The 144,179-nt window shown below is 32.9% G+C and overlaps 8 protein-coding genes across 19 annotated transcripts; 2 read left to right on the forward strand and 6 right to left on the reverse strand.

The window, feature by feature from the left end:
* Positions 1-816: 816 nt before the first annotated feature.
* On the reverse strand, positions 817-13,860 carry LOC129914220 (transcription factor SPT20 homolog). The gene is made up of 5 exons (XM_055993361.1): positions 13,667-13,860; positions 12,750-13,164; positions 6,859-7,317; positions 4,446-6,791; positions 817-1,374 (listed from the first exon to the last, which is right to left on the reverse strand). Exons 3-5 carry the CDS (start codon positions 7,299-7,301, stop codon positions 1,293-1,295), a joined length of 2,871 nt encoding a protein of 956 aa, XP_055849336.1. The 5' UTR covers positions 7,302-7,317; positions 12,750-13,164; positions 13,667-13,860; the 3' UTR covers positions 817-1,292.
* Positions 13,861-16,156: 2,296 nt separating this feature from the next.
* Positions 16,157-26,243, reverse strand: LOC129914405 (phospholipid phosphatase 5). Of its 10 annotated transcripts, none has more exons than XM_055993640.1 (6): positions 26,094-26,243; positions 25,970-26,017; positions 25,561-25,764; positions 25,038-25,396; positions 16,589-16,971; positions 16,157-16,525 (listed from the first exon to the last, which is right to left on the reverse strand). In XM_055993640.1, exons 3-6 carry the CDS (start codon positions 25,726-25,728, stop codon positions 16,179-16,181), a joined length of 1,257 nt encoding a protein of 418 aa, XP_055849615.1. In that variant the 5' UTR covers positions 25,729-25,764; positions 25,970-26,017; positions 26,094-26,243; the 3' UTR covers positions 16,157-16,178. The 10 variants fall into 10 exon arrangements, with proteins under 10 accessions (XP_055849615.1, XP_055849617.1, XP_055849611.1 ...); XM_055993642.1 differs by lacking the exons at positions 16,157-16,525; positions 16,589-16,971 and adding exons at positions 18,352-19,079; positions 19,281-19,666 and having other exon boundaries at positions 25,561-25,711; positions 26,094-26,234; XM_055993636.1 differs by lacking the exons at positions 16,157-16,525; positions 16,589-16,971 and adding exons at positions 18,352-19,079; positions 19,281-19,666 and having other exon boundaries at positions 26,094-26,234.
* An 8,493-nt stretch (positions 26,244-34,736) lies between these two features.
* Positions 34,737-51,263, forward strand: LOC129913785 (centrosome-associated zinc finger protein CP190). Its single transcript, XM_055992636.1, has 5 exons — positions 34,737-35,193; positions 35,272-35,723; positions 40,908-42,051; positions 45,945-47,026; positions 48,873-51,263. The coding sequence occupies exons 2-5, from the start codon at positions 35,316-35,318 to the stop codon at positions 49,671-49,673; spliced, it is 3,435 nt and encodes a 1,144-aa protein (XP_055848611.1). The 5' UTR covers positions 34,737-35,193; positions 35,272-35,315; the 3' UTR covers positions 49,674-51,263.
* Positions 51,264-52,639: 1,376 nt separating this feature from the next.
* LOC129913583 (zinc transporter ZIP3) lies at positions 52,640-63,988 on the reverse strand. The gene is made up of 6 exons (XM_055992337.1): positions 63,874-63,988; positions 63,594-63,809; positions 63,311-63,525; positions 53,292-53,490; positions 52,855-53,230; positions 52,640-52,783 (listed from the first exon to the last, which is right to left on the reverse strand). Exons 2-6 carry the CDS (start codon positions 63,804-63,806, stop codon positions 52,773-52,775), a joined length of 1,014 nt encoding a protein of 337 aa, XP_055848312.1. The 5' UTR covers positions 63,807-63,809; positions 63,874-63,988; the 3' UTR covers positions 52,640-52,772.
* A 3,373-nt stretch (positions 63,989-67,361) lies between these two features.
* On the forward strand, positions 67,362-73,340 carry LOC129913582 (serine/threonine-protein kinase pelle). The gene is made up of 4 exons (XM_055992336.1): positions 67,362-67,810; positions 67,867-67,973; positions 71,619-72,269; positions 72,424-73,340. The coding sequence occupies exons 1-4, from the start codon at positions 67,634-67,636 to the stop codon at positions 72,923-72,925; spliced, it is 1,437 nt and encodes a 478-aa protein (XP_055848311.1). The 5' UTR covers positions 67,362-67,633; the 3' UTR covers positions 72,926-73,340.
* A 1,015-nt stretch (positions 73,341-74,355) lies between these two features.
* Positions 74,356-89,102, reverse strand: LOC129913581 (tubulin polyglutamylase TTLL13). 3 transcript variants are annotated; one of them, XM_055992334.1, is made up of 7 exons: positions 88,741-89,102; positions 88,388-88,681; positions 76,414-76,570; positions 75,702-76,348; positions 75,193-75,637; positions 75,018-75,133; positions 74,356-74,948 (listed from the first exon to the last, which is right to left on the reverse strand). In XM_055992334.1, exons 1-6 carry the CDS (start codon positions 89,028-89,030, stop codon positions 75,020-75,022), a joined length of 1,947 nt encoding a protein of 648 aa, XP_055848309.1. In that variant the 5' UTR covers positions 89,031-89,102; the 3' UTR covers positions 74,356-74,948; positions 75,018-75,019. The 3 variants fall into 3 exon arrangements, with proteins under 3 accessions (XP_055848309.1, XP_055848308.1, XP_055848310.1); XM_055992333.1 differs by lacking the exon at positions 74,356-74,948 and having other exon boundaries at positions 74,969-75,133; XM_055992335.1 differs by lacking the exon at positions 74,356-74,948 and having other exon boundaries at positions 74,969-75,133; positions 88,388-88,694; positions 88,741-88,871.
* Positions 89,103-97,786: 8,684 nt separating this feature from the next.
* LOC129913801 (tubulin polyglutamylase TTLL13-like) lies at positions 97,787-98,918 on the reverse strand. Its single transcript, XM_055992664.1, has 2 exons — positions 98,551-98,918; positions 97,787-98,491 (listed from the first exon to the last, which is right to left on the reverse strand). Exons 1-2 carry the CDS (start codon positions 98,838-98,840, stop codon positions 98,194-98,196), a joined length of 588 nt encoding a protein of 195 aa, XP_055848639.1. The 5' UTR covers positions 98,841-98,918; the 3' UTR covers positions 97,787-98,193.
* A 1,094-nt stretch (positions 98,919-100,012) lies between these two features.
* LOC129913800 (protein pygopus) lies at positions 100,013-117,830 on the reverse strand. The gene is made up of 3 exons (XM_055992662.1): positions 117,214-117,830; positions 104,065-106,286; positions 100,013-102,475 (listed from the first exon to the last, which is right to left on the reverse strand). Exons 2-3 carry the CDS (start codon positions 105,858-105,860, stop codon positions 102,355-102,357), a joined length of 1,917 nt encoding a protein of 638 aa, XP_055848637.1. The 5' UTR covers positions 105,861-106,286; positions 117,214-117,830; the 3' UTR covers positions 100,013-102,354.
* Positions 117,831-144,179: the final 26,349 nt, after the last annotated feature.

Consider the following 144,179-nt stretch of genomic DNA (forward strand, 5'->3'; position numbering starts at 1 on the left):
TTTCAAAGGAGGGGTCCTGAGATACACCTCAAAAATGCAATATCATACAACGTTCCTATGGGGCCGCGAAATAGTAAGAGTGGTGGCCTAAAACCTCCTGGTACAAGCAAATGAAAAAACACCTGCATTCAGTTGGTCTCAGAAATTTAGGCGAACCCTAGAAGAGGCATAACTTCTTCACTGTTTTATTTCTATCTATCCTTACATAAAAAGTGTGAAACAAACATGATAAATTTAAAGCAATATAATTTATCTGTTTTAACAATGAATGCCATTTAACTACAAGTTTGAAATGTTTGTTAATGTTATGAGTATTTTATTTCAGTTAAAATTATATTGACTATTCTATGACTTTTTTTCTTTGGTTTGTTTATCGTTTTTTTGCTTTGTTATTTGTAAATTGTCATTTAATAGAACACATGATGCATACAATAAGGATAATAATATTCAATTTGAGATTGGCTCGCAGCATTAATGGAAATTTAATATTTTCTTTCAAAAAAATTCACAAAATATACACGATTATGTAATGTGAGTAAGTTCTAAAGAAAACTTTATATTTTCATTACAATACAAAATATTGTAAGTGAATGCACTTAATTCTATTTTTATTTTTGTTTTTGTTTGTGAGTTACATAAGTAAATTAAATGCATTACTCATTTATTTTTATTATTAAGGTGTGTTTAATAACTGCAATTAAAATTTTTTTTGTTTCGATTGCAATTTTTTAATTTTATTATTTTGTTTTTAAATAAATGCAATGGAACAAAATGCATGACAAGAATATTTCACATATACTAATATTGCTACTTTGGCTTTGTACATCTTAGTTTAATTAATATTTTATAATGATCTGTTTAAATTTGTTTGTTTTTTTTTTTTTTATTTAAACAAATTTAAATTATATCTATACCTTGTTTAAATAATTTTAAATAATAATAATTAGATAAAATGATCATTTTCGAATTATGTTTTATATTTTCTTGTTGTTATATTATTTAGTTATTTTTAACGTGGCGTTTGGTTCTGTTTGGAATTCGTATTTATTTGTTTTAAATTCAAAAACAAATAATGTGTGTATTATAGATCTATTTTTTTATAGAGCATTTTTATTTTGGGGATGATCAGGGGCAAAAGATACTTTCGCTGTTTTTAACTATGTTTATTTTAACATTTTACTACACTGATGATCGTACTTACATTAAATGTTTTTTAACATTACACCGAAGTTTCTTTAAATACATTAAATTGCTTTTTAAATTTAAAATATTTAAAGAAAGTGTGACAAATCTCATTCGTTTATTTCTTCTTCCGATGATGAACTGGCCGGAATTGTCGAGAACCATGGTTCGCGGGTGTTGTTTTTGATAGTTCTGGGGAAAGATAAAATATAATTAATTTTAAATGTATAAAAAGTATTAAGAAAGAAAATATATTCCTTTTTTTATCATACAAAATACATTCATAATAGAAAAATATGAACACAATTCACGACAACTTTTATCAGTTTATTTTTATAATGGTATTTTGTATTAAAATTTGTCCATTTTATAATTTATCAAAATTCTAGAATTTATCAAAAATATATAGAACTTACCAAAACAAATTATGAATATACCCATCTACATATATTTTTGCTCTTATAAAGTCCGCCTGAACCTGAACTTAAATTCTTTGTTTCTTTCGCCTATTTACAAGGTACTCATTCTATTAAACAATTATCGCCAAAAGATATCGTTTTTACGATGTTTTTCCATCAAAAACAAAACGGCTTCTTATTTCACAAAATATAAGCACATGTCAAAAAAAAAAAATAAATGTGCATAAGCACATAAACATGCGAAGGAAAAACACAAAATTATATTAACTACATATGGATTGTAATATTATATCAACAAATAATAACAATTACACCCGAACAAATTTCCAAACACAAAAGCAATATAAACAAATCCATTTATAACTTGTATTAAAATCACAAAGTTCAATTTTGGTGTGTAGCACATTTGGTAGGTTTACCAACTTCACCAACACAAGCACACCCATCTGAATTTTCAGATAAAAATTTCCACCTGAAAATCGTAACTAAATGTCAAAAAACGTAACTAAATGCCACCTTACTTTTGATGACATCTGACCAATCAGAGGCTCTGAAAATTCAGATCTTAAGTTCAGGTGGCCTGCGTTGAACGCGGGGAATTTCAAGCATAAAAACATATCAAACCGTTTGGATTTGTAATTTGGATGACTAATTTTATGGAATAGATTTTTACTATTTATTTCCAACTCATGCATAATTTTTTCTCTTTTTTGTCATGTGTTTATACTTTATGAGATATTGTGGAGGCAATTTAATAGCGTTTTCGTTTGGTCGTCTGGGACTCTCCGGAATTCATTCGAACGATTCTGAAACTGTTCGTTTGGCACTCAATGACAGTTCTAATTCTGAAAAGAAGAGAAAATCGATTCCGAATTTTGAGGCAGAATCAAAACGAGAATCACGCACACATGTTCACACTTAAGACGTCAAAGTAATGGAATGTTATTGTTATTTCTTCATTTCTAAAAATTGAGATTTTTTACTATTCCAAACTTTAAATTATATTAAAATAAAGTTAAGAAAACAAAAAAAACGATAACTTTTTATGGAATAAACAAATTAAACAAAATAAAACTTTCATCAGGCGTTCGCATTATTTGGCCCAAACTTCAGAATCAAAAAAAAGTATCGAAATTTGTTCGTTTGGAATTCTCGGACCGTTCTGAGAATTACCAAACAAAAACGCTATAAGCCAAGTGTTGAAAAAAGATATGAAGATCCTAGCACAATCTTTCGATTGAAAACCTTGTTCTTTACTTTGTAGCGTTAAATAAGTTGCTAAACTCAAATTTTAATACCTTATTTTTTTTCAAGAAGTTTGGCAAAGATAAAGCTAGTCAAGGAAAAAGAGACCAAAAACATAAAAACCGTCATAACTCGAAAACGGGACGAAAACGAGAAAATTAACTCTTAAGTTTTTCGACTTAAAATGACCTGTGAAACACCTTGTGTATCCCAGATTAATAAGGCATAAACCCTTACACGAAGGTAATCCCGAACTGAAAAACTGGGCCTTAGTATGTCTGTCTCAAAAAAGTGAAGCAAAAATATGTCTAATGTCGAATTCCTTTAAAAAAAAAAGACTGAATTTAAATCGATTTTAGGGCCGGTTTGTTCACACTCGATTATCTTTTAATCAATGATTTTCGTATGGAATAATCCGGTTAGAAGATAACCGACTATGAACAAACTGCCCCTTAATTCGATTTTTTTAAGAAATTCGACATAAAATTTAAAGAAAAAAGTATGATTTTAGCTCGGTTTTGAGGTCGAATTAAGGGCCAGTTTTTTAGATCAGAGGTAACCCTGAGTAAACTCTGCTTACCCAGCAAAACCAATATCCTAGAGCCAAACTCAGTAGAAATTTTTCAGTGCAGAATGAACTAATCTTGTCAAAAAAAAACTGTGCATATCGATGTGCGAAAATAAATGAATATTTCTTTTTCCTGTCAAGCATTATGCCATGTGTCCTTAATGTGTGAATTTCAAAGTGTTGTTAACTTGAGGTTAACCCTAATACGAGGTTGATCTCGAACTGAAAAACTGGGTATAAATTGTCTATAATTTTGTACCATTATACAGCGTGTCCCGGAATTAGATAAGAAAATTTTGGGGGATGATTCTGGGGTATATTCTAAGAAGAAAATTGTTCTACAGTAACTCTCTATCTGCAAAGTTGATACCCTTGAGCGATGATTGAAGAAAACGCTTACTTTGGTATGCTTTTACTCATAGATATTATGATATTCAAGCATACAAAATTAAGGAGCACAGTTTAAATAATTGTTGTAACTAGGTCTTAAATAGAAATAAACTTAAACTACAAAAATTAATTTTTAATTCTTACCCATTTTTGACTAAAGCAAAATAAACACATTTTTTAAAGATTTTACCTGGTACAGGTTTTCCTAATCATCATAAAATCTATGAGTTTTCTGGCAAACTTGTAAATGACTTTTTTGTTCATTATTGCTTTCTTCATAAGAATAAATTTATAAAACAATATCATACATTTATCGAAGAAAATCGGCCCCAAAGTCAAAAATTATTATGGGTAAGAAAAAATTAATACCTGTAAAAAAATTAATTTCTCAGCAATTAAAAAAGATATTAACATTTCTTCTAGAAATCAAGACACTAATGAAGTTTCTATCATAAGTATTAACGGAGAAATTAACATTAACATTACCATTTTTCATTAATCATCGCTGAAGGGTATCAACTTTGCAGATAGAGATTTACTTTAGAAAAATTTTTTTCTTAGAATATACCCAAGAATCATCCCCCAAAATGTTCTTATGTCATTCCGGGACACCCTGTATATAAGTAAAAAACTCTACTTACGGATTCTTCTTTGGATTCGTAGGCAGTGTATGTGATATTCTATAATAAGCCTGTTCCTGCTCTTCCTTATCGTCCATCTTTCGCTGCAATGTCATTGTCTCCTGCGGTGACTCAGCTGACTCCTCGTCCAAATAATACTTTGAACTATGTGCTATTTTGCAATTCTCACACTCACTTAAATAGTCATCATCTAGACTCGTATCGTTGGGCAAAAAATGCTCTTTGGGATTTAAACAATTTTTCAATGTCGTGCAGACAGGCAGTGGTTTATCGCTGTCAAGCGTTTTTGGTTTGCCACACGACGACGACGTTGTTGATGTGGAAGGTGGAGCGGTTGTCGCGGGTATTGTAACGGTGGTGGTTGGAATTGTCGCTTCAATCTTTTTTGCAGCAGATCGTAATGTTTTCGGCAAAGTAGTACATTTATTTGCCTGTGAAGCTCCTGTCTTATGATTGGGGCTCTGTGGTTGAGATTTCATTCGTGGCATATTGGTGTCCTCAGTGGCTGGAATACTTATTACTGATGGCACCTTACTAACCACACTTGCTATCGTACTATTGAGAGACATCTTCCCGGGTGTATGTTTTGGAAGTGTGTAAGTTACATGATTGTTTTGCAAAGGATAAAAGGTGGATGAATTGATTTTTCCCATGCTAAGTGACTTTTCTGTACTAAGCTGACCCGAAACGGGAAGAGTTAGTGCGGGAGGTGTGTTTTTGTCTTCCTTACGTGGAAGGGACTTGGTGAATTGGGATTTCTGATGAGAAATTGTTGGAATTTGATCATTACCACCACCGGCACCATGGTGGGGAGATTTTTGCTGCATTAACAAAAGTGCAGCCGATGAAGAAGAAACTCCATTTGGTGACTTGAGATTCGTTTGACTTTTATACATTTTCGGTGGTAATGCAGGATTTGCCTCTGGATAACTCAGGGACACGGTGTTTAAATTTCCAGTCGAATATAAAGATGTACTTTCTGGAAGAACTTTCGGTGAGCTGGTTACCTTACCGCTACTGCTACTGATTTTTCCCTTGTGTGAGGATGAGGTGTGAATTTTTTCATCACCATATGGTTGTAGAATGGCATGTGTCTCATAGGTGGGTGTGTCGGTCTTAAAATCACCTACCTGCTTCGAAATGGTAGCTATTTTTGCTTCATGCTGACAATATAGATTTGATTGATGATTCATTGCATTACTGCCTTTTTTCATTGTTCCAGCATTGCTTCCTCCTCCTCCATTTGAGGGAATTTCGTTCGACGAACTCTGATTAGGTTTTGTCGATGCTGTAGGTGTGCCTGGTGGCATACATTTCGTTCCAAAACTGGAACGACTTGTGACCAGTTTTGTACTCAGGGCTGAAAGAAACACATTGTTGGTCTGCGAGTTATTTATTTGATTAGTTCCCATATAAGACATGGGAACGTGCTGTACTGGGCATTGACAAGTTGGTTTTTTACTGCCACTATTGTTGGTATTGTTGCTGCTGCTGCTATTACTACCTCCACTTGTGACTGAAGAGGATGATTGCTTTGATCCCGAGGAAGATATCAATTTTTGTTGAGTTGATTGTCCAAGTGGATCAACCACCGCAAAGTATCGGGGTATTGTTCGGTGGTATCGCCGTGACGATGATGGTGTTTTGTTTGTATTTTTCAGGGTTGAAGCTTGTGCTGCAACTGTTTCACTGCTAGTTATGGTACTAATCTCTTGAACACGGCCAGCGCACTCTGCTGTGGTGTACTGAGGCGATGTCATTTGATCTGGTTTATTTGTTGCTGACTCTAATGATTCGCTAGTGATAGCTTGGAAGGTGACGCCAGTGCTGGCATTGCTGACATAATGAATCATTTCTTGGGTAGGATGTTGCTTTTGAATGCGGCGGTGTGAACTATTTAGATGGCAGTTCTTGTAGGTACATTCAGTTATTTGAATGCAATTAGATTGTTGTAAGGTTTGCGATTGCTGTTGTTGTTGTTGTTGTTGTTGCTGCTGTTGTTGTTGCTGTTGTTGTTGCTGTTGTTGCTGCTGCTGTTGTTGTTGCTGTAGTTGCTGCTGCTGTTGCTGCTGTTGTTGTTGCAGATGTAGCTGTTGCTGCTGAGTACGTTGTTGAAATTGAATATGCTGTTGAGCCTGCTGATAGTGTTGTTGATGCTGTGCACTATGAATCGCCGCACTGCTGGGGAGAGGCGGAGCTGTTGTTTGGACACAAATCGAATTATTGGGCATATGTAGACGATTGTTATTCGCAGCTGCAGTCGTACCATCACCGATACTATTCAAAGCTGGTGAACAATTCGATGGTGTTTGGGTTGAACACGGTTGGTTAACTGATGTAATGCAGCTATTATAAAAATAGAATTCAATTTCTTACTAAGTGTTCTTTTACAAAAAATAAAAAGTTATTTTACCTATACGGTGGTTGGTGTGATTCCCCAGTTGCAATGGTTGTAAGATTGCCACCGCTATTGATATTAATATTAATCAAATTGGTTGTACTCTGAGTTATACTTTGCTGATGATGTTGCGCTTGCTGCGGCTGTATTTGGGCTGAAGCTGTTTGAGATGGATGTTGTTGTTGCGGTTGAGCTAATTGTCCGCGACGAACAACATCACTTGATATATCGGCTGGATTAATTCCCACCGGCAATGATCGATGAGTGGTAGTCGCAACGCTGACTGTACATTGAGCACTTAGAGCTTCTGCTTGTGATATTGCTACAGCCTCTTCGTAGGGTGGAGGAGCTTCTCCTCGTGGAAAATAACCACTAGGTGGTTTCCATAGAGGGTAATGTTGTGATGCCCCGCCATAAGAGTAGTCCATCCCACTGAGATTGCCTTCCATGTAGCCCATATTGCCAGCGATATATCTTAAAATAAGGATAGTAACACTTAATATATTGTTTCAAGACTCGGTTAAGCTCTAAAGAACTCAGCGAAAGAACAGCAGAGTTTCAGAAATATGTAATAACATAATGTATATAAATGTATTGACTTCTGTTACCTATTACATCTTGTAAAATTGATATAAATTTCATGTTCAAGTTCGTATGAATTCTTATTCTTGGTCTTGAAAATAAAGGTTTATGTTCAAATTATATAGTATTTAAGTAATGGCCATAATATAATTTAAGTGGGCACATAATCTGAAGTGTTAAACTTTATTCTCTGTAAAATACACTTAGTTTTAATGGAAAGAATATTTTTAAGTCATAAATATTTAGCACATTAAAAGGGTTAACTGTTAGAACAGAAGAAAGTTTATTCCGATTTTTTCAACTTGGTTGATGTCAATCTTTGGGTGTATTAGTTAACAAAATGATCTTATGTGATGCAAGGGACATAATGCTATATCTTAATTGTCACATTGTGAAATTAATTTTAGCGCAATATTTGGAACTTACTCTTTGAACAGCTAAAGAAATGACAACATTTTGTTATTTTTTTACTGCAAAAACATTGTCATAATAGTTTATAATGTCAATCTTATAAATTACTTTTCTGAAATTCAATTAATGCTTTCAGTTTTCCATACAAAATTATTGAAAAAGATGTCGTGCGAAGGGATTTCCCCCCTTAAGGTGCGTCACCGTAAGTAAATAAAAGTTGTTTTTGTGTAGATTAAATAACACTGGTCTGGAAATAAATCCTCCGATCAACACATGATCTTCTACTCTAGGAGATAGGATTGTGTAATTGTTGTACTAGATTTCAAAATATGCAAACACATGTACATTGTACATACATTTGCGAAAATTGAGTACCGTGTGAAAATTGATACCGTATGAAAGTATAAAAGTAAAAGAGGCTATAAACTGCCATTTTTTTTCCTTTAAAGGCAAATGATGAAATATCGAAAAATTGAAAAAAAAAACATAGGTTAGGAATAAAAATTTGAAAAAAATATGGCATTTTTTTTCTTATTTGTTTTTTTTCTAAAGGCCACCCTAATCTACAATGTACAATTGTACATACATTCATATATCGGTAGAATGATTCTTGAATGTTATAAATATAAAAAAAAACCGATGGAATTCATTCACTTTTGGATGTGATGTAGATAAACGTAAGTACTAATAATTACTCCAGATTTATGATCAAAAAAATGTTAAAAAAATATTTTTTCCCACATCACCAAGGCAGAAATTCGAATATTTCAACAAATATACCTAATTTTATTTAACTTCCAGTTGGATGGGGGAATTTTAATTGAAATTTCTTTACTTGGTTTAAATTAGATAAAATAATTTTTACATAGGTACTATATGTAGGGGAAAGGTACGAACAATGAGACAGAGCAAACAGTAAGACAATCCATTTTTCTCTTTTCTGAAAATAAGCACAGTAACGCTAGTTTGGGTCAAAACGTTTATTTCCCCGTCTGCGTCTTTTAATTTGGTCCCGACTAAATTAAAGCTGTCCATTTTCCTACACAATAAAACATCACACAAAATCAGGTGAAAGTAGTTTTTGGAGTGTTATAAAAAGAGTGTATAACACAAAAAAATCTAGTTAGTGGACAGAACTTTTTTTACACAAAATAATTAGAAACGTTCTCCTTTGTTTACAAAATGTTATTTTTTTCTTACTATAAATACAATATATTTGCCCTTGTAACATTTTAGAAAAATAATTTTAGAATTTATCCAACAAAAGAAAAATATTGCAAAAAATCTAAAATATAGTCCAATTTTGTGTGGAATTATAATTAGAAACACTGAGGAAAAATTATTAAGAAATATCCTGTTTTTGATTTTTAGCATTTACATTTGCAAAACTTGTTGAATGAATTAAACGTACAACTAATACAAAGGACTATCACCAACTAATTTCTATAAATTGGTTTATGTGGTTGCAGTCCTCGAAAAATGCCACATGTTCCAAAAAAAAAAAAAATTAAAACGTCCTTAACAATTCCTGACAGACCAACCCTTTATATTTTAGACAAAGGAGGTGCAATAAAGAGAAGATTCTTAATAAAACATCGAGCTCTTCAAATGTCTCTGGTAAAAAATATTTCTAATATTTTTTATTTATACAGGGTGTCCCAAAAGTAATGGATCAAACGAAGTATGCTGATAGGGGATCTTAAGGGCTCTCAGAATTTGGTAACTTGTTCATCCCAAATCCTTACGGTTTTCGATTTAATGCAATTCTTGTGAAATTTCAAAAAATCCCTACTTTGCAACAGTATTTTGCTTCCTAGGCCCATTATTGATTTTTGGTTTTTACAATTCTTTTACTAAAACATTGCCAAATAATTAGGAACAATTAAATAATCAAAACATTTTTTATTTCATACGCCATTTCGCTGCAAATTAGCTAACAGTTTCAAGTTTTATAAAAAGTCAATTTCTATCTTTTATTTGAGAGCAACACCGTTAAAAAAATTTGTACGGTGTGAGAATGGTTTATTATTTTAAAAAGTTGCCCTGTTATTGTAGTTTTCAAAAAAGTATAAAAGTTCCCAAAGTTGCAGTTAGATCGCAAAATATTACAATTTTAATTCAACAAAACAGGGGTTTTCAGAACAAAAAACAACCAAAAATAAACACATTTTCTCGAACTGTTATTTGTTTATTTTTCTTTGAACAAAAGCCTCTATTTTTGTTTGTATTTTTGCTCTGAAGAACCCTGTTTTCTTGAATTCAAATTGTAATATATTGCGATCTAACTGCAACTTTGGGAACTTTTATACTTTTTTGAAAACTACAATAACAGGGCAACTTTTTAAAATAAAATATTCGACACCACGTAGTGTGGGACTCTTAAACATTAAAACTACCTCTTTATCAGGACCAATCTTGAGAGATCGACATCAGATTTCTTAACTTTGTAAAATCACTTTGGGGGAATTTTAAACTTTTAATACTTTCCCATGTTTTTTTAGACCATAAGCTCATGAGGCTTGGTTCTTCTTAATCTCCGAACATGGTTTCTTGTATTCAAGACGGACACCATTTCAGAATTGGTATGACTTTGCAGTCTCTGATTATGCGATACAGCGTATTTTTTAACAACTTCTTTAACCGTTTCTATTTGTAAGTCACGATGTAGATCGCTATTTCGTATGTACCAAGGTGCATTTACTATTCCACGAAGGACTTTGTTTTGGAATTTTTGGATGATTTCGGTATTTGTTTTCTTTGTACAGCCCCATAATTGGATACCATAGGTCCAAACAGGCTTTAGTACTTGATTATATAGCATTATTTTGTTTTGGGTTGATAAATCAGAGTTGTTACCAAGTAACCAGTACATTTTTCTATATTTCAAGTTTAGTTCTTCTCTTTTCTTTTTGATGTGCTCTTTCCACTTTAGCTTTGCATCCAAAGTCATTCCAAGGTATTTGGCCGTATTGGCGTAAGGTACAGCTTGATTATTAATGAATATTGGAATATTTTATCTTTTTATTTGTAAAGTTTATATGTGAAGATTTTGTTTCATTGAGTTTGATACGCCATTTTTCGGTCCTATCTCTGACTGTGTCGACGGCATTTACTGCTGCCTTAGAGACACATTTATCGGGTACCAAAATTGCGGTATCATCTGCAAAAGTAGCCATTATGGTGTGATTACCAACTGGGTGGTAATTCCGAATATTCTTGATCGTTTATATGTGAAGATTTTGTTTAATTGAGTTTGATACGCCATTTTTCGGTCCTATCTCTGACTGTGTCGACGGCATTTACTGCTGCCTTAGAGACACATTTATCGGGTACCAAAATTGCGGTATCATCTGCAAAAGTAGCTATTAGGGTGTGATTACCAACTGGGTGGTAATTCCGAATATTCTTGATCGTACCTTACTCTAAACAATCGGTCTGAGATGTACGATTTTAATATTTCATAGTACTGTCTGGGAAGATCCCTTTGCAGTTTGTACTCAAGTCCCTCATGACCAAAATAAGGCGTCTTAGTAAGGGTACGACAGATCTAACTGATGAGCCCACTGTCGTACCTGGGCGAAACGCTGTATACATTTTTGGAGTTGAGGTCACTTGAGTTTATATTAATTTTAATAATTTTTTATTATTTTTGTTATTTTTTTCTTCGTTATTAAATTAATTAATTATATACTTGTCAATTACCTAATTATTTGAAGTTTTCGTTAATTTTTTTTCACCTAAGAATGTCTCACTGATCGCACCCCTTGCAAACAGTGAGACGTTTTGACTTTTTCTACATTTTAGTCCAATGTGATGCTCTCATGACATGACATTACTATAGCTGCGTTCCTTTGGAAATATTTATCTACTTTTTAGTACTTAAAGCTGCTTTGAACTACTTTTTCAGTATAGCAAAGTAGATCAAAGTAGTTTTAAGTACTTAAAAGTAGATAAATATTTCCAAAGGAACGCAGCTTATGATAGAGAATGCCAAAAAAGTGTCTGTCTGTATACGAAGCTACAGCCTAAAAGGATGGGCCGAATAATGTCAAACTTGGTATTTAGCGTTATTTGGCGACTCTCAAAAAAATTATTATTTATAAAAAATTAATTTTTTAAAAAACGACTCTAACGATTTTGAAATTTTTTTTTCTAAACATGCGTCTTAATAAAACAAAAATTCTAGCATCTTGAACCCTAAGAACAAGTTCGTGCGACCCAGTCGTGCATTTTATTTTTCTATCTATTTGCACTGAGCTGCTGTATGTAATAAAAGACTGAAAATTTTGAAAGAAATTGGGAATCCATTACTTAAAGTTGCAAATAAGTTTTCAAAAATTAAAACTTTACTTTTTTTTTTTTAATAAAAACTGAAACATTCATTTTTGTATGACTAGTAGAAACAGTAAAAAAAAAAAATACACTTGGTAGATCGCCTTTTTTGCATACATTACAATTAAAGGTTCTTAAATAAATATCTATTTAAGTAATAGTAAGAACATGGCTTATTTCTTTGTAGGTACTAAAAATCTTAATGTGTGTTTTAAAACACCCTATACTATAAACTGCTTTAATAATTATAAATGTATTTTTATTCAATTTTGTTGATTAGGAATTATACCAAAGCTCGATCCACTATTTATGAGTTACAGCATATCTGATGTGTATAAATTAAAAGCGCATGATACAATTTTCTATTATAAGTGCCTAGGTACTTGTCATTGAATTAAATAAAAAAAATGGTACTCAGGTTAGATATAACTTATAAGTGTTTTTTATTTAAATATATTTTATTGAAGTGGAGGGAAAATTTTTGAATAATGTTATTTACATTTTTTGAATATAATCAATAAATAATTTATAAATAAAGATACTTAAGAATTATGAATATTATTTTTATTTTTTAAACTTACCCGATACTCCCCACAATGCTCCTTTGATCTTCAGCATTCTGACGACTTTCTCTCGCCCTAATCTTTCTCTGTCGCAATCTATTTACCAAAAAGAATAGCAACGACAATGACAATGTGGCAGTAATGCCACTGGCCACAAGTCATATCCCAAAATCTGTGCTCCCATCAGTGAATTGATCATCCAAACAAATTACTTCGCAACAATTATTCCCATTCCCGACCGTTTGAAATGATTTGCATTTAGTGAATGCCTCGCAAAGGACCATTTTGCAAGCCTTTGGCAGACCGCTATCACACATGCACAAACGACACGAATCTGGTCCGGGCATATAGTGCATGCCACTTTCGTATAGTTTACCATTGTAATCTTTACAGTGGCCTCCTGCAGTTAAACTCGAACTAGCTGCGAGGGTGTCTTAAAAAAGAAAAATTGTAATAATTAAAAAACACAGTAAAAACAAAGCAAAAGTCCTATTAAGAAAATTAAAAAGAGAAAATAATAATAATAAGATTCATAAAAAGAGGTCATTTTTTTTTTTTGCTAGGCTTTTCCCCATTGAGTAGGGGAAAGGGGCAACGCAGATTATTATCAAGGGTAGAAACCTGAATTAGAATCTTTTTCTAATTGGAATGTTTTCTTTTTGATTGAAGAAAAAAAAAAACAAGAAGAAGAACCCTAGCAATAATTTGAATTGCAATTTACTTTTGCAGAGATTTTTCTTGATTGCTTTGGAAATCAATTTCAGTATTGTGATACAAATTTGGGCCAAGGAACACACATAGGGAGGTGGGTTAGGTGTTGGTGGTGGTAAGGTTTTGGGTGGTTATATGGGAAAAGCAAAGCAGGACACAAATCAAAAGCATTGAAAAGAAAAAAATTTTTTTTTTCTTCATAGGTGAAAACCCATAAACTTTACCTCGAATGTTTTTAATGAAAAACAAAGTTAGGACAAGAAATTTATTCATTTTCTTATAAACAATTAGGTCGCGAGTGATTTGCGATAGTTTTTAAGTGATAATGAATTAAATAACTATGAGAAAAAGCTAAGTACAGAATTTATTAGAATTTTTTCACTGCTCGCACTGAATTGTCATTTTTTTTTATACACTTTTGGTTTGATTTTTTTTTTTTGGTCATACATCGAACATGAGAGAGAAGGACGAAAATGGTAAACGAAAATGATGTTGAGGTAAAAGAGAGGAGAGTAAAAGAGAGGGTGTCTTTTTAGTTTGTGTCAAGGTGGAAACGCAATGGAAAGAAAAGGTAGTGACATCTTTGTGTGAGTATAAATACTTCAATGATAACAACGGAAAATTTTATTTAAATAAAAAACGTTATTAGCCGCGATCTTCTGCTCGAGTTGATAGGATAGAATTTGTACTTGCTAGTACTTATAAGTACTAATATAATATAAGTACTAATATATTAGAATACATAACTCATGATAGGAATAGTTTCGAAATCTGGCCAGTCATAAACGACAAATGATTTGTATATAAAATCTATAGTACTATCATGAAGTGAAATTTTTTAGTTTGTGGTGGTTAGTTTGTAGAGTGGTCGCGAAGGCGCTTAGATCGAATTCAATAATGGGAGTAAGGAGATGAGAAATACTTTTCTGTTTGAAATTTGACATATTTTTTAGTTCGTTCGTTAGCTTACTTTTTAGGTGGCGCTGTTTTTTTCATGATAGTACCATTGTATATATATTTCTATAGTACTATCAATCCATGAAAATACTTTAGCGACATCTTTTGGTAGATCTGCACTTCAATTTTCTGCATAAGGTTCAAACATAAAATAAACTAGCGATCCCAGCGGTGGCGACGCAAAATAGAAAATTCTACTTCATGAGAGTACTATAAGAATATATATACAATGATAGTACTATAGATTTTATATACAAAGGCCATGCGTTACCTCTTATTTTTCTCCCTACTATGGCGTACAAAAGCCATCTACTTATCAAAATGGAACTAATTTTTTGGTTGAATGAAAATGAACCCGATAAAAACAGGATTTTTTTTTTTACATATAAAATTGATCCTGATCCATATTCAAATAAATAAAAAAAGACAGCTATTTTTTCGAAAATTACTAAACTAATGACATTGGCAGACTTTGTAGTAGAGCCAAACCTTGAGCAGATTTGGCACTTTGGATATTTTTCTTTTTTTACTTTTCAGCTGTGAAACCTCCAAATGACAACCTTTATTATTTTTAATAAAACTGACATATTTTTATAGGTTATGAAGACTGGTTCTTAAAACCTCCAACGGAAGCGGATTTTAATGCAATCTTCTCGAGCAGAAGAGTATGAGTAGATCAGTAGTTTAAAGCCCATTCTTTCCGCCATTTTGGAGCCGCCATTTTGAATATTAAAAAAATTGGCAGCTTTTTCTTATTCTCCATACTATTATCATTCAGTGTACCAAATTTCATGACTTTTCGTCCAGAAATGGCCGTGCAAATGTATTTTGACGCCAAAAACGACCAATGGCACCACTGTGCGACGGATACCTCGCTAGAGCCGAATAGCACAGTCTTTTCTATAACTAAATTTTAATTTTAATTGCAAAACAAAACAAATGAAACCTATTTATAAAAACTCCCGGGGAATCGCATTCGGAAGAGAGCTCCCAATCAAAAAGTTTTTTTTTTCACCAAACAAAACAAATATTACCTACATTATGTATGTATTTGGAATATTTGTATTCAAATATTTAAACCTGGGGCCAAATCGTCGCATCCGTTGACGAAACCTCAAGTGTACGAAAGACAATTTCGTAATACATTAAACGAGCACAGCGATTGGGATGACGGCATATGTTACCAAACAGAACGTAATTTTTGGCAGAATATACAATACTGCAAAGGGTATATTTAATTCTGTGACAAATTTGACCTCGTTCATCCCTATGTGAGCATAGCCGAGCGGTCTAAGGCGCCTGACTGGTTCAGTAGGACTGTGTCCGATCGGGACCGAAGAGATAGGGTAAAGCAGGAGAACCAGGATCTGGATCACGAGGAAAATAAAACACAGCTAATATATGTCCAAATGTATGTTTTCGTGATTTCAAACAGTTTAATTAATATTAAAATAAGATATTTATGTAGGTACTTATATTTTCTTTTCTTTTTGAACCGTTTACAATTTGTTCGAAAGCTTCAAACCAAACGAATGACATTCCGTTCAGTTCAATACGAAGTCGTTTGCAGTACGTTTGACATCATGCCAAATGAACAGATTCCGCTCATGAGTTACTCGTTAACGTATAAGACGATTTGACCCCTGGCTTTAATGTACCTACATACTTTAAGACGAGTCTTGAATTTAAATCCATATGAAAATAAAAAAATTAAAAATAAGACCTGAAGTGTTTTATTTTATTTTATTGTTTTTTTTTTTTTTATAATTCACATTCAATTCAACCAGTTGAATTTGTGCTTTTTTGTACAAGAACAAAGCCATTTTCCTTAATCTTTGCTACACTTTCTTTTGACAAATGTGGTTTGTGGCATTGCTCATCGAATATGGAAGGATAATAGCTGCGGTAACAAAGATATGAAATACAGATTCCCATAATGGAACCAACGACAACGTCCTGCCAATGGTGATGGTAATCACATGTTCGACTAACAGCAACTTCTAGTGCAAAAACGAGCGGGGCTATTGAAAGAATTAATCTCCATCCACTTGCACGACCACGTTGGTTGAAAATGTGAAGTTTTCCAGCCAAATAATAAGAAATAAAACATAATCCAGCAAAGGTCACTATAAATAAAATAAAATTTATTTATTTTAATCAATAAAACACTCGATTTTGTTTTTTCTTACACGCTGAATGACCACTTGGAAAACTTTTTCGGCCCTCATTCACCACACGAATATCACCTGTGCAGTGATCAAAGTCACCAATGATGCCATCTGGAAAGCATCGTTGTAAGAAATCAGGTCGAGGGCGTCCCACACTAATTTTGAGGAGACTAGTTAAAAATTGACAAAGGGTAATACCCAATGTGTATGCATAAAAACCCTGACCCAAATCTCTTCTGTTTCGGGAATATAAAAAGTTAAGTAGTATAACAATAGGCGGTGCAATAAGAGTGCATATTAGAAACACCTTTCCCGAAACGTAATCTTCGGTTGTTGGGTTTCTATAGAGCCACACTTCATCCACGAAAATTTTTCTTTTAAATGGAGGAATTCGTTCAATTTGTCTGTAGATGAGGATTTAATTTAAAAATCATAAATAAATAAAAGAAATTGAGTACGGAATGAGTAACATAACAATGTAATTAATGATTTGACACACAGACACAGCGAAATTTTTACTGAATATAAAATAGGATTTCATTGGGCGCCATTTTTAGGCTATATGATAATATTTTCTTTCTTTGATGTTGTCACAATCACATACACACATAAGATTTAATGTCGTTAGGAGTCCAAACGACTTCTAAGTTGCATGGTTTCCAAACGAGGTCTTCAAACAAGGAACAACACAATGTCATTTAAGTAAAAAAAAAAGCTTTTTATTGGGCGCCATTTGATAATGTTTTCCCTCTGGATTCAATGAAGTGACTGTTGCACCATATTTGATGAATAAATCACTTTTTTCTGCACCAAACAATAATTAGCCGATTGCGCGCAACGAACATATGTATAAAGAGATAACTTCTTAAAAAAAAAAAAAAACGTTTACAATCAGCGCTATTCCACCCAAAATATTTGTGTTCGCCCGCAATTCTAAAAGCTATCATGAGTCTCATCCGAACGGAATTTATACTTTCTGCTTATCTAGCTTCTTGTTCGCCACCAAAATTTAAGCGATTAAAGAGCTGTCGAATACCTAGCATGTTACTTGAAAATAGGTTCAAAACACGGAAAATTTGCCGAACGTGAACAACTTTTCGCCCGGAACTCACAATAGGGGTAAAGTAAAATTTAATTTTTCCGGGGGGAATCTTGTTCATGTGAAACTCAGGATAGTGTGTGTTTGAATCTAAACCACCATTTGTTTAATCACCACCAATATTTTGAAGTGGCAAATGGGATATGAGTATGCATTCTAAGATTATCCCAGTATTTTCCTTCTAATATCTGGCTCCGAATTGACAAATAAACGACATTAACTATCTTCTAACAATAGCTAACAATAAACTTATACCCTTCAACAAGAAAGAATTATTAAGATTATAGGTATTAATCGTTTGTTGTTGTTTACAGTATAAAAAGATTACTCGGTTACATAAGTACTGAGATTCCACACAAAAACACGGCTTCTATTCAATTATTAAAATAAATCGTTTTTTAAAGAAAACTTTGAGATAGAATTTCAAAGAAAATACCAAAATTTCAATTTTTTTTTAAATTTTAAGGCCAAACAGAGTGGATTTAACCGCCAATTTTTTATACTTACCAAAACTTGAGTACCTCCCAGAATACCATTTGTTGGAAAAACAAAAAAAAATCATTTTGAAGTCTAGAAAAAAACTAGAGATGTTTCCACGTTTGATTGAATGCTTGGAAATATGGACTTTCTGAATTTAAAACCTCTGTTTTCAAATATTCAAAATCAAACAAATGCAAACAAATAATTATAATTATAAATACGCTTGTGTGCTTTTATTTTTTCAATACAAAAGTACAATTATGTTTTTTATCAACACCATAAATATAAATATTTTGTTCTTGCCAATTTAACATACATTCGTAATACTGATGATAATCATCATTTTGTATACCAGCATTTAACATTTCCACTACTTTCGTCTCAAACAAGGGAATGATTTAGGAAGACCATAAATAAGCAATTTTTAGCTTATACATAATATACACGAACAAAATTTTGATATTAACTTAAAACTATATCAGATAACTAAATATACACAATTATGATAAATTGTCCTAAATTATGATTAACTATTTTATATCCATTTGTTTTCTTTGTCAGTACGTATAAGCGGCTGATTCTCATCTGTATCGTCCGCACCTGCATTAGTGGCAGAGCCAACAAAGCAGTTTGTTTTATTTGCTAAGATTCCACTTCTAGAAGAATACGCTCGATGGCAGTTTTTGGAGAAAATAGATGGAAAATATTGTCGGTATGACAAATATGACACACATATCCCAATCAATGAACCCACCAGCGCATCTTGCCAATGATGATGATAATCACATGTTCTGCTGACAGCCACTTCTAGTGCAACAAACATCGGCACCAATGAGATACATAGACGCCAAGATTGTCCTCGGCCACGATCATTAAAGACGTGAAGCTTTGAGGCCAAATAATATGACATGAAACCAAAACCAGCAAATGACACTACAAAACAATTTGTATAAAATTTGAATAAATTAATGGCGTTTTCGATTGGCAGTCCGGAAGCGTCCGGAATCATTCTGAAAGCGTTTTATTCGTACAAAACTGACAGTTTTGTGTGAATAAAATTTTTTCAGAATGATTCCGGACGCTTCCGGACTGCTAATCGAAAACGCCATAAGTTTTTTTTTTTTTTAATCTCACTTGAAGAATGCCCACTGGGGAAACTTTTTCTGCCCTCTTCAATTACTTTTTGATCTCCTGTACATTGTTCGAAGCTTTCACCCATAACTCCATCGGGAAAACATCGATAAAAGAAATCTGGTCGTGGGCGTCCTACACTGATTTTAATGAGACTTGTCAGAAATCCAGTCATGGCCAAGCCAAGGGTAAAGGCAGAAAAAGCTTGTTTGAAATCTTTTTTATCCCGACACATCAGAAAATGGGTTGTTATAAGTACGATTGGAGCGACTAAAATCCAAAAGAGAGCAGTCGAAGCGGGGACATAGTCTTTGGAAATAGGATTTTTGTAAAGCCATACTTCTTCTGGGTGAATTTGTCGTTTAAATGATTCTGTTCGTTCCAGTTTTCTGCAGAAAATATACAAGCATAAAACTGAGAGAAGAGATAACGTTTACTTTTAAAGAAAGTTAAATAAAAATAAAACTTAAATCTGAGGGCCCTATTATGACTAGCGAATCGCTAGAAAAATTTGGCGAATCAATGTTATTGATCCTTTAATAAGCCATTTAGCGTTTTAAAAATTATATTTTCACATCGTTTTCTTTATTCTGACTGCATTGCGGGTAGATTGTTGTAGTTTTCTAATCGCAAGACCACGATATGAGTGTTTCCCAAATCGTACGACTTGAGTCGAATGTTCTAATCGCGAGTCATAAAAGGGCCCTTATGGAGCAAAACCAACAGTCGATCTTTTACAGAACCATGGTGGTGAGAAATGCGATCAGACTACATTGCAATAAAAAAAAAAACTCAAAAAAATACTCGGGCGGGAAAGGTTTTGACCAACTAATTTCTCATTATTACTATTATTACGAAATTGTTCTAAGATGGTCAAATTTTGAAAACTTGTTTATACAAATTTGGTAAATTAATATGAAATAAAAAAACATAAAATTGTTCTTCAAAGTAAAGAAAACAAAAACTATAAAATAAATTGGAGCAGGAAAATTAGCATTTTTAGAAAAAAATTTAAAATCGTTAAACCATAAAAAAAGTATTTTTTTCTGAATAATTTTTAGAAAAAAATAATAAAAAAAAGTTGACCATATTTTAAATAATATTGATGAACACCTAAAACCAAATTACAACGAAATTCAATCTCCCGTTTTCGAAAACTTCATTACAATTTTTTTTTTATTTTTTCAAAATTTTGTTTTTCATTATACCTATTTAAATACTTTTCGATACAAATTTTTTTTGAAATTGAATTAGTCATTTAAAAAATACTGTACTATGGCAGTCAATTACTGTTAATGTCCTGTTTCTTGCCTGCATAGGTATATTCTTCGCTTTTCATAATCTATTTAGTTTTTGTCGATTAAAACTAAAATTTGCCTTTTTTAATACTTGTCATTACTTTATACTAATCACACTTAATGTATTTTCGGGTTCAATGGTACCTTAAAGTAATTTAGCTTAAAGTAATTTGTTTGTGTTAACTTTTCTCTAAATGAATTTTTTCTCCATAAGACTCGAATCTAGACACTCTCGTTCAACATTCGTGCCCTTTTTTATTTTGACTTCCGTTTCCAATGTGTTCATAAAACTTTTAAAAAAATCACAAAATGCTTTGATTGACCCACAATAGAATTGAAAAGATAATATGCACGACTGGATCGCACGGACTTGCTCTTATAATTTAAAATACAGCTTTCCGTTGGAAATTTATCGATTTGGTTATAATATGAGAAAAAAAAATTTTAAAAAACAACAAATTTTTTTTTTTTATTTTGTTCAATTTTTTTTTTTTTTTTTTGAGAAAAACTAGGTTTTGTTAGAATAGCTTAGACCACACCACACCAAATTTAATCGAAATCCTTAGAGTCGTTTTCGAAAAAAAAAATGCAATACAAAATTTGTATGGGAGGTACAAGTTCTAAAAGAGATATTAAAAAATAAAACAAAAAAAAAAAAACAACTTTAGAAATTTCGAAAAAATCATCTGTACCAATTTTCAAGAAAATCCTTCCACTGAACTTAATTTCTTCATCATCGCACAGTGGTTCCGTAGTAGGCCATAGGCCGAAATATCGATGTCAATATAATGACGTAATTTTTCGTTATATTTGTTATAAAAAACATATTCTTTAAGATGGCATAACAGAAATTTTGAGAAAAAAACGGAACTTTTCATATCGATCATGAAAAGTTGTCGAATAAAAGTCTGCTTTCAGTGCTTTTTTTTGGTCCCGAATCAACTCAAACTTTTAAGTGTATTTTTCGGTTAAAATTATTTTTAAAGTTTTTTTTTTGTTATGGAACTTAAAGTTCAAGGTATGTACTATATTTAAAGAGTTTACAATTCTATTTTATTTAAAATTTTCAACAAAAAAACAGACTAGAAAAGGACAGGTTCAAATTCCATACTTTTGTTTTTCTTCTCACTTTAACGAAACTTTTAAATATGTTGTCATCAATATTTCATATACATAAATTTTCTCTAGCATGTGTAGTTTCCTAAACAATTGAATCTGTCTGCGAATAAGTGCGACGGGCTACGACTGACTCTTTCACACCCACTGCTTCAATTTTACTCATATTTCTCATATCTAAAACTTTTGCATAGTATTTTTTTTTCTTTGAGTTTTTATGTTTTCTTTAAGTTTTTGTACATATTTTTATAAAAATATATGATATTAAGCAAGCTTTAAATTTAAAATGTAATATAAAAATTATGACTGAAATTGAAAAAAAAAACCAAATAAATTATTTTAAAAAATAACTCATCATTTGTTTGTATGTATGTTGATTCAATTACATTACATTACGTTTTGTTATATACAAGATTTCTTTATAAATCAATTGCTTTTCATTTAAATTATTCTTTTTTATTGCAAAAAAAATACATTCTCACACATATTCATGTATATGTTGTTGCTATCCTTACCATAATCCCCTATGGCCGCCCTTTTTAGAAACCGGTACCACTGTGCATCGAAATGTTATGTCGTTTTCGATTGGTTTCACTCGAGGATTCACTCGTTCTGAAATCCAATAAAACGGTTTGAATCGCTTCCACTCAATTCTGTTTTTTTTTGCGTTTGTGTAAAATTTTATGTGTCAAAAATTTGAATTAATTTTTTTTCTGGCAAACGAATGACATGGATTAATGTTGAAAAATAATAATTATGAGGTCCACGACAAAGAAGATAATGATTATAAATAATTCCGTTGCTTTAATGCAACTATTTTTTTTTTTTTAATTAATTTTAATTTCAGAAAACAATTAATTCTTGAATAAAAAAAAAAACACACTGATTGAGTTTTTTTTGGCATTTCAATATTCATGTATTAGTACTTCTTGAGTGGATTCTGATTTGAAATCGAGAAGAGAATTTCATTTTCATTCCAATAAAATGGTTTCAGAAGACTTCTGAATGATTCCGGACGCTTCCGGAAAGCCAATCGAAAACGACATTAGTTTTAATTAAAACCTTGAATTTTTTTGACACGAAACCAATACTTGTTCTATAGAGCAAGTAATAAGAAGTGACTTTTCCCGACAATCTAATGGTGCAGATTCGTGGATTTATCAAAAATATTTTAATGTCATCCAACATAAACCTTAAAAACGTTCAGCCCTATTTATAAATTCATCATAGACAGTGTATAGCACTATGTACTCTTTATAATGTCTTTAAACAGAAAATTGTTATTTATAACATTATGCAACGTTGCATAGAGATTGTATAAGCTAAATGCGTTTTTAGGTTGTTTAGAGTCTGAATAAGAATATATTTTGCTTAAATGTCATTTGAACATCACATAATTTTCAAAAAAAAAAAAGAAAACATAGCAATGATTTGTTCTTTCTTCATTGAAGAATATATTTTTTGGATTACTTTTGCAATTAAGTGAACAATTTGAAATAAACTAAAACAAAAAATAAGAAATTTAGAGATTTTTTCCTGATATAATTTCCTGATTTTATGTACAATGTATGACATCAAGAACTTCAGCTCAAGTTTTTGTTTATTTTCGAATTTGATGGAGTTGTTTTATCGACAGATAGAGTTGTTTATCGTGATTAAAAGTACTAATTTTGCATTTTTAGTACTTATTTGGACACAAACCTAGCATAACTATAATGGCTAAGAAAATATATTGTATAACTATGGAGCCGTTTAGAAGCTGTTTAGTGAAATCTAATAAATAAGGCTGGTTATGTTTAGAAGTGTTTAAGTTTTACAATAAAGCATTGAAAAAATTAACTGAAATATGATTCTACATAAAATCTTCAAGAAATTTGCTTTTTTTAACCAACAGCTTCGAGATTTCGTTTGAGAGTTTTCAAATGATTCAAATTATAAAAAATAACAAAAAACTCGAAAATACTCAAAACTGTTGTTTAAAAGCACTCAAATTAATATTATATTTTTTTGTTTTGAGTCGAGTTGAATATTTTGTATGGAGTTATTAAAAAAACATTTTCCCATTTTTTTTGAATTGTAATTTTTGTTAATATGTATCACTTAATACATATATTTATTTAAATTTAATTTATTGTATTGTAATAACTTTTTGGTTCTTTTTGGCTGTCTTCGACACTAGATCCTAAAGATCTATAGATTGCAGCCACTTTATTAATTTTTGTAACTAGTATATATTTTTATTGCTTATTATTTTTAAGGGTTCAGTGTCAAAAATTGATAAAGAAATAAATTAAATTGAAATTGGATTTTTTTTTTTTTTTGCAGAAACCGGCTAAAACTTGAAAAGTTTTAGTAACTCAATCAACCACATCATATTTGAAATGATTATGAATCTGTTATTTAATATCTAAACAAACCTTAAGCATAGGGATGTGAGACTGAACTAAAATTAATGATGTTAAGAAATAGATAGGATATTAGACTGCAAGCTTTTATAAATACAAGGTCTCAAATCAGTCTAATTTATAAAGGGTTCAAACTTTTCAATGATCTACCAAATAATTTTAAACAACTAAGTAATAAGTTTGAATTTAAAAAAGAAGTAATAAATTTTGTTAAACAATCTATTTAATTGCCAATGCCATTGTAAATGACATATTATATTTTTATATACCTATTATAATATTTATTGTAATTATTAATAGCAAATTTAGCTAAATAAATTGGGAGAATTCTCTCGTTAAACAAAATAAAATGTTTCTATTTTTAAGGCTTGGTTGGCCACACCGAAGAGTACATGCGGTAGCGGTACGTGTAAATGTATGAAACAAATTCCAAACTGGAACAACAACGTTTAGGTGTGGAATATTTTTCACACAACTACCCGTACCGCTACCGCATGTACCCTTCGGTGTGGCCAAGCCTTTTATATTCCATTGTTCCTACTTCGATGTGAAATATTTTTAACTTTTTCAAATTTTTTTACATTTTCTTGTAAGTATTATTTTAGTTACAATAATTTCATTTATTAAGATATTTGATAAAAACAAAAAAGGCAAAGTGTACAAAGTATTTCGCAATTCTTTTAAGAACCAGTTAACGAATCTCTTTCATCAGCAATTATTAATACCATGAGTTGAAACAGCTACATTATGACTTTAACGTGATAAACTGGTACTATGTTTATGATATCTTATCTTAACTTTAGCTGCCTTCGAAACATTGATAACCCTCAAGCTTAACTTTTTCACAAACAGCAAAATAACTGACCAAATAAACTTAGCACATAAGAAAACCTTAGAGCTAAGCAATATTATAATAAAATAATGATATTATAGATACTTACGCTGTACCGTAAACAAGTAAAACCCTAACAGCAATCTCAACGAAAATATTTACATATCGCATCAAGATACTGCTTTGTGAAGCAGCGACCCCAGTTGAATTGGTTGCAGACGTCTGACGTTGAAGAGAATTCGGTCTCATTGTATCACCAGATGACTTCCCTCTGTATTCCATACAATCACCAACTGTCGTAACTTGGTTTGATTGACTTTCGTCAGAACTTTCACTTAATGTTTGTCGACGATGTGGTTTTTCCATTAAAGAACTCGACTTCGCGCTACTCTTGACCGATGACGACGAATTACTGAGTAAATCACTAGATTTCCTACAGCAATGATGGTCTTCAACTAATTGTTTTTTCTATACAAAAAATTAAAAAAAAGATATTTTTTTTTTCATATTATAAGATAAACAAAAAAATACCAATCCAATCGATATGACTTGGCACAAATGACTACAGTCAATTGAATCAAATCAGATGAGATAAGGTTTTTATTAGAAAGATATTGATGATATTTACATACTGTTGCGGATTTTTGTTCCGTGTGAAATTTATCTTGAATAATGTCACCCGTGTATGGTGGGTCTTTTTCTGGTTGACTGGTTGTTGTAGCAGAAACAGAAACTGTCATAGCATTTCGATGACGCAGTTTGACATCTTGGTCATTCAGACTACTGGAGGAGGATAACATAGCCAAAAATTGTGATTTGAAACCTTTGCGATTACACTAAGACAATAATAAAGCAAAAGCACCAAGATTATCTCCACCACCGGCAAATATTGGATTATAAATAATATTTTTTGGGTAGTTTATTATATAAGCGCTACTGATAAAAAAATAAAGCTAAAAAAAAAATCTAGAGGTGAGTTTTGTTTACTTGATAAATTATTCATATTTATAGCACATGCGTTTTAATTGTGCCGATTATTACCTATCCCTTAGAAGTTAGGAATAATGAAACGAGAATGACATCATTTATCTAATAATAATGTGAGAATGAATTTTAAAATTTCTAAAGAAGCAATTTACTTGTAATAAAGTTCAATTGATTGTACCTAGCTGTTATTTGTTTTCCTTGTTTATTTTTTTTTATGAAAATTAATTTTGTAATTAGAAAGCACAAAAATGAGGAAATTGAATTTGAATTTTGATTTTTGATGAGAGAGAGGTAGTGAGCTTTTTCAAGACAGCTGTTTTGTATGGTTTCGTTAAAATTAAGTGTGCTTGTGTGGAACAGATTTTCGGTGTTGACACTTTATTTAAACGAAAGATATGAAAGCATTCAAGGCATATTTTTACTACTAAAATCGATGGATGGCACAGTACACATAATACATGGTATAAAAAGAGAAGGTATGATCATTAGAAAAAACTCAGTATCGAGAACTGTCAAAACTTATGGCTACTTAAGGTTTTGACAGCCCAGCCCATTGAAATTGTTGTTGTAAACAAATTTGTCTTTGAAATTGTTGTTGCTTTTGACTTTGCCAAATGCCAAACGTCAAAACCTTATTACCCCATTTTGTAAGATGGCGGCTCTAATGATCATACCTTATCTTTTTATACCATGCACATAATAAGGTAATATATTCCCACAGTACACATAAAAAGGTAATATATTCCGAACTGACATTGGTCGCCAGATTGTCAAAACATGACACTTTGGCGACCAATGTCAGCTACCGAATTCTTAATTATTTAAAATACCGACGAAAAACGCACAAAAACCGATAAACCACGCACACCACTAATTTTTAAACAATTATTTACCATTTTCCGCGATGAAACACGAAGAAAATTTGTTATTTTTCAATTTATAATATTTTTAAATGACATTTTATAAATTAAAACAAAAACAAATTTCCTGTTTACTGCGATTAAAATATAAAAATTAAAAGCCGACCTGATAGATTGGTGCCCATTTTTGACAAACAAATTTTGACAACGTTCGGAATATATTACCTTATTATGTGTACTGTGATATATTCCGACCTGAGGTGCGTTCTTTTTCTAACAATAGTTAACTATTGTTAACTATCGTTAACTTTTGTCGTTCCTAAACTACAAAATAGTTACAATTTGTAACTATTTGACAGATGAACATCGTTCCTAAACTCGTTTTGAAGTGTCAAATAGTTACAAATCGTAACTATTTCCAACTCACCTCCATGGTATGAGTTGAAGACTCATGAGATTAGAGGTATTCACGATCCGATGCAACTGGTCTAGTATCATTGCAAAAGTGCAAAAGTGTAAAATCTTACAACACTACAACAACAAAATATATGGATTGAAATTTTACAATGGTCTTGCACTTTTGCTATACCCTAACCCTATTGCAAAATAAAAATACAATGGTGTAAAATTATTATTGACAGATGGCAGCTCACCGTCGCGTCGCCCATGATAAACAGTTTGTCTTTTTTATTCTATTTATAAGGGTTGTCGCTACTCATATGTCCCGTAATTTAGTTTCTTTTGATGTAAAATAATTAGTGAAAATTAATTAACCCGAACAAAACAAAGAATTAAATTATAAAAAATGGAAAAAAAAGAAGAAGCAACGGTGGAGGAAAAAAAATAGCATGGATTTCATTCATGCTTCAATATTTACTGTGGATAAGAAGAGGGGCGTTCACGATCTATTGTAAAAAAATAAAATTTTACATTTTTACAAAACTAACTTAAGGATTTTTTTCTTTTGGAAATAAGCGGAATAAAATGAAAATAAAAACAGAGTTTTGCAATTTTATGATGCAAGAGAATTTATTTTGACTAAAAAAACATTATTTTTGTTATAATTATGCAAATAAAAATATTTTCAAAACAATTTTTTTTTGTGTTTGACATTTTAACAATAGGTGTGTTTTTTTGTTTATCTATATAGATTTTGTGCAAAAAAACGACATCGAGATTTTTGAAATCAAAACAATTTACGTGTTAAAAACAACAAAAACTTTATCTGTATAGATTTTTGAAAAATCCAGATAATTATCCAGATTTTACTTTCTCTCGATAAAAACAGTAGTGCCAAGGTACTTTATTTGTTGTGTTCATACAAAAATATCTGAAAATATTAACAAAAAAAAAAAAGCAGAGAAAACGAGGTTTGAAAAAAACTCTCATAGAAAAAAATAATCAAAAAATTGTTTGACATGGTTGCATTGAAACGTTAATATCTCGAGATATACGCAATGCACTTTTCAGATAAAAGTCTTAAATGGATCCTTATAAGATTGTTGAACAGATATGTATATAAAATTACCAAAGTTTTTTCGAAAAATTAGAAATAAAAATAAAAAAGTTTTCACATTTGATTTTTAAAAAATCGAAAAAAAATTCAATATGGTTACCTTCAAACGCTTATAACACAAGAACGACGCAACTAATGTTAATGGTCATGGTCTTAAAATGTAGCTAAGAATATACAGATAATTTTTGGTTTTTTGTGAAAAAACAATTTTTTTGAATCCAACATGGATGCCATGGCCATATGAAAATTTTTGTTTGCATCCAACATGGATGTAATGGCCTTCCCACTTCGGAGTTAAAATAAAAAAAAACAAAAGCAACATTTTTGACAGACAGCTGCCAAAGTATATGTACAGTGGTGCCAAATATTTGCATGGATTTCAAAAATCCCGATGTCGTTTTTTTGCACAAAATCTATATAGATAAACAAAAAAACACACCTAATTATCCACCCAGCAAACGCAGAACTACAGAAAAAACCGGTGAAATATGTACGTAAAAGAAGTACTTCTTTTCCACTGAAAAAAGATAGGAGCCCGGGAAAAAACTCAGTTATATACTTTCTGTATATAAGAATACGTGAAGCAGCTATCTCTTTCTTGCATGCAAGATGAAATAAATTTCCCCTCCATTAATAGTACAGACAAATGTACTTCAAAAGTGCATCAGCGAAGCACTTCTGGAAGTGGTTCTGATGTACATTTTGCAGTACTTTTTTACCTACAGAAAAAGCACTGAAACTTGTACTTTTAAAGTACTTATTTGGAGCACTTTCATGGGTTTATATCCGTACTGCTAAAATCCATATTTTAATTTCATCTGAAAATAAAAAAATCTTCAAAACAAACAAACAATTCTTTTAAACAACTATTATTTAATATTTTATTGGAAAAACACAAAATATTTTTTTTTTGAAAACAAAATACATAAAAAAAAGATCCTTGGGCACGCCACTGTGGCCTGGCCAGTTGAGAAAAATGAAAAAAAAAAATACTCTGCAGTCTGCACTTTGGTGGTAGTTTTTGTATCTTGTTTTGACTTTTTTTTTCTAAATGCTCAAGGCTGAAGCTGCTGTAAACTCAGTCAATGATGTCTGGAATTGATCGCCACTAAAAGACAGAAAAATCAACAACTTTATAATTTATCAATTTTATAATCAGCATACCTTTATTTTCCAAATCAATTGGTGGATGTTTTTGTGTCATTTTTTTTCTAAATGCACAAGGCTGAGGCTGTGGAAATGGTGGTGGAATTTATGTGGCGTGCCGAAGAATTTGTGCGGTAGATTGTTTTTTTTTTTTAAATAGTTTTCACAAATAACACTGAGAAGATTTTATTTATTTTTTAAGTTAAATTGTTCTATTTATCTATCAAATGGAGCACAGAAATGTTTTTTTTCTTAACGAATATGTTGCTGCGGCTATCAAGGTTTCACTAGAAAATATAAAATGCAGGAAAAGTCAAATCAATGGCGCGCCACCATTACAAAAGAGACAAAACTTTGTGCATTGCATACATCGCTCTCTTTTCCTCCCATTTACCAAAGAGTTTATTTTTTTCAGGAGAAACAAAACTACAATATTTTGAGGGGAGAGATTTTGGTAAATAAGGAAACACATACACCTACAAAGTATAGACTTTGTTGGTGGTTGTAATTTCCCCTAAACTACTGAGGTTTGGTTTGCAGGGTTGATAGCCGCAGCAACATATTCGTTAAGAAAAAAAACATTTCTGTGCTCCATTTGATAGATAAATAGAACAATTTAACTTAAAAAATAAATAAAATCTTCTCAGTGTTATTTGTGAAAACTATTTAAAAAAAAAAAACAATCTACCGCACAAATTCTTCGGCACGCCACATAAATTCCACCACCATTTCCACAGCCTCAGCCTTGTGCATTTAGAAAAAAAATGACACAAAAACATCCACCAATTGATTTGGAAAATAAAGGTATGCTGATTATAAAATTGATAAATTATAAAGTTGTTGATTTTTCTGTCTTTTAGTGGCGATCAATTCCAGACATCATTGACTGAGTTTACAGCAGCTTCAGCCTTGAGCATTTAGAAAAAAAAAGTCAAAACAAGATACAAAAACCATAAACAAAAAATACCAAGACTGGAAACTCGGCGATCAACTGACGTTTGCCTACAAGCTGCGAGGTGTGGTGAATGTCGTGAACCTATCGTTGTGTTCGTGTCAAATGTGTGGTGAATGTCGTGAATCTATAAATGTGTGCGTGTTAACGTCATTTACCAACGTGGTGGCTTTCACATATATTCACAGACAGCACTGTACACAAAAGGGTTTCGGGGGGAAAGACGTACGAAAGTTTCCAGTCTTGGTATTTTTTGTTTATGACAAAAACTACCACCAAAGTGCAGACTGCAGAGTATTTTTTTTTTTCATTTTTCTCAACTGGCCAGGCCACAGTGGCGTGCCCAAGGATCTTTTTTTTATGTATTTTGTTTTCAAAAAAAAAATATTTTGTGTTTTTCCAATAAAATATTAAATAATAGTTGTTTAAAAGAATTGTTTGTTTGTTTTGAAGATTTTTTTATTTTCAGATGAAATTAAAATATGGATTTTAGCAGTACGGATATAAACCCATGAAAGTGCTCCAAATAAGTACTTTAAAAGTACAAGTTTCAGTGCTTTTTCTGTAGGTAAAAAAGTACTGCAAAATGTACATCAGAACCACTTCCAGAAGTGCTTCGCTGATGCACTTTTGAAGTACATTTGTCTGTACTATTAATGGAGGGGAAATTTATTTCATCTTGCATGCAAGAAAGAGATAGCTGCTTCACGTATTCTTATATACAGAAAGTATATAACTGAGTTTTTTCCCGGGCTCCTATCTTTTTTCAGTGGAAAAGAAGTACTTCTTTTACGTACATATTTCACCGGTTTTTTCTGTAGTTCTGCGTTTGCTGGGTAGTTCAAAGCAGCTTTAAGTACTAAAAAGTAGATAAATATTTCCAAAGGAACGCAGCTTATGTGTACTGTATGTTTTCACTACACCCCAAATGAGGTAATTTGGTAAATTAGAGTAAATTGGTAAATTTGGTAAATTAGTGCGGTTGCGAGCGCACTCGTCGGATGAAAACTTATGAAAAACAACAACAATTGACAGTAGCTTCCGACTCCATCCGCCAATTATAGTTCTAGCTTAGCAAAAAAGTGTTTTCACTACAAATTATCTCATTTGGACTGACAAGAAGTGTCAACACTCAAATTTGAATTTTACGTGTCAGGCATATGTTGACGACTCATGGTATAAAAAGACAAGGTATGATCATTAGAGCCGCCATCTTACAAAATGGGGTAATAAGGTTTTGACGTTTGGCATTTGGCAAAGTCAAAAGCAACAACAATTTCCCAGACAAATTTGTTTACAACAACTATTTCAATGGGCTGGGCTGTCAAAACCTTAAGTAGCCATAAGTTTTGACAGTTCTCGATACTGAGTTTTTTCTAATGATCATACCTTCTCTTTTTATACCATGTTGACGACTGACACATTTAAATGTTTAATTAATTAAAGAATTAATAAAATTCGTAAACAAATTTGTTTGCAAAATGGAATAATTCAAAGAGGTTCTGGATAAAGGTTTGTACTTTTCTCTAATAACTATAAAAAATTTGTTTATCATTTATATACATATAAACTTCCAGCCTTTTCTTCATTATTCTGAGCATTTACAAACTCGCTGTCGAACATCAAACCTGAAAAAAAATGATGCCGTTTCACTGCTCCAAAACTTTGGGAAACATCTTCAGTGCCAGTCAGGACAGACTGTCCGTGGTTATTGGGCTCAGTCCCCGCAAGACCAGATAACTTTTAAAAACTTTGTATGCTCCTCTTTTAATGAATAAAAACAAAGAACAACTTTTTCGTATTTTTTTTACGTATAATTAACTTTTTTCAATAGAAATATATGTATTCCCTATCTCTTTTGGACAATAACTATTCAATAAAGTTCCAAATCTTTATTTTTCTATCGTCACTACACGACAGAAATTGGCCAGCTACTGAAGGATTCTATTTCACACAGTTGACGTCTTGCAGATGCACCTTGTTCACAGCAGCGACCAGCAAAAATGTTGGGTCGTTCTTTGACGAACCTTCGTCTTCCTTGAAAATGCGGATGTAATTATTTCCTCAGAAATGGTGCACACGCACTTCCACACGCTTTCGTTGTCAGGTGTATGGACGTCCTTCGTTGCCAGGCAGGTATGCCTGCCAGATTTTGACATCGAAGAAGGAAGCCAGTCGTTTAACGAATTGATCAAATGCAATAATCCAAACTGTCGAGGTGTGTGAAGCTAGAGTTGCTTCACATTCACGTCTCTCTCCTTCTATAGTTTTTGATTGTGTTGTCATAGCTGGCCGAAGCCACGACTTTCTTTAAGTCTTGTGAATATGACTGCATGTCGCACGGAGAGACCCAGAAGCCAGAAACACTTTCGTCTCCCTCAAAAGTTGCATTGCATTTTGCATTCAAACTCCTGGAATAATAGGATTCAGTTAAATGGATTTTGATTATTTGAAGAAACACCCCTGGCTGAACAGAATGGAAATTCGCTTGTGGCAAAGAAAAACGCCGTGGTTCATACTTTTTAACTTTGACAGCGACACAAGACACAAGCCACAGCTACATCATTCTGGTCTACAAGTACTTGATGTTTTGCTCCAAATGCCTGTTGTACAATTAAAACTAGCCAAAGCCATGTTGAAGACAATATGAACAAACTTCCGCTTGACAATTAACTTCTTTTCCATGCGCACCAACTAGCCAATGTATGCGACACAACGATTTGAGGTTCCGTTAGGATCTGGGATAGTTATTTCGGAATTACAATTTTTATTTTCAATTTTTATTTACCGACGCGACACAAAATATACCCAATTTGTTTTTACCGCTATGTGCTGTTTTTTTTTTTTATTTTGTTAGTTTGACGTTTTGTAAAAATTCATAATTGTGACCTATTCACAATGAAATTTTATGAGCGTTCAGGCGATTTGACTTAATTTTTTTTTTCGTTGAAATGAGATGATAATTATCTCATTTCAAATTTGAAATTTGTATGGGAAATCATCTCATTTCGAACCTCATTTGGCAAATTTGATCGAAATCATCTCATTTGCTCTAGTGTAAACAGGCTATTAGGTGTGTTTTTTACTACCACCGGTCTTAACTGGACAAAAAAAAACGCCTCGGGGCTTAACCTGAAATCTTGGCAGCACTGTATATCGAATGTTCCGAAAACAGCAGACACATCAAAAATTTAGAGTTGTCATATTTTTCGCTTTCGTCTTTTTCTTGTATTTTTCATGTAGGTATGTTTTACAAACAGATATAAAAATTTATGCTAGCAAAACTAGTTAAATACATTTTGTCCTTCCAAACGTCAGTTTTCACGTTTGTAAACAAATTTTAAACAATTTATAAAAAAATTAGTTTGGTAGCACAGATTTAAAACTGTTCAAAAAGTTAAGCCCAGAGAAATCTCCGGGCTAAACAACTAAGCCCAAGGGGCTAAGGTGTTGTTGTATTTAACATGTAAATTGCTTAGCCCAGGCTGCGTTTTTTTGTCCAGTTAAGTCCGGTTGTAATAAAAAACACACCTTGTCTTGTTTTAAAAATAGGACAATATTTGTCATATAGTATCCATATTTTTGTAATCAAAATCCATAGAATCGTTCTTAAGAAAAACAAAAGCTTTTCCAATTTGTTCATATCTCATATGAGCCCAAAGGAACTGTTAATTTTCAGTTTTCATCAGGAACTCAGTGTTTAAAAATTCTATAGTACTTTAAAGAACAAAAGTAGGTTAAGTACCCTACTAACAATTTTGCTTCTATAATGCTTTACAGAAGCAACAATTGCATCTGTAAAGCTTTATAGAACCAAAATTGTTTGTCGGGTAGTCATATATCCTTGTCTAATCAGTTTCCGATCGGCACTCTGGTATTTTTCGAACTTTACGAAAATCGAGAAAATCGATAGCGGTAGCAAAGATCCAAACCATATCCTTCCGATACTAAAAAAATTAAAGTTTCAATTCTACCATACCTGCAACATGTTGCAAATGCGCCACCTATCGTTGATATACATACTTGTATTTGTATCCGTATTGTAAAATTTTTAATCCTTGACCCCTTTTTACATGTTGGCTTTTAAAAAAGCTTCAACAGAAATATATCTGAATTTCAAATGCGCCGATGCGTTCATATCTACAAAAACAAATAAAAGTTTTCCTCTCTTGAAACAAAGCTTTTACAAAAATTCAAAAACAAAAGAAAGCTTTTTCTGATCCAATTCCCACCACACCACTACTCCACTCCTCACAACAAAAAAAAAAAGTGGTACCCTTCAAACCAAATCCTAAAAATACATCGCAACGATGAAGCCAGCGTATACACAAAAAAAAAAAATAACAACACCACAAATTCAATCCAACCACCACTCGGCCAAACAGAAAAACGGCTTGTCTTCGTTCAGTTTTCAATACTTTATTCATTTCCATCGCCAACAAATGACATTTTCGTTAAGACGCCATTTTAGGTTGAAGTAATTGGAAAATTAAAGCGACTTCTGTGTGTTTTCGATCAAAAGTACAAAATAACTTCTTATTTTTCTTAATAAAATCTAAACAACAAATCAAAGCCAAGTTTAATTTAATAGATAAAAATTAATTTTATCATTTACACAAATATTTAATAAACTTTTAAATAAAAACTTCATGAGTGCATAAATAAATCAAATAAAATAAATACAAGAACGAAAAAGCTTTCTTTCGGTGCATTGTCAATTTCCATTTGTGGAGAAATTCTTTTTGTTTTTTTTTTGTGTTTTGTCATAGTTTTGTTGGCGCTACAAGGCGTAAATAAAAACAAGGTAAATCTTTATTTTAAAGAATAATTAGTATAATATCCTGCTCCTTAATAATCACCTTGGTTCCTTTTCAACTTCCAGCTGCAATTATTGAAGAGGAACAATTGATTAGCCTTGGCTACGCAATGGGCGAAATAAAATCGGTCAAAGTGGACAACTGGGGGGTATTCTTCCTTCAAAAGTTACAGAATTTCTTCAACAAGACAGATTTCTGTGATTTGACGCTACAATTTAAAGATAATTCGCAACTTAAAGTGCATCGTCTGGTGTTGAGTGCTTGCACAGATTTTTTCAATGTCCTCGAACAAACATGTGAATTGATGGACGACGCTCTGGTTATGCCGGCGGAGTTGCAAGCCGATGTTGTTGTACCCATTGTCAACTTTATGTACACGGGTACACTGGAGTTTGAGTTGAAAATGTATAGTAAACTGTTGAAAACTGCCAAGGAAATGAATATGACAGTTTTGTTGAAATTGCTGGAGGCACATAAACGCACTATGGAAACTTCAAGGATGGTGACCTCAGGGAAGGTATGTCAATTATTACAAATATGTATGTTTTATGTTAACATTCTTTAGCGTTAAGAGCAAAAAAAATTATATTTCAACAAGTTAAGTTTATCCGATTTCTTGCTTGCTTCGCGAAAGAAATTTATTTTATTATTAGTTGTAGACCAACAGACCTCTATTCCCTGTAGAACTGTATATGAGGACCGTAGCATTTTGGACAATGACTCTTTACACTTTTATACTGATGGTTCAAAAACCAATGAGAAGTAGGAAGTGGTATATTCTCGGAAAAACTTAATCTCAGTCTTCTTTCGCTTACCAGCCCAATGAAGCATGTTCCAAGCGGAAGTTCAGGCGATAAAGGAAGCTCTATCTTGACGCAGAGAAAACGTAATATCCAATACGGATATTCGGATCTTCTCGGACAGCCAAGCGGCTTTTAAATCTCTTGGCTCTGTCACTACAAATTCAATCACGGTCTTCGACTGCCAAACAACTCTAAGGGAGATGTCTGAGTAGTTTAACATTCACCTCTTATGGGTGCTGGGACATAGAGACATTCCAGGCAACTGTAGGGCGAACGAACTCGCCAAACAAGGAACAATCACTCCTCTACATGTAAGCTTATGCTTAAGCAGGACGCTTTAAAGAAAACCAACTTTAGTAATACTTGCCCATGCATGGTATAAGAAGAGAAGGTATGATCATAAGAGTCGCCATTTTACAAAATGGAGTAATAAGTTTTTGACGTTTTATTTGAAAAAGTCAAAAGCAACAACAATTTTCAAGACAAATTTGTTAACAACAACAATTTCAATGGGACAGCTGTCAAAAACTTGGAAAGCCATCTCTTTTTCTTTCATCTGACAGTTCTCGATACAGACTTTCTTCCCGTGATCATACCTTCTTTTTTTATACCATGATACTTGCTTACAGGGAAGCTCCGGGTGGTTCGGCTAGTGAGTTCCCAATTGCTAGTCTTCATTGTTGTGTCGAGTACTTTGCCCGACAACCACTATAACCTTACCTAACCTATACCAACAAATACATATTTCTAAGCCTTGCAATTTCACAACACCATGCGAAGGTAAATCTGTATTTTCAATTTTTGTATGTTTTCATACTTGCAATTAGGCTGCTGATTTCCGTCTATTCTATTATAATCTCTGAACAACATCTCGAAGGTTCTACCAATAAGAGTTTATGGCTCTCCAACTCATTGGTTGAATGGAATTTTCAATTCTTTTGAAAATCAAAAATCAGTTATTGGGTCCCATTGAACCTTGGGATAAACTTTTTAAGAAAAATGCCGAGGAATTTACATTTCAAATTCAGTTCAAGAAAAACTTCCTAAGAAAAATGTCTGGCAGTACGAAAAAAATCCAACTGGGTTGTTATCAATGATTTCTTCAACTTAAACTGTTGAATATGTTTCCTCGGTAGTGAAGTAGACGCCAGCGCAGATATAATCACAAATTTAATTCTTTACGAAATGTGTTAAACTATCAAACAGAACTATAGTCTATAGATATTCGGACTTATAATAGCCCAGTCATTTTAGTCATTTTTAAGCCCAATCTGCGGAAAAATTCCTACTGGGCTGAATTTTGGTATACAGCTTAATGACGGCTTTGTTATGAAGATGTGAAAAATCGACATTGATATCGTGTCCGCGTTAAGAGTTATAGGGGTCAAAAGGTCACAAAAACTATTTTTTCACGACTTTCAGCAAAACGGTAAGTCTTATCAAAAAATTTTCAATGCAAGAATTGTAGACCAGATTATTATATATAAAAAGTGTCATGACACTTTTTTTCCTAAGACCCACCGTTTCTTAGGTATAACGATTCAAAAAGTTGAAGTTTAGTTGTAATCGTCATAATCCTATTCCTGAAAAAAAACTCCTAACTGAAAAGTTCCTGAAATTTCATTATTTTTTTAGCTTGAATTTCGTTCCTCAACTGTTAAGAATATGGGGAAACCAAAAAAAAATGGAAATTTTCGCCATTTTTCCGATTGAGGCCCTTCTCCCGAAACCATTTCCCTGGGAATTTTTGATTAGAATATGTCTGAAAATATACAGGGTGTGCAATAGAGAATGGACAACCCTAAAACGGCTTATAGCTACACTTATGATTGTTCTAAAAACAAATAGAAAAAAGTTCTATCGCAACCAGTTCATAAAATATGGACTTTTTTTCGTTCAGTGTATTTTAAATTTTATCATCTTATGTTTTCGTTCACTACAACCACGAATGAATGAATTTTATTTATTTCTTTTTTTTTATAATTTTCTACAATAATTGGATGAGTACATAAAAGCTTTAAAAATTTCATAGCTATTGCACATTTTCGTAAAAAAAATTTTGAAATCTGTTTTTTGATGCAAAATGTAAAAAAAGTATTTTATGAAAAATTTTAAACACCTGTGGTATAAAATAAATCTATAGAAACCTAGGTGGCCAACTTTCTTAAAAATATTCTGGTATAAGGAGAATATTTTTAAGAAAGATGGCCACCTAGGTTTCTATAGATTTATTTTATACCACAGGTGTTTAAAATTTTTCATAAAATACTTTTTTTACATTTTGCATCAAAAAACAGATTTCAAAATTTTTTTTACGAAAATGTGCAATAGCTATGAAATTTTTAAAGCTTTTATGTACTCATCCAATTATTGTAGAAAATTATAAAAAAAAGAAATAAATAAAATTCATTAATTCGTGGTTGTAGTGAACGAAAACATAAGATGATAAAATTTAAAATACACTGAACGAAAAAAAGTCCATATTTTATGAACTGGTTGCGATAGAACTTTTTTCTATCTGTTTTTAGAACAATCATAAGTGTAGCTATAAGCCGTTTTAGGGTTGTCCATTCTCTATTGCACACCCTGTATATTTTCAGACATATTCTAATCAAAAATTCCCAGGGAAATGGTTTCGGGAGAAGGGCCTCAATCGGAAAAATGGCGAAAATTTCCATTTTTTTTTGGTTTCCCCATATTCTTAACAGTTGAGGAACGAAATTCAAGCTAAAAAAATAATGAAATTTCAGGAACTTTTCAGTTAGGAGTTTTTTTTTCAGGAATAGGATTATGACGATTACAACTAAACTTCAACTTTTTGAATCGTTATACCTAAGAAACGGTGGGTCTTAGGAAAAAAAGTATCATGACACTTTTTATATATAATAATCTGGTCTACAATTCTTGCATTGAAAATTTTTTGATAAGACTTATCGTTTTGCTGAAAATCGTGAAAAACCAGTTTTTGTGACCTTTTGACCCCTATAACTCTTAACGCGGACACGATATCAATGTCGATTTTTCACATCTTCATAACAAAGCCGTCATTAAGCTGTATACCAAAATTCAGCCCAGTAGGAATTTTTCCGCAGATAAAACCTAAAATTACTGGACTATAACGAATTCCATACGTATCGGACATTTTCTACGATTCCCGAAAAACCAATCACAAAATCCCATCGTATTGACGATTTGTATAAAATTTTCCATTACGAACGGATTCCGTGATTGTTTATCGTAGCAAATTCACGCTGGCAAAACCACTGCGTAAGCTTTTTTCATTTGTCCTATTCTATTTTTCTTCTCCCGAGTGAATTCTTTCAACCTGTTCCTTAAAAGACGAATCATCCTCACTTTATCTCACAGAGCAGTAGAAAAAACCTTTACATCGTTTTGTAAAAAGTAAGATTGTTGCACTTGATATCTCATATTTGATAGAGTTTGGCATCAAGCTTTTCTTTCAAAAAATGCGTGCTTTTGGCGTCGATGAGTCTTCTTCACTTCTTCACCTTTCGAGCCCTTCAATATAATCCGTATTAAATAGAATCAGTTTCAAACGTCAAACCTACAAAATAATTGCTGGTGTGCCTTCGGATGTGAATCTTGAACGGCTTAATATGATAAGCCCTTCAAATTCTGATCTTGATAGCAATTTCAAATCGGGAATTAGAAATTGGATAACATTTTAACCAAACAGCTTTCCGTTTTGGCATGTGCATGTGCATTACGTACCACCTTCTGTGAAATAAACACATTTTCGATATCGCTTAAAACGCTGTGAAATGTTCTTCCGAAAATTTTTTTTTTATTTTCTGAACTAGCCTTAATTTGGCAAACAGAATTTGGTTACTTCGAAGATAAATTTTTCGATAGTCACGTTCTGACCAAGTCTTAGATAGGAATCGACTCCAATTGATGACAGCATTTATTTCGTCTTCTTCTCGTTTATGACGAAACCCAATTTGACCATTATACAAGAAACATCTATTTTTGCATTATCTTACATCGAAATAATTAAAAATGTACAATTTAAAGAATTCCAATAATAATTTTTCCTAGCACGCCCTCCTAAAATTTGCTGAGGGCTCCTTACACTTCATTACCATTTAGTGCTGCCTGAAATGATCACTTAAGATGTTTAGTATTGCTTCCGTTTTCACTCTGTTACTACTATCTACAGGAGGGTAGTGAATCCTGTTGTTTTTGTTTCCTTTTATCTACAGTAGGTGGCCACATGATTATGACCGATGAAAATTTTCAATTGTCACTTATTCTTTAACTAGAACGCTAAAAACTAATTTTATTTTGTTTTCTGTACAGTACATACAGTATAATTACGGTTGTATAAAACATTATGCCACTACGATTTTTTTTAAGGAGGCAAAGTCAAAAAAAAAAAAAAATTAATGACGATTTTTTCAATATATCGTGTGTTTTCGTTTTGTTGCAAAATGCCTTTATTCTTTCGGGAACTCTGTTTTTACCTGAATGAGTTGTTGTCCCGTGCTCACCACTAAGCTCTTCCACCAGTTGGTATGAGGTTTTCTGCAGCATTTCGCTAAGAATCCCCAAAGAGCGTTAGAATAGATGAATAAATTCATCAATATTCGATTCAAATAAGTAACTGCTCTCGATAAAACTGATTTTCAATACGGGTACCGCCAATAAATTTGACTTAACATGACGCAGAATTGTGCTATCTCGCTATTTAAAAAGTTTCAAAAAAATGGCTTAAATCGCATTTTTCGAACAAAACCTAAAAAAGAAAAACTAAATGATGGTGGATATTGCAGGTTTAAACAAAAAAAAATACATAATGCCTTAACATGAATCAAATATTTTTTGTTGCAACATATTTATAGTTATAAAAATTTTTTAATTTTTTTTTTTTCAATAAGGTTATCAATCCAATACAGAAGAATAAACGGATCCCAGTGGGTGCAATATCAAAAGCATCTCAATCAGTGAGCTCAACACAACAACCCCAACAGCGCATTCAAATAACTCATCCAATAACACCGTCGCGACGAGGAGGAATGCGACCAATGCAAGATAGGAATACACACAAGGTTGTATCTAATACATTGCTCAAAGCTCCTCCGAAATTACAAAGAGGACCAATTCGCTTTGAAGAACCTGTTGCTCAAACAGAAACATATGAGTCTTCATTCGATTCGATTTCATATGAAAGCAAACCATTAAAAGAAGAGCCAGAAGATTATGTTGAAGTCCATGCAACAAACCAATGGAACCGTTCTTCACCTTTTGAACAATTGCGTAAAGGTTTCAACAATAACAAAAGACCAGCAGTGGCTACTTTCACCTCACCACCAGCCAAGAAACCCAATATTGAAGATGTCAAAGAATTCTCGGAACAACAGAGAATGAGAAAACAGATCGCTGCTGAATTTGGTGACGATGCTGAGTTTGATAGCATTATGGATGATGAGTTCCATCATGATGATGACGATGAAGAACCTACAAATGTAAATCCAACTCCTTCATCGTCGTCAGTAAGTATTAAGCAACAACAGCAACAGCAACAACAACAACAGCAACAAAATCAACATTCATCTATTATCATTAAACAATCACCAAATGAAAAGCCAACAATTGTAGTAAAAGACAGCTCCAATTCGAAGATGGATCATGCTAAAATCATAAGTGAAGTTCTTCGTCAGTATCCACATTTGGTAAAGAGCAACAAGAATATTAAATTGAAGATAATGCCAAATGTTGGTGGGCAATCGCAGAAAATAATTGTTAAGAAAGAAACCATTGATAATATGTCAGCTGAAATGGAAAAAAGTAATGAGCCAGAAAAAATACAACCCAAACAGCAACAAAAGCAACAGTCGATTATAAAGAAAACTTTAAAATCATATTCAACGGCATCACCTGTTAAAAATGTTGAGGCCCCAGCAACTTCTTTGAAGAATTTAACCGAGGTCAGAGCTGGAACAGCTGCAGCACCACCCAAGAGAAGAATTGATAGCAAAACAATGCATGCGCTTATAGCTCAGGGGGCTGAAAATACAACAGGTAGATACAAATTTAAGTTTATATTATAGATAATAGATTGCTTAACATTGTTGGTAGTTATGATGTATAATGATCACTAAAATACACCATACATTTTATTTAAACAATTTAATAACAATAACAAACACAAAAAAAAAAACAAATTTGTGTTTGCAGTTGTTTGGTGATTAGGGATTTTTAACCTTTTTAATATGTAGTTCATATTAGATTTTCGACAAAATATTTATGCAAAATGAACCGAAGTTACACAAAATATAAGAGTCTACAGTGTTACTAGCCATGAAATTATTTATTATTAGATCAACCCAGATGAAACGTTAAAATATTGTATTTGAAATTCTTGGTGAGTTAAAAATAATCAGGATTTTTTTTTTTTATGATTCGAATTCTATAGCGACAATTTGTGTAAAATCAAAAGAAATCAAACAATCATTTCATAATGCCACATAGAAAGTTCCATACTAGGATTTTGATAAAGTAATGCTAGAAGTAAATATTTTCAATTATTCTGCCAAAGTTTTATTTTTACTTTTGTAAGTTTACCTGGTCTTTTTTTGTGGTTATACCTTAAATGTTGCAATTTTTCATAAACGCTGTGTGAAAAAACCCCTTTTTATTCCAAGATTGTTTTTTTTTTTTTTTAATTTCTATTAAAACAAATACTTTCAATATAATCATTTCTCAATATTGAAATTTCCTAGAAAATGGCTATAAAGATTTCAATAAAATTTCTAAGCTATTCTAAGCTATGCATTATAACAAAACTTTGTTTTTAATTTTTCTCAAACAATTCGGATTGCGGATATAGTGGCTGTTTTTTTAGCAAAACAAATCACAGAAAACGTTGGTAATGGAAAATTTCATACAAATTGCCAATTTGTGATTTTTTTTTTCGTAGTTTGTAGTAAATATTAAGATACGAATAAGGCCGAATGGCTTCATAATCTAGGCCACAAACTTCCACTGCTAATTATTGACGTTTAAAAAGGAACTAGTATCCCTTCTAAAATACAAAATGTGGTAGTTCATGACTTAAAGCCAAAACTATACCAAAAAATACTTTAGTAACAAATTATTTATACACTTAGGAGCAAAAAAATGGAATCAATATTTGCGTTCTCTAAAAACGATAATTGGTCGTGAAGTAATCGACATACATAAATGTTAATGGTAGCATTGAAGAGCTTGAAACAAAAGCTTTAAGTCAATGCTAAGAACTCAAAAATCCGTTCGTTGGTTCTATCCATCCAACATAAATGAAGTATGTAAGGAAAAAAAAAACTGAAATTAAAACACAAATTATCTGGAAAATTTAACATTTAAAAAAAATTACACTGAAGCTCATCTGAATAGGTTCACATTTTAGCTCATTTTACATTTGGCCTGTCTTGGTATTTAATGCAATGGCACATCTTTTTTATGTATGTAACGAGAGAACATCTTTATGCGCTTAGTTTAGGAGAAAAAAAAATTGTCTTGGGCCTACCGTTCTTTTCACACGGTAGCTAGACCAAATCTAGTCATAAAATCAAGCATATTTTTTGGCTCATCTGAATAGGTTCAAAAGCAAAAATGTTAATAAATGATGAGTTGCATGGGTCTGTTGGACTCAAAATTGTGTCTGTCAATAAATGTGATTGTGTATAACCTGTAAGGATGAAAACGGGTCGTGAAAAATCTTTAGGCGCGGAAAAAATGTGGAAAATAAAAGAAGCCTTTGAATTAGACCGAAACCAACGATGCATTGGGACAAAAACAAACACAAGTTAAAATTTAGTAAGCAGTTATTTGAGCAATATCCAAGGGTATAGAAACAACATTAAAAGTCGATGTAACTCAGTCACAACATGGGCCGATAGATGTGCAATGATCAGAATAGCATGACTTCGAGCTAAAAATTAAGCTGAAAACGGGTATAAAATGCAGTTTAACGGCAAAAAGGGTTGTCAGAAGTGGTAAACATTTTAGGAGAACAAAACTTCGCAAAAATTATCACTTTACAAACCACGAACAGAAACTCACCTCCAATAAAAAAAAAAAATTATCGTGAAAGTCGAATTTGCAACCGGTGATTTTTCAAAGGAAAAAAAATGAATTAAGTGGGCCCTGAGGGCTAAATTCCTATTTTTATGAGCTTCGTAGAGTGAAGCATTATTTTAAGGTGTCTACATAACTTTGAAGGCAATGTCATTAAGTGCAAAGCTATTTCCTCATACAAAACTTTTGATCTGCAATTTCAAACAGAGTTTTTTTTTTACTATTGGAGGTGAGTTTCTGTTCGTGGTTTGTAAAGTGATAATTTTTGCGAAGTTTTGTTCTCCTCAAATGTTTACCACTTCTGACAACCCGTTTTGCCGTCGTTAAACTGCATTTTATACCGGTTTTCAGCTTAATTTTTAGCTCGAAGTCATGCTATTCTGATCATTGCACATCTATCGGCCCATGTTGTGACTGAGTTACATCGACTTTTAATGTTGTTTCTATACCCTTGGATATTGCGCAAATAACTGCTTTACTAAATTTTAACTTGTGTTTGTTTTTGTCCCAATGCATCGTTGGTTTCGGTCTAATTCAAAGGCTTATTTTATTTTCCACATTTTTTCCGCGCCTAAAGATTTTTCACGACCCGTTTTCATCCTTACAGGTTATACACAATCAGATTAATTGACAGACACAATTTTGAGTCCAACAGACCCATGCAACTCATCATTTCTTAACATTTTTGCTTTTGAACCTATTCAGATGAGCCAAAAAATATGCTTGATTTTATGACTAGATTTAATCTAGCTACCGTGTGAGAAGAACGGTAGGCCCAAGACAATTTTTTTTTCTCCTAAACTAAGCGCATAAAGATGTTCTCTCGTTACATACATAAAAAAGATGTGCCATTGCAATTAATACCAAGACAGGCCAAATGTAAAATGAACTAAAATGTGAACCTATTCAGATGAGCGGCAGTGTAAGTGCAATTCATTGACAGCCAACGCTAAAACTATCGTTGGAAAAAAAAAGACTGAAATTGAAACAGAGAGTATCTGGAAAATTTAACATTAAAACAAAAATGAAGTGCAATTTATTGACAGATAGCGGTAACACTATCGTATGCATTTTTATGTTTTTACCAACGATTCAAAGTAAAAAATACAAGCTTTAAAATGAGACCATGAGACTTTGAATAAAAATATTTTATCCATGGCAATTTTTGTTTTTAATATAATATAATTTATTTGATTCCGTTTTTTTGCTCCTAAGTGTATATGAATATTGTATTTTAGTTGATATTTGTTTTCTTTAAAAATGCTAACAAACTCCAAACGGGGAATTAGAATTTATAGATTCCTTGGTTCTTTGGTGTTTTTTGTATTTTCCACTACGATACATTCTGTCACAGATATGTTTTATGTTGACGTATTTGCATATTAATTTCCCAAGTAATTGCTTCTTTTGTGAAAAATTAAGACCATTCATCAAACAAGACGATTGTCAAACAAATCTCTTTTTCTTTTCAGACAAATGGTATTTTGCAAACACCAGAATTTTAAGAAAATAAGTCATCGAACTTTTGACTGCAAAATGATTTTTTTTTTTTGTGATATTGAAATCTCTGTTAACGCATTTTTATAAGCATACTATATATATATATTGATTTTGTTTATTTATTTTATTCCTTTAACTTAATTTAAATTTATTCAACAATAATTACACATTGTTATAATGCTTATTTTTACATTATGTAATATATTCCATCAATAAAAAAAATGTGGCTTCCAAGTTATTCTTTTGTTCCTAATTATTAGTTTTTCTTTTATGTTGTAACGGTCATGAAGAATTTCTCCAAAAGTTTTGTGCTTATTCAATTTATATTCAAATTCTTTTTTTTTTTTCCTTCAAAGGTCCTTGGCTTTGTCTTCGTTGTGGTGTCAATGGTCGCCCAATCAGTATTCCATCATACCGTGGATTCCGTCGCCATTTGATTAATACCCACAAAGAAACCATTGATTCAGCACTTTGCGAATACTGCGGTTGGCGTTCGAAAAATAATCGTGAGCTTCATCATCATATGTTGATAGAACATAAAGTAGCATCACTTCTTTACACATTCCCCGAGTGTAAAGAATGCAACAAGATTTGCGTGAATGAAAATGATTTGCAACTTCATGGTGAACAATTCCATCCCGATGCACACAAGCAACAATGCATATACTGCAACAAGGTCTTCGTAAAAGAAATGAGTCTTTACACACACATGAAGACATTCCACAAGAAGCGTGCACGTGAAGATGGTGTCATTGATTTTTCGGACGAAGAAATGGATAATGAACTCGAAGCTCACTCCTCAGGACAAACAAGTGGAGATGCAAAGATAAAAATCCTTTCAGATATTGCTCTGCCAAGTACACTTTTGAAACTGGAAGAACCTACACAATCAATGGAAGAAGATTACGCAAATGATAGTGGACCGAAGTTTGTCAATGCCGATGGCAATGAAATGGTTCTGACAGCCGAACAGAGGGAAGAAATCATGTCACAGTTGGATCAAGATCACGATGGTGGTGTTGTAATGGTTTTGAATGAAAGTGTTTTCCCACCAGAGGAAGGCTCTGAAGTGGCTGATAATGATATGAAACTTAAGTTGGAGGCACGAGATAACTCTGATGATTTTGAAGATCAAAATACAGAATTCTTATCGGCGACTGAAGCTGAACTAAGGGGAACTGAAATGTCAACAGAAGAAGAAGCTTTCGAAACAAACAAGGGCGTTGAAGAGGTTACACATGAACAACAAGAATCTGATAATGATGAACGGATGGATGATGAAGATCATATGGAGTGGGCTGAGAATTTAATTTCAGCTCATGACGCTGACGAGGATGAGGAAATAGAAGGAAATAAAGACGATGATGAGAAAGATACTGATGATGAAAGATCTGAAAAAGAAGAAAAGAATGTTGAAAATACAAAAGAGGAAGATAAGGTGAGTTTCTTTTTCATGTCGCTAGAACTTTTTTCGGTCAAAATATTTTATAGAGAATCAAGTATAAAATTGATGTAGAATATTCCGAGAAATTCGAATATTGTATTCACAATTCCGAAAAAAAATATGTTCACCCTTATAAAGAGACTTTTTTGTGACCACTTTTTTGAAAAATCGTAATTTTTTTATTTCTGTCCTGCCAAATTCGCACCCGTGTGCCGACAGAGGGTTAATAAATCAACTAGTTTTAAATGTTAATCGGTCAATTGCGAAGTTCTTTTAATAACTGAACATTGAAGATAGATTTCACCAAGGTTTCTGAATGTTGTTTTGTAGAATTCATTGTTTTGACAGTGGTGAAATCATGTGGTATTTTTATAAAAGATATTTTTTTAACTTGATCCCTCACCTCTATATAAACCTAATAAGTTTCAAAAAACAATGCGGCTTGAGGGACAAAATAGAAATTAACACAACTTGCACTACCGCTTCGCATTTTAGCTCTATATACTTTTTTGTATCCTTCAATTTTGACAATACCACACGCTTCAGATTCCTTTTCAGCTTCACCAGTAAGAGTCTTTTTAGCAAAGGAAAATGGCCACTTTTCTATTTCTTCTTTCTATTTCTGGCTTAAATTAGTTCACCATTTAAAGATAAGTCAAATTAGCCAAAATATGGAGGGGTAGGGAATCCTGTTATTTCCTCTTTCAAGGGAATAAAAAATCCATGTAGAAAACACAACTCTCGAATTTGATATCTATTCTAATTTTTTTTTTTGTATTTTTAGAGAAGAATAACTATTTAAAGAAAATATTTGCTAAATTAATGAAACAAAAGGCATCTATTTTCAAGAATACAATACTTTGAAGAAGAAATACTCAAGATATATTGTAACATTCAAGAAACCATTTCGTTGAAGTTAAGAAATTTGGAACTAAGTTTTTATGTGTTTTATGTTTTATTATATTTAATTTCTTCATTATTTTGTTTCTTTAAAAATTATAAATTAAATTTAACTATTGAATTTTAAGTGGGTTGTGGTTTGCACATACTAATTGATTTCGTGATAAAGTCGATTGTGATGAGATGTAAAAGTAAGAAAAACAGCCTTGACACTTTTTGGCCAACAGCCAATTAAATTGGTATTATAAATAAATTTGAGTAGTAAAGTTTTATGAAAATTGTGTGTTTGGTTTTGTTTGGAACATTTTTTTTGTTTCGCTTTTTTACACTTGAGGTCATGAAACCCGGACCAGATAATAAGTTCTAAAAGAATACGAAAAAAAGATAAAATGCAACGTTCTTTTTATTTAAATTTTTAAATATTATTTCTTATAGCGCCTGATACAAATAAGTTGCACTACTACGGAGTACTGAATGGTGCCGTTTTCATGACCGCAATAATATGATTACAAAGCATATATGCATACATATCTGGTACAAAATGAAACATTATTTCATAGGATAGGAAGGTCTATTAACGGCCAAACTTGAGTTTTTCAGAGATAAATTTGAATGTAAGCACGGTGGGCTCCAAGCTTAAAGCAGTGTTAGAAGCTGTGCGTAGCTTCTTTTGGCCTTAAAACTAATTTTGAAAATTCTGTATAATTTGGCCGATAATATTCTTCAAATTATCAATTTCTTTCCACACTTGTTTCGATTTGTATTCAGACCAAAACGCGTAGCTTACCTTTACTTTGATGCCAATTTATTTGGTTTGTGCCCCTGGTCAAAGCTTAAAATATTTCTGCCCATCTTCTTTAATCTAATCTATAATTCTATAATCTAATCGAATGTTATTTGTTTGCTTCAATAATCGTATTTTGTTTTTTCTAACTTATAGGTTTCATTGATGAAATCTGCAAAAGAAGAAAAACCAGACCCGAAAAAGACAGATGATATAAATCAAAAACTAAAAATGCTAACAGGTGATTGGACTGATGATGAAATAGATGAGGAAGATGAAGAAGCTAATGAAGACCCATCCCAACAACATAATCAAACTCCAGAAGAGCCTGAATCCACTACCGTACCATCTATTAAAGATGACAATGAGAAATTAAAATCAGATGATGTTGAAAGCAAACATCAAGATGAAACAGTCGACGAATTCGAACATGAAACAGCAGATTTAGAAGGCAATACTTCATTGATAGCCGAAGATGAAATAACACAATCTTCACAATCTGAGAAAGTGGAAGACGAAGAACAAATCATAAAAGAAGATACTCAAGATGAAAAATTCGAGACGGCTGCAAGTGAGGATGTCGTTTCAGAATCAGATGTCTCTGCCCCACCTGCTGAAATTAAAGAAGAAGCAGTTTTAGAAAAAGATGCAGTGGTGCAAGGAGGACGGACATCCCGACGAACATCCGCAGCCAAAGACAGTGACACGAAGAGCATATCTGCAGAAGATATTTCCCACGCAAAAGCTCAATCAACTTCGGCTTCAAAAAAGGAAAACGATGATGATGCTAAAGGTGATGAAAAAGAAAAGGATACGGTTTCAAAATCCAAGACTGCTGATGAAATTAAGGAAGAAGCTAATACATCATCAAATTCTACCCAAGAAGAATCATCAAAAACACCAGACAAAGTTAAGAGTCTTTTAAATGAGTGGGCTGATGAAGAAGAAGATTTGTAGACTACCAAGAGTATAATTGGAATATAAATTTAAGTGTTTGAAAAACATACATAAATGTATGCTTGATAGGATTAACTTTGAATCGGAGGCAATTTGCAATTATACATAAATATGTTTGTGAAAAATTATTGCTGATTTAGAATTGATTTTTTCGTATGTCAGATGTTGCTTTTTGAACACACACACTTTAAAAGAAAATCAAAAATAAATTGTAGAATGTATGTATTAATTATAGGTTAAATTGCTTTGTGGTTATGAAGAAACTTCATAATACATCAAGAATACCAACTTTTTAAAAATATATTTTATTTTATTTTGATTTAATCGTCTTCATAATTATATAAGGACTCTTCACACGAGACAAGTTTTTTCTAGGATGAATATTAGTTTTAAATTTCTGTTCAACTTACGCATGATGAACTATCCCAGGAGAAAAATGTATGTACGTCAACTTGAGGGCAATGTGGCTAAATTCATTAACGCATCAAAAATTTGTTTTATTTCAATACAAAAATTTGTAATGCAAAAGCAGTGATGCGTTTATGGAAAATAAAATAAAAAAAATGTATGTGTAAAGGGCCCTATCGAGGTATCCGTCGTGCGTCGGAGTGAAAATTTGTTGGATTTCATACAAATGGGAGAGTTTTTACCCTTACGGATACCTCGATTTGGTATATTTTCTTACGTTCTTCCATTTCAAACTTTGGAGAATATTTTCTATTGTCCCGTCCGCACTTTTCGTTTCCCTTTTCTAAAAACGATAAACGATGTTTGAGTTGCTTAGCAACGTTGGCTTTTATACCTAATACCCCAAGAAGAACTAGTCTCGTGTAAAGACTCATTAATCATTTTTAAAATCTGCTAACCATATATTTTCATCTGATTGCAATAATTAGGTTACTTGATTTTTTAGGTTACTGATTTTAGATGGTGTAAATTTTATCAGATAACTTGTTTATTTTTCACTTCACTTAGGCTCATCATTTTATTTTCACTAGAAGTGAATTTGAAGTCGATCTTTAAAGAAAAGTGGATGGTTGCACATTGATTTTTCAGTCGCCTAACCAGTCAGGTTGTAGGCAAGAGGGATGAGGAATTTGCTCTTTTTCGTAGAAAATGTAAATTGGAACGTGATTGGGCACAACACTGTGTAGCCACCGCTAAAGAGTTGTTCTACAATTCACTTTTATTGAAAGCGCTTTAATTTTGAAATTAAAATGTAACACCTGAATTTGATTTTGAAAAGTTTTCGAAAATATAAAATTGAAAGATAGAACAAAACTCGATTTTCAGTTTCAATTTCGCTTTCATTAGGCTCAATATCTCAATAACCTAACTGTTAAACTCCCAAATCTTTCTTAAGTATTCTCTTGTGAACTCATTCTTTATCAAAAATCTGTGAATGGCGAAGTCGTGAAGTGACTAATAAAATCAAGTTTCTTAATTACTGCAATCAGTTGACGAGAGAATTTTTGAAATTAAAGATTCATAAATACATAAAATAAAATAATAATTATAAGATCAGAGAATTTAAGTTCATTGATATCCATTGTTAAATATTCGACAAAATAAAAAGTATGTATGTATGTATATCAGTTTCGAATTTTTTGTAAAAGGTATAATTTATTTATAGGGGCTGTTTTCAAAAAAAAATTAAATAATAGCGAAGTTTTTAAACAAACAAAAAAAAGTGAGTGACACGAAATTTTCCATACAAATATGAAATCATAGATTATTTGGAGACTTCATTCATTTGTAACTCACTTTTTACTGTTTTGGACATTTTTCTCCATCCAAAAGAGTTGTGTTGACTGTAATGTCATTTTTAATTTTTTGTTTTATAACATACATAGGTCTGTTTAATGAAAAAAATCTAGGACAGAAGAGATCAGAATAGAATTTTTTTCAGGTAATATGCGGGATGCCGATTAAGAAACTAGTTTAGCGGAAAATATAAATTCCCTTCGGGTGAAACTCATAATAGCTTTTGAAATTCCGGGCGAACAAAAATATTCCGGGTGGAAAACATTCTCCGTGAAACTCCCGGTAGGGCTCAATGATGACAACACCTGCGTTAACGGTTCAATTTCACAAAAAAAAAAAGGATTTCAACTCCAGAGTAATCGCGAAGCAAACCGTCTACAGAACTGTTAATACTGTCGTTTAAGGAATTTCACAATTAACTAGGTTACTGTGGTGTATGCGTAACTTTTGTTTGATAAAATTTCTTTAGATTCAGAACCTTAATATCGCTAAAGTGTATTCGTCCAGAAACTGGCAACAATTAAAACCACCATACATATTTTCCCAGTATAGGGTTACCACATCGCCGCGCATTGAATTTACTCAACAACTACACCCAAGAATTGTTAACTGATTATTATTGTCGTTTTGGATTTTTTAATATCTAAATAGCGTTTTAACATTAAAAAAAAAAAGCACAAATTAAATACCCAATCAATCTAGACCGAGAGCCCACAGCAAATTTTGGGAGTGGAGGTATAACCAAAATGTGAGTATGCAGTTTTATAGCCATATACGTGCTAATAATAAATTCAAAAGTCTGGCAGCTTTGAATCGCGGCTTTATATGGTTTCCGGGGGGTAAAATATCGCGAGTTTTCCAATTAATGTGAGTAGGCTAAATTAACACAAAATCACATTCTGAATATAAGGACTGATAATTTTTAATTTAATTTTTTGTTTATTACTTTGAATTCAGAACTCTTTAAAAATAGAGCCCCTATGGTTAGTTTAAAAATCTTATATCATAAGTTCTGTTGATCGTCAAGATTGATGTCTTCAGGCTTTAGGGAAATGATAGAGCATCAGTCCTTATATTCAGAATGTGATTTTGTGTTAATTTAGCCTACTCACATAAAACTGCGTACTTACAATGTGGTTATACCTTCACTCCCACTTTTCTGTGCTCTTAGACTAAAAAAATCTTAACAGAAAAAGAGTGTATATGTATAAAAATAAATCATTGACATTGTTTACACTTTATTTGGCATCTTCTTTAATTACAACACTTATTTTGTCTTAACTAACATTTAATAACAATTTTAAAAAAATGGTCTGAGTTGTCGAAATTCGTCTACTAATCATCGCCTGCAAAAAAAAAAATGTTAAAAACAAAAATTAAATATCATCTAAAGCTGTTAGTATTTATTTTTGACTACCAATATAAAAATTTATTATCGTCATAACAGTAAATCCTAGTCCAACGGCCACAAATTGTGCAAGACCTGCTGTTCGTCTCTCAGGTTTCTGATGCCATCGAGCTTTCTCTCGAGGCATTACTTCACACACAGTCACATAAAATAACGTACCTCCGGCTAAAGCTTGTATAATTGGCAATGCAGTACCTGACCAACTCGATGGTAAATTCACAAATGCCATTCCCACACCAATGCCTATAACTGAACCAAGAGAAAAAACCAAAATAGCTAGTAATTGAGATTGGAAATTTGTGCGAGGATTTGAACGAAATTCTAGTCCCAAACAAAATCCCATAACTAATTTATGACATGCAACGGCACCGAGGAGAAAAAGCACCTGAAAAAGAATGATATATAATAATGAAAATTAGAATTAAATTAAAAAAAAATGAATCTACCTTTGAACCAGAATTTTGAACACCTATTGCCAAGCCTTCAACAAATGAGTGCAACGAAAGAGCAACAAATAGACCAAATGCTCCAGTCATGCTCTGGACACAGGGTTCTCGATGACTAGTATGACAAATGCGTTCATTTGCTTGTCTTATAACTGTTTCACATTGTTGCACTTTTTCATTTTCTGCACATCTTGAGGTACTGAAACATACCAAAGAGGTGTAAGGTTTTTGTTTTGAAGTGCGATTAAAAAAAAAGTGAATTATGTCGAATTCCTTTCAACCTTTCACAGTCGCTACTAAACATACATACTTTACCATACCATACTATACATACTTTTTGGCTGTTTAGAAAATTAAAAAAGTAACGATCCCTTTTTGTGAATGTAAAAGTGACAGATGAAAAACAAAAGATTATGCATAACTTCATAGATTTTTGCATGTAAGAACATAAAACGTACAACTAGTTTTTTTTCCATTATACTTCTTCTTCTTCTTCTCCATTATCGACGGTAGTCATGATCTCGGATGGGGTCACAACTCTCCCACTTTACTGCTTCACACTACGGCTCCGCATGTGGGGTTCGCCGGGTTGACCTCAGGAAACGTCGGCAGGCTTCTCGATTTTGAATTGTTCCATGTCTAAGGCCAACTGAATGCAGTTGTCGTTGCATTTGTCTTCTCCATGAGTTCTTAGGCCTGCCTCTTCTTCGCGATTGCGTTGGAACGTCGTAAGCGATCGCCTTTTGAACTGGGTTCTCAGGATTTCGTCTTTGTACATGACAGTACCAGCTTAAACGGTCATGCTGTATTTTATCCAAGATGGTGTTTTTGATGTGAAGGCTTCCTCGGATTTTCTTGCTTCTGATTCGATCAAGCTTTGTTACTCCTGCTGTCATACGAAGCATCTTCATCTCAGCTGCTGTCAGTTTACTCTCATACGTTCTGTACATTGTCCAACATTGTGAACCGTATGTAAGTGCCGGGCGAACAACTGCAGTATAGAGCTTTCCTTTCAGTTTAGGGGGCATTTTTCGGTCACAGAAGATGGCAGAGTTTTCGCGCCACTTCATCCACCCTACACTTATTCGGTGGTTGATGTCGTCATCACAAGAAGCTTGGTTGTTGATCATAGATCCAAGATATTTGAACTTTTCGCACTTGGGAAGTGTTGTTCCATTCAGGTAAATGTCCGGAATAGGGCCGTCTGGATCAGAAAATGGACAGCAGAGATATTCTGTCTTTTTCGCGCTTATCCGGTACCCACTTCCCTCCAAAACATCCACCCACACATCAAGTGCTCGTTGCAAGGATGTTGGATCTTCACTTATGATGGCTCCATCATTAGCAAAGAATAACTGATTCACTTTCGGATCCGTCACTTTTCCTTCAAGCAGAAAGTCAAGGACTGTAATAAAGAGCAAAGGACTCAGGACGCTTCCCTGGTGCACACCGACTTTGATTGGGAACTCTTCGGTGACTCCTGCGGGGCATTTTACCTTCGTTTTTACTTCATCGTACATGTCCTTGATCATCCGTACGTAGATTTCCGGAACCCCTCGCTGTCTCAGGGACACCCAAATCAGATCTCGTGGTTGTCTATCGAATGCCTTTTCGAAATCAACCAGCACAATATGCAAATCCCTTGAGGAATCACGGTGTTTTTCCATTCGGATTCTTAAACTCTGTATGGCATCTGTGGTTGATTTACCCGAGACAAACCCGCACTGGTCATCGGACAGCCGTATTATTTTTCGCAGTCGGCCGTCCAAAATCCGCTCAACGATCTTCATGGTGTGTGACATCAGCTTAATCGATCGGTAGTTATCACAGTTTCGTGTGTCCCCCTTTCCTTTGTAGATTGGGAGAAGGAAACTTTCTCTCCACTGATTTGGCATTTGGTCACCGCTAATGAGTTTGGAGATGAGAATCGTGAGCCATTTACACCCAATGTCTCCCATCTTCTTCCAGAACTCAGAGGGTATTTCGTCTGGACCAATAGCTTTTCCTTTCTTGGAGTTTTTCACCGCCACGCTAACTTCTTCGACTGTAAGGTCGGGTACTTCGTCTAAATTAGGTTCGGCTGTTGGAAAGTATATCCTGGGAAATTGCTCATTTAGGAGTTCATCACAATACTGTCGCCACCTGTGGAGAATTTTGTCGTCATTCACAAGTAGTAGGCCTTGAGCATCGTTAATGAACTTTGGTGAACGTATTTCCTGAGCATTCCTTCTCCTTTGAGCGGCAATTTTGAAGATGGCTGCACCCTTGTTCATCTTGGCATGTCGCAGTTCCTGGAGAGCCTGGTTTGCATCAGCAGCTGGATCAGATATTTCCCCAAGCTCGCGATACATGCTTTCCGTACTCTCTGCTTTATGCTGGGCGCATTTCTTCTTGGCTTCCTTCTTGTAGCGCTTGTAGTCCATTTCGAGTCGTGCTTTTTCATCTCTATTATGAGAGGGGCATTTGGACCAAGCTTGGAAAGCGGTCTTTTTCCTTGATATCACTGCTTTGACTTCATCGCTCCACCACCATGTTTCTTTTTCCCGTTGGTAGTTTCCTTTTGATGTTCCTAGCAGTGACCTCGCCTTCGACAAGCAAGTTCGTTGCAGAGAGTCCCACATATTTTGTACTCTGCACTCTTCGTTTTGTAGTCTGCTGATGGTTCCGCACAGATAGTTTCTCATAACAGAGATGAATGCATTGCCTTTTCCTTTGTCCAGGTTGTACCACTTGATTCCTCCGGTAGCCTCTCTTTGTTTGTTTGCTGCCTTCGTCTCCATAAAAAATTCTGTCAGTAGGAGACGGTGTTGCTGGGCGATCGCTTCTCCTAATATCACTTTGCAGTCTTTCACTAGCTGCTTCATGAAACTAGATACTAGATGGTAGTTTTTTTTCCATTATACATAAATTAATTATAAATAAATTTACCCAAATAAATAAAAACGATTCTCGTTCTGTGATATTTTTAAATGAAAAAAAATCACAGCTTCACACCGAATTCGATCTTGTGAAAATTTAAAATATTTATCACAAATTATGTAGCAGAGAACAACTTTCAATAGTTACTTTGAGGATGATTTGTTATTATTAGTTATTTGAGGCATAAAAAAAAACTACCAAACATAATCTTTTTTAGCAATGTTATTCAGCCCTATCGTGAGTTTCACGTGAACAAGATTTCACCCAGAAAAATTGAATTTCACTTTTCCCCTATTGTGCGTTCCGGGTGAAAAGTTTTTCACTTTCGGTCATCTCCCTGTATTTTCAACTTTTATTCAGGTAATTTGTGAGGTATTTTACAGCTCTTCTCTCACTTAAATTTTGGTGCCGAACAAGCAACAAGTTTAGCGGAAAATGTAAATTCCCTTCGGGCGAAACTCATTAAAACTTTAAAAATTAAGGGCGAATACAAATATTCCGTTTCTTTCTGCTAATTCTTTTTCGAATGCAAGACGTTGTCCAAAAACTGGCTAAATTCAAGCCAACTGGAAATTAAACCACTTTTACACAATTGTGAAGTGCTAAATATTTGCATTAAGATAAACCTATTTATCTACTATGTTCTTGACCAAGATTGTACACTTTTTCACATGATAAAATATTTATCACAGTCAAATAATATTGCTAAGAAAAGCTTTGAATAGTTTATCAGAAGATGATTTGAATGCATTTTAGATATATCATAATTAAATGAGACAAAAAAAGCAATGCTATTGTTTCTTTTTAAAGTGCAATAAGTAAAGATCACCTTTTTATATATGTTTTGTCAACATTATTTTTAATTAAAATATGTATTAAAAATTGTATAACCCATTACTTCATTACTGTTAAAAAAGTAGGCAAAAAACCTATTACGTCTGTTCCGAAAAGAACAGATTTATGTATTCTATGAAATTCAAGATTTTTGCTCTTACTTTTGAGGTAGAGCGAACGAGTGAGAAGTGCCATGTAGCCTTCTGCTGTCGGCAAATAAGGAGAGAAAATATAATTATTCTAATTGCATATTTTTTTTTAATGTAAAATTTAAAGAAAAAAACAATTATACATATCTTTTAAAAAAAGTAAGTTTTTTCTGCAGAAACTTGCGCTTTCTCTTGCAACAAGTGTGTGTTTACGAGTATTTTTTACAAAATGTGATCAAACAGGGAGTTTTTTTATGCTTGGTTTTCCAACTGAACAGCTTGAGTGCGTGGTGTTTTGCAGTTTATGAAGTCAAAATTAAATATGCATTTAAATTTAGAGCCTGAAGATCAAGAAATCTTAGCAAAAAAACTTGTTTTTTTTTTTCATTTTTTTCCATACAAGTTCCTGGAGTTAAACATGTATACAAAAGTAGGTGTGGCAGGGGGCGAATAGGGTCGAGACTATTTTGTGTTTTTGAACTCGCCTAGATAATCAAATTTCTTCAGTTTTATTCACATTGTGCAAGCCGTTTTCTAGATATAAATAATCATATTCAAAAGTGGGCGTTGAAGGGGGCGTGAAAATTTAGATAAAATTTGTAAAACATACAATCGACGCACTGTGCGGTCTGGCAAGGGGAAGACTGAAAATAAAATGTCTTGGACACACTTTTCTGACATCAATTGTCCATTTTCTATTTTTAATATACAAATTTAAGTGATAATCACTTCGATCCCAAAATCGAAAAAATTGACCATTTTCGAATGCCCACCCCCGGCTGAAAAAAACCTGCCAGATGTAAAATTTGTTGCCGGCTCTTACGCTAACATTTTAGTCGTTTTTCTTTTTTAACCTCTGAGCAGAATTCTAGGCAGTAAAAAAAAAAACATATTTCTTTTTTAGCTCAGACATATGTAAGTACATATGTATCTGAGCGCCCATCTCATAAACAAAAAATACCAAGACTGGAAACTTTCGTACGTCTTTCCCCCCGAAACCCTTTTGTGTACAGTGCTGTCTGTGAATATATGTGAAAGCCACCACCATAAACAAAAAATACCAAGACTGGAAACTATCGTACGTCTTTCCCCCCAAAACCATAAACAAAAAATACCAAGACTGGAAACTTTCGTACGTCTTTCCCCCCGAAACCCTTTTGTGTACAGTGCTGTCTGTGAATATATGTGAAAGCCACCACGTTGGTAAATGACGTTAACACGCACACATTTATAGATTCACGACATTCACCACACATTTGACACGAACACAACGATAGGTTCACGACATTCACCACACCACGCAGCTTGTAGGCAAACGTCAGTTGACCGCCGAGTTTCCAGTCTTGGTATTTTTTGTTTATGCCCAAAACCCTTTTGTGTACATTGCTGTCCATAAACAAAAAATACCAAGACTGGAAACTTTCGTACGTCTTTCCCCCCAAAACCCTTTTGTGTACATTGCTGTCTGTGAATATATGTGAAAGCCACCACGTTCGTAAATGACGTTAACACGCACACATTTATAGATTCACGACATTCACCACACATCGGACACGAACACAACGATAGGTTCACGACATTCGCCACACCAAGCAGCTTGTAGGCAAACGTCAGTTGACCGCCGAGTTTCCAGTCTTGGTATTTTTTGTTTATGGCCACCACGTTGGTAAATGACGTTAACACGCACACATTTATAGATTCACGACATTCACCACACATTTGACACGAACACAACGATAGGTTCACGACATTCACCACACCACGCAGCTTGTAGGCAAACGTCAGTTGACCGCCGAGTTTCCAGTCTTGGTATTTTTTGTTTATGGCCCATCTTTTGTTAATTTTTTCAAACAGACCGTGGTCAGAGCGCGATCTGCGAGCTCAGGAAAAATTGAAGGAGTAAAAAGCTGAGCGTGGTCAATTTATTTTATTTTGTTTATGTCACGAGTGAGATGACACGAGAAAAAAAAAACAAAACATTTGAAATGGTAACAGAAGCTAGTTTTTCTCCAACTGAGAGTAAAAACAAACTATTTTATTAAAATTGACAAATTTTAGTCAGCTTTTCAATTTTTTTGTAATGTGTGACAGTTCCGTGCTCAGGTTTGTTTCTTTGATACTCGGAAAGCTCTGAGATTACTTTGCTCAGATCGAGCTCGATGAGCTTATGTCGTTTTCTTTCACTCCAATGAGAGTACCCTTTTAGTACTTATTTTGGCACTTTTGAAATTTTGTGTTCTTTGACGCCACAAAAGTGTTAAAAAAAAATTATTCCGGAGTAATTTTAGTACTACGGAGTACTTCGGATTAACTCCACATTTTTAGTCAGATTTACACCGATTTGCACACACACTTATGAATTTGAAGTTTGACATTTTAAAATTTTGTTTGAAAAGAGAAAAATGCGAAAAGTGTTTCTTTAAGGGGGGAAATCCCTCTGGAATTTTTTATTTTTGCATTATTTTTTTTTTTGCGTAATAAATTTATTTATCAACCGAAGAAACTATTTTCAGTGGTCTTAGCCTTAAATGAAGCCTCAAAAGTGCCTAGATAGTCCCGAAACCAATGCGCTCCGAACTTACCATAGTACGAAAACGAAAACTTTAAACGCATTTTTTTCGAAACTAGTTTTTTTCCGCGCCGTGCAATGTAACTCAAAAACTAATGAAGCTATCGACTTGAAATTTGAAGCAAATTACTCCTTAAATCATTGGCCACAACATGAACCTAAAAGTTGAATAAAATTTGTACAGTAAATATTTTTTTTTAACTACTTCTTTGTAAAAAAAACATGTTTTTTTTCGTTTTTTTTATTTCTAATTTTTATTTTTCATTTAAAAAAAATTAATTTAGGTTCATGCAATGCGTACTAATACCATCTAACGGAAAAAAAATTTCCTTTTTGATTTAAGATAATTTCCTGGACCTGTGCATTGCACGGCGTAAACTAGAGGCGTCAACTTTGAAAGGCTCCAGAGCCGCCATTTTGTTATTTTTTCATTTCAAAAAAAATTTTTTCAATACTTAATAATGTCAGTAATATCTTGTCTTTTTCCAAATTTCAATAAGTGCTTTCAGTTTTTCATAAAAAAATATTGAAATCGGTGTCGTCCAGAGGGATTTCCCCCCTTAAAATTCTTTGGTTATTAAAAAAAAACAACCGTTATGAATATATTTCCTATTATATTATATTCCGCCATATATATTTCTTCCATTATTTTCGTTAATTCTTCACTTTTTCCAAAATGAAATTGAAAACTGAATAAAAGAGTTTTTCAGCCAGTGTTCTTCATCAATAAAAAAAAATCCTGTGCCAGATAAAAAAAAAATCCCATTTCTTTTTTTGCGATGATGGGATATTTTTATTTTGCAATTATCAAACTAAGGGTGTGTGTCAATTAGGCTGAAAAAAACCGATCAGAAGCAAATGAAAAATATACCAAAAGTAAAACTAAGTCCGCTTCTACACGAAGACGCAAAGCGCGAGACGAACATAAGAGCAAGGGAGAAATAACGTTAAAAAAAGGGAAGGAAGATTTTCTACCGTGAGTCTCCGGTAAAAAATTTTGCAACTCTTTTTGACGTTTCTCTTTGATCTTGTTCTTTTTTTGCTGTTCTGCTTTATTTTATGCCGTCGTTGATCGCGGAGTCTGCTTCGTCGGTTGTGTATTATTTGCGTGCATAGTAAAGTTTTTTAATTTATTCAAAAGTTTTTGCACATAGACCCCACTCGAGTTTTTTTTTTTTTTTTTTTTTTTTTTTGTATATTTTGGTGTTTTTTTTTTTTGGAATTAAAATACATAGTCTGCTTCTACAAGAAGACGTAGACGCAGAAGATGCACATAAGAGCAAAGGAGAAATCGATCTTTCTCTCTCCCTTGTTCTTATGTGCATCTTGTGCGTCTACGTGTTCCTGTAGAAGTCGTCATACGAAAACAAGAACAAAATAAAACAAAAGAAAATAGCTGTCAAATTTGCGTCTTCAAAAAAATACTACGTGTAGAAGCGTGCGACGCGACGCACCGAAACGAAAATCAAAAGGAAATTCGAAGATACTTTGTTTCGCCTTGCGTCTTCGTGTAGAAGCAGACTTATCAACGAACGCTTATTATGCTTCATATGTTATTAATATTACTTCTTTTTTTGTTTTTTCAATTCATAAAATTTTTTCCCTAAGCCTGTTATCACTATTTTTTTTTCAAGGAAATTATCCATTTTTGCCTTGTCACACACACAATTACAAAAAAAAAAAAAATTACTCTCATTGAGCCGTATGCATAAAAGGTAGCATATGCTTTTACTAGTAAATTTTAATAGTATTTACTACTTTCCATATGCATAAAAAACATAGTAAATGCTGGAAAGGTAGTATTTACTAGAAGAATAGTATTTACTAGTTTTGGATGAATTTTTATAGTAAATACTGGTTTCGGTATGCATAAAAAACTAGTACGAACTTTTACTTTCTAGTATTTACTGCTAATTTTTCAAGTTTCTAAATACCAACTTGAACATTTACTAGTAAAAACTTTCTCATGTTAAATGCCGACATCATCAGTCGCGACTTTACTTTCAAAGCAATCGGTTTGCAGAGGATTTATTTCGAATATAAAAATGGCAGCTTTTTTCAATTTAAGATCGGAAAAAATTTATAAACAGCTAAGAACGCCCGCGAATAATAATTTTAAAATGCTCTACCGTTTTGAGAAAGATAACGTTGAGTGGCTAAGCGAATATTTTATGGGTAAGATATTTTATTTGCAATTAATTGAATCTGATAAATTTATTTATCCTTTTTACAATAAAAAATCTCAATCATCGCGTAAGCGTAGGGTGGATGAAGTGGCGGGAAAATTCTGCTATATTCTGTGATCGAAAGATGCCCCCTAAGCTGAAAGGAAGGCTCTACACCGCAGTTGTGCGTCCAGCACTCACATACGGTTCACAATGTTGGACAATGTACAAAAAGTATGAGAGTAAGTTAACGGCAGCTGAGATGAAGATGCTTCGTATGACAGCAGGAGTAACAAAGCTTGATAGAATTAGAAGTACGAAGATCCGAGGAAGCCTTCATGTTAAAAACACCATCTCCCAAAAAATTGAACACGACCGACTCAGTTGGTATTGCCATGTTCAAAGGAGAGATCCTGAGAACCCCGTCAAAAAAGCAATATCATACAACGTTCCAACACGAAATAAAAAGAAAGGTAGGCCTAAAAACTCCTGGTACAAGCAAATGCAAAAACACCAGCATTCAGTTGGCCTTAGAAATGGAACAATACAAAACCGGGAGGCTTGCCGCCGATTTCTGAGGTCAACCCGGCGAACCCCACAAGCGGATCACTAGTGTGAAGCAGTAACGTGGGATAGTTATGATCCCCTCGACATCGAGATCATAACAGCGCCGAGAAAAAGGAAGAAGAAGAAGAATAAAAAATCTCAAGGTTCTCAATCTGAGAGAAGGGGAGGAGCAACGTGAAGAAAATTATGTGTACTAAAATTAAAATGCTTTTTTCGGCATTTGTCCTATGCGTATAAAACTCCTTAACCGCCTTAGACTCCAGTTGTTATTATCAACAAATTGGTTACAAAAGAAGAAAATTATAGAACGTTAAAAATACAGAACAAAAAAAAGCAACAGCATTTATATAGGTATCTAGTATATACTATTACTTTCAGATGAATTAGTAGTATTTACTGGGATGAATCCAGTATTTACTACTAGTTTGTACTAGCTAGTAGAAACTAAGGTTTTTGCATACCGAATGTAGTAAATACTATTAGTTTCAGCTTTTACTAGTAGTACTAGTATTTACTATAAACCTTTTACTACTAGTAATTACTTTTTTTTATGCATATGCCTCATTATGTTCTATCACTCCAGAAAAAGGAGTAAAAATTTAGAGTACTCCTTAATAGAGTGAAAGAAAACGACATTAGGCTCTGCTCGATTTTTTTTTTTGGAATTCGACATAATTCATTTCAAAAAGCGATGCAAATATTATATTAAAAAATAACGGTTTCTCCAATATGATTGCGATTAAAAAAAACTCTGCGACCCTTAACCCTAGATTAATTGATCTTAAAATAAATAATTTTATTTTTTCTTTAACTTACTTTGGTCGAACTAATGGCTCTGATTCATTATTAGAACCATAGTTATTATGACTATGACTATGTTGATGCTGACTGTTAGTCTCACCCGATGATTCACTATGAGAATGCTGTATAGCTTCTCCAAAGAAATAGTGAATAAATTCATCAATGAAATAGACAAAAAAGAATCCAACACAGAAATAAACCTCTGCATTGTTGGGCATTGTTCGACGGACCTTAATAAAAATAAATTTGTTTTTTTTTTAATAAAAAAAAAAAATCTTTTATTTAAAACATTACTCACATCAGGAAGCATGTGAACCATTGCTGTAGCTAGTAGAATCCCAGCCCCAAAGCATAGCATCAAGGAGGTACAAAATGGGAATCGTCTACGGTTTCTTTCTGATATTGCTGCTGGTAACATACCAAATATGAAACTACCCAGTCCAAGAGAAGTCATGGCGAGTATTTTGGCGCCATTGCCATCACTTGATGAGTCTGTCACATTTGATTCCATGATCTATGAAATCAAAAGTGAGTCTGTAGTTTTATTTGATTTGACTATTTTCATCTAGGTTACTTACTATCTAATTAAATTGAAAAATTATAAATTGTGCTGCACGCCAACAAGTAGTAAAATGATGGTGAGAATTTAGTTTATTTTTAGATAAAAATCAAAGATGCTGTATGTAGAATGTTTACTAAATGATAAGATTATAAAATATAGTTGAGATAGGTACCAATTAGAACTACACAAGGTGGGTGTTACTTTAAGATACTACCAACATTAGTTGTTGATGTAATTGAATGAATAAAAATATGATTATTTTATTCGTTTTATGGTAATATTTTATTATATATTTATTTCCGATTGTTGCGTATTAACTTCAAGTTGTAAGCTCTTATTAAACATTGTAGTAAAAAAAATGATCTGTTTTGTTTAGTTTAGGTTCAGTTACGGTAATCGGGTGATAAACAAATATTTGAAAGAGAAGCTAGAGTGGTCAATTCACAATGGTAATTATTATATAGGGTATGATCGCTTTGTTTAGTTGTGTAAAGTATGAGTCAGTACTTTTTATCAAAAAAAAAGTATTAAAAAAGTACATTAACACTAATACCCACCTCACAAGGTGATCATAACTCGATTTTGTGAGGATTTATTTCTCACAAACTTCTTACAAGCAAAAATCCAACTTGTGATTTGTGACCTTCTTTAGAGTAGACCGCACAAATTCGAAAGTTTTTGTGATACGGAAACCTCACAAAATCAAATTCAGCTCACCTTGTGAGGTTCTCATAACTTGTGAGGTTTGCCAGGATAGGGCTGTTCCTGTTAGTTCACTTAAACTCATTTTTAATACACCGCAATAGATAGCTGAATTGTTTAACTTTTCAAGTTTTGAGTGGTTTTATATAAAACTTGTGTTCTGCTGAGCAGAAATGTATGGTAAAACCTGAGTTTTGGGTAAAGGTTTTGGATTTTTTTTTTTTTGCGAAACCCACGTTTTAGCTCAGTGGGAAAAGGTTCTATAAGATGGAGTCATCAAATAAAGGAAGCAACATACCGCGAAAATGTAAGTGGTAGCAGTACAAACTTTAATGAACAAAATTCTAAAACGGAACGCCAACGGTCAGCTGCGAAATTTTGTACCTCTTTCCGGTGTGTTCCTTTTCCAAAGTACAAAAAATTTCTTCTGCTTTTCGTTCGGGTGGGGGGTTTTCAGGGTTTAACCCTTTTGTGATATTTATCACGAAAACGGATTATTTTTGTGCTTCCTATATTTGAATCTGAAACTGGCGTAAAATAATTTGCTGAACTTCGGAACTAGGGGTTAAAAATTCAATTTTTCAAATTCATAAGTGGTATACAATTTATTTACATTGATATTTAATTTAAAAAATTCTTTGAGGTGGAAGATTTCAACGTGAATTCGATATTAATTGAGTTGAGTTAAATATATTGTAATGTTTTATTCCGGGTTCACAATAAAACTTATTTAATTTCCACTTATATTTTCGTTCAAATAAGAACACACTTTATTTCAACTCAATTTACTTTTATTATTCGCTCAAACAAACACACTTTTAAATCACTTTATTTACTACTAACAATTCGCAACACTTTATTTCACTTTGTACTGTACTCTTTCACTTTCAAGATTAAACTGTGTCCGGTCGGTGTCTACGCTGCCCTTTTATACCGGAATTTCGAGATTAGAGAATGTCTTCGAAGGTTCTCGTCTTTGCTTCTCGAAATTTCCTTTCCAGGAGGGGGCGCTTCATACTTCCAGTCTAGTGGGATATTTTGGGATGTGTTCAGAGGGTAGGTAATTTCTTAATTATTAAAGGTGAGTTCACATTTCTACCTTTGGTGTAGTAGGTAGTGTGTTCAGACATTTATCTTAAACAGAAGTTCTGAAATTCGTTACAATATTTAGCCAAGGATTAAAGACACTGTAGAAGTAAAAAGATACAATTTCAGCTGTTAAAGATTTTTCCTGTTCTGGATGCAGGTTAAATTTGTTTCTTCAGAGAATATATTTTTCATAAAAGGGGTTTTGTGTATTTTTGTTAATAAAGGTTCAAAACTATTAATAAACAAAGAAATTTGAAAAAATAATACAAGAATGTTGACCAAACATAAAACTCAAAGCACAAAACGCATTTGTGGAGTTTGAAAATTGTAAGGACTTACTAATGTTTTTAACACCATTAAATCTTTTTTGCAGCTTAAGAAAACTTTTTTTCTAAAATGTATCCATTTAATATTCAACACATGTTGTGTGGATGTCAAAAATTTGTTTTTGGCTGAACATTCAACCCAATTCATAAACAGACTAAAGTCTTAACTACATTGGCTCAAAAAGTGAAAAAGTACAAAAGTGAAAATTTTCAAACGCATTTTTGTATAAGTTTTCGACCTGATAAATTACAACAAATGATGCGGAAAGCTTATTTTTTCTTTTTCACAAAACAATTGTGCTAGCCAGAAAAAAAATATTTTCACTTTTGTACTTTTTCAAAAAGTGGTGTATGTAGTTAAGCCTTAAGAGACAAGAACAAAATTTTTTGGTTATTTCTAGATATTTTTTTACACGTGGGAGAAAAGTCGATTTGTCATTTTATTGCTGTTTAAACCTTTGATTATATCTAGTGTTTTTTTTTATATGAATTTTTACGAAATAGTTTTTTAAAGAAGAAGAAGATTAGTTATATAATACAAATTATATATACGACTGAAATCAGTAAAGTAGAAGAATAAGCATTAGCTGCGTTCCTTTGGAAATATTTATCAACTGCTTAGTACTTAAAACTACTTTGAATTACTTTTGCTATACTGAAAAAGTAGTTCAAAGCAGCTTTAAGTACTAAGCAGTAGATAAATATTTCCAAAGGAACGCAGCTATTATATTTAATGGACTTGTTAAATTATTGATTTAATATAGCTTTTTTACGGCCTTTAGTCCAAACAAAAATTTGGCGTTTCGTTTTTGATATAGGCTTAGGAAAGCTTAAAAAAAAAATTTTTATTTGCTCGCTTACGCTCGAAGGTAAAAATATATGAAAAATTTTGCTCCGTATGAGCTAACCCTCCCCGAAATGAAATCCTAGCTACGGCTATGCACCCATGTATGAACTGCGTATTATAGATCCACAAAAACACACTAAACTGCCTACCTACAATTCCACACCAGCGGGTTCGGTAATAGGAAATTTGGCGAAAGTGACTCTCAAGTGTATCTGCGAAAGTGTATCTGCGTCTTCGGCAATAGCCATTAATATTTTTTTTTTTTATGAAAATAGTTAGTAATAAAAGCTCTAGAATTTTAACTATCTACAACTTTTTAATGGTTCTTTTTTATGGGACTTCTACTCCTTCAATTTTTGACGCATTCCAAATCGAAAATGAAAACACGGAATATACTACCTTTATGTGTACTGTTTATTTCTCATGAATGCGTAATAGACTAAAAAATATGACTAACAGCACTGGTTAGTGTTTATTTGTCAAACGTAACGAACTGTCACAAAACGTAAAAACAGTTTGCTCTCTTTTTTTTTGTTTTGATGAGATCTATTTTTATTTTGTACAAGATAGAAGTGGTGTGGTGGTTGATCATTCGCAGAAAACTTATCTCCTTTCCATATTATTTTTCACTTGTTTGTTTTATTTTTTATCGTTTTGTTATGCGTATAATATGTTTAACTTGTTAGTTTAGTATCCACGCAAATGTGAAAGTTTTCATTTACAAAATCAACCCAAATCCAAAAAAAAAAATCTACAATTAAATTCCCAAGAAATTTAATTCCGTCACAAGAAAGGAGAGGAAACAGCTTGCAATGAGCTCATCAATTTCCACGAACAATCGTACTTCTTCCAATAATGAAACTAAGGAACTTTATATTTACGAGCTGCCGCCCAGGGATCGAAATGATCTCTGTGCTATTCTCGATGAACTGGATGTATGGTCATTATTGGCAACAGAACACATGAAATATTCCAATGCAGATTTGCAGGTAAAAAAATACTTAAAAAATTTCTATTCAGTTTATTGTGATACATTTTCTTTTAGGCTATCAAAAGAGCTGTAGCGAGGGGTTGTTCGCCCTCAAATGAATTGCTTAATATGTGGGGCGATTTAAACCATACGGTCACTGAACTATTTGTGCTTTTGTATAGGTATGTTTTTTTTTTATATTAACAATTTTGCAAACTTCCATCTCCCCATTTTCTACTGATTTCTACCTAAATATTGACAGTTTTCTTGGAAATCAATTAACGATCGTTTTATTGATTCACTTAATTTGGTGTTGTTGTATAAAGAGATAACGTACATTATTCAGCAATGTATGTAATTATTTGGCTGGCATAATATACGACAAACATTTCGATGTACGTGAACAGAATTTCAGTAGACTTTAAGGGGTAATAACACTTTGTAAGCACAAAATTGAGTGTCATTTTCATCAGCGTATAAAACAAAGGAGAAACATTATTTTCTTTTGGAGTTTGTTTAAGTATTTCCATAGGTAACAGAATAGGCTAATGTTAAAATTTGTAATGATGTGAAATTTTGTAAATGGCGGCGTAGTTCAGGATGATCGCGAACCGATTAGGCTGAAATTGTGTGTGGGGCTTAATAATACTATTCTCCAGTGAAGTAAGTAGGATTTTTTTGAAATATTAAAATTTAACGATTTTATGATCTTTTTTTCATCGAATTTTGTTTTTGGAATGAAATAATTTTTTCAAACTAATGTCATTTCTTTAAAAATTAATATTTAAAAAAATCTTACGTACTTCACTTGAGAATAGTATTATTAAGCTCCACACAAAATTTCAGCCTAATCGGTTAAAAACTGTAGGAGTACTGATATACTTAAACAAACTAAACAAACTCCAAAAGAAAATAATGTTTCTCCTTTGTATTATAAACTGATGAAAATGGTGAAACGATTTCGTGGCTACAAAGTGTTATTACCCCTTAAATGAAATGCTTTTCATTTGCAGGTTGCAATTATTATTTTTTAACAAGTTTGACATCGACAAGTATTGAAATAAAAATAAAATTGAATGTTTATTATTGTAACTTGTTAATCATAACAAAAACATTACTGTTAAAAAAAGAGCCAAGTTCTCCTATGTTGAAATTATGCTGGCACAAAAAGTACTGAGATGTAAATGTGTACCAAGTTCTAAAGTTTGGGTTCAAATACGTATCAATAAACTTTTTATTGTTCTTTTGACAATTTTTCTTTTAATTACCGATTTTTAAAGTTATTTCAAAAATTGCCAAGTAAACAATCAACATTTTATTGATACGAATTTGAACCCAAACTTTAGAACTTGGAATAATTTAACATCTTAGTACTTTTTGTGCCAGCATAATTTCAACATAGGAGAACTTGGCTCTTTTTTTTATCAGTAATGTTTTTGTTGTGATTTCACTACTTTTTGAAGGTATGGCTGTAGAATTGAAAATCTCTACATTTGATGAGAATTCAGTGAAAATGGGTGGTTGCCACGCCCCCTGATTTAAATTCTCGCATATTTTATTTATTCAACACGTTAAATACTAACGCAGTAATCTCTTATATTATGACATTATGTACATATTAAGTTTCTTCCTCTGTATAAACTACCATTCTACCAAATTTCAAGATTCTACGATAATCAGAAGTGCTCTATAATATTTGATGAAAATTCAGTGGAAATGGGAGGTTGCCATGCCCCCTGCTAAAATTTTCAAATTTAAAATTTTTTCTTTTGTATAAACTACCAGCTCTGTCATTCTACCAAATTTCAAGATTCTACGATAATCAGAAGTGCTCTTTAATATTTGATGAAAATTCAGCGGAAATAGGCGGATGCCACGCCCCTGAATTGAAATTCTCAAATTTTCGATTTTTTACTTTGTATACACCACAAGTCCTATCATTTGTAAAATTTTAAGTTTCTACGATAGCGGGAAGTTCTCCATAATTTTGATGATCTATCAGTGAGTCAGTTACGGTTTTTGCGATTTTTGAAGCCCTATATCTCAGAAACTACTCATCGTAAGGCCGTGTGCGAATTGCGTTAAAATGTTGGTTAAAATATCTACCACGATTAAAATTTGACATTTGGTTAAAAAAGGGATCAAATTTATTTTTTTGCTGTGCGAATTGGGTTAAAATGTATTAAATGGGACTTTTTTCTTGGTACTACTTTGAATAAAATTCCCTCAAGATAAAACAAAATTACCCTCAAAAATGGTTTTTCTTATATTCAATTAACTATTTTTTTTAACAAAACATAGTTGAAAATATATCAAGTTAAATATTCTAGTATAAAAATGTAAGAAATTCTCAATTTCACAAATTTTTTTTTATTTTATCTATAAATTCCCATTTCATTATGATCAAAAAGAAATTTATTAATTCAGTCTTCTAACACTAATTCTTAGTTCACCAGCTGCCAACAAAATAGAAATATAAAAAATAAAAAACAAACAAACAATTAATAGATTTTCAATTTTTCAAGATGAATATTAATTTGAGGTAGTACTTTGTATTAATTCTTTTAACATTTCTTAAGATATCAACGCATTATAACAAAAATAATTTCAAATCTATCTTGAGAAACGTCAAATTTTAACCACTAGTGTCAAATTTTACCCTGCTCCGCAGCTGGGTAAATTTTAACCCATTTTATTCACCATGCTAGTGTCAAATTTCAACCAAACGTCATATTTTAACCAACATTTTAACGCAATTCGCACACGGCTTAAGAAGCTGACATTTTTTGAGGAGTTTGGTTTTGACCAGCTCAACAAATGTAGCAAGTTTGAAATTTCTAGCATCTTTGGTGTGGAAGTTAAAGGGGGGGTCGAAAATGGCCGGAGTTGTTTCCTGTAAATAAGGGTGTAGTGCCAAAGTTGCTAGAGAACTTGGCTGGGCACTACCGTGATAGATAGATAGATACTTTTTGGCTAGGTTTTCATTATAATTATTTACCATGGAAGCTGTACCAGCATCGGAGATGAATTTAATTAATTTTATTTTTTTTTCCTTCAAATAATTTTTTGAAGTTATGAAAGATTTGACTTTCCTGAATCGAAATCTGATTGCAGAAAAATTCTAGCACTTACCATTTTTTTTTTTTTAAATATGAGTTGATTGTAGAAAATAACCCTTTTAGATTCGGTTGACCTTGTACAAAATTAAAACTATTATTCATATTAAGCTCAAATTTGGAGAACTTATTTCTCATAACATGATCTGTCATATGACACCAAATTTATTTAGAAAAGTTTAACACATTTTAAGATGTCAATTAACAAAAACAGCAAAAATATCGAAATCCTGCAGTTTTTAGTAAATCCCACATGCAAGAAAACACCTTAAATAAGAAAATTTAAAATATAAACGCCCATTATATTTAAAAAGTCAAATATGTAAAGAAAACCATAATAAAATACATTAAACAAAATTTTTACTTGTTTTGTAATTTTCTATGTTTTTGTTCTATTTAGAAATATCTTATTTGTAATAAACCATTCGATAAACTGCCTTTTATAGCTTTAGATTTGTTTCTTCCAGAAACAAAAGTATACTACTCATGTGAAGAAATTGGCCGTAAAAAAAGTTTAATATTATATAATTCAAATTTAAAGGGCGAAACGCTTTGGAGTTAAGGTCACTTGAACTTTAAAATTGAATTATATTCAATCGCTCCACTTAAAATCAAAATAATTTTAATAATTTTTTATTATTTTTGTTATTTTTTCTTCGTTATTGTTTAATATTATAATTATTTAATTTTTTTATTCAACAAAAATATAAGAATGCAACAGTATAACGCAATGGATGCTATAAAGTCATCTGTGGATCCAAAATACCATAAGCTAATTACTCTCGGCCAACCGGATTTGACTAACTTGATGCAAAAATCAAAATCAGTAAAAATACTAAACTGCAAAAACTCTTCTTCTGGCTTTAGTAATTCAAATAACGAATCAACTCGTTCTGATGATGATTATACTTCATCCACAACAGAAAGTAAAGATGATTCAGACAATTGGAAAATAAAAAATGTCAAAGAGTATGCCAGTACAATACCGCAAATAGACTATAAAGAATTACTTCAAGCGACAGATGATTGGAATGAAAAAAATATTCTTGGAAAAGGAGGCTTTGGAACAGTTTATAAAGGATGTTGGAAATTCACTACGGTAGCAATTAAGAGAATTACTTACAATAGTCCCGATGGAGGAGAAAAAATTCAAATACAACAAAGTCTCAACGAGTTGAAGCACCTTAATTCGTGTCGGCACGACAATATTCTGCCTTTATATGGATATAGTATAAATGGAGCTGATCCATGTCTCGTATACCAATTGATGTCAGGTGGATCACTTGAATGGCGTCTTAACACGAAAAACTTAGAACCATTATCGTGGAAACAGAGACTGAATATTGCATGTGGAACAGCAAGGTAATGATCGCAAAAAAGTAAAAGTTCAGAATTATTAATTTTTCCTCTAAGCAATTAACGCAACTTAGGCAAAAAACATTTTTTTTTTTCGAACTCGAAGAATGCCTTTTTTATTTTAAGTAAATCACTAGAGTTTCGTGTTTTTTCTTTACAGAGGTCTTCAATATCTTCATACATTCCGAGAAAAACCACTGATTCATGGTGACATCAAACCTGCTAATATATTGCTTGATCCTTGCAATCAACCACGAATTGGAGACTTTGGATTAGCTCGTGAAGGTCATTCTCAAGACTCATCAATGGAAGTTTCTCGAGTTTTCGGAACAAGACCATATTTACCATTAGAGTTTTCCCGTTATAAATCATTGAGTACAAAAGTTGACACATTTAGTTATGGCGTGGTTTTGTTGGAAATGTTCACAGGCTTGCGAGCATACGAAAAAAATCGTCCGCATCCACTTCTTACTGAACATATACTAACTGCTTTGGATAAAAACATTCCAATTGAAGAGCTCATTGACAAAACATTACGCGTTAATGCAGATGTTGAACAATTATGCAAACATGTCATAAATCTTGGCACAGCATGTATATCACAGAGACCAGAACATAGACCGGAAATGGTTACAGTTCTAAAGCATTTAGAGAATCTTTAAACTTAACATATCGTCGGTTGACAACCAAAACTCACTAACTGCAATTTTCCCTTAAAATTAACTAATGATGCCAAGTGATTTATTTTAAATGTTTCTATTGGTAAAAAAATATCCGCTTTGCATTTAAACGGTTCTAAATACAAGTTTCAAATTTTTAAAAATCATCATTTAAAAATTTTTCATACTAAAATTCATTATGTACGAGTAGTTAAACTTCATTATGTTGAATTTATTTTTTATGTAGTTAGTGAGTTTTGGTTGTCAACCGACGATATGTCATTTTGATAACATATCAAGTAGAATAGACTATAAAAATTATCAAGAATACAAAGTTTTCGATCCAAATTTATCTTTTTTTTATATATACATATATTTTTACTAATAATATTATATTGAATGTTAAAACAAAAAACAATTCTTGTTTCCTTTCTAAAATATAAAGAAAAATTTAAAACTATTTAACTTAACTTAAATTCATGGTCGCCTAAAACTAATAAATTGGCGGATTAAGATAAAGTAACAGAAACGTTGTGTTTTTAACGATTTGATTTGATTATAAGATAACATCAACTAGAAGAATTACGGTGAGTATGGATTTATGTATTTTTACTGTCGAAGCCTGCTATTTTAAATTTAGCTTATCCTTCTTCGGCTCGAAAAAGAGTGGATCATCATTCATCTCTATCAGTATCTGCCTTACACTAGTTATCCGCCTGTGGGATTCGCAGTATTGACCTCAGAAAACGTCAGAAAGGTTCCCGCATTTGTATTATTCTATTTATGCGACCAACTGAATAATGGTGTACATATGCTTGTACCAAACATTTTTAGGTCTACCTTTCTCATTCGGCATTATCACGAATTCCATTCGTATCGGAAATTTGCTAAGATTCCGGAAAAAATAATCACGAAATCCATTCGTAATGGAAAATTTCATATAAATTGTCACTGCGATCGGATTTTGTGATTGTTTATGCGGGAATAGTAGAAAATTTCCGATACGAATGGAACTCGTGATAAGGCCGGTTGGTTAGTGTTCGTATCGGAATATTGTATCATATTGAATTTTGACAGAGTTGCCAGGGTCTTTCATTTGAACATGGATATTATATTCGCTGTTGAATTTGATATTATTTAAGTCTTAACGATTGACAAAGAACTTTCAACTACATCTTTTTAAGTAGTTGGGTCACCTTGGTGTATGCGTGTTTTTTTTCTGTATTATCTTGAGCCAAAAAACTGAAGCTATTTTGAAGTTATGAGTTCTGTGAGTTTCCGTCCCAGTTTATATTGGTACAAGACCACAACTAATGGTACCTGTTATATGTGATCATAATGAACGTTTCTCTAAAACGGGTCAAATAATTTTGAAAAACATTTTTTTGTGCAGTATACTGTTGCAAGTAAGTTTAAAATTGAAAAAAAAACAGTTATTTTCGAATCATTTATTAACGGTACCTGTCATAAATCCTATTTCTTCATTTCGTAAACGATTCCATTGATTTCAAATAAATTTTTGTATACAAGCAATGAAAAATTAAAAAAAAAAGATTTGAAAAAAATAGCAAAACCCATTATTTAACGAATGAATTTTGATTTTTTAACCGACTTCCAAATGAGGAGGTTCTCAATTTGGCTGTAATTTGTAATGTTTCTTATCTCAGAACTTTGGACTGGGTGGACCAATTTTTATGATTTTTGTATTAGAAAGCTAGTACTTGCAGTATGGTCCCATTTCAATTTGTTCTATTTCCGATTATGGCAACCGTGAGAAAACCGTTATATAAAGTTCGATCAATAAAAGTCGTTTTTTTTTTGATAAAAATGATTATTGATTCACATGATACAGTAAAAAGTTATGAGGAACACCGCAATTCTACTTTCTTCCCGAGACACGTCCGAATAATTGCTACCATTGTGTTTTAAATTTTTTTTTTTTTAATTTTTAATAAAAAGATTTTGTGCCGTCACAAAAAAATCACGAAAACATGCCTTCTTTGGTACGAATTAAACTTACCCCACCCTTAAACAGTTAAAACACAGTTTAAAAATAAAAGATATGACAAAATAAAGACATTATTATTTATCTAACCATCAATCGCACGGTTCATATATTAATTTTTGTTCTTGAAGCTTTCTATAAAAGTGTGGATATTTTTTGATATCTGATTCATTTAAATTTTCCAAATAATAAAATAGTTGAAAAATCTAGCGAAAAATAAGAAAAGCATTTAAAACTGAATAATTTATAAAATTAAAAACACTACCATTTCTAATAGATTGCTTTCAGCTATATTTTTCGAGCGATCTTCCATTCCAATGCAACGAAGACGTTCTTCAGTTTCCGATATAAAAGAAGGTCCCCAATTTTCGTACCGTTTCATGTTTTTCATACGCATTCTGTCAATAAAACTTTTCGACAAAATACGCTTAACTACAGATTTATTTTTTAATGGAGTAGGTTGAAGAATTTTATCTTGCTTAAGCTTTAAAGCCAAACGTAATTTCTTGGCAACATCTTCACGGCGCTTACTTGCGACTGTATCCGAATAAATCGAAGCCTGATTTTGAAGATCGAAAAACTGACAGTATTTATTAAATTCGCCGCTACTCTGCGGTGGCATTATGCGTCGAAAGTCACCCAAATGGCTTTCCTCCCATGCAATCTGTTGGGCCAATGGACTTAATTTTTGATGCTCTTCTTCATGAGATCTGTGGTTCAAGTTAACATAATCCTGAGCTGTTTGGATGAATTTTAAATTAAAATAAAACTTACGATTTATGATGATCACTTTCGGTTTCCTGTTTCTTAAATAGTCGTTTTCTCGCCCGCTTTCGATCTTCTTTCATAATTTGACGCTTATCTACCAACCTCGTCCCAATTAAAGCAAACGTGTCACGAATAAGAGCTTCCTTAACTGCATAATCAACCGATTGATTGGTATGAAAGCTCGGCGAATGATTTACCTCCAAAATGTATGGCTTTAACTTTGAATCCATAAGAATATCAAATCCCAGAATCTCAAAACATGCTTGAATTGTATCGTGCATTGGAAAACAAGCATGATAATTGTGCTTCAGCATTGGCCAAGCACTTAAAATCGTTTTTATTATGATATCATCAATGTCTTGCCAAAGCTTCTTAACATCACAACCCTTTTCTGCCAAAAGCCTATTAATAGTTTTGAAATTTCTCTTACTGCCCATTTCTTCACATTTGGAAAATTCTGTACTATGTTTATTGACTGCATAGTTGGTAAGGTGCATGAATAAATCTGTGACGTTATTAGGACTCGGAGTTCTGTACATATTTGTTGCAAATCTTGCAAGTCCTTCGTTGTAGACGAATATCCGTAATGGATCGACAGATGTTATAAGTGTATAAACTCGAAGATCAAATTTAAATCCATCTATTAGGAGTGGCTAAAATAACATGTTTAACATTTTAAGATGCAGTTTCATATTTTGTTTCAACTATATTATCATGCCTTGTGAATGTAGAGTTGACAAATCATTCTATCGTCGGGATTGATGTTGTTAAGATCATTTGTTAACCAAATTCCACGACCTTGAGCGCAATGATCGGGCTTAAGGATAAAGGTCTTTTGTTTACGTGTTTTACTATATGCAATTGCAGCTCCTAAACTAAAATACATATTCAATCAGTAAATGAAGCCAGAAGAGTTAATTTTGAGTATATATGTATGTGTATACATTAGGGTGGTCCGAATGTTGTTATATTTCGAAATTCCATGAATTAGTTCTAAATAGCGCAAATAAGTTCTCTAATTTTTGTGGATTTTTATTTCAACTGCTTAGGACCAGTTGTACAAACGTGGTTCAGCCTCGTATCAAAAATTTAACCCGCCGATTTCGGCGGATTAGCTGCGAGTCAACTTCGGTTCAAGCATGGATGTAGCAACGTAACCTTACCACCGATTTCAGAAGATAAAAGTTGCTGAACCACGGATTAAATATTTGTACAACTGGTCCTTAGTCTCCAGGTACAATCCGCGAGTCTAATTGATCTATTCAAATCAAAAGAAAATTTCTACATGAAAATATCACGTTAAATGCGGGAGAGGAAGGAAAAAAAATAAAAATCTAACAAAAATAGTATAACTGCATATCTCGAATAAAAACCACCCTAATGGACGTTCATATCTCTTATTGAATAATGTCATAACTCAAAAATCACGCATTTTGAGTTTTTAATGCAGAAGTTATTGGAATAAAGTAATCTTTAATCCTGCAAAAAGACATTTCTTAGCTTTAGAAACTGATGGAGAAATAATTTTATTTTAGAAACTAACGCCCATATTACGATTGTCAAATATCAATTGATAGTTGATAAATCTGTGGCCACAATCAATAACCGCTTAAGTGAGTTAAGACAAAAATTTTTCAATGGTCTTATGATGCTTTCCAATTCAAAGTCTACATATTCATAATTTTTTAAGTATAAAAAAACGATAGATTAAAACCATCTACATCGAGTTAAGAAAAGATTGAATTATTTTTAAAACAAATTAAAAAATGCAGAGCTTTAAAGTAAAACTTAATTTTTGTTTCCTTTTTCGACTTAAGCGGTTATTGGTTGTGGCCACAGAAATACTGAAATTTGATGTTTTAACCCCTTGAAGCCCCATGTGACATTTCTGTAAAAAACGGAAAAATATTTCCCAAAAGCTGTAAAAAAAATATTTTTACTCTTTTGAAGCTTCTTCCATAATCTTTAAGAATTGCTTTATCGAAATAATGAGCCATATTTCTAATAAATAGCACCAATATTTTTAGTTGGCAGTTTATGTTGAAAGTTCGGCTTTTTTTGAAAATAAGCAAATTTGTGTAAAAACTACGAAATCCAGAAAAAATATTTTTCCTGCATTAACTAACGGGGTTTCATTTTTGGATTTTTGAAAAGTACCTAAAAATAAATATTAGGTAGTTTTTTGTTTGAATTTTTGCATTTGTATATAAAAATAAATTATTTAAACTTATTTTTTTACTCCCTTAATATCGAAATAACTAAGTAAATAATGAATTTATTGAATTTTTAAAAAATACGTGTTTCATTATAGGTAAAGCCTGTAACGGTTTAGACCCTTTCCCACCAATGAAGGTGAGAATGTAGTCAACCCTTCCATCCTGTAGGTACAGATCCTACACAAAATTATGGATGGAAGGGTGTCCAGGAAGCAGAGCCAGGTCAGACATGTTTTTTTTTTGCTTTGCTTAGCTCGCCGGATGTGGGGGGGTTCTTTTTGACCCGCTTACCTGGACTACCGCATTGTTATCATGCCTGGTTTATCAATAATTAACATTCTAAATACAAAAAAAAATCTCAAAATTAAAATAATCTAGGACTGAAAAACTATAATTGAACAGACTGACAAAACGGACATTAAAATTAAGCTACGTTATAGAAAAATAAAAAAAAATTAATTATGCCGGAGGTAAACGAAGAATCTCTGCTTTCCAATTAACCTATTAGTTATTTTAATACACGGGCACCATGGTGTAATTGGTATCCTTGAGCACCCTCCCTCTGCCTAACTCATTTTTGAGAAGGCTCCTTGGCTGCCGCATGCTCAGATTTGTGCGACAGCCCCTAAAATAAGACCTCAAGCCTCACCTACGGAGACTCAGTTAATTTTTGGACTCTTATGTCCCATCCGTCACCAGTCGCTCCTCATGAAGTTTAGTATTTCATACTAATATTTTTTCTGAACCAAAATAAAAATAACGAAAACTTGCTCATTTCATTTTCAAAAGAATTAAGATTAATTTATTATTAGTAATTATGTAATAATTATTCATAAAAATAGGATTGTTTATACGAATTTATCAGAATTATTGAAAGAAAATTAAAATTAATGAAATTTAATTATTCAATTACTATGTATTTTAATTTAGCAAATCGTATAGATAAAGTTAAATCTAATATATATTTAAAAAGAAGATTATAAAAGAAAATTCACTCAAACTCAATGTAATTACAAAGATAAAAATAATAAAAAAAAAATTAACAAAACAAAAATCACATACCTGTATCCATTTAGATTGTGCGCACAAGCTGTTTGGATTCAAATAACTGAAAAATTGAGAAAATTAAGAAAATCACCCAAATTTGAGTGAAATCCCTGCACAAGCTTCCACGAATTAGAGAATAAAACAACTTATTTGAAAAAAAAAAAAAAAAAATGTTAAAACTAAAAAAAAATGAAAATATGAAAATATGAAAACGAACACAATTTAACATATATACACAATTAGGATAATCGAAATAATATGAATGAAAAAAAAAATATTAAGAACAGCAAAAAAAGTAACGCCACAATTGTTAAAATTTCTTGAAAATTTCTTGAATTGATATTTTTTTCCTCGAAACTTATTTCAATTCTTGATTCGCACTGGATTAAGAAACGATAAATTTTTTTTTAAGCTTAATAGTTTCGGCTTTTGCTTTTTAAAATATTGAAATCCGTCTGGATCGAGATAGGATTCTTATTATTATATTTTGTCGCAATTAGCAAAACTTTATTCGAGATTGAATGGCATCTTTAAAAGATGTATCTTAGGGGCACAGCACTGTTTGGATAGAATGAATATCACTCTCGTATATTTTTTTAATTCCTTTTTTTTGTTAAACTCCAATATCTAATGTAACCATCAATTTGGTAGATTATATTCGGATTAAAAGTATTTTTCAGGAATTTTTTTTTTTATTTTAAGTTTTCAAATCACAAAATGCTCTAGAATTTTCCAAAAATGTATTACTATTTTTTTTTTTTTCTAGCAAAAGTCTTTTCAGTTTAAAATTTCAAACTCGAATGGAAAATTTTCAAACGAAATTTTCAAATATAATTTTTTGTTGCCTTGACAACTCAAATATTGTTTTCTGAGCTACTCGATTTATTTTTTATTGACCAGCTAAGTTGTTTTGGAGCAAAGTGTTTTTTTTTTTTTAATTTTTTTTTTGTTTTCTATTGCTATATAGGCGACCCTACAAAACATATCAGTCTGAAGAACGTCGGCGTTCAAAGAATGATATGAAAAAGGAGCTAAACCCGAATATCCTTGCAGTGGAAAACACCTAAAACATTGCCAGCTAAATCCTCCAATTCATATAAACTATTACCACGCACTGACTTAACCCTTGCTTTAAGAAATTTTGGACAAAGCTTAGCATTTACCTTCTTAAATGCATCGCTTTGAAAGAAGTTTCGCTTGAAGACAACGTCCCCCACTTTGAACTGCACATCCTTACTACGCGTGTTGTAAGTGCGTTCGTATACTCTATGTGCTTGTGTAAGTGAGTTCTTTAGGTGGGTATGGATCATATTCATCCTTGACGGCAAAGGCAACAGCGAAAACTCCGGATTATTGACGGACTTCAGTGATCTCAGTAGTTTGTAATCGGATCCATGTTCTATTTTGCATTGTCCAAATAATGCCTCATATGGAGACATGTCTATGGCTGAGTGCACCGTCGTTCGGAGAGCACTAGCAATCGAGGGAAGATGTTTATCCCAGTGCCTTTGATCTTTATCTAAATAAGATCGTATTGCACTGAGGATTGAACGATTCACTCTCTCACTAGCATTCGCCTGCGGCGAATACACTGCAGTCCTTACATGCTTTACTCCATATGAAAGCAAAAATTTGGAGAACTCTTTGCTTACAAACTGTTTACCATTATCCGATAGCAAAGACTCTGGCACTCCAAATACCGAGAAAACTTGTTCCTCCAAAAACCTTATGGCATTTTCACTGTTCGCCTGTCGTAAAGGATGAACATGAACGAACTTGGTAAGTTGGTCCAAGCAGACGATGATGTAAGTATTTCCTTTTGTTGACCTTGGGTACGGTCCCAGGAAGTCAATGAAGATATGCTGGTATGGCCTCTCAACTATAAATGCTTTGCCCATTTTCGGCCTTAAAATTGTGTTAGGGGCCTTCGAAACTTTGCACACGTCACAGCTCGCAATAAATGATTTTACTTCTGCCGCCATACTAGGCCAGTAAAATCTATCACGAAGACGGTACAAAGTTTTAGCAACACCACCATGCGCGGCTTTAGGTGGTTCATGAGCAAGAAGGATTAAAGAATTGGTTAATTCCGATGGAACCCATAGCTTCCACACCATGTCATCTTCGACTGGGTTGCCTGTACAGTGTTTAACTTTTTTGTACACAAACCCATCAGATACTTGAAGATCAGGAAGCTGACTTTCATTTTCTCTGACTGTCTCAATCAACTTCACATATTCCTCTGACCTGAAACTCAAGTCATCAAGGTCAATGTGAAGGACAACATGGTGGAGATCTTCTGATAATGAAACATCGCAAAGGGCATCAACAGCGTATACTCGCGATAACGCGTCCGGAACAACGTGCTCAGAACCCTTTCGGTGTTCAATATCAAAATCGAACCCTTGAAGCTTTAAACTCCATCGGGCCAACCTACCATGCAAATCCTTCAGGTTCATCAACCACTTTAAGCTTGCATGGTCAGTCACAACTTTGAAGGGATGCCCTTCCACATAAGGCCGGAATTTCTTAATTCCCAAAACTGCCGCGTAACATTCCTGTTCTGTTACAGAATAATTTCTTTGGGACTTATTTAGCTTATGAGAATAATAATATATAGGCCTTTCTACACCTTCACTGTCCTCCTGGCACAACACACAGCCAACTCCAGTACTGGATGCATCGCAAAGGATTTTGAAAGCTTTGCTATAATCAGGGTTCACTAAAATTGGGGCGGTAGTTAGTGCCTCTTTGAGTTGATTGAAGGCACTAATTGCTTCAGGACCAAACTCGAATTTCGAACCCTTCAACGTGTTGGTAATAGGAGCAGCAATCCCTGAATAATCCTTTACAAATCTCCTATACCAACCCGACAATCCAAGAAACCTTCTAACCTGACGTTTAGTTTTTGGAACCGGGAACTCCATAATAGAAGAAACCTTTTCTGAATTTGTTTTCAGGCAACCCTCCCCAACAACATAGCCAAGATAATTGAGTTCCTTAAAACAGAACTTGGACTTTTCTACGTTAATAGTAAGTCCAGCCTCTGTTAAACGGCCCGCAATTATCTTTAGCATCCGAATATGCTCATCAAATGTGGAAGTCACAATTAGTAGATCATCAACGTACGGAAAAACATTTTCCCTATACTGATGCGGTACAACCTTGTCGATCAACTTACACATACGCTGTGCTGCGTTGCATAAGCCAAAAGGCATGACTTTGAACTGAAGCAAAGGCAACCCCGGAACACTAAATGCTGTCTTCTCCCTTGAACTTTTCTCCAACGGTATCTGCCAGAAGGCGTCTTTCAAATCCACGCTCGAAAAGAAACGTGAATTTGAAAGACGACTTAGCAAACCTTCAATATTCGGAACCGGACCCGCAAATTTCTTCGTGACGGAATTGACTTTCCTGAAGTCTAGGCAGAGTCTATGTTTGCCGTTTGACTTCTTCACTAGAACAACAGGAGAGCTCCAAGCACTGTCGCTTTCCTCAATCACGCCAAGTTGAAACATGCGATCCACCTCCTCATAGAGAAGTTTTTGAACCGCCGGAGAAACGGGATAATGCCGTTGTTTAATTGGTGCAGCATCACCGGTGTCAATATGATGCTCCTCAAGTCCAGTCCGTCCTAGGCCATGTACCGCATAAGATGGAAACAATGCTTTCGCTTCCTCTAATGCTACTAACTGATCTGGTGACAATTCATGAAAATTCGGGTCAGTTGGTTGGGTCTTTGGGATCTGATTTAATTCCGAAATGATTTGTGGAGCGAGATTGAAAAGCTTCCAAAAATCCACCCCAAGGTAGAGTTTCTGTTCCAATGTTGGGACTACGAATAAACGCATTTCTTTTTCTAATCCCTTATAAATGACATTTACTAAAGCAGAGCCTATAATTGCCTGCTTCTGACCACCTGCTGTGTTTACCTCCGACGTGAACTCTTTGTAGGGAATTCCATTTTCCCGAAGGAATTCCAAAGCGCCTTGCCCCAGACAGCTTATGGACGCTCCTGAGTCTAAAAGGCCAAGAACGTTTGTATTGCCTATTTGGATGTTTGCATAAGGCCTGGGGTCGTCGGAACTTAGCAAAGCGGTAGAATCGATGGCTTTATGCATAGCTTTCTTATCTGCAAAACGTTGACGAAGTTTCAGGTTTTTGTCAGAGGTACAAGGTGCGTCTGTCGGATTTGTATCGAAAATACGTGCACGGGCTTTCTCATAATTGAGAAGACGCTCATGAAGGGTCGGCCTTGGTATGTTTTCAATAGGTTTAGATATGGCTGGTTGATGCTGTCTTTCGAGTTTTTTTGTTACGGTTGAATTTGATTGTTTTATATCATCTTTGTTACCTAATGATTCCTGAAAGGATTGTCCGGTCTCTTTGGTTGGGAGCAATGATCCCCGGACAGCATATTGCTCCTTGGTCGGTTTCCCGAACAATTAGGACAGCGAGTTGAAATTGTGTCTGGAAGCCCACAAGTGAAACAGAAAAATGATTGCTGGCTATTGGGACACTGCTTAAATTTGTGACCTGTCGAATTGCAGTTCCAGCATTTTAATGAAGGCAATTCATTAGACGACTTTGAAACTCCGACGGCTTCTAATGACTGTTCGTAAGCAGCATCGGAAATTTCGCAGTCCACCTCATTGACATGTTTGTGAAACTTTTGCTGCCTCTGAAACTGATTTGGATTCGAACTTTCAACATTATATTTTTCAATGTTCCTACATGTATACACCATTTCTGGCAAACTAGCTGTCTTAAATGTCAAGAGCTTACCACCTATTTCAGGGCACACGTTTTTACGGAGTAGAAAAATTAATCTTTCATTACCGCGAGGATTTCGAAGTCTTGAATTTAGTTTCAGTAGATCTGAATAAAAATTGTCAAAAGATTCTCGAGAGCCCTGCCTACGATCATCCATTTTCCTTTCGAGTTCTTCATCGGTTTCCAGACTTCTAAAATGCTCTGTAAGAGCCATTTTAAGCTGCCACCAATCTTCCCTGGGATGTGACTTCTTATGTATCCAAAACCATGTGCTGACTTCACCTTCAATGAAATGATGGAAGTTTCGCACAACATCATCCCATTGAACATCGTAAGATGTACGTAAGTATTCCAATCGGAAAAGGAAATCGTCAACTGTCATGTTGCGATTATCATATTTCACACCCCATTTCTGATAATCGCAACCAGTTGAATTTCGGTTGGGTCTACTAAAATTTGAATTACATTGATAATTTGTTTGATTGTCAAATCTTGATTTTGTATTACCATTATTAATGTGCATGTTTTGAAATTCATAAATATGATCATTATTTGGATCAAAAATGTTTGATTGGTTACATTGTGGGGCATTTATTTGTCTTGGCACAGTTCCGGTTAATGGTCTTTTCGGAAGTGATTCCTGAACCACCTCAACAACTTGGTCCCGAATCTTTTGTCTTTCTTCGGCTAATATTTTGTCTAAGCTTTTCATAATATTTGTATTTTGGGCCTCAATAGCCGATGCAACCGCTTTTTGGACCAAACTGTTTATTGAATTAGTGTTTTGAAAAGGTCTAGGAGGAGCAACATTTTGCTCTGTGTCATGATCTGGTGTTTTTTCTTCTCTCCTATTCGGACATGGAAAAGGCAATATCTCTCTAGTAGCAATAAAAGGATTGGTTGACGAAAAATTAGGCTGCTTCTGCTTTGAAATTCTAGGACCGAAAGACCTAGTGTCATCTAGAACATTTAGAGGTGTAGAATTTAAAATCCTATCCATTCTTAATCCTAAGTCTTTAAAATGATTAAATGGTCCCTTCGACCCACTTGGCTGATCAGACATTTTAATTTTACTTATTAATCGAGCAGACAAAAAAAAAAAAAAAATTCAACAATTATGTTTATATGTTAAATATTTTATATATATACGAATATTAAAGAGTTCAAACATTAATTAAATGGAGCGACTAATGACATTAAGAACCAGAAACCTAGATAAACTGAGCTCCGCTTGTGTATTAAAAGAAGTTTCAGCTAATCAGTTAATTCAGTTCCTGACCTGACACATTTTAGTGTTTGCCAAAGTAAATGAAGCAACAGACAGATAGGTACTGCAATTCCCTATTCCGGACAGCAAATATCGAGCTTTCACCATAAGGATATCAAGCCAAGAACCAAATTAGTTTGAGAAAATTGCAAGTGCATATGCACAGCAGCTGACAAAGAAGAAACAAGACTTCCTCTTTCGGACAGTACATATACACTAACTTGCAAAACCCCAAACTGAAATCGAAAATACCAAGAGCTATTTGATCAGAAAATGTTCCAAAACAAAGACACCTGATATTTTCTTTCCTCTGGACAATCCCCTCTAACTCAGACACCCCGCATCAAACAACGAAATAAACTTCCATTGCTGGACAGAGAATCCTAACCGGAAAGAATTGTCAAAAGTTAACAAAAATTGTTGGTCCACCTCCAAACATATAGATAGAAAGTTACAAATTAAATTAAAAAAATTTTAACCACGAATAAAAAAAAAATGAAGAGTATAAAAAACGAAAACAAATAAAAACCCCAAGAAATTACTGAAGAACAAATAAACAACAAAAAAAATTGAGCAAAAATTATTAAGACTACTATAAAGTACCCTTAACAACAATTGCCCCACGTTCTGGGCGCCATCTGTAACGGTTTAGACCCTTTCCCACCAATGAAGGTGAGAATGTAGTCAACCCTTCCATCCTGTAGGTACAGATCCTACACAAAATTATGGATGGAAGGGTGTCCAGGAAGCAGAGCCAGGTCAGACATGTTTTTTTTTTGCTTTGCTTAGCTCGCCGGATGTGGGGGGGTTCTTTTTGACCCGCTTACCTGGACTACCGCATTGTTATCATGCCTGGTTTATCAATAATTAACATTCTAAATACAAAAAAAAATCTCAAAATTAAAATAATCTAGGACTGAAAAACTATAATTGAACAGACTGACAAAACGGACATTAAAATTAAGCTACGTTATAGAAAAATAAAAAAAAATTAATTATGCCGGAGGTAAACGAAGAATCTCTGCTTTCCAATTAACCTATTAGTTATTTTAATACACGGGCACCATGGTGTAATTGGTATCCTTGAGCACCCTCCCTCTGCCTAACTCATTTTTGAGAAGGCTCCTTGGCTGCCGCATGCTCAGATTTGTGCGACAGCCCCTAAAATAAGACCTCAAGCCTCACCTACGGAGACTCAGTTAATTTTTGGACTCTTATGTCCCATCCGTCACCAGTCGCTCCTCATGAAGTTTAGTATTTCATACTAATATTTTTTCTGAACCAAAATAAAAATAACGAAAACTTGCTCATTTCATTTTCAAAAGAATTAAGATTAATTTATTATTAGTAATTATGTAATAATTATTCATAAAAATAGGATTGTTTATACGAATTTATCAGAATTATTGAAAGAAAATTAAAATTAATGAAATTTAATTATTCAATTACTATGTATTTTAATTTAGCAAATCGTATAGATAAAGTTAAATCTAATATATATTTAAAAAGAAGATTATAAAAGAAAATTCACTCAAACTCAATGTAATTACAAAGATAAAAATAATAAAAAAAAAATTAACAAAACAAAAATCACATACCTGTATCCATTTAGATTGTGCGCACAAGCTGTTTGGATTCAAATAACTGAAAAATTGAGAAAATTAAGAAAATCACCCAAATTTGAGTGAAATCCCTGCACAAGCTTCCACGAATTAGAGAATAAAACAACTTATTTGAAAAAAAAAAAAAAAAAAATGTTAAAACTAAAAAAAAATGAAAATATGAAAATATGAAAACGAACACAATTTAACATATATACACAATTAGGATAATCGAAATAATATGAATGAAAAAAAAATATTAAGAACAGCAAAAAAAGTAACGCCACAATTGTTAAAATTTCTTGAAAATTTCTTGAATTGATATTTTTTTCCTCGAAACTTATTTCAATTCTTGATTCGCACTGGATTAAGAAACGATAAATTTTTTTTTAAGCTTAATAGTTTCGGCTTTTGCTTTTTAAAATATTGAAATCCGTCTGGATCGAGATAGGATTCTTATTATTATATTTTGTCGCAATTAGCAAAACTTTATTCGAGATTGAATGGCATCTTTAAAAGATGTATCTTAGGGGCACAGCACTGTTTGGATAGAATGAATATCACTCTCGTATATTTTTTTAATTCCTTTTTTTTGTTAAACTCCAATATCTAATGTAACCATCAATTTGGTAGATTATATTCGGATTAAAAGTATTTTTCAGGAATTTTTTTTTTTATTTTAAGTTTTCAAATCACAAAATGCTCTAGAATTTTCCAAAAATGTATTACTATTTTTTTTTTTTTCTAGCAAAAGTCTTTTCAGTTTAAAATTTCAAACTCGAATGGAAAATTTTCAAACGAAATTTTCAAATATAATTTTTTGTTGCCTTGACAACTCAAATATTGTTTTCTGAGCTACTCGATTTATTTTTTATTGACCAGCTAAGTTGTTTTGGAGCAAAGTGTTTTTTTTTTTTTAATTTTTTTTTTGTTTTCTATTGCTATATAGGCGACCCTACAAGCCTTATCGATTGACATTATTAATTTAAAAATTTAAGATGTTGGGTTACAAGGGGTTAACATCTAATTTGGACGAAAACTGGTAATTTTTTTTAATGGAATTTTTCAATTACATTTCAAATAATAACGGTTTTCATCATTCTTTGTTTTCATTTTTTTACAAATTACATAATAAGAGATCGAAATTTATTTTTTATCAACTATCAATTGATAGTTGACAATCGTAACAGGAGTGTTACTTTTTACAGTCGTTTCCTGGAAAACCAACTTTTTTTTAATTATATTAGTGTTCAAGTTAATGAGCGATATCGTATCTAGTCCAATCAAATAAGAATGAATCTATGATCACATTTCATTTTTATATCAGAACAAGAGCCTGCGACAGTCAGGCCTTTGTTATTTTATAAAAGCTTAAAGTTTAACTATACATGCCCCAATAAAGGTAAGAACGATCCCTGACTATGAAGTTTGTCAGAGATGTCCTTGGGAAAATATTAAAAGATTTTTCCTAAGCCTGTTGGACAGTTCGATGGTTATTACGCCATGTCACACACATTTATGGTCTGAGAAAACAAATTGACATTATTTTATTATTTAACTAATTTGAGTTGCAATTTTTTAGATCCTTAATACCTTCTACCTATCAAAGCCAATTTGTTCCAAGCTTCATAGTCGGCGATTGTTCTTACCTTTATTAGAGACATACACCAAAAAACTTGCAGTTTTCATAAAATAACAAAGGTCTATTCGTCTGTGTTTAGTATGGAATCAGTTTATTTGATTCCAGATTTCTTTGTTTAATAAGCACTTATTACGTTAAATACTTACTCGGCTGGGAAAATCCATGTCTTTGGAAAAATGTCATAATCATACGGATATAATTTTAACATCCTGTTTAAATTTCGAGAAAGAAGATCTTTTCTACAGATTTCAATCATTCCGGGAAAATGATTGATTTGCTGAAAACGTTTCATATTCTTATACACTTCTACTCCTGGCATCGAATCTGTCCACAAAATATTCCACAATTTCATATCCTTCACAATTTTAAATCCCATTGACTTGGATACATTTGGTATAACAGAATACCTGGTATTAGTAACACAGATACTCTCCTTGGTCCTTAAAATTAATACTAATTTAAATCCTCAAATATGTAGTGTTATTTTTTTTTATAATACCTATTAGCCTTTGAATCTTCATTGCTTTTGAAATACAGCCGATTTTGTCCCCTACTCTCTTTAATAATCTCAGGACACTTAAAATGAAAACAACAGTCGTTCAATGTTATAATTCCATTGCCAAATCCTGATGAATGATGTTCAATTGGTAAAATTTGAAATTTTTGAATGTTCTCATCTTCTGTTTCTTTTCGAATGTCTTGTTGTTTCTTGTCCAATAATGGATCTTGTGCACTTATTTTTCTTATCAACTGAATTCGGCCAGGAAAAGTTTTTTCACTTACACTCATGTTTGATTTGAATATTTTGAAATATTTTAAGGCGTTGAATTTGGCATATATTTATTTCATTGATTGATTTAAGAAAAAAAAAAAATTTACTATACATTTCAAGAGGCAAGAGGTTTTCTTATCAAGGTGTCGCAAGAACATATCACTAGGTGCGTTCCATTGGGAATATTTGTCTTCTGCTTAGTACTTAAAGCGGCTTTGAACTACTTTTTCAATAGAGCAAAAGTAGTTCAAAGTAGGTTTAAGTACTAAACAGTAGATAAAAATGTTCCCAAAGGAATGCAGCTACTAATGGGCTTATGTTAAACATATTTTAAAGCTTCTTGAAGTCATATTTCATAGGTAGTTTTATATGGGGTATTCCATTAGACTCGCGGATTGTGCCGGACGACTAAGCAGTTTAAATAAAAAACCGCAAAAAATAGAGAATTTTTTTCTTCGCTATTTAGTATTAATTAATGTCCATCAACTGTAGAATTTTGAAAAAAAAAAAAAAAAAATATAAGGTCCACAAAACTATAAAACATTATCTGGAATGTTGAATCGGCGTGCTCTCTCGAATAGACAAAATAGGTTTCTTGGACATTTTTGGGTGTGAATTGAATATGGAGGTGCTTTCAAGCTCTAAATTTTGTCGGTTATAATTAAATCACAAGTTTTGAAAATGGTTTAGATCCAAAATTTTCAAAAAAAATACTTTTTTTTATGAAAATGACATCTATAGACTTATATCACTTTTAGACATAATTTATATTTTTAAATGTGGGCGTACACAACGCACCTTTCTAAACTTTCATCTCTTCTACATTGAAATCTAAAAGGTTCTGGGAAATTGAGAAGTTATCAGTATATTTTTAACACGACTGAAAGCCCTTGACTTTTTTCTTCTATTTTTTTTTAAATTTGAAAAAAAAGTTCAACTTTTTGTATGTAAAAGCGTTTTGAATAATTAAGATCAGAAACTTGAATTTTTTGTTCTATGCCAATTAAAATCGTTCAATGAAAGTACTTTTTTTGATTTTTTTAACAAGGCATTTTATGGATCATATTCATCCTTGACGGCAAAGGCAACAGCGAAAACTCCGGATTATTGACGGACTTCAGTGATCTCAGTAGTTTGTAATCGGATCCATGTTCTATTTTGCATTGTCCAAATAATGCCTCATATGGAGACATGTCTATGGCTGAGTGCACCGTCGTTCGGAGAGCACTAGCAATCGAGGGAAGATGTTTATCCCAGTGCCTTTGATCTTTATCTAAATAAGATCGTATTGCACTGAGGATTGAACGATTCACTCTCTCACTAGCATTCGCCTGCGGCGAATACACTGCAGTCCTTACATGCTTTACTCCATATGAAAGCAAAAATTTGGAGAACTCTTTGCTTACAAACTGTTTACCATTATCCGATAGCAAAGACTCTGGCACTCCAAATACCGAGAAAACTTGTTCCTCCAAAAACCTTATGGCATTTTCACTGTTCGCCTGTCGTAAAGGATGAACATGAACGAACTTGGTAAGTTGGTCCAAGCAGACGATGATGTAAGTATTTCCTTTTGTTGACCTTGGGTACGGTCCCAGGAAGTCAATGAAGATATGCTGGTATGGCCTCTCAACTATAAATGCTTTGCCCATTTTCGGCCTTAAAATTGTGTTAGGGGCCTTCGAAACTTTGCACACGTCACAGCTCGCAATAAATGATTTTACTTCTGCCGCCATACTAGGCCAGTAAAATCTATCACGAAGACGGTACAAAGTTTTAGCAACACCACCATGCGCGGCTTTAGGTGGTTCATGAGCAAGAAGGATTAAAGAATTGGTTAATTCCGATGGAACCCATAGCTTCCACACCATGTCATCTTCGACTGGGTTGCCTGTACAGTGTTTAACTTTTTTGTACACAAACCCATCAGATACTTGAAGATCAGGAAGCTGACTTTCATTTTCTCTGACTGTCTCAATCAACTTCACATATTCCTCTGACCTGAAACTCAAGTCATCAAGGTCAATGTGAAGGACAACATGGTGGAGATCTTCTGATAATGAAACATCGCAAAGGGCATCAACAGCGTATACTCGCGATAACGCGTCCGGAACAACGTGCTCAGAACCCTTTCGGTGTTCAATATCAAAATCGAACCCTTGAAGCTTTAAACTCCATCGGGCCAACCTACCATGCAAATCCTTCAGGTTCATCAACCACTTTAAGCTTGCATGGTCAGTCACAACTTTGAAGGGATGCCCTTCCACATAAGGCCGGAATTTCTTAATTCCCAAAACTGCCGCGTAACATTCCTGTTCTGTTACAGAATAATTTCTTTGGGACTTATTTAGCTTATGAGAATAATAATATATAGGCCTTTCTACACCTTCACTGTCCTCCTGGCACAACACACAGCCAACTCCAGTACTGGATGCATCGCAAAGGATTTTGAAAGCTTTGCTATAATCAGGGTTCACTAAAATTGGGGCGGTAGTTAGTGCCTCTTTGAGTTGATTGAAGGCACTAATTGCTTCAGGACCAAACTCGAATTTCGAACCCTTCAACGTGTTGGTAATAGGAGCAGCAATCCCTGAATAATCCTTTACAAATCTCCTATACCAACCCGACAATCCAAGAAACCTTCTAACCTGACGTTTAGTTTTTGGAACCGGGAACTCCATAATAGAAGAAACCTTTTCTGAATTTGTTTTCAGGCAACCCTCCCCAACAACATAGCCAAGATAATTGAGTTCCTTAAAACAGAACTTGGACTTTTCTACGTTAATAGTAAGTCCAGCCTCTGTTAAACGGCCCGCAATTATCTTTAGCATCCGAATATGCTCATCAAATGTGGAAGTCACAATTAGTAGATCATCAACGTACGGAAAAACATTTTCCCTATACTGATGCGGTACAACCTTGTCGATCAACTTACACATACGCTGTGCTGCGTTGCATAAGCCAAAAGGCATGACTTTGAACTGAAGCAAAGGCAACCCCGGAACACTAAATGCTGTCTTCTCCCTTGAACTTTTCTCCAACGGTATCTGCCAGAAGGCGTCTTTCAAATCCACGCTCGAAAAGAAACGTGAATTTGAAAGACGACTTAGCAAACCTTCAATATTCGGAACCGGACCCGCAAATTTCTTCGTGACGGAATTGACTTTCCTGAAGTCTAGGCAGAGTCTATGTTTGCCGTTTGACTTCTTCACTAGAACAACAGGAGAGCTCCAAGCACTGTCGCTTTCCTCAATCACGCCAAGTTGAAACATGCGATCCACCTCCTCATAGAGAAGTTTTTGAACCGCCGGAGAAACGGGATAATGCCGTTGTTTAATTGGTGCAGCATCACCGGTGTCAATATGATGCTCCTCAAGTCCAGTCCGTCCTAGGCCATGTACCGCATAAGATGGAAACAATGCTTTCGCTTCCTCTAATGCTACTAACTGATCTGGTGACAATTCATGAAAATTCGGGTCAGTTGGTTGGGTCTTTGGGATCTGATTTAATTCCGAAATGATTTGTGGAGCGAGATTGAAAAGCTTCCAAAAATCCACCCCAAGGTAGAGTTTCTGTTCCAATGTTGGGACTACGAATAAACGCATTTCTTTTTCTAATCCCTTATAAATGACATTTACTAAAGCAGAGCCTATAATTGCCTGCTTCTGACCACCTGCTGTGTTTACCTCCGACGTGAACTCTTTGTAGGGAATTCCATTTTCCCGAAGGAATTCCAAAGCGCCTTGCCCCAGACAGCTTATGGACGCTCCTGAGTCTAAAAGGCCAAGAACGTTTGTATTGCCTATTTGGATGTTTGCATAAGGCCTGGGGTCGTCGGAACTTAGCAAAGCGGTAGAATCGATGGCTTTATGCATAGCTTTCTTATCTGCAAAACGTTGACGAAGTTTCAGGTTTTTGTCAGAGGTACAAGGTGCGTCTGTCGGATTTGTATCGAAAATACGTGCACGGGCTTTCTCATAATTGAGAAGACGCTCATGAAGGGTCGGCCTTGGTATGTTTTCAATAGGTTTAGATATGGCTGGTTGATGCTGTCTTTCGAGTTTTTTTGTTACGGTTGAATTTGATTGTTTTATATCATCTTTGTTACCTAATGATTCCTGAAAGGATTGTCCGGTCTCTTTGGTTGGGAGCAATGATCCCCGGACAGCATATTGCTCCTTGGTCGGTTTCCCGAACAATTAGGACAGCGAGTTGAAATTGTGTCTGGAAGCCCACAAGTGAAACAGAAAAATGATTGCTGGCTATTGGGACACTGCTTAAATTTGTGACCTGTCGAATTGCAGTTCCAGCATTTTAATGAAGGCAATTCATTAGACGACTTTGAAACTCCGACGGCTTCTAATGACTGTTCGTAAGCAGCATCGGAAATTTCGCAGTCCACCTCATTGACATGTTTGTGAAACTTTTGCTGCCTCTGAAACTGATTTGGATTCGAACTTTCAACATTATATTTTTCAATGTTCCTACATGTATACACCATTTCTGGCAAACTAGCTGTCTTAAATGTCAAGAGCTTACCACCTATTTCAGGGCACACGTTTTTACGGAGTAGAAAAATTAATCTTTCATTACCGCGAGGATTTCGAAGTCTTGAATTTAGTTTCAGTAGATCTGAATAAAAATTGTCAAAAGATTCTCGAGAGCCCTGCCTACGATCATCCATTTTCCTTTCGAGTTCTTCATCGGTTTCCAGACTTCTAAAATGCTCTGTAAGAGCCATTTTAAGCTGCCACCAATCTTCCCTGGGATGTGACTTCTTATGTATCCAAAACCATGTGCTGACTTCACCTTCAATGAAATGATGGAAGTTTCGCACAACATCATCCCATTGAACATCGTAAGATGTACGTAAGTATTCCAATCGGAAAAGGAAATCGTCAACTGTCATGTTGCGATTATCATATTTCACACCCCATTTCTGATAATCGCAACCAGTTGAATTTCGGTTGGGTCTACTAAAATTTGAATTACATTGATAATTTGTTTGATTGTCAAATCTTGATTTTGTATTACCATTATTAATGTGCATGTTTTGAAATTCATAAATATGATCATTATTTGGATCAAAAATGTTTGATTGGTTACATTGTGGGGCATTTATTTGTCTTGGCACAGTTCCGGTTAATGGTCTTTTCGGAAGTGATTCCTGAACCACCTCAACAACTTGGTCCCGAATCTTTTGTCTTTCTTCGGCTAATATTTTGTCTAAGCTTTTCATAATATTTGTATTTTGGGCCTCAATAGCCGATGCAACCGCTTTTTGGACCAAACTGTTTATTGAATTAGTGTTTTGAAAAGGTCTAGGAGGAGCAACATTTTGCTCTGTGTCATGATCTGGTGTTTTTTCTTCTCTCCTATTCGGACATGGAAAAGGCAATATCTCTCTAGTAGCAATAAAAGGATTGGTTGACGAAAAATTAGGCTGCTTCTGCTTTGAAATTCTAGGACCGAAAGACCTAGTGTCATCTAGAACATTTAGAGGTGTAGAATTTAAAATCCTATCCATTCTTAATCCTAAGTCTTTAAAATGATTAAATGGTCCCTTCGACCCACTTGGCTGATCAGACATTTTAATTTTACTTATTAATCGAGCAGACAAAAAAAAAAAAAAAATTCAACAATTATGTTTATATGTTAAATATTTTATATATATACGAATATTAAAGAGTTCAAACATTAATTAAATGGAGCGACTAATGACATTAAGAACCAGAAACCTAGATAAACTGAGCTCCGCTTGTGTATTAAAAGAAGTTTCAGCTAATCAGTTAATTCAGTTCCTGACCTGACACATTTTAGTGTTTGCCAAAGTAAATGAAGCAACAGACAGATAGGTACTGCAATTCCCTATTCCGGACAGCAAATATCGAGCTTTCACCATAAGGATATCAAGCCAAGAACCAAATTAGTTTGAGAAAATTGCAAGTGCATATGCACAGCAGCTGACAAAGAAGAAACAAGACTTCCTCTTTCGGACAGTACATATACACTAACTTGCAAAACCCCAAACTGAAATCGAAAATACCAAGAGCTATTTGATCAGAAAATGTTCCAAAACAAAGACACCTGATATTTTCTTTCCTCTGGACAATCCCCTCTAACTCAGACACCCCGCATCAAACAACGAAATAAACTTCCATTGCTGGACAGAGAATCCTAACCGGAAAGAATTGTCAAAAGTTAACAAAAATTGTTGGTCCACCTCCAAACATATAGATAGAAAGTTACAAATTAAATTAAAAAAATTTTAACCACGAATAAAAAAAAAATGAAGAGTATAAAAAACGAAAACAAATAAAAACCCCAAGAAATTACTGAAGAACAAATAAACAACAAAAAAAATTGAGCAAAAATTATTAAGACTACTATAAAGTACCCTTAACAACAATTGCCCCACGTTCTGGGCGCCATCTGTAACGGTTTAGACCCTTTCCCACCAATGAAGGTGAGAATGTAGTCAACCCTTCCATCCTGTAGGTACAGATCCTACACAAAATTATGGATGGAAGGGTGTCCAGGAAGCAGAGCCAGGTCAGACATGTTTTTTTTTTGCTTTGCTTAGCTCGCCGGATGTGGGGGGGTTCTTTTTGACCCGCTTACCTGGACTACCGCATTGTTATCATGCCTGGTTTATCAATAATTAACATTCTAAATACAAAAAAAAATCTCAAAATTAAAATAATCTAGGACTGAAAAACTATAATTGAACAGACTGACAAAACGGACATTAAAATTAAGCTACGTTATAGAAAAATAAAAAAAAATTAATTATGCCGGAGGTAAACGAAGAATCTCTGCTTTCCAATTAACCTATTAGTTATTTTAATACACGGGCACCATGGTGTAATTGGTATCCTTGAGCACCCTCCCTCTGCCTAACTCATTTTTGAGAAGGCTCCTTGGCTGCCGCATGCTCAGATTTGTGCGACAGCCCCTAAAATAAGACCTCAAGCCTCACCTACGGAGACTCAGTTAATTTTTGGACTCTTATGTCCCATCCGTCACCAGTCGCTCCTCATGAAGTTTAGTATTTCATACTAATATTTTTTCTGAACCAAAATAAAAATAACGAAAACTTGCTCATTTCATTTTCAAAAGAATTAAGATTAATTTATTATTAGTAATTATGTAATAATTATTCATAAAAATAGGATTGTTTATACGAATTTATCAGAATTATTGAAAGAAAATTAAAATTAATGAAATTTAATTATTCAATTACTATGTATTTTAATTTAGCAAATCGTATAGATAAAGTTAAATCTAATATATATTTAAAAAGAAGATTATAAAAGAAAATTCACTCAAACTCAATGTAATTACAAAGATAAAAATAATAAAAAAAAAATTAACAAAACAAAAATCACATACCTGTATCCATTTAGATTGTGCGCACAAGCTGTTTGGATTCAAATAACTGAAAAATTGAGAAAATTAAGAAAATCACCCAAATTTGAGTGAAATCCCTGCACAAGCTTCCACGAATTAGAGAATAAAACAACTTATTTGAAAAAAAAAAAAAAAAAAATGTTAAAACTAAAAAAAAATGAAAATATGAAAATATGAAAACGAACACAATTTAACATATATACACAATTAGGATAATCGAAATAATATGAATGAAAAAAAAAATATTAAGAACAGCAAAAAAAGTAACGCCACAATTGTTAAAATTTCTTGAAAATTTCTTGAATTGATATTTTTTTCCTCGAAACTTATTTCAATTCTTGATTCGCACTGGATTAAGAAACGATAAATTTTTTTTTAAGCTTAATAGTTTCGGCTTTTGCTTTTTAAAATATTGAAATCCGTCTGGATCGAGATAGGATTCTTATTATTATATTTTGTCGCAATTAGCAAAACTTTATTCGAGATTGAATGGCATCTTTAAAAGATGTATCTTAGGGGCACAGCACTGTTTGGATAGAATGAATATCACTCTCGTATATTTTTTTAATTCCTTTTTTTTGTTAAACTCCAATATCTAATGTAACCATCAATTTGGTAGATTATATTCGGATTAAAAGTATTTTTCAGGAATTTTTTTTTTTATTTTAAGTTTTCAAATCACAAAATGCTCTAGAATTTTCCAAAAATGTATTACTATTTTTTTTTTTTTCTAGCAAAAGTCTTTTCAGTTTAAAATTTCAAACTCGAATGGAAAATTTTCAAACGAAATTTTCAAATATAATTTTTTGTTGCCTTGACAACTCAAATATTGTTTTCTGAGCTACTCGATTTATTTTTTATTGACCAGCTAAGTTGTTTTGGAGCAAAGTGTTTTTTTTTTTTTAATTTTTTTTTTGTTTTCTATTGCTATATAGGCGACCCTACAAGCCTTATCGATTGACATTATTAATTTAAAAATTTAAGATGTTGGGTTACAAGGGGTTAACATCTAATTTGGACGAAAACTGGTAATTTTTTTTAATGGAATTTTTCAATTACATTTCAAATAATAACGGTTTTCATCATTCTTTGTTTTCATTTTTTTACAAATTACATAATAAGAGATCGAAATTTATTTTTTATCAACTATCAATTGATAGTTGACAATCGTAACAGGAGTGTTACTTTTTACAGTCGTTTCCTGGAAAACCAACTTTTTTTTAATTATATTAGTGTTCAAGTTAATGAGCGATATCGTATCTAGTCCAATCAAATAAGAATGAATCTATGATCACATTTCATTTTTATATCAGAACAAGAGCCTGCGACAGTCAGGCCTTTGTTATTTTATAAAAGCTTAAAGTTTAACTATACATGCCCCAATAAAGGTAAGAACGATCCCTGACTATGAAGTTTGTCAGAGATGTCCTTGGGAAAATATTAAAAGATTTTTCCTAAGCCTGTTGGACAGTTCGATGGTTATTACGCCATGTCACACACATTTATGGTCTGAGAAAACAAATTGACATTATTTTATTATTTAACTAATTTGAGTTGCAATTTTTTAGATCCTTAATACCTTCTACCTATCAAAGCCAATTTGTTCCAAGCTTCATAGTCGGCGATTGTTCTTACCTTTATTAGAGACATACACCAAAAAACTTGCAGTTTTCATAAAATAACAAAGGTCTATTCGTCTGTGTTTAGTATGGAATCAGTTTATTTGATTCCAGATTTCTTTGTTTAATAAGCACTTATTACGTTAAATACTTACTCGGCTGGGAAAATCCATGTCTTTGGAAAAATGTCATAATCATACGGATATAATTTTAACATCCTGTTTAAATTTCGAGAAAGAAGATCTTTTCTACAGATTTCAATCATTCCGGGAAAATGATTGATTTGCTGAAAACGTTTCATATTCTTATACACTTCTACTCCTGGCATCGAATCTGTCCACAAAATATTCCACAATTTCATATCCTTCACAATTTTAAATCCCATTGACTTGGATACATTTGGTATAACAGAATACCTGGTATTAGTAACACAGATACTCTCCTTGGTCCTTAAAATTAATACTAATTTAAATCCTCAAATATGTAGTGTTATTTTTTTTTATAATACCTATTAGCCTTTGAATCTTCATTGCTTTTGAAATACAGCCGATTTTGTCCCCTACTCTCTTTAATAATCTCAGGACACTTAAAATGAAAACAACAGTCGTTCAATGTTATAATTCCATTGCCAAATCCTGATGAATGATGTTCAATTGGTAAAATTTGAAATTTTTGAATGTTCTCATCTTCTGTTTCTTTTCGAATGTCTTGTTGTTTCTTGTCCAATAATGGATCTTGTGCACTTATTTTTCTTATCAACTGAATTCGGCCAGGAAAAGTTTTTTCACTTACACTCATGTTTGATTTGAATATTTTGAAATATTTTAAGGCGTTGAATTTGGCATATATTTATTTCATTGATTGATTTAAGAAAAAAAAAAAATTTACTATACATTTCAAGAGGCAAGAGGTTTTCTTATCAAGGTGTCGCAAGAACATATCACTAGGTGCGTTCCATTGGGAATATTTGTCTTCTGCTTAGTACTTAAAGCGGCTTTGAACTACTTTTTCAATAGAGCAAAAGTAGTTCAAAGTAGGTTTAAGTACTAAACAGTAGATAAAAATGTTCCCAAAGGAATGCAGCTACTAATGGGCTTATGTTAAACATATTTTAAAGCTTCTTGAAGTCATATTTCATAGGTAGTTTTATATGGGGTATTCCATTAGACTCGCGGATTGTGCCGGACGACTAAGCAGTTTAAATAAAAAACCGCAAAAAATAGAGAATTTTTTTCTTCGCTATTTAGTATTAATTAATGTCCATCAACTGTAGAATTTTGAAAAAAAAAAAAAAAAAAATATAAGGTCCACAAAACTATAAAACATTATCTGGAATGTTGAATCGGCGTGCTCTCTCGAATAGACAAAATAGGTTTCTTGGACATTTTTGGGTGTGAATTGAATATGGAGGTGCTTTCAAGCTCTAAATTTTGTCGGTTATAATTAAATCACAAGTTTTGAAAATGGTTTAGATCCAAAATTTTCAAAAAAAATACTTTTTTTTATGAAAATGACATCTATAGACTTATATCACTTTTAGACATAATTTATATTTTTAAATGTGGGCGTACACAACGCACCTTTCTAAACTTTCATCTCTTCTACATTGAAATCTAAAAGGTTCTGGGAAATTGAGAAGTTATCAGTATATTTTTAACACGACTGAAAGCCCTTGACTTTTTTCTTCTATTTTTTTTTAAATTTGAAAAAAAAGTTCAACTTTTTGTATGTAAAAGCGTTTTGAATAATTAAGATCAGAAACTTGAATTTTTTGTTCTATGCCAATTAAAATCGTTCAATGAAAGTACTTTTTTTGATTTTTTTAACAAGGCATTTTATTCATTTAATATTTTTTTTTCATTATTTTCATTATATTAATTTTTCAGGTATTTCTATTAATTTTTTTTACAAGATCTTTTATTGGTTTTTGTTATTTATTTTTTCTTTCGGATTTATGTTTTTTTTTGTTAAAAACGGAATTTGATTAATAAAAAAAATTTAAACACACACAGTTTATTTTTTTTTGTCTTTAAAATATAATAATAAAGCTAACACAAAAAGGACGAATTTTAACTCACGCAAAAAAAATTTAATCATCATTGCAGATGGATGTAGTGAATTTTGGCATTTTATATTTACTTAGGTGTATTTTTTTATATACATATAAGATAGTTTGTAAATAAATAAATATAACCAAATTTCCAAGGGAATCGCTCAAAATTTCGTATTCCAACCGAAACAATTGCCAAAAAATCAAATTAAATATCAATTTATTTCCGATACTACAAAACTCCGGTTCCGAAATGAGCTTTTGAAATTCGTTCACTTTGAGAAATTTTGAAAACATTTTTAGTTATTTTTTTTATTTGCTACTCTGCCAATCCGTTGTATCTATTGATTTCCTTTTCAAATAAGAAAGCACAGAAAGGAGTTATAATAGTTAGGGATGTCAAACCTCAAAATGATTTAGTGAACAGCCAATAAACGTATCTCACTGTGCACTGTTATTTCTATATTTTTTTCTAATCCAACAAAACTTTTATATTTTTAACCAGTCTGGTTTAAATTACACTGGTCGGCAACAAAAATAGGTCTTCAACCAAACCCTATTTTGTGTGTTGAGTTCGATTCCAAAGTCAAAATTTCATTGGAACGTCACGTTTTTGAAATACTTGAATATTAATAGGTCAAAAACGCATTTTTGGGTACATATGACGTCGAATCACATCAATGTTATATTTTATTTTTGCAAAACTACTTATGCAATCTCAAAACGCTATATTAAAGCTTCCTGCGGTAACAGTTGCACGCGAGAAATAAGGATAAAAATACTATTTACGAATGAGAATTTTATTCATCTTAAATAAGTTTTCAACAAACAAAGTAAGAAAGTTTATGACACGACATCGAAATAAGCCAATAATGTGCGGGCCCCATTTTGGTTAAATAATGATTTTGCGTTAAGTCTTACACAAAAGTGTCCCATCCCTTGCTCTGAAAACAGGTTCAAAAGCCTGCCAGAAAGATGTCTTTAACATTGATAAAGCTGTATGCAGAAAAGTGCTTTACATCGGAAGATATAAGATGATCAGCTTTATTCTGATAAGCCAAAGGATTTATTAAGTTTGCAATCGAAAGTTTCGATCATATCTTAAGGAAAAGCCGTGGTGTACATATGGAAATGGCTGGTTAGAAAATTGAATATCTAAGATATGATATTGCGAATAGCTGGTTCCTAGCACATAAGCATTTATTGTTAACAAGAACAACAAACACTATCAAATCTTGTATATTTAAGGTGAAATTTTGTTTAGAATGAGATCAAAAAGGCTGCAGAAAAATGATCAAATACACAAAAAAAAATTATTAAAAAAAAAATTTGGAAATAAACGAATTGTTCCTATTTATTTTTTTCGTGTGTTTTCTTTTGTTTTATTATCAAGGGATATATATATATATTTTTTTTGTTTTGTTTTTAGTTTTATTTATAAATAACTTAGTTAAAATCTATACTGATTTTAATATTTTTTTTATTTCTTTATGTTAACATTTAAAAAGAGTCCTGGTTGATTTCTTTTTTTTATTTTATTATTTGCCCATTCTCGGATTCACACAACTTTATTTGTTTTTTTTTTTTTTTTTTTATTTTTATTAAAATGTATTTTTTTTTATTATACTAAGTTTTTTTTTTCTTTTGTATATATGCATGTTTTCTTTTTATATTTTTAATTTTATTTTATTTCTCGCCCAATGTTCACACACACATCAAAACTGCCACAAAAAATGTACACGAATAATCTTTGAGTTCTATTTAATGTTTAGAGAGGGAGAATTTAAGTGATGGTGTGGGAGCATTAATATTTTATGCTTTTTTTTACTTTTACTTTTGTTTTTTTTTTTATGAAGTCTTAAGTAAAATTAATCACGGGTATCAATTGGTTTGTATATACACACAAATTTAATAATAATGTCCTATATATATTGTAATTGGAGACTTTCAATTGGGTGAACCATTTACATACTTCTAAATATATGTATTTCTATATATTTATTATTTTTTACAATTATTCGTAGTTTTTGTGTTTTATTTTATTTTATTTTATTTTTTTTTATTTTTTGTATGTATAAACAACTGAATAAAACTCGGTTTACCATTTTTGACTCCAATATCAGCTTTAGCTCTATCTGATTATCTCACAATGCAAATGTGTGTAATTGTTTATTTTTATCGTGGTTACGGTGGTGGTGTTGGGGTTTGTTGTTGTTGTTGATTCTTTTTTCAAATTTGTTTCTTGTTGAGAATGATATTATTTCAACATTTGAACTTGACCATTGGGATCGGTTTGGAAGACAGACATTTGTCACAGCACCATTCTGCGTAGATTTCCTTACTTAATAATTGGAATGCAGCTTCCGTCATGCCACTACATGTCCTGTAAACATAAGAAAATAAATTTTATTAATTGCAACAAAGATTTATAATGCATTTATATTTGTTTACAACATGCTCCACGGATTATAAATTTGACCTTCTCTAATTTCAGACCTGATATATGTACATGAAATAGATATAGTATACAGAATCCATAAGCGGTGATCACAACTTTTACTACTCATCAATTTTATTGTGCTTTTTATATGCTAGTTGTAATCCCTGATTATGGACGTGTACTATAACCTGAGGAGCTATTCTGGTTTTGTAAAAATGCCGATGAAAAAATTTTTCACAAATCAAGTTTAAAAGAGATAAATCATTTCATTTTATTATAGAATCGTAATAGGGCCCCTGAAAGTTAAAAATCTTTACAATACCATGTGTGTAAGATCTGAAAAACTTGAATCTTCTCCCGATCACCATTAAAAGAAATAAACAAGCTCCATAATGAAACCTTTTTTGAAAATTAAATGTTAAAGTGGGGAAGTGGTCTCGAGAAGCTTGTTGGTTACCCTAAGTAATTACATAAGTTAGTAAAGTAGGAAAGTGAACTAATCTAACACCGCTAACAACAACTTGTGGTACTAGTTTCGAGACATCATCAAGGATGTAACCGAGTTATGTTCTGGAAAAAATATGCATTTATAGATACAATGGGTCATATGCAATAAAAATGAGCTTAAGCTCTTATCTCACTTTTCAATAAATTTTCTTGAGATCTATCTCAAATTCTTAAGAAAGATCTCAAGAAAATGTACTGAAAAGTGAGATAGAGCCTAAGCTCATTCTTTTTGCATATGAGCCAATGTGGCAAAAGATATTGTAGCGAGGTTTTTCCAAGGGTTAATGATGATTTTGCGGATGGATAAAAGTATGTAAGTAGACTCGCTGTGTAACGAGTTCAAAATGTTTTATCAACCAGCTGTTGGATCCAGGGCCGGAATTCAAGCTCTTAAAAAAGGTGAAAGTCACACCAGCAACATTGTGGAACAAATGTAACGAGTTCAAAATGTTTTATCAACCAGCTGTTGGATCCAGGGCCGGAATTCAAGCTCTTAAAAAAGGTGAAAGTCACACCAGCAACATTGTGGAACAGCTTTACAAAAATAGATTTTAGGTAAAAGTATACATAAAAAATATATTTTTCTGGGTTACGGTTACAAATTAATAAAAACTTCATTTTGCTGTTTAATGCCGCTTTCAAGAATCTATTAAAAATATATTTTTGCAATACTTCAACCAGAGTGTATTAAGCACTATTTCAGCTGGTATAGTCCAAAAGGTATCTCCAAATTAAAAAGTTAGTACATCGTCGGACTCTTCTCACATTGAAAAACGAATAAACGTATTTGCTACGTGCAATTATCTGGGGATGTGATCTGTTGAAAAATCTTATTTAAGAGTCCTTTTTTTTAAATTCTAGTTGCAAACTAAGTTTATAATTTAGTTTCAAACTAGTAATAAAAATTCCACTGAGATCATCCATTCTTTTCTAATTTCTAAACAAAAAGTTTCCTCTTTAAAACATAACACAAAATGTTCTCACATACTTTCGAAAAACAAAAATAACAATACAAATGTACTTACCTATGAAAGAAGAAGTTACAACCAGATTCACAGAATAGAGCTTCATCGTTGTCGTTGACCTCCTTGTGACACAGGCCACACGGGTAAATAGGTGGAGCGTTCGGATTTTGTGGATTGAAGACCATTGGCGTTCCAGGCGGATACATTTTGCCCGCACTCACTGGCATCGGTTTTGGTCCGAACATTGAGTTCGGAACCATTGCATTCGGTGGTGGGCCATTCACTGGACTGCCGGGATGACCTCCCGGTCCTCCCATATGGCCCATATGCATCAGATGGTGATTGGGTCCACCTGGACCCATATGTGGCGACATATGAGGTGGCATGTTCGGCATATTTGGATTCATCATTCCGGGCGGCGGCCCTGGTGGTCCACCACCCCCGCCCGGTGGACCACCACTCATTCCGCCTGACTGGTGCATAGGAACATTTGGGTGATTCATTGGATTCATTCCGCCACCACCACCTCCGCCTAAAGGACTAGCTCGATGCACATGACTGCCCATTCCACCGACGTTAACCACACCGCCGCCACTTCCAGGGCCACCTGCATTCATACTGTTCGCCTGAGTCATCAGGGGTGCAGATTGTTGCATTCCCATGCTCGTGGGACATCCCGCCGCTGACATTTGATTCATTTGATGCGGTGGCATCGGTCCACTCGCCGAGGATGTTGGCATTGCACCATTGTGGACGTTCATTCGTGATGCTGGATGGTTTGGTGGTGGTCCTCCTCCCCCTCCACTTCCACCACCACCACCTCCGCCGCTGTTCATTCCTTGCATATGACTGTGATTCGCTGGACCATTCCCCAGGGGACTGTGCATCGGTGGACCCATCTGACCGTTGTTCATGTGAGGTGGTTGATTTGGACCGTTGTGGCCTCCAGCACCAAGTGGACTGCCCATTGCATTACCCATGGGCGATCCCATTGGTATCGAGTTCATTGGACTGCCAATAGGACCACCGCTCATAGGACTTCCTATCGATCGGGGGCCGTTGGGGCCCATTGATGAGTTCATTCCCATGTGAGAATTATTTGGGCCGCCCATCGGCGACATGCCTCCCATTGGACCCATCGGTGATATGCTCGGGCCCATGCTGCTCATCGGACTCATTCCACCCATGGATGCACCTGGTGGCATTCCTCCTCCGTCCCGCATTCCCATGGGGCTGCCCATACCGCCACCACGATTTCCCATATGAGGTGGCATCGGGCCGCCACATTGCATTCCAGGGCCACCGGGTCCCATCGGACCACCAGGCCCCATTGGACCACCGGGACCCATTGGACCTCCGGGACCCATTGGCCCGCCTGGACCCATTGGACCTCCAGGACCCATCGGACCACCAGGACCCATTAGACCACCCATTGGACTTCCCATTCCCAACGGACTCATGCCACGCATTGATGGCCCACCCATATGATGATGCGGGTGATGTGGATGCATGTGGGGATTCATTGCTGCATTAAAGTGATTCATCGCCATGTGGCTCATGGACGAGGGACTATTCATGGGCGGGCTATCGTCGAAGGGATTCGATGCTACAATTGTGTCGCCAAAACCGCTCATGGGCGGCGGTGGCAACAGGTCCTGCGGTGTGGGCGGGGGTTGTGATAGCATTGCGTTGGCTGCGTTCGCCGCATTCGCATTCGATGTTTTCCGCCGTTTCTTCGGATTACTTGGTGCTGATATGATGTTCAGCGATTCTGTGGGTGGCGGTGGCTTAAAATCGGGCGGGCAAATACCAGGCCCCGGCAGTCGATATGGAGCCATTCCGAGATTGTGTGTCATTATATTTTAAACTTAGTTCTTTTATTTTATACTATTTTCTATAATGGCTGATTATTATGTGTTCGTCACACACTTTATCAATTAAAAATCTCCAAAGATGTTTTCTTGCTTAATCCTGTCTTGTATCTTTTTTAAAATTTTTTCTTTTTATATTCAGTATTGCTTTCTTATATGGGCTATGCCAAATATCATCTAAATTTTGCTAGTTTTTTTTTTTTTTTTTTTTTTATAATTTGTTGTTGTATTAAGTAAACTAAAGTAGTAAGACGGTGATAACTATTTTTATATGATTGTTATTTTTTTAAACTCCTGTCTTGCCTTCTTCTATCAGTTCGCTTTCTATGCAGCTCCGTTTATCTTTTCTGATTTGGTTTGCTGGCCAAGGAAATTTGGCCCGCACACAACCAGATCCTTGTCAGCTGCAGACTGAAATAAATAAAATAAATACAATTTAATTTATATTATTTATGAAATTTTTTAATATTCAATTAAAAACATCATCCAAACAATAAAATCTATTGACGAACATTTATTTTTATTATGTTATCTATATGCATTTTAATTTTTTGTTGTCCGAATTCAGAAAAATTTCGTCATATCGTCCGCATTTCTGTCTATCTTTTACCCATACCCCAAACGGGTGGAAAGATTTTCTTAAACTTTGGTTTTTTAAGGAGTTTAGAAAGTTTGTTTTTATATTTATCACTTTTAGAACTGGTACCGTCCATATAATATTAGAGAATCATTGTAATATTCTCAAAACCTTTCTGTTTTAAGACTTAGAATATGTGTAATATAAAAACGTTTTGTGGATGTTATGTTAGTCCCACAAATCAAAATGATAAAGGAACAGTATGATTTGAAGCTTTTCAATTTTAAAATTGTGTATTTTACTATCGGTATTCAATAGTTCATATTTTGAAAATTGCCTTGCATTTTGCATTTCGAATATTATGTACATATATAGCTTTTAGTTTTTATTTGGAAAATGGAAAACTTAAACTATATGAGAACAAGGCGAAAAGCGTACATCCATGAAACTGATGTCAAATTAAAGCTGTAACCCTCAGTTCATATGAACCGTGAGGGTTATTTCCGCGTGAAATTCACATTGCAATTGCATTACTTTTAATGTGGATTAAACGCTTGAATCAACTTCGCACATGAATATCTCAAAACTTATAATTTCAATTAATCTTCACAATTGTATTAACGTAAACTGTTGGTCTCATGGATTTATATCTACTTTATTTTTATTTTGTTCGCTATGGCAATGTACTGTAGTGTGATTTTGTTGGTCCTTTTTTCTTATAATAGTAAAAATACGCATTTCTTAGCAAGACGTAAACACATCTTCTCAGTCGGAAAAAAACAAAAAATTATTTTGGGGGTGAAAAATCTAGTTAAGTTTTAAGAACAGAATAAATCCTGTGGCCGAATCACGGCAATCACGTTAACGTATGGTCGCTATGCGTCCCTAAATAGAGACACTCAAAACGATAAAGTATGATCGTAATCGTGTGCCGTTATTCGACCCCTGGATTTATTCTGTTCTTCAAACCTATGAAATTCTTCACTCCTTGTAACTTCGACTCCCAAAATATTACGTTACTGATTTGCGCATTTATCGAACTCTTAAAAACCCATATTCCAATCCATGATCAGAAAAAACGAAAAGTTTTGCAAAAAACATGAAATAGAGGTAGAGGAATGGAATATATTATCTATGTTTTAGCGATGAATGAAATTTAGTATCATGAGTACTGGTGGAAAATCTTACTTTAGTAGATTTCTTAGAAGTGACTTTAACTACCTTATTGCTTGAAAACTATGAAGCATGATGGAGATGTCATTTTGTTGGGTGTGTCAGCAAGACAATGAACCAAAACTTACAAAAAGCCATGTCAAAACACGGTTAACGATGACAATATTACAGTTATGTATTGCCCACTGCTGTCACTTGATTTTAAGCAAAAAGCAAATCTTGATACGCTATGAAAAGGCTTGGAATGAAACACCGTTAACTATTTTATAAAAAAATATTTTGTCCGATACTATATGGTAGCTTTCGTTGCTTAAAAATGATTTGAATAGAATGCCGAAAAGAATCAAAATCCACACAATCGTCATCTATCGGGCCTTGAACCCAATAATGGACGCACTTTTAAGTACAGCAATTCTTCTAGTATCCACAACTCGCAGAATTGGAATGTTTCATCTTTTTTGTAACATCTGAAATCAACAAGGCCAATTATCTTCACTATTGCTCAACTTGAAGCAAACTCCAAAGTTGGCGAACTTGAGACTTGAGTCAAAAATTGGATTAAGGGCAATGATTGTTATATGCTGTTGTCAAAAAAGGACACTCAACACTGATGTATTTGACTAACGTCACCAATGACAGCCATAACTTCGAGGTAGTAAGGGACTTCGTCTACCTAGGCTCCACTATAGACATAGAAAAGATCAGCACTGAAATCAAACGTAGAATTACTCTTGCCAACCGCTGCTACTTCGATCTGAGAAGGCAATTGACTAGCAAAGTCCTGTACCGAGCAATTTAGATGTCAGAATACAAGACTCTCATCATCCCAGTCCAGCTATATGGTGCTGAGGCATGGATTTTAAAGAAGGCGGATGAAAACATCTTGAATTGTTTCGAGAGGAAAGTTCTTCGTCGGTTTTTTAGGCCCGTGTCCATTGATTGGAGAAGAAGCTAAAAAAGCGAACTGTAGGGATTGTACAAGGACACTTGGAGTAAAAGTTCAGCTCCTGAGATGTCTAGGCCATATAGAGCTCATGGACAACAATGCTCCAGCCCAGAAAGTATTCGACTTTAACCTAAGGGGACGGTGCAGAAAGGGAAGGTTGCGCACGCAATTTGAAGGAGACTGCGATGGACTCCCACGTCAGATGTTCCAGCCTCCACTATCTATCAATTTTTTTCAGGGGTACTGCCTCCTGCGAGTACCCATAGACCTTCATATAAAATACCAAGTCTCTTGTAGCGTTTTAAGGCTAAAAGAAACAGGCTGTTGGAAGGCAAAACCTTTTGGTCACAGTGACACAGCAAATTTAATACCATCGGATATGCTTCTGACACCCACGGACTACTGCACTCCTATTTTGAATACTGTAATGAATTGCAAGGTCAGCTTCCCGTCTAGATCAGACTGGGAAGAGGGCATTGTGACGAGAGACTTTGACACCTGCATTTTCACTCATGGCTCAAAAATGGATTGTGGGGTCGGTGCGGGTGTCTACTATGAATCCCTCAATATCTCAAAATCCTTTCGACTACCAAACTTTGCCAGTCCAAGCGGAATTGCTGGCAATTAAAGAAGTTTGCAAATTACTTAGCCTATATCCAAATTAAAACCAAAGCATAGCTATACTAACAGATAGTCAGGCAGCTATAAAAGCAACTGCTTCGGTCACGACATCCTCCAAATTAGTTCAGCAGTGCAGAGAGGAACTCTCATTGCTGAGTGGAAGCCTCACAATCACTCTCATCTGGATCCCAGGTCACAGTGGTTTTGAAGGCAATGAAAAGGCGGATGAACTGGCCAGGCAAGGATCGGCTCTTCATGAGTCACTAGCAGAAATAGTTAACATCCCCATGGGAGTCATGAAGGGCGATATCTTCTTAAAATACCTAACAAAAGCTAACAATAGGTGGCACAACTTGACTAGCTGCGTCATATCCAGAAAAATCTGGCTCACCTATAATAAATTCAAAACATATGATCTAATCTCTAGACCCAGAAAAGAAATAAGCAGGATCGTTGCGGTATGTACGGGACATTGGCCGATAGGAGAACACGCAGCAAAGTTAGGTATTCCTTACAACACCTTTTGTCGCAGTTGTTTGAATCAGCAGGAAAAAGAAACGGTTTTCCACTTCCTATGCCAATGTCCTGCCCTTGCTAGAAATAGAGTGCTCTCTCTGGGCAGTGAATTTTTCAACGATATAAATAACATCTCAGAATTAAAGATCAAAGACTTGATCTCATTCCTCAATGCAACAAAGTGGTTTTAAGCTAGCCTAAACACTCGTAGGTATTGAAATCACATTATAACAATTAATCCATTTATAACTCATAGGTTTCACAAGTTTTGGTATCAAAACGGCGCATTCTGCGCTAATTGGGTCATCAAGCTAGGCTGCTTATGACCGCCATCTCTACCTACCTACCTCTTGCGAGAATTGGAAGCTTTAAAGAGCATCATTGGCCCGTATGCATAAAAAATAGTAAATACTACCAATATGAAATTAATAACGGCCAATTTCTTCACAGAGTCCTAGCGCTAGTACCGGTCCTAGACCTAAAGTTAGTACTCAAATCGGTATCAACTCATTTCTTCATCCAAGTACTAAGCCCTAGAACTGTCATTTTAGGACCGAGTACTACTTAGGACTCGGTACTAGCTAGCTCCTCAAAATAAGCTAGGACCTGGTTATTATACCAATCGTTAGTACTCAAATCGGTACAAAGTGATTTCTTTACACAAGTTCTAAGTCGTAGTACTGTCAAATTGGTACCGAGTTTTACTTAGGACTTCGTAAAAGTTAGAACCTAAAAATCGACAGTCTAGCGACGATAATACTCAATTCTTATTGAGTTTTTGCATTTATTTTAAAATTTTATGAGCATTTTTGAGCTTTGGTGTCTTTTGAAATGTGTAATTTTTGAGTTTATTGAATTTTATTTTAATCGTTGGCACTGCAGAAGATTATCCGTTTCTAATAAGAAAACCACAGTTTATGAAAGTATAATTGAAGCCACCTGCATACAGTTTTCACTCAAAATATATTCTATTTTACGGGCACCAGTGATGGCCGTCCGATATCTATCTAACAATTTCCAACACAAAATGTCTTTGCAAGAAGATTCTATTTACAAATAGTATTGCAGACTATGATCAAAATTATCTTCATTCAATGACTGCTAAAAAACAAAACTGCACCAAGACAATAAAGATTCAGTTTTCAAAAATGTTATTTTTATTGAGATATACATAATATGAACTGTCTTTTTTAATAATAAAATAAACTGGTTTATCTGTGGCTTTTCCAGATTTTCCAGAGTCGTTAGTGAACTAGCTATCAGGCTTGCCGGCACTTATGCACAAAATCGTCACATTCTCGTCGTTCTTGATAGTGAAGGTTCTTGATATAATTTATCTTCTTTTCTTGTTGTCTTTGTTCTCAATCATCATAATATTTTTTAAATTATTTTAATGTTAATTTCATGAATGGACTGTTTTTTGTCTGTTAATATTTTGTAAAATCTGTTGAAATATCAAAATAAAATATTTCAAGCATCAAAATATTGTCAAAATGACAGTTATACCATTTTTATACGATTTATTTCTTAGGACCGCGTTGTGAACTTAGATCAGGTCCTATAAATGTGAAGAAATGCTCAGGTACTAACTTTTCCTTAGGACCGAGTACTAGTGCTAGGACCTGACCTAGCTAGACCGGGTACCAAGCTGACTTAGGACTTATGTGAAGAAATTGGCAGTAAGTTTGATATGCACAAAATGTTGTAAAAAAAGCTCATACTTTACAGCATTGTCATGATAAAAGGACGTTTGCCCAGCCGTTCAGACTCGTTGCAAAATTTTAGGTAGCTTCTCATTCTTACAGACTAGTTACACGCACACAAAAATAATTGAGAGTAGGTACCTACTAAGACAAAAGATCTAACGGCCAATTTCTTCACATAAGTCCTAAGTCAGCTTAGTACCCGGTCTAGCTAGACCAGGTCCTAGCTCTGGTACTCGGTCCTACTACTAACGAAAAGTTAGTACCTGAGCATTTCTTCACATTTATAGGACCCGATCTAATTTCACAACGAGGTCCTAAGAATTAATACGTATAAAACTGGTCTAACTGTCATTTTGAGAATTTATTGAAGTTTGAAATATTTTATTTTTAAATTTGATCAAATTTAACAAATACAAAATTTAATAAAAATGGAAAACAAGAAGCAAATAATTAAAATAAATTAAATATTGAAAAAATGTTATGAAGATTAAAAAGGCTACAAGCAATAAAAATTCATACATTTTATGAAGAAAAAAGTCAAGAATAAGAATGCAGAATCATTCAGCTAGAAATGGCGAGGAATCATTCAATAAAGCCTGCCAAAAAGGCAGAAGGGCCACCATAAACCATAATTATATAACGAATAAAAAATATTTTTTATAGATACATATATGTTCATTGTGTTAATAAAAGAAAAGCTTTTAAAAAAGCAAATTTAGTGATTTGGTATTATTATGTATTTTTATTCCATAATTGAGCCCCATCGGAATTAAAATTTCCGCAGTTTATAGTACGTAAATTCCCACAGATATTTTAATTTGTGATAGGATCCTCCAAACTAGCCGAGCCCGAGGTGATGTCTATTCATTGGTTGTACAGCCTCGTTGCCAAAAGCGAGTGTCTTGCAATCAACGGCGTATACAAGGGGGGGGGGGGGGGTCACGGGGTCATGACCTCCCCCAAGAACTCAAAACTTAAACAAGAAATTGTTGTTATACTCAATTCCTTTAAGAAAGACCGTTTTCAAAATATTGAAGTTTTAGAACATGAAAAGTGAAAAAAATGTTTGGTATTCAAACAACCTATTTTACCATTTTTTGCTAGCTGGATTAGGATTATTTTCATTAGTTCGATAATATTACAAATTGACAGACACTAAGTTGAGTTCTGCTGTAGAGTTTTGTGTAGATTTAAAATCCGAACAAGAATACATATTTAGAGCTTAAAAAAAAAAAATTGAATTGGGTATGTAAAAAAAAAAATCATCATTAGATCAACTTTCCCTATAAAAATAAACGGATTAATCCTCAAGAACTCATCGATTTTCATACATTACTCAATCTTCAATCGCGTTTTAAGGCAAACTATAATTTTAGTCCAGTGAATAGAGACATTTTACTATGAAGCAAATGGAAAAAAAAGGGACAGGCTGAAATCTTGCAGAACTGAAGTTTTTTGAGGTTTGTTGAATTTTTGGCAAAAATCTCAGTTTTTACTATAACTACATAATTGAATCATCTGAGAATATTCGGAAAGCATTCTAATTTGATATTTCATAAATAAGTACATTTTTACAAAAAAATTTTTGGCCGCCATTTTGAAAAATGCCTTTTTGTGATTTTCTCGGCTTCCGTTTGTTGTAGAAAAGATTGTTTTGTCTTGTTTTGTAGAAAAACTCATTCTCTATTTTTTTTTAATTAAAAAACTTTTTTTTTTGTAATGTTTCCGTATAAAAAGTTTTCAACGAAAAAATGTAGGTAAAATTTTCGGAGATAGTCGTCAATATTACATTTTTTTCTCGATTAAGGTTCATCTAACCGAAAAAATCTTATCATAATTTTTGTACAAATCTAGATTTACATTTATATTATGTTTTTTTTTTTTTTGCACGCCCAAAACTGTTTAAGTTATAACGAGGTAATTTATTCAAAAATTATCTTAAAGGTGTAATAGCACCGTGTAGATACGAAACCAAGTGTCATTTTCATCAGTATATAAAACAAAGAAGAAACTTTATTTTCTTTTAAGTTTTTTCTTAGCTCGATTTGGTGTATAAAACTCCAAACTAAATTTTTTCATTCAATTTTAAAACAAAATTAAAAAACAAAATTATTTTCAAATGCGATTCGTTTGCCTGAGGTTAAGAAGACTTTTAATTCAAAAGTTACCACTGTTTATTACATAAAAAAAGATTTTATTTTTTATTGTAACTTTTAAAATTACTTTAGGATAGCGGAAAAAATATATACATAGTTGCTTTTAGGCAAATTATTCAATGGAAGCAAACGAATCACATTCCGTTTTTGTTCGATTCAACTATCACATTTTCCACCTATCAAAATTGTTGTGCCAAAAATTTTGGCATGACCCCCCCCCAAGAAGTAAACCTGTATACGCCCCTGCTTGCAATTCGCTTCTACTGCAAGGCCTAAAGACCTAAGGTCTTACAGGCATATATAATTAATTATTATCACTAAAAACGCACTTATCAATCGATACAACACCCAAGTAATTAAAAAAATCTGTAATTATACAACAGGTCATTTAAATTTTCAAATGCAATTAAAATTCACAAAGTCCACTAAATTTAAAGAAAAAATTATAAAAATTTTCTTTTTTTTTACGTTTTTTTCTTCTTTATTAAACTGCAATATCACTTGAAAATTATGAAATCCATTTATTTGATTCGAGTACTAACCGCTAGACTACCGATTTTGAGGTCCTAACTTCTACTGAGTCCTAACTAATACTCGGTACCAATTTGACAGTACTAGGGCTTAGTACTTTTGTGAAGAAATCACTTGGTACCGATTTGAGTACTAACGATTGGTATAATAACCAGGTCCTACCTGATTTTGAGGTGCTAGCTAGTACCATAGCCGTAGCTAGGATTTCGTTTCGGGGGGGGGGTTAGCTCAGACCAAACAAAATTTTGTTTTTAGAAATCACAATACTTTGTATCAACTATATGTAACTGCAGTCGATTCTAATTCCCGCTAAATCAAATAGGCATTTGAACTGTTTAGAAGCGAAAAATTTGCCAATATCCTTTTTAAGTATTTTTTAATAGAGGAATTCGGAGTTAAAAGTTTAAAAAAGCCCTGCTTACGGTAAACGAATTTAAAAATGGCCGAAAATTCAGTGGCATCTCTAGTTTTGTAGGTACAAAGAGTGATAAGGTGGTTGATATAAATTGCGAGCGTTAGCGAGCAAGAACATTTTTTTTAAGAAACAAATTTTAACCATTCTAAGGCTTTATAAAAAAAATTATTTCGTACAATTTAATATACAGGGTGTCCCAAAAGTTAATGTCGAAACGAAAACGGTAGATAGGGTAGGTAGTGACAGTTATCAGAAAAATAATTAAAAAAATCGCAGCCATATATTTTGGGAGTTATGGGCATTTGAAAAAAAGTCGAAAAAAATGGTCACCCTGTGACGGTTTTTCATGTGCCGTGACTACAAATCTTAATTTTTCTCATTTTTTTCTTTTGTTACGGAACCTCGAATAACCCTGCTATCAAATGCATTCAAAAATTTTAACTCAGCTGTATCAGTTTTAAGGAAAATATTACTTTTTACCCAACTTAGTACAAAAAATTTTTACATGACTCTAATTCAATGAGCCGTAGTGTAAAAAAATGCACTACAAAGTTGGTGTGTTCAATTCTCTTTTCAAAATGGTATAACATTGTTGGGAATCATAAATAACCAAGATACATTTTTTTTCTTAAGAAATCCGACTTTTTTATGAGGTAATTTTTCCATGTTATTTAAGTTTTGTACCCTTTCAGAACCTTTCAGAATATTTTTTCGATTTTCGCACCATATAAAAATGCTATTTATATAAAACCGAGTATTGCAGCGACACCCTACTATTTTTTTTATTAAAGGGGATCAAAAAACAAGAATATTGAGAAGAACAAAATGTCCCGTTACTTTCTCTTATAATTTTTAGAAATAAAAACAAGTTTTTCTTCCATTGCAAAAGTATAATCGCATTTTTTTTATTTTGAGTATGGCCAACAAGGTTTTTGTTACAGAAACCAAGATACATATACTTTTCTAAAGGTTTTTTATATGCTGAGCTCGAATCCGAACTCAGAAAAATTCTATCACATCGCGTTTTTGAGATATTCCCGTTAGAAAATCGAAAATCCCGCTTTTTACCAGTTTTCGAGGTTATTTCCTAGCGTTGGTAGGTACTACAGTCTCTGAATAAATCGATACATTTATTTTCGCTTACATACTGGATTTAAGGTTAACATAGAACAAAAGTGGGTAATAAGCAATAAGTACTTGTGGTATTTAAAGGGTTCTTAAAAGAGCATTTTAAGGTGTTAACATAGTGCTTAAGGAAATGGTCAAAGAGATAAAAACTCTTTGTAATGGACCAAACAATTTTTGTTTTCCTTTATACAAACTTCATCGACAGCTTCTGCAACGATGCAAAATTGGTAGTGATTTTAAGGGAGATTTTCATATAGGTAATCAAATCATTAAAATACAAAAACAAATCATTAAGTGCTGCACATATTAGACTTGTATATGTTTATAATATACGTTTCTTTTGATTTTCTGAAAAAAATTTCGGGGGGGGGGGTTAAACACCCAAACCCCCCCCCCCCCTAAATACGGCTATGCCTAGTACCGAGTCCTAACTAGTACTCGGTCCTAAATTGACAGTTCTAAGGCTTAGTACCTGAGTCAAGAAATGAGTTGGTACCGATTTGCGTACTAACTTTAGGACTAGGACCGGTACTAGCGCTAGGACTCTGTGAAGAAATCGGCCGTAAAAGAAATACCAACTCGATGCCAGTTCAAGACTATTTGGAACTCATGAACTATGATATTTATGGAAAGTAAATTTGTATCCAGTAATAACGAAGAAAAAATAACAAAACTAATAATAATTATTAAAATTATTTTTATTTTAAGTGGAGCGATTGAATATTTGTAGGTGTACGATAGATCTAACTGATGAGCCCACTGTCGTACCTGGGCGAAACGCTTTGGAGTTGAGGTCACTTGAACTTTAAATTTATATCCGGTATTCATCTAGAATCACAAATTTCGTGTGGCGTAGAAATATCTGTTAAATGTCGATAAAGCTTTTATTTTGCGCCGTTTGGCAGCAAAATTTACAATGTCAATATTGAATCTATCCGAACTGTCGTCCATGTGTAACTCTCCCAGACAAAAAGAATTAAAAAAAAATACAATCTCACATGGAAAAAAAAGAAGTCCACCTGGGTGGGAGCTCACCACCTTCCTAACCATAAAAAAAAAAACTCAATCCAGTACAACAATGTGTCAATTTCTGACCAAATCTACCTGCTCGCCCCAAACCAAACACAAATCAATCTCGGACCAAACAAAATGCTCCCTTGCCGGTTTGGCAGAACAAAACTCAGCTTGACAATCTACCTGCCTTGTCTTTTGCTGAATTTTCAGTGAACACATTTCGACCAATTCCTGAATTGGTCATTTACAAACATTACAATTTTTCTAATTTTCCTCCTGATACTTTATAATTTAAAGGGGGGGGGGGGGAAGGAGCTCCTCTTAACCATTCCATTGAATCCTTCCTCGTTGGTAGGAAAAAAAAAATATTATAATTTGAAAGAAAAAAGGAATTCACACAAATATCACACAAACCACAGAAGGACGCGAGATGGCGCAACATCACACGCGGCTGTGAGAGTAGGACGCACGCAATATTAATAAAAAAAAAAAAACAAAAAAAAAAAAAAAGGAATCAAGCAGCAGGGAATTCCAATTTTTTTTTTATCACTTTACCTTAACATTATTGGTGTGATGGTGAAGATGGTGCGATGGAGGCGGAGGGGGTGTTTTTTTTTCTTCCAACAACTCGCTACTTGAAAACTCGGAAATATCCTTTTTTTTTTAGGGACGACAAACTATTGCACAAAAGATTGCGTGCATTTTTCTTCGTTGATTAGTTTTGCTTTTGTTGGGGGGAAATGTAAATTCTCTTCACTTTATTACAATTTTTTTTTTTTTATTATTTTATTTTTTTTTTTTCGTTTTGAGATGTTCTTTCCTTTTCTTTTTACTTCTTTTCATGTGTATTTTTATTGACCATTTGTCAAAAAGAAATATATCTGTTTCGTTGCTGCCGTTGTCGTCGTCGTAGTCGTCGCGATTTTAATTGTCACACTCTGACTCCTGCTTGTAATATAAAAACACTTGGATTTTTCAATTGATTTTAAGGGAATTTAACGAGATGTTAAACAATTATGAATTTAATTAGATTGATGGTTGAGTGTTTAAGTTGAGATTTGAGGTAAATTGGTAATTATTTAGTTAATAATTTAGTCAATAATTTTTGATATTCACTTTTAAGTAGTTCTTGTACACAACACACACGCCATTCATAATTTTAGTTATCAAAATGAACACGAATTGATTGACTGGCGCTAGTTGGTGGTAGAGAGAAAATAAAAAAAATCTGAATGTGGTTTCTTTGAACAGGGATGATTAAGAGGGATTGTTTGAGGTTACATTTACACGTTGATTTTTGTGATTTGGGTTTTGAGTTTACATGGCGACTTTTAACTCAAGAATTTTTGAAGAATAGGCGGATTATGCGAAAAGAATTTTTTAGTCAGTCTCTACTCTACCAGGAAAACGAAATGTATGTGAAAATTAAAAAATATTCATGTAGAGTAGCACAAATTGTAAAACAAAAGTTATAAACTAATCAATGTCCCCAGTATTTGTGTGCTAAAAAGAAAAAGGTGTAATTATCAATTTCAGGAAAAGTTAACAATAGCTGCGTTTTAATTATGACCAAAAATCTATATAGCTCATGGTTAAAAAATAAAATAAACCGGATCAAAATGAAAAAAGATTTCTATTATCATGTCTTTTTCACTCATATTTGTTTATTTGCCAAACACTCATCCCAACAAACATTTCAACTTCGGTAAAGGTATTACCAAAGCTGCATTTCATGAAGAAAGAGAACGTTATACATGTTTGACTCTTTATTACAAATGTCCCTATAAAGTCTAAAAGAAGAAATCAAATAGCAGAAATTTCCGAGCTAGATTATTCAATTTCAAAACCAAAAACACATATACAAAACTTGGTAATTTCTGTAAAGCTTCTATAAGTTCATTAACATAAGCTTATCCGAAAAACAACCTTTCTTCGGTTAAAGTTTCCTTAGTATTTAAACAACTTATTGGAAGTTATTAAACAAGTTCGAACTTCTATAAGCAATTAAATTAAATATAAAGCTCTATAAAAGCTGTATAAAAACTATTATCTGTGATATTTCAATTTGCAGAAGTTGTTGTGTTAGTTGGGTAGTAAGTATGGAATGTTTTTTTTTTCTTAGAAAAAAAAACTCTTGGAAAAGATCTTACGAGGATTTCTGTTTCTTGAAAATACAAGGCTTATGCGCTGGATAGAACATTGCATACTTACAAGAGGTAGGCTACCTTAAGAATGTTAATAATAGCCCCGTTCCATTGGAGGTGGTAGTTTACTACTAGTAGATGTTTTGGTTAATCTAGTACACTATCATCTACTCATGCTCTTCTTCCCGAGTAGATACGATTTGTATTGAATTCGTTTAAAGTGCGTTCCATTGAAAATCGCTAGTAAACTACTAGTAGTACTTTGCCACCTCCCAATGGAACAGGGCTACCCAACAAACATTTCAGCTTCGGTTAAGGTATTACAAAAGCTACATTTCAGCTTCTTTTAAACTTTAGTAAGGTTGTTGGGCATGGAAAAAGGAGAACGTTATACAAGTTTGACCCTCTATAAGTAGTTTATAAGAAGCTTTACCGAAGCTTTGAGATTTGACAGATAGCTTCGGAAGAGCTTGTATAGCTTTTTAATACATGTCTTATCGAAATTAAAAAAACAACTACAAAAACAAAAAAGAATTTTTTTTAACTGGTTTTTATTTGATTTTAAATCATGAATTTTATATTTTGACCTGAAATTATTTATTTTAGTTTTTAGTATATCTGTTGATAATAATTTTAAAAGTATATAATTTTTTTGCCACAGCTTCTGTAAATTGAAATCTCTCAGGTTCTACTTTTTATACAGCTTGTATTAAGCTTGCTTCAGAATTTAAGTGCTTATAGAAGTTGTTAAACAACTTCTAATAAGTTGTTTAAATAGGGGAAGGTGGCCTAAAATGGCCCCCCTAAGGAAAATGTCCTATATCTCGAAAAACAGTAGCATTCAAACTTAAATGCTATATACTTTTCAAAGTTTAATATATTACTCTCACATTTTTTTCATTTGCGAGTTGAAAAAGTTCCAAAAAGTATTTAATTTTTTTAATTTTCAAGACGTCTACAAATTTCACTGATCAAATTTACCCGGGTAAAATGGCACACTGTCCAAACATACGTGATTTTAAATGCAAAATTGAATCAAAGGGCTTCTTTTCTATTTTCTTGGAACAAGTGGTGCTTAATCCCCCCAGATCTTTCATCGAGTCATTCAAAACCCAGTTCTTGTTGGTTGCTCGTCTCTTTTTTGTAGTTTTTGCAACTTTAAGTGTTTTGGAAGCCTTTTTCTAGGTTTTTGACGGAATCAAGGGCTTTCCTCAGTCCAGGACTTCCTCTCTGTACATCGTTCATAAATAGCAACTATTATCACTTTAAAAAAATTAAAATGTGAAAAAAAAAATTTAAAATGACATGTGAAATAGGTATGCCATTTTACCCGAGCACTAAGTAGGCCATTTTGCCCATTTTGAGTTTTTTCAATTTAATTTTTACACCAAAAAACTTAAAATCGTTTTAAACCAACTTTTTTCAGTAAATTAATAAGAAATACTTCATGCGTACATACATTAACTTCTTTTTCCAAAATACAGTGTTTTTTATACTTTTTTTTTGCAAAAAAAATTTCACAAAATTTTAACGTGTGTACTTTTTGATGTGGATAGAGACAGTTTGACCTGTCAAATTTCAAATAATGGCTTGAAGTTCCTGAAATTTTGTATATGTTGGTTTTGCCAGATAAACTAAAGAATCGCGTTCATAAAACTTTCTAATTATTTTCGATTCTACGATTTCTAGCAAGGGGGCCATTTTACCTTGGGGTGCCATTTTAGGCCACTTTCCCCTACTATTAAAGAAACTTAACCGAAGAAAGCTTGTTTTTCTTATAAGCCTGTTTAATGAATTTATAGAATAAGCTTTACAGAAATTACCAAGTTTTGTATTCGATATTTGGTTTTGATATTGAATAATCTAGCTCGAACACTTTTTGGTTTTGACATTGAATAATTTAGCTCGGACATTTTTTTCTTTGACATTTCTGCTATTTGAACTGATTAAGTTTTTGATTTCATTAATGAATATACTAGGATGGCCGAGTTGGTAGAGTGGTGGAATACCACCAAGCAGATACGAAGTTCTATTCCTGGGTGTGGCAAAAAATATATATACTTTTAAAATTATTATTAATAGATATACTAAAAACTAATGGAATATCAGATCAAAAGAAAAAAATTCATGATTTAAAACCAGTTACAAAAGAATTCTTTTTTGTTTTTGTAGTTTTTTTTTTAATTTCGATAAGACATGTATTAAAGAGCTATACAAAGCTCTTCCGAAGCTATCTGTCAAATTTAAAAGCTTCGGTAGAGCTTCGGTAAATCTTCGTTTAAGATCCTTATAGAGGGTCAAACTTGTATAACGTTCTCCTTTTTCCATGCCCAACAACTTTACTAAAGTTTAAAAGAAGCTGAAATGTAGCTTTTTTAATACCTTAACCGAAGCTGAAATGTTAGTTGGGTAGGGAAGTTAAAGCCTCTGGAATGCCTTTTTCCGCTGTTCATCACAAGCTATTTAGATTGTGGGTTACCTGTGATAGCAAAGGCAAGTCCTAAGATCAGTGCCCTTTTGCACCAATTACCGCTACCGTTTTTTTATGGATCCTTTAATTATTATTCAATAAATTTTAAATCACCTGCAATCATTTAAATATCATAATTTGCAGTTAGATTTAAAATAATATTTTATCAGATAAGTAAATCCATTAAAGCCATACAACAAAGTAATAGCAGCGACAATGACCACACAATATGGTGGTAAGATAGGTACTAAAATGAAAGTTACCGACACCTAATTAAACTTGAAATTGCATAATCTCCGCAATAAAAAATTCACTAACTATCGCTTGTTACATCTCGCTGCGCACGATGCGATGGATGAAAGTCGTCAGTCTTCGTTTTCCAAGTCTCCCGCACCAAACCATCTCGCATCAGGCACATTTTGCCGCATCCTCATTCTTCGTTTCTGTGAGAAATTTTTTTTTTTTTTTGGTTTTTGTATGAGCGCGCATCTAAAGATCATCACTGAATCATTGATTTTTTTTTTCCATTTCGAAGACCTACACCTTTTGAACTTTGCAGATATCTACTAAACATTTTGAATTAACTGCTCAGACGATCTTGAATGAAAAAAAAAAATGTCGCCCTCGAAGTGCTTTCAGACCAACGACATTTGAAACATGAGGACAATAAACATCGTGTCCATTATTAAAGATAGCCATTTGATTTCTTGTATAGACTCGGAAGTCGGTACTTTTGCTTTCGCGCTTTATTTGTTATAAAGAACCAAAAAAAGGCTAAATATATGGAGAAAAAAAAAAGATACAATATGTTAATATGATATTGCACCACGCTGCTATGATCACCATACACTCCAAATCTTTTAAATATGGACACCTCTTTGCAATTTGATATTGCGAAAAAATGAGTCACGCAAATTAATCTGACTGTTTTACTTAGAGAAGCCTCTGAAATGAACATGAAAAAGAAGTTGAATTTGTTAACATTTGAAAATTTTCTGATGAGCCTCTGATTGTGGGAAACAGCTTGTTTTAAGCTTACTGCATCAAAGTATAAGGCTTCCTTAGAAAGGATCAGTCAAGTCTTATACAAAAGGTTTCCTTTACTGAACCTATTTTAGGAGGCGTCCATCGGATACTTCTAGCAACTTAAATAGTTAATGTAGCATCCTTTTTTTTTCTATGGACTTTGACGTAACTATCCATAAATTTGAATGTCAAAACATTTTTTTATAAGCGTTTTGACATTTCAATCTCTTAAAAAATGTAGGGGCTATTAAGAACGAAGGCACCCCAACCCAGCGTTGCCAACCCATTCAGTCAAAATTATGCCTAACTTGAAAAAAAATTATGCCTTTCAAATAAATTATGCCTCAATTTAGATTTCTTAATTTATGTTAAAAAAAGTTAAAATTTACACGTACACATAACGGAATATTTAATTAATTAATTTATATATAAGGCAACTTATTTGTCATGAAATGGCAACTTATTTTCTTCGAAAGGAATTTTTCAAGGGAACTAAGACATTGCTTTACATAACTGAACAAAATAAGCGACCAATTTTGTTCACCATTAAGAAATATATATTTGCAAGCGTTTTAGGCCTTTTTATAGCAACAAAATTGCTTTTGTAGATTCTCGTCTAGTAAAATTGATTAATGTGGACAAAATTCTTCGAGAAAAACATTAACAAGAGTTAAATGTTAAAAACCAATTCTGTAAATAAAAATTAGAACAACCTTTATTTAAAAGATATAATAATATATTAATTTTTAGTCTTTTTTATCAAAATATTTAAAAAATTATAAGAAACTTTTAAAATATAAATCAAAATTGGAATGAAAAAAATTATGCCTTTTTGGCAAAAAATAAGCCTTAGCTAATAAAATTATGCCTAAAGGGCATAATAATGCCTCAGTTGGCAAAGCTGACTGCACCCCAATCGTTGTTGTATTTATTTTGACTTTCAAAAAGGCGTCCCTTTTTCTGATGGAAGGAGAAGGCGCCCCTAATCTTTATTCAACCTATTTTATTACTTTTACAAAGGTGTCCCTATTTTAAGTTCTACGAAAACGTGCCTAATCATGGTCAATATTTGTTTGGCTCAAGCAAAGGTGTCACTTTTTTGGCCCTACCATTTTTCCTTCGTTCAATTTATTTGACTTCTGCAAAGCTGCTCTAGGGGCGAGATTTTGTTTCGAGTAAACGAACAAACGTTTTCGTTTGTGCGAACGGTTTGCTTCATAAAACTTGTTGCAGATATTTTTTCGTTTTTAACAAATGAATGATCGTTTCGAAGGCATCCCAGTTTTTATTTTTGAGTTTTACAAAAGCGCCCCTATTTTGAACCATCTTTGAAGAAAAAGGCTTCTAATTTTCTTACTCTAAGGTCAATATTATTTTAAGGTCCCCTAAGTATATTTTTCATACTTTAATAAATTGCACTTTGTTAGATAAGTACATTAATAGATATTAGACTGATCCTTAAAATTCTTGTAGTAGAATTTCGACTGAAACACAAACCATAATCAGCATTTTATTTTAAAATTAAACCAGCCTCCAAGACAGCATGGGAAATAAACATACATTTATAGGCTCATCATATAATAGAATCATTTTTAATTTTGTACAAAGAATGAATGGAATGTGAGGTGTATTCAAAAATATTTATTTTTATTTTTATAAACAATATTAAGTTGGTTAAGCCCGTTCAGTTAAAGAAAATAATAAATATGAGATATGAAAATAAATTAAAATATTCAAAACGAAACGAAATAAATGAATAAATATGTAAATATTTAAAAATATATACATTTTTTTAATATTAAGGCACAAAATATAATTTTAAGGCATTTAAAAAAAAAAACTATAATGATTTGGTTTTAATTATATTACAAAGTAGGTAGGGGAAAGGTGCGAACAGTGAGACAGTGCAAACAGTGAGATAATCCATTTTTCTCTTTTCTGAAAATAAGCACAGTAACGCTAGTTTGGGTCAAAACGTTTATTTCCCCGTCTGCGTCTTTTAATTTTGTCCCGACTAAATTAAAGCTGTCCATTTTCCTACACCGTAAAATATCACACAAAATCAGGTGAAAGTAGTTTTTGGAGTGTTATAAAAAGAGTGTATAACACAAAAAAATCTGGTTAGTGGACAGAATTTTTTTTAAATATGTATGTATTATATTTGTATGTTCTTTCATAAAAAAATATCATGTTATTAGAATTCCTTCTCGTTTTTTGTAATTTTATAATTTTCCGCAAAATGACAAAAAGTAAACAGTGAGACATTATGTAAAAGCAAACAGTGAGACATAGATTTTTTAAAAAAGCAAACAGTGAGACATAAATAAAATAAAATGCACGACTGGGGCCGCACGTACTTGCTCTTATGATAAAAGTAGCTTTTATGTCAAAGATTTAAAAAAAAAAATATATTGAATTAGTTAAAATTTGATTTTTTTAAGGAATTTCATAAGAAATGAAAAAATACGAAATTATTTTTTTTTAGTTTTTCTTACGCCATATTTTTGTTACTCGTGTTTTTTTGACAAAAACAAAAAACGCAATTAGCTACATATATTAAAATCACTTAAAGCATTATGTATATCAAATTTAGTCTAGAAAATTGTAATAACTCATTAATGGTGTACGGGAAGAGCCGACATCAAAGATTAAAAAAAATGTAAAGTCATATTTCCACTATCCGTATTTTTTGAGAAAAACTAAAAATGCAGTTACGTTAGATTTACGTATAACATTACTTGTGGAAAATTTAATCGAAATCGTTAGAGTCATTTACGAGAAAATTGCAATAACTCCATTAAGATGTACGGGAAGAGCCGACATCCGCGATTTAAAAAAGAGTTAATGTCATATTTTCACTATCCGCATTTTTTGAGAAAAACTAAAAACGCAGTTATGTTAGAACTGCAAACAGCATTACGTATGTTAAATTTAATCAAAATCGTTAGAGCCGTTTTCGAGAAAGTTGCAATAACTCCAAAACTTTGTATGGGAGGTATACGTTTAAAGCGAGATATTAAAAAACAAAAAAAAACCAACCTTGGAAATTACAAAAAAATCATCTGTACCAAATTTCAAGAAAATCCCTCAACCCGTTTAGGCTGCAGCTTCATGTACAGCTTTTTGTGACGACGCACCGACGCACCGACGCACCGACGCACAGACCGACGGACGTCATGACGAAAACCACTTTTTCGGACTTCTCCATCATCGTAATGTTAGTTTTGATTAAAACCTCGAATTTTTTTTTTTACACGAAACCAATACTTGCCCTATTGAGCAAGTAAAAAAAAATCTATTATTTTATGACTTCAATATGATGTCGTAGTTTTTTTTCTTTCGTTTTTTTTTTGGCTTTTTGTTATTTTTTTTTTTTGAAAAAATGGGTTAAAGTAACATAAATTAATTAATTATATACTTGTCAATTACCTAATTATTTGACGTTTTCGTTAATTTTTTTTCACCTAAGAATGTCTCACTGATCGCACCCCTTGCAAACAGTGAGACGTTTTGACTTTTTCTACATTTTAGTCCAATGTGATGCTCTCATTCATTCTTTAACTACAAGTTTTTTTGCAACATAAAGATAAAATATGTCTTAAACTGTCTTCAAAGTTTCGTTAAGCTATCTTGAAAACATTCTAAGATATACCAATTTAAAAAAAGGGTGTCTTACTGTCCGCACCTCTCCCCTATACTTATAATAGCTGTGTTTTATTTGGGAAACAATAACAAAACAAAATCCTGCTTTTGTTGTAAAGCTAATAAAAACAATGATCTGATCCGGATCACGATGAAAATAAAACACAGCTAATTACTTACTTACTTACTTGACATATGAGTAAGGGCTCAGTTATAGCTATCAGTAAAATCCATCAGTAAAAATTTTGTTTTGCTATTTTGAATACTTAAATCTTATATTTTGTGGAAAATTTTGATGAATGAAGACATATTTTCACTAATTTTTTCAAAAAGAATCAATGCATTTTGTGTTAAATTTTATACCTACACAAATTCATTTTATAAATTTTACTGATGAAATTTCATTTTACTGAACAGCTGACTGCCAAATGCCAAAACAAAATTCCATTTCGTTTTACTGATGACGTTCCATTTTTTTACTGTTCCGGTGCCATCATTAAAAAAATTACTGATGAAATCAACAGTAAAAAAATTTCTTGAGGCGCGAATGTCAAATAAACATTTAATTTAATGACATAAATTTACTGATTGCTATAAACGCTCATCAGTAAAAGATTTCAGATTCCTGATGTTTCAATTTTTACTGATGGATTTTACTGATAGCTATAACTGAGGCCTTATTTTAAGAACGAATTGTATCTTTTTCCATATATTTAATAATACTTACATTTTTTTTTAATTAAATTTAAACTACAATTTTTAATCTTAAAAATAAAAAAAAGATTCAAAACCTTTTTTACCAATTCCCTTATTACTCCTTAAAGATTTTCATACAAAGAGGCATGATTAAATTAATTAATTTTAAATGGTGGCCTGAGTTATGATCATCGTAAGTGTTTCACTGGCATCTAGTACTAAATTACGAATAGACAAAAGCTTCTGGGCAGGGTTTTCATCAAAAATTCGATTCTTCCTCATAAACAAAGCCATCCTTTATCTTAACCAAGAGTTACCTTAGCCTACAAGTCCCTTTAGGGAAGGTTTATCGAGAGAGAAACCTGTAGGTACAGCGGAGAAAATACTCACCATATCTTATTATAAAATAATAAACTCATTAGCTTATTTAATTTATAACATAACGCTCAGATGGCGCCGTCTGTAAAATATATAATCAAGTTTTTTAAACTTCTCGCAAGTAGACTGACAACGTTTCGCTTTGGTAATCAAGTGATTCGACAATCCACACTTAAATACAAATTCTCAGCCTTTCTCATTTGGTTCACTGTCTCTTATTTTAGCATATTTCATGCTAAACACTTAATCAAATCGTGGCTACCAGAAATTAATAACTTCATTTTTATGTAACAGATTTTTTTGTTTATACTCATAAATCTGGCTTATAAAATTTTTGGTTAACCAGACGCATAATTAACATACAATCCTTTGATTGTGAGAAAAAGTTATCCAACCCACAACAAGTGCTGCATATAATTAAAATAATAGCTCTCCCTCTCAACCAACATAATATGGAAGTATCATTGTGTTGTGCAAAAAAAAAAAAGTTAAAAGAAAGAAAAAAAAAATTTGCAAAATCTGTCAACTTGCCATAATACGAGTAATATAGATCGCATATATGATGAAGAAAAATGTTGAGAATCAACAAAACTGATCCCCCTGTCTGTTTGAATGATATGTTACAATGAGCAGAATGCAGAGAAGTCGGGGAGTAACCCTTCATTTGATTGCATTAATCTTTAATGATATAATGATAATGCGAAACAAACAAAAAATAAACAAGAAGAAGATTTTAAATATTTTCCGCAATACTTGTACACATTACCAACGAAATAATGATGAAGATAAAAACAAGTAACCTCCGCCAACCGCTCATCATCGTGCAATATCATATGGCCCATGGGTATGTCCCATGGGCAAATATACCCCGTGCGCGCTCTCGCAAGTCGCAACCAAAACCTAAAAAAAAAAGGAAAAAAGAAAAAAAACTGACAGCGAGTATGGTGCAAAAGAAATTCCCATCAGCAAGTTGAAGTTATAGTGGGTCCTCTTGCTTTACTAGTTGGTTTTATAATTTGCAGATTATTGTAAGCTATGTGGGTCTCCTTAAACTACATGCACTGAAAGAAAAGAACACGATTAATCATCGAAAAGTATGAGGTCTGTTTGCGGTACTGCCTAAAACAGAAATATTTTTACTTTTTTTCAACATTTTTAACCCAAATCCTGTTTGGGTACTCTGGAATCGTGTATAGTTTTGTACATTATTTTTGACAAAAGTAGAAATATTTTTGTTTTAGGCAGTACCCAAACAGACCTATGATGTCATCAAAAATTGACAATATTAGCTGTGTTTTATTTTCCTCGTGATCCAGATCCGATCATAGATTTATTTGCCATATAATAACAAAACAAAATCCTGCTTTTTTTTAAAAGTTAATAAAAACAATGATCTGATCCGGATCACGAGGAAAATAAAACACAGCGATTGTTCAATTTATAGTTTCTTTTTAACCTAAAAACTCTTAAACTTTTAATTTAAAAAAAGTGTTTTTTATCTTGAATACTCGTATCTCAAGAATAAATACTTATTTTAACTAAAGGCTTATTTTACTTTACATTAAAAAAATAATTAACAACCTTTATTTTAAAGGCAACAATAAAAAATTAATATGGTATTGTTAGATATTATTTTAAAGGGTCACTGCGGTGTATGAGTGACCTTTTTTCACTGAAACATCATAATAATAGAAATGTGTATTGGTTGACGTTTGTTGACCACTCTATGATTTTTTACTTGCGATTAGGTACTATATATCAAGTTATGCATTCGTACAAAAAAAAAAGTTGAGATAACATTTTTCCATGACATTACGATGGTAGACAATGCCAAAAAAGTGGGTCCCGGAAGTCCGTCTGTCTGTCTGTCTGTCAGTCTGTCAGTCTGTCAGTCTGTCAGTCTGTCAGTCTGTCAGTCTGTCAGTCTGTCAGTCTGTCAGTCTGTCAGTCTGTCAGTCTGTCAGTCTGTCAGTCTGTCAGTCTGTCAGTCTGTCAGTCTGTCAGTCTGTCAGTCTGTCAGTCTGTCAGTCTGTCAGTCTGTCAGTCTGTCAGTCTGTCAGTCTGTCAGTCTGTCAGTCTGTCAGTCTGTCAGTCTGTCAGTCTGTCAGTCTGTCAGTCTGTCAGTCTGTCAGTCTGTCAGTCTGTCAGTCTGTCAGTCTGTCAGTCTGTCAGTCTGTCAGTCTGTCAGTCTGTCAGTCTGTCAGTCTGTCAGTCTGTCAGTCTGTCTGTCAGTCTGGCTGTCTGTCTGTATAAGGAGCTACAGCCTAAACGGATGGACCGATTAATATCAAACTTGGTATGTAGCATTATTTGGCGACTCTCCAGAGGGGTTTTTGGAATTAATTTTTTTGGACCAAAAATAACGGTACTTGTCATATACCGATTTTAGTAAAATTGAAATTTCTCAAAAACGGCTCTAACGATTTTGTTTAAAAAATTCAAATGTTAGTTTTAAGCTAAGGTCTATCTTTCAATGAAAAAATTTTTTTTTGAGAATCATTATTATTAACGGTACCTGTCATAGAACCGTTTTTTTCAAATCCGATTATCTCCGAAACGGCTTATTCGATTTCAACGAAACTTTTTGTGAAGAAGCATTTATATAATTTAAATATAAATCAAAAATAAAATTTTGAAAATTTTTTTTTGAAAAATCAAATTTTCGAAAACGGGACATTGAATTTTTTTGAAATTTTGTTTTTAGATGTTGATTAGTGATTTCTAAAGAATGGCATACCAATTTTATTTTAAAACTTTTTTTCCAAAAAATTATTTATAAAAAATTAGTTTTTTAAAAAACGGCTCTAACGATTTTGAAAATTTTTTTTCTAAAAATGCATCTTAATATATCAATCAAAACTGCATACTTGTTTTGGAGGGCAATTTAATTTCAGATTTTATTTTATTTTTTTTTAAACGATTTTTATTTTTTTTCCAAATTTCTATATAAAAAGTCTCAAAAATTTAAGCCACTTTAACTCTAAGAGCAAATTCGTGCGTTTAAATCTCAAATGAAAATTGTGCAGATAGAACTCTGTAGCCCAGCTTATCTTCGAAACGGAAAGAGATAGAGCAAAATAGATAGCGGGAATCGAAAGAGCACCACGATTTTACCTAGATTTGATATATAACTCATTTTTTTCAAAATTGTCGGTTAGAACCTTGTTGTTCTGAGGTCGCGAAGTAATAAAACTGGTAAAAAGCGGCATTTTCGATTTTCTAACGGGATTATCTCAAAAACATGATAATCCAGTCAAATAAGGGTTTAACCTCGGAATGAATGTTAGTAGAATTTTTTTTGCTCAATATCTTCCTTTTGCCATTCTATAACATCTCAAAAGTCTAGAAAAATCTCATGTCCGCTTGTCGCGATTTCAAGGTCAAATCGCGAAATGGAGATTTTCAAAATTAGCAAAAATAGACTATGGTATTATATACACATATGATACATGATTTCAAGGTATTTTTTAATGCTGATTCCAAAAAATCTAAAATCAAGACAATCTGACGTCTCTGGAAAAAGTTATACCTGTTTTTCATCTGTCAACTGATATTATTATAACAGTTGCAAACTTACTCCCGAAAAACCCTTAAAAGTTATGGTAGATGAACCAAATTTTGAATGAAGATTTTAGAATCCATCATTATTAAAAATCAAAACAATCCATTACAAAAAATATATATACCTACGAAATAATGGTATTTTTTGATGGAGGGGCAAATTTTAGGATATGCACTAAAGAAGATTCTTGTTCATCTTAGGAATAAGTGCAAATAGGCTAATTTTTTTATTTTAATCTTTGTTTGGATATTCTTTAACTACCCTCAAAAATCTAAAAAAATCTCATGTCCGCAAGTCCTAATTTTCTTGGTTTGAAAATAAGGTGCAGATTTTAAAAAATTAATAAGAAAAGTTTAAATTTTTATATGTATACCAACATAAGCGACATGATTTAAAGGTATTTTTTAACACTAATTCCAACAAAACTCACAAACAAGTCAACCTGACCATCCCTGAAAACTAATGCACCTTATTCATGTTGATCTGACACAAATATCTGAAGAGTAGTTTTTCAATTTTTTTCGAATCTGCACCTTATATTCAAGAAAATTAGGACTTGCGGACATGAGATTTTCTTAGATTTTTGAGGGTAGTTAAAGAATATCCAAACAAAGATTAAAATGAAAAAATTAGCCTATTAGCACTTATTCCTAAGATGAACAAGAATCTTCTTTAGTGCATATCCTAAAATTTGCCCCTCCATCAAAAAATACCATTATTTCGTAGGTATATATATTTTTTGTAATGGATTGTTTTGATTTTTAATAATGATGGATTCTAAAATCTTCATTCAAAATTTGGTTCATCTACCATAACTTTTAAGGGTTTTTCGGGAGTAAGTTTGCAACTGTTATAATAATATGAGTTGACAGATGAAAAACAGGTATAACTTTTTCCAGAGACGTCAGATTGTCTTGATTTTAGATTTTTTGGAATCAGCATTAAAAAATACCTTGAAATCATGTATCATATGTGTATATAATACCATAGTCTATTTTTGCTAATTTTGAAAATCTCCATTTCGCGATTTGACCTTGAAATCGCGACAAGCGGACATGAGATTTTTCTAGACTTTTGAGATATGTTATAGAATGTTTCTACTAACATTCATTCCGAGATTTAACCCTTTTTTCTCCTTATTTGACTGTATTATGATGTGATAGAATTTTTTTGACTTTGCATTCGAGCTCAACACACCAAAATCCTATAGAAAAGTATACCTTGGTTTCTATAACAAAAAAAAAGTTTAATTTTGTTGACCAGTGTTATATGAAACAACGGGAAAATTCCTCAAAAAAAAAGAGAAAAGCGAATCTATTCTTTGGTTGGTATTCGTTTCTTCCTTATAAGCATCTTAAATTAAATCTTCTCCTGTAAGTACACTTAGTCTTTGATCTGTGGAAAGATTGCTGAAAAGTGAAAAAAATCTAAGAGAAAATTCCGTTAAAACCTCAAAAAAAAAAAAATTGGTTTAGTTTTATAAGTTTAGTGTCACATGAGTTGGAAACGATATAAACAGCTTGGGTGCTCTTTGGGAGGAATAAAATTTAATCTGTTATTTTCAATGGTTTGAATTATTACTATGTTGAATTGGTAAGGCACAAACTGCTTTCGCATGAACATCATAGCCATAATTTCAAAGCCATATAGTTTGTGAGCTATTTCATTTTTTTTTTAAGATTGGCTTTGATTTTCCATCGTCAAGTATGACTATGAATTCGTCCAAAATCTAATCGAAAAAGGTCGCAAATGGCTTGTTCTTGAATTACGATTAAGTAATATAAAAAAAATTGATAAATCCTATAAAAAAAACAAAAAGTTTAAGTATTCGAACCCTAAAAGAGTTTTTTATTCTTTTGACACCTATAAAATGTTTTTTTTGTCAGCATTTCCAATTAATAAAATTGTATTGATGTAGCGTTTTAATGGCTTTAAAACTGACCTGCAGTGTATAGATTGAGCCATTAACTATTTCAGTAAGTTGATTAAAATTGAAGCTATAGTAGGTCAAAGCTCCTATACTCTTGATGTGGTGAGGGTAATAAGATGAGGTTTAGAGAAATTGTTCGTTTTTTTTAATTAATTTTTTTTTTTTTTGGAAAACTGTGAAGGAATAATATTATGTTGATATAGTAATAATAAATTATTATCTTTACAATGTTCGCTTGTTCGTAGTATAGACTTTTAAAAGTATTCCGCCTGCTTTGAAACACCTTGCAAATAAAAAAATAAAATAAATAAAAATAAAAATAAATATTAAATAAAAAATACTTTTATTTACATATTATATTTATTTATATTTCAAAAAACAAAGATACATAATTACTTCTCTAGGTTAACGGAAGTTAACTATCCTTAAGCAAATATTAATTCTGCAATTATAAATTAGAACGACACCGCTATCTAGCAGTGTTTTTCAAAAGCCATTAGAAAACTGCAATAAAATCATCAAAAGCTTTTATGACTCAAATAGATTGAATTAAAATAAAATGACAGACAGAACCAAATAAGTTTTATTGAACACAGAAAAATATTACACTCTTATTTGACAAATTTTTTTCTGAGTGTATCTCTGCATAGAAATACATGTGGTAAAAGATACAAATAATGGCCCAAGGCAGATGTATTGGCGCAAATCGAAGAAGAACGCGTTGTCTTCTTTTTATTTGTTAATCTTCTTCGGTGCTTTTATTTGTTTATTTTTTGTTTTTTTCTTAATTTAGTTTTGCCTCAAGATGACACCGCGCATCGTGAATGGAATGACGATTGGGGAAAGTAAAAGTCATCCAACAGAGCAGGAACAGTATTATAAGCATAAGCAACCATCAACAAACACCAATATATACCTACCTCTAACCTAAGCCGGAGGAACAACTTATAACGAAACAACAAACCACTTCGTGAGATGGTCACTGCATTGCAAGAAAAGATAAATGCACACGACAAAGGCATCAAATTGTATACGAGAGTATCTATTTGTGCAATGAAATTTTTGGGAAAATACCTTGAAGAGGAAGCACCTCTCTGGTTGTTACGTGAAGCGTGGCCCCTCGTCAGCGCCGTTTTATTTTGGTTTCCTCCTACAAAAAAAAAGATAGGTACCACAAAAAAGTAAGAGACAGAAAAAAAACTTGTACGATGCTGCATCAGTCAATTTTAGACAAATTTATGATAATTGTAATTTTTGTTTTGTTTTTTTAATTTATTTGCATGTCAAGATCCATTGCATTATTTTTCGTTGTTGAAAAAAAAGGTGTTAATCAATGTTAACACTCCATATATTTCCTACTGTTTGTTTGTTTTTTTTTTTTTTTTGTACCCTAAAAAGCGTTATGCTTCCAGCTGAGTTATTTACGATCACATGCATGGCACTTAATGTTGTGTGTGCTAAATAAATTAATTTTTATTTGGAGTGCAAGGGATAAAATCTTTGAATGGACAGCATGCACCTAAAGATATCAACAACGAAGATGTATTTTGTATATTAGCTTTAAGAGTGCATATTCTCAGTGAATTAATGCATTCGAAATTTATTGTATTTAAAATTGTTAAAAAACTACTTTAATCTTGTCGGTCAAGCAAAATAATATACATATAAATATTGGAATATCTAAATTAATTTTGATTGTTAGATCTTTGAAGATTTTTACCATGGAGCACGCTGCATTTAAATTGTGTATATTCGATAGTAAAATACTAAGTAGAAATAATGAACATAATCAAGAAAAAATAATTTTTTGCTGATGTTTTGCATAATAATGTTGTCAAATTGTATGAGCCCAAAAAATAGCACACATACACCAGAGTGTCCCATTCGAAAATTAGTCTAGTTATCAATAAATAGTGAATCTATAGGGTCGTATGAGCACAAATTATCAGTATTTAAACTTGGGGAATATATTTTTACTTGCTACTGGTACTATTATATTATGTTATGCATTCGTAAAAAAAAAGTTGAGATAACAATCAGACATGTCATTACTATAATAGAGAATGCAAAAAAAAAATTAAATTTCAACGAACTTTTTTTACAAAAGCATTTATATATAATTTTAATATATGTACCTAAATCAGAAATAAAATTTTGAAAAAAAAACAATTTTTGGATTTTCAAAAACATTAAACGACAGATCTAACTGATGAGCCCACTGTCGTACCTGGGCGAAACGCTTTATAAATTTTTATAGTTAAGGTCACTTGAACTTATATTGCATTAAAATTTTGTTTTGAAAAATCAAATTTTCGAAAACGAGACATTGAATTATTTTGAAATTTTAGTTTTAGATTTTGATTAGTAGTTTCTAAAAAATGACATACCAATTTTATTTTTGATATTTTTTTTACAAAAAATTATTAAAAAAAAAATACCTACCTAAGTTTTTTGAAAAATAGCTCTAACGATTTTGAATTTTTTTTCAAAAAGTACATCAAATTGCATGGGTACCTACTTGTTTTGGAACTCAGGTTGTTTTCAGATGTTATTTTTTACCTTTGCAAAACGAATTTATTTTTTTTTTCATATTAGTTTTCTAATCTTAAATCGGAATTTTATTCGAATCAAATCGAGGGTAAAATTAAGCACCTTCATGGCATACTAACAACGTTTTAAGCCTTTCGTTTATATTTTTTATCTATACAAAGTATTTTAAAAATTATCAAAATACGAATAACAATTAGGCGAAAAGTGTGCAGCAAATGTTATTTATACCAAAGCTTGGCATTTCATATCCAAGCCTGAACTTTAGATGTAAAGAATCCTCCTAACCTTAAAACAGGCTGCCCAAACCAAACTTCTAAACTTCTTTACTCGAAAGACTAGTAGATTTCAAAAGTATACGTTATTTAGATTCAATTTGAAATTAAGTTCGCCATTTAAATCTTTGGGTCGTTCTTCAGAAACTATCAAGCTTTTTCCAAAAAATCCTGTTGTATTAAAATGTTAATAACTTTTATCTTTATTTTATAGCAAAAAAAACCTTAATTCATCGATCAACACCAAAAAACACAAGACTTTATGAAAAAAATACACTTCCATTGCTTCTAACCTTACAACATTATGAAACTGACAACTTTCGACCAGAAAAACCTATGAATTTCGGAAGAAAATGTTATTAAATTACCTTTAATTTTGCAGTAATTTCGTCTTTTAGCTCTATGAGATGTATAATGCATTAGTCTGCGTTCCAGTAGCCAAAGATCCGCTCGATGAGGACTTGATAAAAATACCATTGACGAAGAGGAGATCTGATTCTACACTGATCCCGGGTCAGCACACAACAGAAGCTGAAATGTAAAAAGTGCTCCTCTTTCATTTTGCATTTATCTGAAGACCTCAATTGTGTTGATCCGATTAGTGCAAAACGCAATTATTGTCTAAGTTATATAAAGTGTTCAATTGTATTTTTTATATTTTATTTCGTCTTTTTTGATTTTTCTTCATTAAAAGGCTCTTAAAAGGCACACTTTAGCTTCTCTCACGGTCACTTTATATAAGTTAACACGATCTCCTAGGTCGTCACCGGACGCGACGATCGCACATGTCGTCGGTCGTCGTCATCACGTCGTAAATATCATCGTCGACACATAGCATGATATGCTGACACGACGACTTCTATAAACGAAGTCGTTCACACCGTCGTCAGCTACAAGCAACAGGTAGGCAATGAAATATCTTGCACACGCTGCAAAATATTATCATTGCAATAGCAGGGTAGAATAGCATTAAGTTAGAACTTAAGTCTTCAGTCTTTAAAGAGATTCGAATAAAATATCATATACCAAATACAAACGTATTATTATTACTGGCGCCCAACTTATAAAGAAGCTGAACCCACCAAGAAGCTGAACCAAGATTATTTGGAAATAATTAAATATTTTATTGAAGCTGCATCATATTTTATTAAATAAATTCGGAAATGTAAGAAAAAATTATTATTTTATCAAATTAAGTATTACATCATCAAATTAATTTATTATCTTAACATAACAGTGTAAGCAAGTGTTATTTTGTGCTTATGAAATTTCATGGGAGATTCTAGTAAAAGCTTAGATGAAGCTTTAGAAAGACTAGGATATTTAAGAATTAGTGGTCATATAGTAACTAAAGAACAGAAAGAAGCAATGAACGCGGCAGAATTAAAAATTGTGATTGAGGCTGCCGTTCGTGGTGCTTTAACTACACAAAAGGAGGAGTTCGAAAAAAAACTTAATGAAACTATTGAGTTTTTAAGTGTTAGTAATAATAGTGAAAATAAAATAGAAGTTTTTAAGGATATTGAAATTAGAGAGGGTGTTAAATGTGAGGAAACCCTAGACATAGTCAAATCGTTGCCCGAATTCGAGGGAAAACAGGGCACTTATGTTTCTTGGCGTCAAGCCGTACACGCCGCCTATAAAGTATTTGAGAAATACGATGGTAGTTCCAGGCACTATCAAGCGGTTGGGATAATTAGAAACAAAATAAGAGGTCCGGCCGATGCCGCTCTAGCTTCATTCAATACAGTTTTAAATTTTAAAGCTATTATAGCTAGGCTAGATTTTACGTACGCCGATGTTCGTCCGATTTATTTAATTGAGCAAGAACTCAGTACATTGCGGCAAGGGAACTTTACCGTTCTAGAATATTATGACGAGATTGAAAAAAAGCTTACCCTCCTTACAAACAAAACTAATATGTCATATGACAGTGCATTAGCCACTGCTTTCAACGAAAAATATAGATCTGACGCTCTGCGAGTGTTTATATCAGGTTTGAGAAAACCATTGAGTGACGTTTTATTTTCGGCTCGTCCAACTGACTTGCCCAAAGCACTAGCATTGGCTCAAGAAATAGAGTCGAACAACGAAAGGTACTTATTTGCAACAAATTTTGCACGTAATTTTGAAGAAAAACGCTCACAGAATAAATATCAAAATAAAAATTACTACGGTAATAACTTTGACAATCAGGCTAATAACTCTAAAAAGAATCCTTATTTCAGTCAAGATAGATCGAAGAACAGTCAATTTCTTTCAAATAATAATAATAATAATCATCAATATAAAATTAGTAATGAGCCTGTTGAGGAAATGGATGTTGACCCAACATCTTCGCGATTTAGACAGCCTACAAGCTTTGAACAAAACAAAAGTGGTATCAATTCATACAACAAAAGCCAAGTGTTCAAAAGACCAAATAGTGTTCAGAGACAATCTGGACAAAGACGTCAGAGGTTAAATCACATCTGGCAGGATAATCCTTCTCAGAGGGAAGAGTTTGACTATCAGTCCTTGGCAGAATCACAATCAAATGAATTTGAAAGTGAAATACCAAATTCTGACTACGTCCATTTTTTAGGGGAAGATCCCTCCTTCCATTCATCCAGCGAAAAGTAGGAGGGATATTAATGAAGTTTTTAATTGACACTGGAGCTTCGAAAAACTATATTAAGCCGCTACGCCAAATAAAAAATGTTGTTCCAGTAGATACTCCGTTCCTAGTTAAGTCCATACATGGATTCAATAGTGTTGAATCCAAATGTTTTTTTGAAATTTTCGGGGTAACAAGTACTTTCTTTATACTACCACACCTCGAAAAATTTGATGGGATAATTGGCTTCGATCTGCTAACGCAAATCAATGCCACAATTTCTTTAAAGGAAAGCTTAATCATTTTCGATTCTGGTTCTGAAAAAATTAGTTTTCATAGTTGTCAGAATGTTAACTTTACAAGAGTAGAGGATATAGATGTGCCAAAATCTATAGAAAACGACTTTAAAAAAATGATTAACAATAGAATTAAAACATTTGCAGATCCAAATGAGGCATTGCCTTACAACACAAATATAGTTGCCACAATTCGTACTGAATGTGAAGATCCTATTTACTCCAAATTTTACCCCTATCCTATGGGTGTAACAGATTTTGTTAACAATGAAATAAAAGATCTTCTACGGAATGGCATAATTAGACCATCAAGGTCACCTTACAACAATCCTATTTGGGTTGTTGATAAAAAGGGCACTGACGAAATAGGAAATAAAAAGAAACGTCTAGTAATAGACTTTCGAAAGTTAAATCAGAGAACCATAGATGATAAGTATCCCATCCCAAATGTCACAACAATTCTGTCAAATTTAGGCAAGGCACGATTTTTTACAACCTTGGACTTAAAATCAGGGTTTCATCAAATCGAATTAGCCGAGCGAGATCGGGAAAAGACAGCCTTTTCCGTTAATGGAGGGAAATATGAATTTTGTCGCCTCCCGTTCGGGTTAAAAAATGGCCCCAGCATGTTCCAAAGGGCCATAGATGATGTTCTACGTGAACATATTGGGAAAATTTGCTATGTTTACGTCGATGACGTAATAGTTTTTTCTGAAACTGAAGAAGAACATGTAGAGGATATCAGTATTGTTTTAAAAAAATTGTATGATGCAAATATGAGGGTTTCTCGTGAAAAATCAAATTTTTTCAAAACAAACGTTGAATACTTAGGATTTATGGTATCTAAAGATGGTATAAAAACATGTCCCAATAAAGTGGAAGCAATAAAAAATTTCACTCAACCTTCAACACTTTTTGGACTCAGATCTTTTTTGGGACTAGCGAGTTATTATAGATGTTTTATAAAAGACTTTTCCTCAATAGCTAGACCACTGACTGATATATTAGGAGGTGAAAATGGTAAAATAAGTGCTAATCAGTCAAAAAAAGTTAAGATAGAATTGAGTCCCAAACAATTTGATGCATTTAATAAACTAAGAGACATTTTGGCGTCAGAAGACGTAACATTATTATACCCAGACTTCACGAAGCCTTTCGATCTAACGACGGATGCTTCATCGTACGGTCTCGGAGCGGTTTTGTCGCAAAACGGGAAACCGATAACAATGATTTCAAGAACTCTCAAGGGCAAAGAGTTAGAATTTGCAACCAACGAGAGAGAGCTTTTGGCCATAGTATGGTCATTAAAAAACCTACGTAATTATCTTTACGGAGTAAAGAGTCTAAATATCTTTACAGATCATCAGCCTCTTTCATTTTCAGTTTCAGACAAAAACACAAACGCAAAAATTAAGCGCTGGAAAGCTTTTGTAGACGAGCATAATCCTCGAATATTTTACAAACCAGGAAAAGAGAATTATGTCGCGGATGCGCTTTCAAGACAAAACATTCATGCATTGGATAATGAATCATCTTCTAATGCCGCTACAATGCATAGTGAAATATCTCTAACTTATACAATCGAAACAACAGATAAGCCATTAAACTGCTTCAGAAATCAAATTATTATAGAGGAAGCTCCAAGCGCTTCAACTCGTACATTTATAATATTTGGTAAGAAAACTAGACATTTCATAAACTTTTCCGATAGAAATACTTTAATTGACACTTTAAAAAACGTAATTAAAACAGATGTAGTCAACGTTATTCATTGTGAGTTACCAATTCTGGCTTTTATTCAAAACAATTTAGTCGAGTTATTTCCATCAACTAAGTTTTGGCATACTAATAAATTTGTATTAGATATATTTGACCCCAATGAGCAAAAAGAAATTGTAATTACGGAACATAACCGAGCTCATAGAGCAGCTCAAGAGAACGTTAAGCAAATTCTATGTGACTACTTCTTTCCAAAAATGACCAAACAAGCAAATGAGGTTGTGACAAATTGTAAAATATGCTCAAAGTCAAAGTACGATAGACATCCTAAAAAACAGTTGATTGGTGAAACACCGGTACCCTAGTCCATAAGGACAATCTCAAATAGATGATTTATTAAAATTTTTTTACATTTTACAATCAAAACTTAAAAAAAAACGATTTTATTAAAGAAACCGACATCTTTCAGGATTATCCTATTTTTATTGATGACGACTGCGACAGGAAAATTAATAAATTATTCCAATTCGAACTATATACCAATAGTTGACGGTGATGTAATTCTCTGGCAAGTCTACGGCTATTTAAGCCACTCAGCGAATCTAACAGCCTACAGACAAGTAGTAGATGAGTCAAAGAACATGACTAATCTTTTTCCGCAGTCGCCTATGCGTAAAATCCTGGAAATAGATATAAGCCATTTAGAAACACTTATCGAAAGTATAAACATTCATCATAGAAACGCTAGGAGTCTTAATTTTTTGGGAACTGGTCTCAAAATTGTGGCCGGTACTCCTGATTTTGATGATTTCGAGAAAATTAAATTTAACCAGGATCAATTAGTTAATTCGAATAATAGACAGGTTATTATCAACACAAGGTACCGGGAACAAATTAACAGGCTTTCAGACACAGTCAATAGTATTTTAGCAAACTCAAAAAAACAACAAATTGACACCTTCCATCTTTATGAAACCTTGTTAGCAAGGAACAGAATTATAATTAACGAAATACAAAATCTTATAACCTCAATAACACTTGCAAAGCAAAAAATTGTAAACCCAGTAATTTTGAAAGATGTTGATTTAAATTCAATAAACGAAAAATTTGTAAACATAAGCATTGTAGAACTAATGGAAGCCTCTAGTGTTAAGATTTTGCAAAATGAAAATGTATTGCATTTTATAATTAAGTATCCTAAACCTAAGATAGTTTGTAAGAAGGTTATTATCTTCCCTGTTGCGCATAAAGGTAAAATTATATACTTCAACGGCAATAATGTGGTTGCAGAATGCGGAAAACATGTATTGGCAGTAGAAAATTGTGTAGAAACAACAGCATCTACATTCTGTAAGGAAGTTTCTATCAAGACATGTGCTCAACAACTGCACTTTGGTGGAACAGCGCATTGCAATACAGAACCAGATCATAGGGATGCAGTGTTTGTAATCGACGAGGGTATTATTGTTATAAATAACAACCATGTTATTATAAAGGAGGCCAACAATACTGAAATAGCTATCAACGGGACATACTTGCTCACTTTTGATGATGAAGTTTCAATAAATGGAACAAAATTTGTTAATTACAACAGCATTCAGAAGAAACATCCGATTGGTGCAACATCATCGATTGTTAATATTACCGGTCATATGGAAATACTGAGCTTACCGTTTTTGCATAAATTAAATGAAGAAAACTTACGGTACATTGGTGAAATGAAAACCAAGTTGACGACTCACCCATTTATAGCCTCCTGCGTTACTCTCTCAATCATTGGAGTAATTTACATTTGTGCTAAACTGAAACAATGTCAAAACGAACGACGTCGAAAAGTCGACCTACAAAACATGATCAAGGCTTTGAAGAAGACCGAGGACGGCCTTCATTTAAGTGAGGGAGGAGTTAACACGATCTCCTAGGTCGTCACCGGACGCGACGATCGCACATGTCGTCGGTCGTCGTCATCACGTCGTAAATATCATCGTCGACACATAGCATGATATGCTGACACGACGACTTCTATAAACGAAGTCGTTCACACCGTCGTCAGCTACAAGCAACAGGTAGGCAATGAAATATCTTGCACACGCTGCAAAATATTATCATTGCAATAGCAGGGTAGAATAGCATTAAGTTAGAACTTAAGTCTTCAGTCTTTAAAGAGATTCGAATAAAATATCATATACCAAATACAAACGTATTATTATTACTTATACATCGTGTGAATAACGAATATAAGTCTTAATGTTTCCAGTCCAGGTGCGTATAATTTAATTCATGGCCATGGTAATGCCATACTATTCATAAATTAATATTTCGAGAGTATGTAACTATGTACTGTAATTTAAGTGGACAGATGCAGCTTAGATGAGTTAGATTATCTCTCAATTATAGCTCGAGTTATATTTTGACTTACCTTCAAAAGTCTCTTTTAGAGTGCGTCTTTAATGAATTTATTTTAAAATTCTGTCTAATGGCTATTAGAATTGTAAATCTTCTAACTATTTAATATGTGTGTCAAGAAAAACAAGAAATCATTCATATGTATGTATATTTACTATACTTACTAATTCTTATTCATATCAAGACCACTGGCAATCAATTATGAAAACATGATGTGTTTAATTTATTTTCTATGTAATTCTCACACATTTATTATATTTATTTTTAATAATTTTTTAAATATAAAATGTATCGTATTATGTATAAATTAGAACTATGTAATTAAAAGATGTGTTGTTTTTGGATCAGAAAGCTAAAGGAAAGTAAAGCTAAACTGCAAAGGATATACTTTTGTAAATAAAGGGGTTTTGCTATGAGTGGTTCAGCGCCATATTTAAAGCGGTATCGGTCTGTTAATAATAATCATTTTTATCAAAAAAAAAAAAAAAAAACGACTTCCATGGATTAAAACTGGGTTTTATGGTTTTTCTTATAGTTTCTATAACCAGAACTGGACGAAATTGAAATGGGACCACACTGCAGGCACAACAATACAAAAAGAATTATCAAAAAGAATTGGTTCACTCGGTCCAAAGTTACGAGCTAACAAAAATAAAATAAAACATAAGTATATAGAAATTAAGAAAATGTAGGTACCTACTATATGGGAACAAAAAAAAAAAAAAAAAATTCTTTTTTTTTTTAATAAAATAAAATCTGAAATCAAAGTTCCCTCCAAAACAAGTATGCACTTTTGATTGATATATTAAGATGCATTTTTAGAAAAAAATTTTTTTAAAATCGTTAGAGCCGTTTTTTAAAAAACTAATTTTTTATAAATAATTTTTTGGAAAAAAAGTTTTAAAACAAATTGGTATGCCATTTTGTAGAAATCACTAATCAACATCTAAAAACAGAATTTCCAAAAAAAAAAATGAAATGTCCCGTTTTCAAAAATTTGATTTTTCAAAAAAAAAAAAAAATTTCAAAATTTTTTTAAAAATCCAAAAATTATTTTTTTGGAAATTTTATTTTTGGTTTATATTTAAATTATATAAATGCAAAACAAAAAGTTTCGCTGAAGCAGTGTCGGAGATAATCGAATTTGAAAAAAAAAAACGTTTCTATGGCAGGTACCGTTAATAATGATTAAAAAAAAATTTGTTTTTCATTAGAAGACAGACCTTGTCTTAAAACTAACATTTGAATTTTTTAAACAAAATCGTTGGAGCCGTTTTTGAGCAATTTCAACTTTACTAAAATCGGTACATGACAAGTACCGTTATTTTTTGTCCAAAAAAATTAATTCCAAAAATTCCTCTGGAGAGTCGCCAAATAACGCTACATAAAAAAAAGGCAGACAAATTGAATACTTCCTCTTTTTTGGAAGTCGGCAAAAATGAGTCGGAAATCATGAAATTTGAAAACCATTTGACTTAAAAATCATAGACGGGATTGAAAACTAAACAAGGGATGTGGTTTCCATCCGCAATACCAAATCTATAGCAAAAATTACTATAGATTTGAATTTCCAATTATAATGAATTGATCAATTATAATTATCATCAATCAATTTAGAATAAATTTTAGATACTTGTTAAAGTAATGTGTAGCAAAAAAAGCAGCTTAGAATCATTTTTCTTACACAAGATTTAAAAGCTTGAAATTTTACGTAAAAGTGAGATTGAAAGTTAAAAGATAAAGCACGGCTTGATTGTACTGTACGAACATGCTTTTGCAGTCCAAAGCTCATAAATATGTTTATTAGCTTACTTGGTTAAGTTTTCGGAAGCAA

This window comes from Episyrphus balteatus, chromosome 3 (assembly GCF_945859705.1).
Source record: "Episyrphus balteatus chromosome 3, idEpiBalt1.1, whole genome shotgun sequence".
Taxonomy (NCBI): Eukaryota; Metazoa; Arthropoda; class Insecta; order Diptera; family Syrphidae; genus Episyrphus; species Episyrphus balteatus.

Coding starts and splice junctions, on each gene's coding strand:
- LOC129914220 (XM_055993361.1), bottom strand. CDS start 7,301: ATGGGCTACATGGAAGGCAATCTCAGTGGGATGGACTACTCTTATGGC. Junction 6,792..6,858: donor TCACACCAACCACCGTATAG/GTAAAATAACTT, acceptor TTTTTATAATAG/CTGCATTACATCAGTTAACC. Junction 1,375..4,445: donor ACGAATCCAAAGAAGAATCC/GTAAGTAGAGTT, acceptor ATCTTTCCCCAG/AACTATCAAAAACAACACCC.
- LOC129914405 (XM_055993636.1), bottom strand. CDS start 25,728: ATGTTATCCTCCTCCAGTAGTCTGAATGACCAAGATGTCAAACTGCGT. Junction 25,397..25,560: donor CGGAACAAAAATCCGCAACA/GTATGTAAATAT, acceptor TTTTTTGTATAG/AAAAAACAATTAGTTGAAGA. Junction 19,080..19,280: donor CCCCAGTGGGCATTCTTCAA/GTGAGATTAAAA, acceptor ATTGTTTTGTAG/TGTCATTTGCTGGTTTTGGT.
- LOC129913785 (XM_055992636.1), top strand. CDS start 35,316: ATGGGCGAAATAAAATCGGTCAAAGTGGACAACTGGGGGGTATTCTTC. Junction 42,052..45,944: donor GGGGGCTGAAAATACAACAG/GTAGATACAAAT, acceptor TTTCCTTCAAAG/GTCCTTGGCTTTGTCTTCGT. Junction 47,027..48,872: donor ATACAAAAGAGGAAGATAAG/GTGAGTTTCTTT, acceptor TCTAACTTATAG/GTTTCATTGATGAAATCTGC.
- LOC129913583 (XM_055992337.1), bottom strand. CDS start 63,806: ATGGAATCAAATGTGACAGACTCATCAAGTGATGGCAATGGCGCCAAA. Junction 63,526..63,593: donor TGGTTCACATGCTTCCTGAT/GTGAGTAATGTT, acceptor ATTTTTATTAAG/GTCCGTCGAACAATGCCCAA. Junction 53,491..63,310: donor GAGCCATTAGTTCGACCAAA/GTAAGTTAAAGA, acceptor GGTATGTTTCAG/TACCTCAAGATGTGCAGAAA.
- LOC129913582 (XM_055992336.1), top strand. CDS start 67,634: ATGAGCTCATCAATTTCCACGAACAATCGTACTTCTTCCAATAATGAA. Junction 67,811..67,866: donor ATTCCAATGCAGATTTGCAG/GTAAAAAAATAC, acceptor ATTTTCTTTTAG/GCTATCAAAAGAGCTGTAGC. Junction 72,270..72,423: donor ATTGCATGTGGAACAGCAAG/GTAATGATCGCA, acceptor TTTTCTTTACAG/AGGTCTTCAATATCTTCATA.
- LOC129913581 (XM_055992334.1), bottom strand. CDS start 89,030: ATGAGTGTAAGTGAAAAAACTTTTCCTGGCCGAATTCAGTTGATAAGA. Junction 88,682..88,740: donor GAAGATTCAAAGGCTAATAG/GTATTATAAAAA, acceptor ATTAATTTTAAG/GACCAAGGAGAGTATCTGTG. Junction 76,571..88,387: donor ACATGGATTTTCCCAGCCGA/GTAAGTATTTAA, acceptor TATGTATTTTAG/TTTAGGAGCTGCAATTGCAT.
- LOC129913801 (XM_055992664.1), bottom strand. CDS start 98,840: ATGAGTGTAAGTGAAAAAACTTTTCCTGGCCGAATTCAGTTGATAAGA. Junction 98,492..98,550: donor GAAGATTCAAAGGCTAATAG/GTATTATAAAAA, acceptor ATTAATTTTAAG/GACCAAGGAGAGTATCTGTG.
- LOC129913800 (XM_055992662.1), bottom strand. CDS start 105,860: ATGACACACAATCTCGGAATGGCTCCATATCGACTGCCGGGGCCTGGT. Junction 102,476..104,064: donor TGTAACTTCTTCTTTCATAG/GTAAGTACATTT, acceptor TTATGTTTACAG/GACATGTAGTGGCATGACGG.